This window comes from Melospiza melodia, chromosome 6, assembly GCF_035770615.1.
Source record: "Melospiza melodia melodia isolate bMelMel2 chromosome 6, bMelMel2.pri, whole genome shotgun sequence".
In the NCBI taxonomy this organism is placed as follows: Eukaryota; Metazoa; Chordata; class Aves; order Passeriformes; family Passerellidae; genus Melospiza; species Melospiza melodia.
Window position 1 is genome coordinate 63,473,193 of NC_086199.1, and position 103,593 is coordinate 63,576,785.

Consider the following 103,593-nt stretch of genomic DNA (forward strand, 5'->3'; position numbering starts at 1 on the left):
GCATGCAGGTGTACACATCCAGCGCCACATGTTCCTCCTGATGGTTATAAACATGCAGAGTAACACAGTCCCACACCACATCTGCTCCCGAGACTGAAAACATTTCAAGGTTAAACTGTCTTAAACATGCCAAAGAGGTGGGACTTTGCAGAGCATTTAATATCTTCAGCTGAAAATAGGTTCAAATGTTCTCAAAGCTGGCCTAGACTGCCTAGCCACAAGTGTGCTGGGGGCTTCAGTCATGATGCAAGGGATTAGTATGCTTAGTGGAGAATAATGACTTATAGAATCATGGGATTCTACTTAGGGCCACTGGAGATCAATTAGTCATTTCGCCTCTATTTCAGCACACTTCAAGCCATTTCATTTCATCTGGGTTTTTTGTTTTGTTTTGTTTTTTACACCAGTGAATGTAGCCCAATATCTAGCTTTTAGCTACAGTCTATCTTCCAGAAAGGCACTGAGTCTTGCTCTGATATAGTCAAATTCACTGTTGCCCCGGATAGTTTGCTCCCATGGTCAATTCTCCTTGTCTAGACCTTGCATCTTTAGATTCATCAAGCTCCAGTACCTTTAATTTCGTGATACATTTTTCTCTCATAAAGATCTACGTAATACTTGATGCCATCTGTCTGACAGTGGCTATATCCCTCAAGGGTCTATTCTGGGTGTTTTCAGGATACATGGTTACATGAGTACTTTTAGTTGTGCAAGTCTCTATGGAAAGGCAGGATGACAGCATGTGGTAGTCATGCAATTATCCCTTTGTCCCTGGATCCATTTTGCAGACCAAGTGCAACTACAGGCAGTTGTGCCCAATTAGTCTATTATTCAACTCAGATTATTTGTAGGCTTTCATGAAGAGCACTTTCCTTTTTCACAGCTTTACAAATAGATTTTGGTGCTTAATAATAATTTCCATGCACCTTTGAAGATGAAAACTTCCCATGTCACCAAATGAGGCTTTTTCTGTGATCAGAAAAAAAAGAAATCTTTTTTGAGCTAGCCAAAATGTTGAGCTATTTTCTACTCCTAAGAGCACAGTGACACCTAAAGGCTCAGTCTGTCAGTCCTGTCTGGCTGTATTCCTGTCAATACTGCAAGTCATGCAGGTATCCAACTGCCTTTGCAGCAGTAGCCTAAATAGTGCCAGCAGAATAGTTGTGGCAGTACAAGCTAAGCATGAGCTGCAAATTCTTCTTGAGAACTGGGAAAATATCCAAGTGGCTAACGCATGTGGATGACTCCAGTTTTGCTGCACACAGCTAAATGTTTCATTTGAAGGGGCTCAGTGTGCAGTACACATACCCTGATTATTTTATGTCAACCTCCTTTGACTGGCTTTTGAGGCTTCACTATATTCACCCTGTTCTCTTTTTGCCTCAACAAAGGCTTGCAATCAGGACAAATGTGTAGGCATATCTATCCTTTTAAATTTCATGTGAATAATAGCTATCTAGAGGAAAGACAGTCTGTAATGGTCTCTAGATGCATCCTGGCTGAAAGAAACATTGTAATATGATCCCAGCTGTTACTCAGCACAGAGCTTGCACCAGGCACAACCCTTTGCAAACACACTGAGTTGGTAATTCTGTACAATTTTGGTTTGAGCCTAACATCTATAAAACACCAGGCTGCCCAAAAAAAAAGCATAAATGGGTATCCATACCAAGATGTCATGATTATTTAAGACATTTATAATTACTGTAAAATCAGCATTAAAGGGGAGATGGTACCAAGAAATATTTTCCTATTACATAAAACATTTGGCATCACATTTGTTTGCCAACAAATCCACAATGTTTGTCCCCCCCCTTCCCATTTTATATGGGAGTTACATTAATTTTTTTTTTCAGAATTTCATTGCACTTTGGTACAAAGCCTTTAATAATTGCACTGACCTTCATAAAACTATCACCATTCATCTGAGTGTTTTCAGCTGGTGAGGATCCAGTTGTGGAAAGTACAAAAAAGGAATTGTTCCTTTCCCTTTGTTACTTCTCTCACATTCGTCTCACCAGTTATTGTTTTCTTCTGCTCCTTATGATCATTCCAGCCACTACTGGAACCAAAACGAACTCAGGACTAAACAGAATCCATGGCTCCACTACACACACACAACCATGTTTCTGTACTTGACACTGAACATTCATTATCCCTTAACACAGAGCACAATGCTTTCTGCCATGCCAGAGTATCAGATGGGCTGCTTTCAACACTAGAAAACACAAAGTTAGGCTGCATGAAACTCTAAATTTACAGAAATTTGGGATGGATCTGGGCATAGAAGACCATGCATCTGCTTCACTGACAAGACTTCTGTTCAGAGGAAAAATATTTCCATTTTTCTTTTCAGTGCTGAAGAATGCTCATGAAGATCTTCATTACACAAGAGGGAATGAAAGAAGAGAGCAGTTCAGCAGAATAAGGCAACCTTCCAGTTCAGCTTCTAGCAGGTTGCACCTAACTGTAACCAAGAGAGACAGCAGGCCACAGGAAGGCTTCTGTTGGGAAGTGCACTACTAGGATATGCTGGCCTTGCTTCTACATCATGATATAACACATCCATTTTTTTATCAAGTCTTTTGATAGAGTATTTAGTCCCTGTAAGCAGCCTGTGAAATAACAGGGTTATACTAAAACTTCTGCTGTAGTAAATAGCGGTAACAAGCCATGCTGCATGCAAAAAAACAAATTGTAGAAGGTCAAAGCAGAAGAAAATAAAAAAACTCAATTATAAACACAACCTTTTATTTTACAGCCTGTCAAAAGCCATCAGAGGTTTGACCTCTCCTTTCGACACACCCAGAGTCAGCAGTACTGCCTGCAGACTCTCTGCAGCCTTACCTATATGATTATTTTGCCTCCAGGTCAGTGTGTGCATTTTAGCCCAAGCTCTTGATTTACCAACACTATTTCTCAGAATCACAGAAAGAATTTGTTTTGAAAAGACCTCAGAAATTATCGAGTCCAACCTGTGATCAAACATCACTATGTCAACTAGACCATGGCTCTAAGTTTTTCTTAGACACCTCCTCGGAAGGTGACTCCGCCACTCTCCCAATGTCTCATCACGTTCTGTATAGGAATTCCTCCCGGCTGGACCTCCAGGTCCAACCTGAACCTCCCCGGGCATAGCTTAAGGCCATTTCCTCTTGAGTTGCTGGTGGCCTGTGAGAAGAGGCTGATCCCAACCTGGCTACAGCCTATTTTTGGGCAGTGAGTGATAAAGTAACCCCGAAGTTCCTCCTCTCCAGGCTAGACCTGGAGCTGTTTCAATTTGCTATAGCTTGGGCTAAACCAAGAGGCTCTTTATGGGAATTTAGAATCACACCATTATTAGCATTTCCTTTCTTCAGCTACGGATGAGCCCCAAAGCACCGCGACCCGGGTCCGGCAGGGCCGGGCCAGCCCAGCGGCGGCTCTGTCGGTGGGGCCTGGCCGGGCTGTGCCGCCGCTGGGCCGGCCCTGAGCGGTCACCGCAGCCTCTCCCGCCCCGCCATGTTGGCGCAGCCGGCGCCCTCCCGCCGCCCCGGCGCTGCCCGGAGCCGGCGGGGCGGGGCGGGGCGCTGCCGCTCGCCCGCACTTCCGCGGCGGCGGCGGGCGGTACGTGGTGTCCGTGGCCCGGCGGGGCTGGGAAGGGACGGAGAGTGGGGAAAGGGCGGGGGCGAGGCCGCGCTCCGGCGGGGCGGGGCGGGGGTCCGGCCTGGCCGTGCTGCGGCGGGGGTGACGCGGCAGCCCGGCGAGGCCGGGGCCGCCCCGCCGGGCCCGAGCTCGGGGCGGCCACAGCGGCGCTGATGCCATGGCAGGCGTGCGGGCTCCCTGGTGTCTCCAGAGCCGGGCGGGCGTGGGAGGGAATTCTGAACGTCAAGGTGGAGCACTTTACAAGGGGGGAGGGTTCAATGTTTACACAGGTTAGAAATGGATTTATTCTCACTCTTCACTCCCCAGTGTAGCTTTTATTGTTTTCAATTAAAAACGCATCAACAGTATGTTTCGTGGCCTTTGCTAAGTGATGCAGGTTCTTTCTGCAAATGTAGTTAGAATCTAGTTTCTTATTTATGAATAAACTATAAACATTGACTCAGTGTTGTGTACCATCCATTTAGTTTCTTTGCTTGCTTATTTCGGACAGCCTAAATCTGTGCTAGCTTGACTTGCTTTTAAAAATTAAGATTATTTAAAACAGCTTTCCAAAAGTATGTTACCTCATGTGGAGGTGGGGTTAAACAACATTTGTGACTTGGCTAGGAGAGAAACCTAGGCTTTAGATCAGTTTGTCAGATGATGTTTTAAACTTTAGGTTGTCCATAGTATCAGTTGGACAAGAATATAGAGGCAATTTTAAATTCTGTTTGCATTTTGCAGTGACAGAGGAGATAAACAAAGAGTGCCAAGCTCAGACAGTTCTGAGTTCAGCTAATTTGAGAAGTGTTAAAAAATGGCAGAGAGTTCGTAGAAGAAAAGTTTGATGAGGATTTAGTTTTGTAAAGCTTGCAAAATGCATCCTTATATTTTCCATAAAGAGCATTTAAAGTCTGACCAATTCATCTTGTGTGTTACAGTAATCCCATCTACTTAATTTTCATTGATGTTGTTAAGGAACAAACTATTAAAATAAGTGTCCAACCAAGAGTTTATACTGGACTGTCAGTAGCAGAAACCAATTTGCCACAGGCTCAGTGCTTCTTACAAATCTAGGAGTGGATGTTGACTTAACAGTAATTGACAGATGGATACGATCCTGTCAAGGAAATGAGCACATTTTGATGTCTAATTAGAGTTCAGGGATGGTTTTCTAAGCTTCTGTTCTTCAGCTGTTAGACATTATCTTCTTTTCAGGGAAGTGATGCTGTTGCTAATTGTTTCTGAAAGTGAAATCAAACACCTCCAAATCGATATATACGAGCTTCTGGGAGAATTGATATCCTGTCCAAATAGTTAAGACTTGTATTGATTCTTCAGGCTCTCAATTGTTCCTCTCTGCAATAGTTTATAGATCTTGCCAAGCTAGATGGAACATAGGAGATACTATCAAAAGCAACCTGCTTTGTCTCATTTTTAGAATGTGGAAAACAAGGGGGTTTCCAGAGACCTTGAAGTCAAAGTAGAAGCATGAGACCTTAATTATTCATCATAGGAATTTCAAGCTTTATGGCAATTCAGCTTTTACCACACTCCATGGATCTAGGAAATATTAGAAGGCTTTCTGCTTTTATTTGCAGTTTATAAAAGACTTTACTAAAATCTTCAAATAATTTTGTACAGGAGGTTTTTGATGTTCTTTGGTGACTGACATTGTTTGTTTCAAGCACTTCTGCCATCATCCTTCTACTTTGTTGCCTAATCAAGTATTTGATACTCTCTTTTCCTGCAGAACCCCTAAATCCTTTAATAAATACCTCTGGTTTTTAAAATCTCACTGCTAAGCCAGACACATACAAATACTAGCAAGTTTGTTGAGTTGTTGATTTCATGTCTGTTTCATTGAGTACATTTCCATTGAAGCTTTAAGGTTCCTTCTGCCACAGTACTCAGAGGCTCAGTTTTGAGTTGTGGGATCTGCACCTGATGTTTTGAAAGTTTGAAACAAAGCACTCAAACTTTGAGCAGCCACTTGTTATCAGTGCCAGTAGAACAAATCTTATAAATATGATTTCTAGAAATGAGCCTGTAGGTCTTCAAAATGAGTGGTAGAGTAATATAAAAAGCAAGATAGTTTTTCAAGTTCAACAAAAATTCAGAATATTGGAAAGAACCAATTTTCTTCTTGATCAGGATCTCATATTTATGAGAAGCAGCTTGATACAGATCTAGAGCCTTGGTTCCCCAAATGCCAAATATTTTCTTTTCTGTTTTCTTCTTATTCACTACTGGGAGCTAGGCTGGGAAACCAGTGCAACTTTTAACTGGGGAGAGATTGAAAAACAAACTCTGGCTGTATTTGACTTTGTTTTTTAAAGTCTTCCTACAGATACAAGGTGTGATAGATGAACACACAACAGAACTGTTGTCTGCTAATTCTCAGTTCCTTTATCTGGAGCTAGGGCAAACTGTCTAGAGTTTTCCTTCTAGACAAAAAGGACATGCCCACCCTTCCCCCTCCTTTTTTTTCTTCAATTTCTGTATCAGTGACTTGGCAAGGAATTGAAAGCAAAGGTCTCTGCTGTTACAGTAAAGGCACGTAGCTGTAAGCATATAGCTATAATTTTTTATATCTGTTAATTAATTTATGACACACTGACCAGGCTAGGGAGGAGCAAAAAAAAAAAAGTTATCCTTAAAAAGGAAGTTGCAAGGGTCCAACCCACTTCATGTGTGATACAGCTACTAAAACAAGGGACAGAAAAGGTGTTTGAGACTAGAGGTAATCTCTCACAATGCACTGCTTTTGTTGCCTGAGCAGAAGCACTGCCTTAATAAGTGTGATTCTAAATGGAACAAGATAAGAAAATTTCTTGACTTATTTTAGACAAGAAAACCAAATGAAACTGTTACATTCCTCTGTTCACAGAGATTTGAACCCTTATGTTTTCAGGAGAAGAGAAACTTGACATGGGGAAAAACACCATGAGGCTTCTCTGTGCATCCCTTTCTCTTGCCATGGTATCCTGGCTAGCTGAAGGTACCCTGTCAAAAACAGATGCAAAGAAAGGTGCTACAAAAAAACTGGAGGAAAAGGTAAGGGAAATAACCAAAATTCTTGTCTTATCTAACATGTGAAGTGAATTAATTGAACTTTGGTAAATGGCCTCTACCTCTGTTAAAACAGCGTTAATGCATTTCCACTGCAGCTGATACTCACAGATAAAACTTGAAACTGTCCTTTCCTTCACCTTTTCTGTGTGTCATAAATGGTTCACTTCTTGAAACACATGATGTAGACTTCTGGAGCTTTATTCCTCTATGCAAGTTGCAGAAACAGGAAGTTTTTATCCCCTCAGGGGGGACACTTCCATCCCTTTGGAAATCAGGGTGGGGAACAGTAGTTTGGGCCAAGAGCTCTAGATCATTTACTGGTGGAATGGAACATTGCCAATGGGAAGGCTGTATCCTGGTGAAAGATTTTGAAGAGCCTTCTAATCAGTTGTTTTTTTGCAGGCAGAAATGATTCAGAGTCCCACAATCATCAGAGCAAGCACAGCCAGCATGCTGAAGTCTCTCTTCACTTGCTGAGCATGTTATTGTTTCCTGTCATTATGCATGTTCATCTGTTACTGTTTGTATCACTTGCTCAACATCTACCAAATTTGCAGGTAGTGAGGGTAATACAAGGTGTTAAGGCAGGCCATATCCCTAAATTCCTTACAATGAATCAATAGATGCCTTCTGCATACCCACCATGAACATCTCATTAGATCTTCTCGTTCTGTTTTTATCTGCTGGGTCAGTTGAAATATCTTCCCTAAAGAAGAGTGTTTAAAATCTTGGCCTTCACAGTGCAGCATTCTCAGACTAAAATATATCCAGTTCAAAAGCTGTCTTCAAATTCTTGGTTAAGAACTCCTAACCCCTTTTTATTATTTTGGGGGTAACATGACAGAAAGCATTGGTTAGAAAACAGAGCGCCATTAGCTGTCATAAATTATGTTCTTTACTCTTATAATGTCTTGGGCTTTGGTTTTTGTTTATATGCTTTTTACCCTCAAAGTTTATATGCTTTTTACAAACAAAGTAAGTTTACTGATGATGACAATTTCTGAGGACTTGTATGTTTCAGTTCAAATCAAAGTGCTCTGCATCATTTGAAAGGAGCGCTCAGAGTTTAATGAAGTGATTTATTTTGCTGTTGTTTTTAAAGTCTGTTGCCATTGAAAGTGTCTGTTTCATATAACTTCTTCTAATAACTGTCTTCTCTTCACAGAAGCTGCATTCTGATAAAAATGTTCAGGACAGGGGATTGGTAGTTGTGGATCCAAAAGCAAAGGATATTATACTGGAACATAAAAGTTATTGCTCCAAGAAGATGAAGGAACGACATTTTTCAGGAGATGTTCTGGGATATATTACTCCTGTAAGTTGATACAATCAATAAAATATGTGTTTTGAATGAATATGCAGCAGACTGTGCTGCAAGTTTGCATCCCTGTTTTAGAAGTATTTTTATAGCAGTGAGGGCTGCTAGTCAAATACAGTCAAATAGCCAGACAAGTATTTGAGATTTGATGTGGGGTTCAGGGGGTCTCAAACCCTTGTTCTCCCATCTGTCTCTTGGAGGATGTCTAGGTCTTCTAGGAGGGTGTATGTTGTTTTTCCTCTCCCTGGTGTTGAGCAGTGCACTTAGAGCAGGTACTGGGTGTGCAGCTGCAGTGGGGCTGCAGGTTGTGCCTGGATGGGAGCCCCAGACAAAAGGCCATGACCTGGTGCTGACCTTTCAGACAGCAAAGGGCTCAGGGACCTGTGGCAGTGGCCAGGTGACCAGACACTTGGACACAGCAGGAGCCAAGGGCTCAGCAGAAAGACCCCAGACTATCACAGGCATGGAGGGACAAAACCTGGGGATTCCTTTGTTGGGGTCCCTCTCCAGAGGCACCAGCTCGTGCTGTTTCTGTGTTACTGCACCACAATTAAATTGCTTTAGGGTTCCAGACATCTAGGACTCTGCCTTGGGAAATCCAGGGCTGAGCCAGTGAGGAAACCCTGCCTGACTGTGTGAGTGTGCAGGGACCAGAAGGGACACCCTGGGGTCACTGGAGTCACCCTCAGCTGTGAAAGTTTGGAGTGGTGGTGTTGTGACTGCCAGAGTGGTTCCTAGATGGTCAGACAGGGAAGCTCCCTTAATGCTGGTTTTAACATGGATGAGAGTATTCTCCTGTCAGTGGTGAGTCAGGGGAAATTGCAGTGAAGTCAGAACAGGAGGGCTGCAACTCGAACCTGCTAAATCAACAGTAACAATTGAATGCTGTCAAACTGCTGTCAAACTGATGTCTTTTGCTATCCTGTCTCCTTCAAAGCATTCTTTCTTGAATGATAAATGTTTCATCCCTTTTTTTACAGGATACTTTTCACTCATTTTTGTCTTACACTGGTCAAAAGACAAATAGGTGCCCTATAAATTTTCACCTTTCTCAAGTTCTCTTGAACATAAATGCAGAGTCTGTAAACTCAAAACTGTGTGGGAATCTACAAGCCAGTTGCTGTAGCTCAAGAGTACTTTTTTATTTGAATGAAAGCAATATCCCAGCAGGTTTCCTCAAATGAACAAGTAGGGATCTGACAGATGATTACATTTTTGTTAAAGAGTTTATATCGGTCAAAAGTGAAGTGAACTCTATCTCTTACTTCTGAGTCTCTCACTTTTTTTGTCTCCTTTGTTTTTCAAGTGGAACAACCATGGTTATGACATTGCTAAAATATTTGGAAACAAATTTACACTAATCTCACCGGTTTGGTTACAAGTGAAGAGGAGAGGGAAGGAAAGGTTCCAGTTCACTGGGCTCCATGATGCTGATCAAGGTGTTGTTTTTTTTCCTTTGAATATGAATTGCAATGTTGTTGCAGACTGTGTAGATTTGGCATACTAGGTGGGTTTTGCTGGCTCTGCCACGTGGTGAAGTAGTTTCATCCATTACATTTTTTTGGCTTTTCTTCAGATTGAACTTTTTTCTGTCCTCACCTGCTTGCATAAGTGTACATAGTTTATTTGTCAAGAAATGTAAGTAGAATGATTGGCTTTTCCACCGTGCTGTCCACAAAACCCCTCTTAAAAAAATAAAAGGACAAAGATCCTGTACAGGGAAAAACAGTCTTGGTTGTTGTATTGTGCAGTTGTTTACCTCTTGTGGGTTTTGGTTTTTTCCCTTTGCAAAAGCTTTAGGAGAATTTATTTAGAAAGGGAAGAGAAATTTAATTTGAAGAGAATTTTTTCCCTTCATGGTGAGGAAAGTGGCAGCAAGATTAAATTTCAGCTAGTATGTACTAGTTCATGGTTTTGAAGTTGATTGAATGTGAAATTTCATTTGAAATAGCTATAATTCTTACCACGTTAGTGCCTACTAACAAATTCATACTAATGCAATGGCCGCCAGGAGGAGAGAATGGGACACTTTAAAGTATCATCTGAAAAAATCAGACATTCCTCCCACGTGATGCCTGATGGCTGCAGAAGTGTTATTCTGAGTAGGCGCTGGGGTAGCTTTCCATAGTGAGGTAGAACTGAGCAGGGAGGGGCTGCGTGGGGACTATTGTAAGGCTGTAGTGAATGCTGTGGTGCAGGTTCATGCCTTCTGTTTCTGTGCATCACAAGATGTTCTGTCTGGGTGGATTATGAACTCCTGGTCTGTGGCAGGAAGAAGTGTATAATGAAGCTATGCTACATCATTTGAAGAATACTTGAAAATATGTTATCATTGTCAACATCATTTATATTTTATCAGCTGTCTTACTTGATACTATTTGACAGGCTGGATGAAAGATGTGAGAAAAACCTCCAAAAACATAAAAATAGGTGAGTCTCTGGTTTATGTTTATTTGCTTGCTTTTTATCTTCTTTAGCTTCTAGGAGAGGAAAGTAAGACTTTCTTCCAGGTCTGTATGGGAGGAAGGAAGATTACCTTAGCACAGCTGTATGAAGAAGATGTCTGAGAAGAAAAAGCAGTTAACTGTAGATGGTTAAGTAACTGACGTGTTGGCCCTCTTGATGCCTTTGTTGTTTTGCCTTAGCTTCTTGTCTCTGAATAAATCCTGGGTTACAGTGCCCTCCATGGAACAATACTAGTATATAACACTGTGTGACTCCCTGGGGAAAGAAGTCTTCAAACTTGTTGCTTGGGGTTCTGTGTAGTTAAAAAGAAAAATAAAAATCCAAATCTGAGTCAGTCAGTCAGACTTTCCTGCATGACAGAAAAGATCTACTTTGTCTCTTCTCCCCTTGAAGCTGGGAACTCTTGGGATGTGCTGCATTGAGTGTCTTGAGGGAAAATGGCAAATATTGCTGTAGAGATTCTGCTGTGCTTCTTACATTTGTCTATAGCAAGAATACTGTAGAACTGTGAAATGCTTCTTGATTCAGAAGGGAGTATGAAATTTGAAATGTATTGGAAAAATTGAATGCTCAGTCAGATATTTTAACATACTTCAACTGCCAGAGGATAAAGCCTTTGAAATCTCTTTATACTCTTCTAAAATACTCTTTTACAACCAAGGTAGTTAGAAGGGGCTTAGACATAGCTCCATAAAATCCATTGCCTTTTCCTGTGGGCATGATTGTCAACTGTTCCAACATCAGTTTTCCTGACTAATTTTTTAATGTTTTGTGTTTTTAGGAAAAAAATTCACATAAGCTCAAGTGCTTTCCAAAAGTAAAAATTTGTCTTAGGGCATTGAGTTGAGTAGAAGAGTGAAGTGATGTAGGGCTGTGTATGAAGTAAATTAGAGTTTGAGGTGAACTTTTCTACCTCATTATTGTGGTAGAACAGATGCACAACTTAAAGATTGGTGTCTTGTGTTCTTGCTGGTTTAAGACTCTACTTGAGGCCCTGAGTAGTGGTTCAGTTAAGATCGTTCAATCAAATGGAAGTATCTTCTCTTAAAACTTAAGTTTTGTGCTGATCATTAATTAAACTTAAACTGGAGAATGTTCTACAGTGTCAATTCATTCTATGCTGCTGAAGTTAGTCAGAGTGAAAAAGCAATGATCTCAGTCATGGGATTTGATTGTATCTCTGCTTGTATCTGCTGTATTCTGTTTCTGCAGAAACATTCCATTGTAGATAATAAATTCCTTATTTTCTCTACTGATTGACTACTTTGCCTGATAGTGCCTCGAATTTTGTTTGATGGCTGGACTTACCAAGACTTTGAGAGTGTTTTTGGCAGTGAAGATGAGATAGAGGAGCTTTCCAAGAACATGGTTCTGCTAGCCAAGGTAAAAAAACCTATTTATGATGTTTATAAAATTGTGTGAGATGATACTTGATTCCTTTTGTAATAGATGATTTCTGATTTCTTGTGATTTTGCATTCTATGAAATAGAATTTGCTGAAAGCAATAATGAGGATTCTTGATAGTGTGTCTTAGTATGTGTCCAGTTCCTGTAAATATGAAATGTAGCAACACTTAAGTGCAGGTGACTATGAGTCTAACCTGGGACTACATCAGTCTGATCAACATAAGTTTGTTGTCATTGGCAGCTGCACTTGTGATTTTTGCCTGCTTTAAATTTCTTTTACATTTCTATTAGAAATATAATTATTGAGCTGTGGCTATACTGCTTAGTGGTATTTTCTGATGGACAGTAAAAGAGTCATGGGTGCAATGGGTGCTGTTTTCTGTACAGGAATGCATTCAGGCTCAGTGTGGTAAAGCTAAGGAACCACTTTTAATACCAAGAATCACTCATTGGATATGTATTACTGAACAGTTTTGCTCAGGTCTGATCAACCAGTTTCCTCAAAATGTTAAGAGACTAGGGAGAGCAGGAGAGGAATTTTGCTAAGGTTTCTGGCCAACCCCTTTCCTAATGGCTTTAGAGCTATCCCATGTGTGAGAATAGACAAGCTGCACCCAAAAGACATTCAGCATTAGTGATTGATTCATGGCAGCCTGTTTATTTATTGTCAGAATAAGAGTTGTCACTTGACATGACATAAAGAAATCTTACAGTGCTCTAGAGGAAGTTGGATGTACTCAGTTAAACTGAGTAATTTCTTAAAATTTTTAACCAATATGTCAATTTTAGGTCCTCAGTAACACTTGACCTCTTAAGGATGTCAACTCAGGTACAACAGTATCCTTGATCATGCTAAGAATAAAGTATCAAAAGAGAGACTAATTATGGGAGATACTTGGAATCATGTCTATGCTGAATTAGCATTTGTGTCTTCAGACTCAAGAGATAATGAGTTTTTTCCCTGGTATACAACTAAAAGTGTGTCAAATTATTTGCTTAACAACCACCTTTCATTAGTGTCTGAATTTTCCTAATACAATATTGGCTTTTTCTGTAAAAGTAGATAAAATGGGTAACTAATAGAGATTTTCAACTTTTGCATGTTTGTGTTTGTTAAATGATTTAAATTTCTCTTGGACTTCTCCATGAAATGCTGTGTTAAAGATGAATCTGGTGTAAGAATACAAAGCATGTTCAATCTGTAATAGTACAAGAAAAATAACTGCATGGTCATTAACTGTGTTTTGTTGACAATTCTCTTTATTTAGAATGAAAATTTTGATGGCTTTGTAGTTGAAGTGTGGAGTCAACTGGGAAATCAAAAGCAAACGTGAGTATAAATCTCTAGGAAGCAATTCCTAAAAATCAGCTCCTTTAAAGCATCCTTTTAATTTGTCCATGTTGATTTGAGTATGTCTTTACAAATAAATACACTTAATTCTAGAACAACTAAAGGTTGTTCTTCTAGTCTTACAATGAAGTAGAGGGTTTTACCTCACTCTACATGAGATCAAAGATTACATCATAATCTTCACAGTGGGTTCATCAGGTCGTGTTAGTCTTTCATTCTTGAGTTTTGCATGATCTAATTTGTATGAGGAGATAGAGGATACCTCAGTTGCACACTCATTCCCACGTTGGCACTGACCTCTATCATAACAGTGTTTGCTTTGGGTTACTGGCTGAGGCTTGGAACTGTGTGACACTTTCAAGACCTAAGGCAAACGCCAAACTTTTGCTTCACGAGGAAAAGGCAGAATATTGTGGTGAAATTAATGATTCAGTGCAGGAATCTGAAGATTTTCTGTTAGTTTCTCAGGAAATTCAGGCATCCATTTCTCTAAAGCACTTTCTCTAAAGTTTCTTACAGATCTCTGTTGCCTAAAATGTCTGGGGGAAAATAGCTTCAAGAATGATGCACAGAATGCAAACTTCATTATGGAAGGCTTTCACCTTTCAAAAAATGGTTACTTAAGGTTATTCTGGTTAGTGCAAATACTGCTGACTGATGGCATGTATTAATTACTTCTCAAACTGAGTTTACTATTAGCAGTCCTACCTTTTCCCTATAAAATTAATACTTGGGAACAAAAAATTGAAACTGCAGAATCTTTTTTAGCTTTATAAAGGGCTCCATCAATTGCCCTGCAATGAGTAATCCTTCTGCTGTATGCTTTTGCTTATAATTAGGTAATTTGCCCGGTTGTTCCTAAGAGCTAATCTGTATCCTGGGCTCTGAAGCTACTGCAGTGTCTTAATAAAGTAGCCAAGAGGGTGTCTGAAGCAATTAGTAACTGCCAGTCAGAAGTGGGTGGTAGTGGTTATTTTATTTACTGTGCTTACTGTATTTAAGTAAAATCAATAGTTTTCCTATTAGTTAACACAGATATAAGACAGACTGTGTAACTGTCATTGTAAGACTCACTGTAGATCATTTTAAACACACTGGCATGAAAGTGCTGTATTGCAGATGAAACACATGAGCAAAGCATACTTTTCTATTAGCTCCAGGGTGAGTTTCTTTGTGGCATGATAAAAATACAGTTCTCTTCCAGGAGTAATGTTGGTTTAAAGCAGTGTTGTTTCACAGAATCACAGAATTGCAGAATAAACTGAGTTGGAAGGGATCCACAAGGATGGATCATTGTGTCCAGCTCCCACCCCTGCACCATCCCCAGGAGTCACACCCTGTGCCCTAGTGTGTTGTCCAAAGGCTTCCTGAGCTCTGTCAGGCTGGTGCTGTGAGCACTTCCCTGGGGAGCCTGTCCCAGTGCCCAAGCATCCTCTGGGTGGAAAACCTTTTTCTAATATCCAATCTAAACCTCCTCTGATGCAACAACTGTTACCAGAGAAAAGAGGTCAGTGTCTGCCCCTCCTCTTCCTCTCAGGAGGAAGTTGAAACTGCAATGAAATTTCCCCTCAGTCTCCTCCATGCTGGACAGACCAAGTGACCTCAGCTGCTCCTCACACAGCTTCCCCTCAAGGCCCTTCACCGTCCTCATGGCCCTCCTTTGGACCCTCTCTAACAGCTTCATGTCATTTTTATCACATTGTGGCACCCAAAACTGCCCCCAGCACTTGAGATGTGGCTGCCCCAGTGCAGAGCAGGACAATCCCCTCCCTTTTCTGGTTGGTGATGCTGTCCCTGATGCCCCCAGCCCTCCTGGCTGCCAGGGCCCTGCTGACTCAGATCCAGCTTCCCAGAGACCAGGACCCCCAGGGCCCTTTCCATGGCACAGTTTATGTGTGTGCTGGACATTTTGTCCAGAAGGACACTATGAAAAACAGCTGTTATAAAAACTGTTAGTATTACAGGAGATACTGCTGTTTAGTTGCCTCAGCCCTCAGTTACCTGAGTGTTATTTAGGTGAAGCACCACCTCCTATCACTATCTGTCTGTTACTCATAGAAAGGAGTGGAAAGTATTTTCCATAACTTCTGAAAAGGACAGGGTTATTCTCATGTTGTATAATGGTAACTGGATCCTTTTCTCTGAGTAGGTAATGTGTAATTATGTGTGGCCACTGTGAACACTGTGAGCACTGGAGGATTATCCTAATTTGAATGTGAGATTATTTGTCAGGAAGGCATAAAGGGAAACAGAAGTTAGGAACTGCACGTTTTCTTCCATTTCAAGACCTGATCTAAGTGCTTCATTGGAAACTCATCAGTGGGTTTTTCCAAATGGTTGGGATGTTTAAGTTGAACAGTGCCTTGTGTTGGGCTTGCAGCATTCTAAATTATGCCAATTGAGACAGAAAGCTGAAGCAGTGTGCAGTTACAGCTCTTTTGTGAATGTAGGAGACTCACATCATTACATGGTAATTTTGTCTTATGATGCTTCTAAGTTGTGGGACCATTGTCTTCATTTTGAGATTGTGTTTTCCTATCACTAGCTTTGAAACTCAGTGGCTTGGCTATCCAGTGCCCAAGAGTTTTCCCTAATAATGTTCTTGGAGGGAACAACTTCTTAGAACAGATCTTAAGGGGCAAAATTAAGTGCATTTATTACGTTGGCAAGCCTGTATTTTTTGCACTTTGAGTGCTGTTACTTTGATCAGTTCATTTCCTGCAGTACAGAGCAGTTTTTTCTGCATAAGCATGGGTGGTCTTTGCTTCGCTTGTTTCTGTCAGTAAAGTTGGAGAAGCGCAATGCCTCCTTTAGCCCACAGCGTGGCAATATTGTAACGTGAGTCACACCTGATCTTCCCTCAGCTTGTCTCTTTCGAACCGGTAGTAGAGCAAGTTCTTAACCTCGGAAAGGTGGGGATTAGTTCGCAAGAGATGTCAGCACAGAGGTGAACCCTAATCCTTTGGAGAGGTGAGGTGCTTGTAGGACAGTATTTGTGCATGCTCCAAATGAAGCATCTGTCATAACTGTTAGGTGAGGTGTAGGCTTTCCTACACCTCCCAAGGTCAAATGCTTGGAAGTAGCTTAACCTGCTTCTAGTTAAAGGGACTAAAGATCATAATGATGCTCCTGGGAACAGATATTTTGCCTTCGAACTACTTTCAGAGCACTCTGACAATACAAGGAGACCTGCCTAGCTAATACAGTTTATTCATGTTATTTAAAGTGAACATGTTTTAGTTTAAAATAACATTTTAAAAAATCCCTTTTTTTCCTGACATACAAGGAATAATCTCACATAAGCAGTTAGCAACAGGTTATTGAAACTCAACACAGGTGCATAAAAATGCATGGGTATACCCTGCAGCTGCCAGCTTGCTTTATGCAATGTTAGAGCAGTGGTGTCAATCTAGGAAAAATATTTCACAGAGAATCATTATGGTTTTCATTTTTCAAAACCTAAATTAAGTGCATACCTAGCCATTAAATTAATAAATGGCGCTCAATTATTCTATATACTTCATATATCTGTGTTAAGGGGAAAGCTATGGAAATTATTCCTGTGATGTTTTTAACTGTTCTGGAAAAGATCTGAGATCCCATCCAATGCGCTGCCTTAGTGGTGCAGGAACACTTGATACAGTACTTGATAAGCTGGATAAAGGCTTCTTTATCCAGCTTAAAGTGACAGTGGGGGGATTTGCTTATGGAATATTTGTGCCTGATAAAGTGTTTCAGCTGCAAAATCAACATCCACTCTCTGAAGAAAATGTGCAGTGATACTTTCTAGCAGAGTGCACCCAGGAGCAGGTGAGTCTGCAAAAGAATCTAAAAACCTGATGATTAGTGTCCTAACTCACCAAGAAACTGGACTATGATTTAAAAACTATTTAATATATCAGAAAGCTGGATTAATTGCAGCTGAAGTTCTCTTCTCAGTTGACCTCAGGTGAGTAAGTGTCCCCATGAGATACCTTTTTTCAATAGCTGAACCTGAATATTGGATGGGCATTTTCATAACACATGCTCTCCCTTGATGTTGGGGCTTAAGAATTGCCTAAAAGCTTTGTGATGATTAAATTATGTAAGAATCTTCATCTAACAGAATAGCAGAGTAACTATTCAGTAACATATAAATCCTGTGACCAGCCTCTTTAAGAACCTATGATCACTGAGCACTTTTAAAATTAGATAAACTTAGACACTTCTCTCTCAGCCCTTTGTGTGTTTCCAGAAAACCTTTCTTTTTTGGGGTACTCAAGTCAACTTTAGAATTGAGTGCAAATTTTTCCTTTGAGGCCCAAGGAGTTATCTGAGTCTTCAGTTTCCTGTTAATTCTAGCTGGCATCACAGATGAGGTGAAATGTTGCTAAAAAGTTATGCTGCTGGCATCCACTAAAACATGAAATTCTGTGGTTTCAGGCTCACTAAATACCTTCTGTTCTGTGTATTCTTAAGCAGAACTAACTCAAACTAGTTTGGGTTTTTTCTAGAACCAAAACATTTTCAGTCATTCTGGTTTGGGGTTGTAGAATTGTTCTGTAATGCTTAGCAGACTAAAGTCTTAAATTATGTAAGTCCTTTGTGCTGCTTTATTTTGCATATTCATTAAATGTTGATTTATCAGCATTATCAATTTTTATAAGAGAATTGTTTGCCTGAGTGTATCTGCCTGCTTTCATGTTAGATATCCTGAGCAGCCTCTTCTCTGTCTGTTCATGTAGAAGCTTTGGTCCCTCACGTCCTACACAGCAATGCATGGTGTGTGTATTTTCACTTGTTTAAAATGGCATTAGGTTCTCTTTTTAGGTTCTTAATTTTAGAAATAACACCTGTTTCATCTGAAGAACCTGAATTGCTTTGATACCTCTGTGTGGGTCTGTTTTGGGGACTTTATAGTGACCACTTCAGGCTCTTGCAGATGTCTAATACAGATACTTTGAAGTACCCTCTGTAGCACTGGTACCTACTTCTTCCCTGTGTTTTCTGGGAATAGAGTTATTAATATACAAATCACAGTGACATCAAATTTAATGGGAGATGAAAGACTGCATCTAAGTGATGCTGCTTCCTTTCATGCTAGCAATCATTGCACAGTAAAAAAGGGTTCAGCTGCCCACCTTTTACCCTAACACACAGGAAAGTAGTCTCTTAATAGATATCTAAATGAGCTATCCTATGCAGATGATACCTCAATTCTAATATGTTTTGCAGTTTCTTATAGTTTAAACCTACTTCTTAAATAACTTTTTTTCTAAAAGTTTCTTGCCTGATTTTGAATAAAATATTTCAAGTTATTAATCTCATGGCATTTAAGTTTAGAAATGTACATGGCAGAAGTATTGAGAGGGGTGAACATGCAAAGGCTCTCCTCCTTATTTAGTTAACAGCTAGATAAGACCACGTCTCACTATCTCAATTGTGGGTTTACTGGGTGGGTTTATTTTTCTCCAGAGACCTGGATATGTTATGAAAAAGGTGTAATATACTTATAATACTCTCACAGGCTACATAAAAATGCGCACAATATTCTGATCAGTCCAGCATTACTTGACAGATGGCACTGCCATCACACAGAATCAGTCTGAAAAACGTGATTTTTTTGTCACTCTATGCAGAAGATGACCTTCAGGCATCTTATTAATGTTGGTAGGAGTATAGGGGGAAAGACTCTTCTGGTAGTTGTATCCTTCATGTTAGTCCCTGAAAAATTAATCTATTAATCAAAGATTTGCCATAATTCACTCCAGTTTCTAGGTATTAACTAGGCAGTGAAATGGCAGAAAAGGGCAATTTCTTTTTCAAGTAGACAGCTTTATTTTGTCCAATTTTCTTGACAAGGCATAAATTTTAGGGAGCAGTGACTCCCAATTTGTGCAGAAAGGTGGCTGAAGTTGGAAAGCTGCAGAGCTTTGAAGGGTGGTGTAACTGAAGGGAAGGATATGAAAACCTTTCCTATCTTCTGCAAGGCCTTTAAAATGCATTGACTTCCCACTCTTGTGCACTGAAGTTAACTGTTCTACAAGGTGTTCAAAACACAGTACACCAGCAGTGCTGGAAAAGGTGATTTTTGGAAAAATAAACTTGCCACAAACTATGGGTGATGAAAGCTTTATAGGGGACAAGGTACTTTGAAATCATAAACACTTGGAAAATTGACCTACCAAATAGTAGTGATAAGAGAAGGCCTGAAATAGCATGAATGAAGTAGACCTTAGTTAGCTCAAGATAGAATCTTAAAGCTGCCAGTAGCTACTCTGAAGTTAAACTTGACTACAGTGAAGTGTCTGGTAAATATTTAATGAAGCTTTTTTAGAAAGATTGATTCTATTCCTGTTTTTCTGTACTTCATTATAATGTTTAAAATGTCAGTAGCTTTTCTTTCAAAATTGCCAATGGTAACATTGGAGAATATTGCATTTAAAACACTGGAAAACTTTACTGTGTTGGGACACAGTAAAGTTTTAATTTATAGCACAATAAATGAATGTTCTGCTATTGCTCTTTGGAGGAGAGGGAAAAGTGCACATTTGATTTACATCATCTGTCTTGGCCACACATGGAAGTGAGCCTAGATTCAGTCTTTAGCCATTAATCCTGCCTGATTTGCCAGAAAGTTTTCAGGACCCAGAACCCTGGCTTGACAGGTTAGCAAATGGATACTAATTTGAATTTCTTGAGCAAAAATCTGCAGTTTTCTGGCCATCCTTTTTTCTTCTTGACCTCCTTCAAGTTGAAGGTAATTGTTTTTCAGCCAGATCAATACTGATTGAAATTTGTGTGGGGAGGGTAGGAAGTGGCTATTTAGATGTAGCCTGTTTTAGAGTCATGAGAGCACCAACAATGCATTCCCACTGCATTCAACAATGCATTCAATCTGCATTCCCACCCCTTTTCCAGACCACAAATCTCCGTCCTGTGTTTACAGTTGTTGGTTATGGTTCTACACTTATATGTTTCAAAATAAGACTTTCTTTGTGCAGTCAGTGTTTTTGTGGGTATGTCACTGCCTTTGTGGCTCACTTTTTGCCTGTGCAGAATGGGAGTAAGGATGTTAACCTTGTTTCTAAATGGAAAAGTTATCTTGTTCTGTACCTATGCTAGGTTTTTTTGTCCCTTCATATTCTGAAGGGTTAAAGTCAGCAAATGTTTTGCATGGAGTAGAGTTCTCAAAGCTCCTGCAGCTAACAAAGGCAGGCCAGGCAGAGAAGAGAGATCCCCACTGATGAACACTGTAGAATAATCTCAAGGTGAGAGGAATTGATTCTTTGGTCAAATTTATTTTATATATAGCATCTCTGACATCTAATAAAAGTTGAGTTATACTGTAGTTCAGGCATAATTAGTTAAAAAGGTCACTAAGCCACGAGATACAAATCAGTGGGAAGGCTTGCTTACCTAGTTTTAATACTGATTATGGTTTTTGATAAGATTATGTCATGTGGGAGTTGTGATAGATGTGTAGGTTTGTTTCAATAAATGTCTGTTTAGCTTAGTGTTGCAAATTTTTAATGTGGTTCCTGTGAAAAAGGATTCTTCTTTGCTATAATTGATTTGTCTTAATAGTGACACTCCTAATGTGGAATGCATGTGGTAAAGTAACAGGGGGAAAACTCTTGGTTTCCCGAAGCAAGAATGGCAGAAGTACATGCTGCAGACAGACCAAAAGCTGATTCCTGTAATCCCTTGTCTTCCTCTAGAAGAGAAATACAGGTGGCAGTGTGATAGCTCATTGTTAAGGGCTGTTCAGTACAGGCAGCTCTCAAATTGTAAGCACAAAATATTGCTGGTATTGGAAAGGTGATAAAACGTGCTTTGTTTGTTTGCCTGGATTTTGAGAGTAATGGCTTTTGTAGGTCCTAGGAAGTTTTCATCAGGCATCAAACCTTTTCAGGGTAAATGGAAATACTTGGTTACCTTTGGATAGTGTTTCAAGCGTAATCACTGTGATGGATAATTATATAGGAAGAGCAATAGCTTCAGTAGAATATCTCTAGGATTATACTGCCTTGAAAGGCATGACAGTACCAAGATGTTGTTTCTGAGAGCTCAGGTCTGATCCAGTTTGAGTGGGGCAAGCAGCTTGGATGGTGGCTTTTGTATATTCTGCCTTGCCTCCTTAAGCACTTTCAGCCTCTTGTCATGGATGGTGAAGTTGCTTTCTATTTGGTTCTGGTTTAAGTGTAGTCCTAAACAGATCTAGAGTTCTGTACTAATATCATCTGACTCTGTTTGTGGGCCCTTATGGGCAGGTGAAAAATAGGAAAGTTAACTTTGTTCTGAAAAATCAAATGACTTAAGAAAGGCACTCAGAAGGGCCATGTTTGTAGTGCAAATTTAGGGTATTCTTGGATTCCTCTTAAGATGACATTAAATTTAGTTTCTGCAGATTAAAGGGTTTTCTATTGATATCGACCTTCCAATTAGAAGTGCTAAAACCAGTTTGCATAAGAATTTTAAAGTTTATTTTACTATTGAAATATCAAGAATATGGATATGAAAATCAGCTTTTGTGGAAGTCTTTATTTAAATGATGCAGACAGAAGATGCTATTTCCAGATATGACATTGTCAAATGTGTATTTTGTTTCAGTGAAACAGTGAAGTATGGAGAAACAAAAGGATTACTTATACAGGAAAAGAACCAGTAGAAGAAATGTTTCTTAACACAGGCCTCAGAAATATCCCTTTGAAGAGTGCATGTTCTGCTGTGAAAGTATCTTCACAAATTCTTGTGTGCAGCAGCACAGCGGCAACTTTATTTTCTTCAAAATTTGCTTCTTCAGAACAGTGTTTGGTTCTTCTATTGATCTTAATTTTTTTCACCAAAAATGACCTCAATAAATTATAAAGTATGCTGGCTTGTTTTACATGATAACAATGCATAGTTAGAAAAATAAAATAAAACTTAAAAAACAGTTAGAACCCCAAGGTGATCACCAGTTCCCATAAAACTAAGACTGTCTCAAGCAGTGCAGTGTTAGTAGTCCTTAAAGACAGTAAGCCTAATCAGTCTTCCTAACTGTTTTTTTCTGCTATGATAATTTGCAACAAATTGTGTTTGTCTCTCTTGCCAGCTGCATCTTTTCAAGTATTACTACTGTTACTTGTTCTCCTCAATATATAGCAGCAGTTTTCCTGCCTTTCCCTCTAATAGTATATTTCTATTTCAGGGAGTTGATTCACTTGCTCACTCACCTTTCTGAAGCTCTTCATGAAGCACAACTTAAATTCATACTGGTCATCCCTCCTGCAGTTGCAGCAGGGTGAGTATTCCTCTTTAGATGGCAGTTTCCAGGTGAGAAATACTTTCTTGTCTGATAAACAGTAAGTTCAAAGCTTTGTTTACAGCTATGCAGTTTAAAAGAAGAAGAAATTATTTGGGTTTGATTGGTAGTCCTTTCTCCATGCATATTGCACTGAATGGTCTTGGTAACTATGTGCTCTCACACATACCTCTTAATTTTTGATGTGATAGAGGAACCAACAAGGAGAGGTTCTATGCTGGACCTTGTTCTCCCCCACGCTCCAGCTGGGGTGTCATGAGAACAGAGTAGAAGGGCAGAATTCCCTCCCTTGACCTGCTGGCCACACTTCCCTTGGTGCAGCCCAGGATGTGGTTGGCTTTCCCAGCTGCAAGTGCATAGTTGGCTAACCATTGCATAGTTGGCAATGAAAGATTATTTTTTTTCCCCCCAAGTTTCCTTTCTTCCTTTGAGATGTTCAGCAACCCTATTGCCTGCATATAAAAACTCAGTAATGTAAGTCAAACAGAGAAGCATTTTTAGGTACTTTTTCAAATGAGAGTCAGTAGACAGCTAATGAAAAATATGACAATTTCTTATTTTTCTTGCATTGGGCTGTACAGCAGTATGGATAGGCTCACAACCAGTACAGATTATGACAGTTCAACAGCACAGTTTCAGGGCAGTATTGTACAGCCTCCTAAACTTCTTGTAGGCTGTCACATCTTTCAGTGTACATTCATTTTCAAAGTGCCAAAAAGGCTGAGAAAATTTCATGTCTGAGCAGTCTGGTAAATGTTGCTTCTGTGGCTGGACTTCTCTCTGCAATGACCTCAAGTTTTTGTTGAGTTTTACGAGGAGGTCCTATAGCATGTTGAGGAAATAAAGCATTTCTGCTTACAGCTATCTGTGCAGACTTAAATGCATCTGGCTGAAAAAATTCAGTGTTCCTGTAGCAGGTGACTAAAAGGTTGTCCATGTGCTGAGGTCAGTTAGCATCTGCCTTATAACTGTGGTGTCACTTCTTCTGTAGGTTAGTAATGTAACCCCATCCAAACAAATTCCTGCATATAGGTACTTCCTACTATCTTAACACTGTAAGCCCAGAACAATATCTACCTGATTTGGTTCTTCAATAGCTGTCTGAAATCTGATTGCAGTTTATTTTCTGTGAAGTACTTGAGAGTACTTCTTGTTTCTTTATATTTTCCTCTGTTGCATGCTATAACTGATTTATATGCTTTCATGGATAGTTTAATGTAAAAATCCTTTTGCTTCCTGTGTGGGGCTGGCCATGCAGTTTTGATAGAGAGAGAGAGAGAGAGAAACAATGTGTTGAAGACTGTGGTAAAAGAAAACAGTAAATTCCACATAAATTGGTAAAGTAGGCAGTTTTGTAAAATATTACCTGTGCAGAGTCGTTTACTTAAAGGACGGAAGGCCTAGCTGCATTTTGAGGAGATTCCTTCATATCCCTCAAGCACCTATGCTTTGACCTTGGTTCTGGATCATTATCCTCTAATGTTTTGCAGATTTCTCTGGAAAATTGTGTGCTGGTGTGCTTTTGCATCACATGACTTTTCAGTGGTGCTATCAAGTACATTGAGTTTCTTCTGAGGTGGTTAAATCAAAAATAATGCAAAATTATTATTTCTTATCTCCTGGCTGTCATTTATGCCAGTCTTTCATGCTGCCCTCTTACGTCCTACATCTCCTCTCAATTGATAGTTACTTTAAAAAGTAATTTTCTGTTCCTATTAGTTTTATTTTATTACAGGTAAAGAGAAAGAGAACATTTCAAAACATTTTTCTAAAATGCCTCATCAGTCACTGCATCACACAGATGCTTTTTAAAATGCTAATGCATGCTATGGTAGAATTTAAGTAATTGCTATAAACAGTGTTCACTTTTGAAGTGCATTTGTGTTTTTGTGATAGGGAGAAAGTGGAGAATAGCATAAACCTCAACATTCCTGTTCATTGTGATACCTATTGACCTTACCAAGGTCAGCCAGAGGGACCTAACTCTGCTTTGTTTCTGTAAGTCATGTGGGGCTCTACAGTCTGTTTTTTCTAAGTCCCTAAACAAGAGTTGGAGCCTCTGTAAAACCTCTGTATTCTTAAACACATTTTGCCTGGACCAGAATTTGTATTTTTAAGGTAACTATCTTTCAGGACTATTTCTCTGTTGAACACCACACTGAAGTTCGGATCTTGTGTTGTCATTGGTACCTCCTGCTGTCCTGAATATTGACACAATAGTGAGATCACAGTTCTGAAACCTTTCTGAACTGGGATTTAGGGATGCACTATTAGATCTGGAAAGAGATGCCTGTCTAAAGTGCAATTTTAATCTGAAATAAGTTTTACATGCCTGTTCCTAAATGGCCTGTTTGTAGAGGAACTGTGAGAAATAACAGCTGTAGTTTATATAAAAGAGAGTCTCATTCCTCTAAACCAATTATATATATCTATCTTTATGCATTCCTAAAATTTTTGAGATTTATCCATAGACCTTTATGGCCCAGGAGAATTCATTAATCACATTATTTTCAATCAATAATCTTACATAAGCCACCTGTTTGTGTCTTCTATGTGTGTGTTCTTATTGCATTAACTAGAAAAAAAATAGAAAGTTTTTGAGTAAATAGGTTGTTGCAAATAGATCCATATCTTACAGAAACATCCTAAAACGCTCACAATGGCCATGTACACTTTAAAACTTAGAAATATATTTGATTTAATGATATCAATAATTAGAATTCTGAAATTTTCTTTCTACCTTAGTTGACTTTTTGGATAGTAGCTGTACTTGAAAATATTTGATTTATAGGATACAAGGCTTGAACTGAAAAGCACCTCCTACTGTGTATTAAATATCTTGTGTCTTGAAATTCACTTTGGGTTTTAACATTTCCACATGGTTGAAAGTGTGTTTTAATGCATCTTACATTCTTTAGTTTTTGGAATCACTGTAGACTGTTAATCAAAAATACAGCAAAAGGCATGGAAATAAGTGCCATCAAGAATGAAATAATGGAACAGAGTTCACAAGCTGGCAATAGACTGATACAGGAGACATGAGCAGTATGTGGAATATCCTACCCAACTGGGATGTTAAGAGCTGAAACATTGTCCCTTTTGTGTTCTACCCTGATTAAAATTTAAAGAGAGCATAGTCAAATGTAAGCAGTTTATTTAGGAATTTGTAATTTAGACTCTTTTGATATGCATTAAGATCAAAGCAGTCTCTCAGCAAATGCTATCTGAAAGGAGACACTTAAGAGCTAAAAATACCAGTTTGCATAGGGAAAACCCATCTGGAAAATGCAGCACTGCACGTGAGATCAAGTGTGGAATGCAGGAAGAAAACATGTTGGATCATCTGTTTAACTTCTCAAACTGAACCTTGCTTTAGTAACTGAAGGTTCCAGTGGTGCCTTTGGATTTTGGTTTGTTTGTAAAATGTTCTGGTCTAAAAGAAAACTTCACTCTTTTTAAATCCACACATTTTATAGCTTTTCACAACATTAACCAGAGGCAGTTGAGCTGGCATAATCAAGGATAATCAAGATGTGGGAATGTGTTTGGTTGTTGATTAGGAGGCAAGAATCTCTCTAGCAAGCTTTACTGTCACAGAGAATGCATGTAGAGCTCTCATGGCAGAAAACTGAGATTGAGATAGTGTTTTCATCCACCTGATGTCTAGGAATTGCATGATTTTCCTGCAAATGTTAATGATTTACAAGAGAGAGGAACAGCAGGAGCCAAAGCTATTCTTTATGAATTGTGTGTATGTAATTCTCCCTTGTGGATTGGAGTCTTGCAGTTACAGATGTCTGAAGAGACGTGCAAGGATTCCAGTGGTGTTTAAGTGGTTGCTAGAGCAGATGATTTGCTGAAGACTTCCACTCTGTCTTTCAACAGAATGTCTCAAAAAGTTGGAATTTTACTGCTTTTAACATGCATGGATAAACTATGGCTATAATTTCAATAAGGTCAGTGGGTAGCCAGGCATATTCTGTCCATTGCTCATGGTGAGTAGCTCCATTGGTCCTACTAATCCTGGGCTTGATTAAATTCCTGCCTTAAGTATATGCAGTTCAGTGTTTTATACTGGGAAAAGATGTATGAATGTTTTTATACTGATTTCACAAACCTCTTTACAAATAGGATATCTGTGCTGGAGTGAACTACCTTTATACCTAAATATGCACTTTCATAACTATGTTGAGGGGAAAAATAAATATGGCAAATGGACCTTGAAATTTGGTTGCACCTGTTCTCATAAGTCATAGGCATTGGGTCAGTTATTTTGTTTCTCTGTACTTAAATTTTTTATAAGGTTATGAATGTATTCTCAAAGCAAAAAGTGAGACTTTGTGTAGTGACTCTTTTCTGTGTGCAAGTAAATTGAATTTTATCTGACTAGATTACTGCATGTTTTGTCCAGGTTCAGCAAACATTTTTTCCACTGTGTTTCCCAAATATTATCAAGAAAATAATGAGTAAAGAAAATAAGGTTTATATACATAAGCTATCATTGGAGGAAGCATCAGTAATTGTTCTGTTTCTTGCTGTCTTGTGAGAAAGAACAATGACAAAAAGTAGGAAGCTGTAGGTATGGTGTTTTCTTCACAGAGGTTCTCAGTCTATTCATGGCTGCATAACCATTGCCTTCCTGGCATTTGTAGTTTATTACAGACTTTAGACATGTGATATAAATATGTTAAGTCTCAGTATACACTCATTAAAAGCTGTTACTTTTTTTAAACACAGTGTTAAATAACCCTATATTTAGGTTGTTAGTGATTGCTTTCCTTGGGCTTTTATCAACCCCTGAAGTGTAATGCTTTGGACAAAGTAGACGTGAAAATGGCATTGGTTGTGTCACTTCATAATGTAACACTATACTCTTTATTGACATTTTGATGGTTAGGATATGCACTAGGCAGTTTGCCCTGTGTGATGGATATTTTTTAACACACCTCTCTTCAGGCTACAAAGAGAGTAGCTGCTCCTTGAATAACAGATGATTCCTTATCTCTTAATTTTGTACGGAACCCTTAAATGAGAGAAAGTAAACTGTGAAGCAAACAAGTAAACTCAGGTGCTGAGGTGAGAGGCTGCCCTGCCAGCATGATCTGTGGTGGGGCACTCCAGTGCTGCTCAGGGGATTTCCTGAACTGGAAAGCCCTCAGGATACTCCGCAAGGAGGTGAATTGGTTGAGAAGTATCCAGGAGCCCAAGAGAGAAATGGATTACAGGAATCATGTCCTACCTTCCCTGGTAAAAACCTTTTAGGCAAAAAGGGCATATGACACAAAAGATTCCCTGTCCTCTTTCCACCTGATTGAACATGGGACTTAAGGGATACGGGCAATGGTGGCAAATTCCTGCCTGTTGCAGGAGTTGCATCTTTTCTGTCATTTTCCACCTTCCCCAGTTTGTCACTATTAAGAGTTTTAGAGTTACAGATATAGCTACTGCTGCATTTCTGAGAAAAAATATCAAAAATCTGCTGAAAAATCTCTAAAACTATGGAGCTTTGTATGTATCAATCGTAATTAAAATGCATGGAAGACAGTGTTAGAAAGAGATTGTTTCAATTGTTTAAGAAGCCTCAGGTAACACAAAGTAGCTTTATACTTTCAGTAATTTTGTCAAGTCTAGCATAATAATAACCAGATATGTCAAACCTTGATCTTTGATTTAAGTAATTGTATGCAAAATAGCTGCTGTTCTTAGCTGTGTTTTAATAACATGCCTGCCAGTACAAAGCAGAGGTCAGTGAGCAAGATGGTTTCATTCAGCCTTGTGGGACACAGTGTTGGGGATTATTAGTGAGAGAGAAGCACTTTGTAAACCACTGGAACTGTTGCTGTCCTCGTGACATGCTCAAAAAATGCTGCTATTGGCAAATTGCACACAGTTTAGCTAGAATAATTTGTTATCTCCTGACTGGTTTCTGACAGCATATATCAAAGCAGTATTTAAATTAAAACCAAACATGTTTCTTCCTGATAAAAGGTACACTTAACCTCACAGCTTTTTAGAAAAAAATCTGTCATTATTGACTTCTTGAGATGCACAGCTGTAGAGCAGCTGCTTTCATTTTAAAGCTACAGGAACCCAAACCACTCTCTATCTTCAAGTACTTGAACATAATGTATGTTCTTGTCTCATCAAAATACAGTAAGCATCCCCAGCTTTGGATTTCATATTTGCATATGTGAGGAAAAAAAAATCTGCAGCTTCTCTTCCTGTTACTTAAAACTTCTATAGGTATGTATTATCAGTATTTTCAAGCATTAACTGCCACTTCAAAATTATTACTTGAACTACTCAGTTTATTCTTTATTCTTGCTGCAAAAACATTGTGGATGTGAAGTACTGTCTTAAGTACTTTAGCCTTTTCTTTGTAGAGCTGCTGTGCAATGAAAATTACCAGAATCTATGCAGTCTTCATTACTCCTATCCAGTAGCAGTTGATACCAGTTTAGTTTTGCTACTCTGCCTCTTGGAAAGATTGGCAGGAGGGTAGACGTGTTGTCCCTTCTCTTAGTGCTGTCGTGCTCTTTTCTGCCTTTCCTATAAATATACTTACATATTTCACTGAAAAGTAGGAAGAGCACATGATGAATAACTGCTCATCGACCTCACACTTCCTCAGCCTAATGCATGCGACAATTGACCAGTGTTTTGCACAAAGAAAATAGGTGCTTTGGTCTTCTAGAAACTGATTGTGAACAGATACTTGTAATTACATTATCAGTAATCTGTCATCTTTAGAAGTTGCTGCAGATTCAATTGCCTTGCCATAACTTTGTGTATACAGAATGATGTGTTTGTTGGCTTGCTATTCCAGTGTATATATACACACTGTCTCCCTTAGAAGTATTTCTGGCAAGTACCAGTTTTGATGTTGAATATACAAGTAAACAGCAGGGTAATTTTTATGATAATGTATGGTAAACAAATTCAATGAAATTATAAGCAGCTTCTAACATGTGTCTGTTTTGGAGTGAAATGGGAACTGTCACTTACTTTTAACATCATTCTCAGGAAGGACTATGTGGAACAGAATGTAGAATGTTGAAATTTTGGTAAGTAAATAATGCTGGATTAAGCCAACAGGAAACATATTGCTTGTTCCAAATGAAGTTTCCAATTACCAGATTATGTCAAATAACAGTATATTAGAAAACCAACCAAATTTGTAGAATACTGTTTATTAAGTAGGATTTTGCTTTACCAATACTTATACCTATAATTATGAAAGGTTACAATATTTGTGAGAAACCTGGTCATAATAATCTTATTTTGTTGGAATCACTAATACTGTTGATGAATTTTTCCACGTGCCTAATCTTTCTGGCTTTTCTTTCCAGTTTGACAAATGAGCTCACAGAAAAGCAAGCAATTCTAAAAATGGTGTTAATTTATTGTAGAATTATTAAGCATGTGTCATATATGCTCTGCATTGGACAATCAGTGTGCAGAAAATGGGATTGGAGGGAAAATTTGAAAGTTAAATATGCACAGTTTCATATTTGTTGTGCCTAGCTGGTAATAACACTTTGCCCTCTATTGTTCCCATAGTTGTCTATCTTCTTGTGAGTATCCTAAAAAAAAAAACCAAGGGACTGTCAGGAATATGGGGAGTACAGTTACATATCAAGAAATTTTGTAATTGGGCCCTCTGCATAAAATTCAGCACTCAAGAAGGCACAGAAATGTCTCTTTAGAGGGCTGTCTAGGCTAACTGACTGGTGTAGTCATTTTTATTGCATGTTAGAGAACCTGTATAATATGTTTGATTTGGATCACAAGATATAGCTTGAGATATGAATTTATACCGAGGGGAACAGAAGACTCAGTAGGAAATTATTACTGATTACTGAGTATCCGTTACTGGAGCAAGTTTAATAATGTCTTCAAATTATGGTAATACTATTGAATCCTACTCAGTCATGCTACTGGGCTCATGTTTTTTCCCCGTATAAAGGCTCAAAGTATAGGTCTGTCAGTCACTTCTCTTTTTAAAGTGAATTCTGTTGGTGACAGTAAATCTGGATTCATGTTAATTGCTCTAAACTACATCTGTTTCCCTTGCTGATGACTTCCTTGGTTTTGCTACTCTTTGTTGGGCTGCCAGCTCAGTACAGCATGGCTCTGACTGCAGCCATGAGATGTTCCATGCATTTCACATAGATTCAGAAAGGACTCAAGAGGAACAAACCTATTCTTAGAGCAGGCTCTTTTGAAGATTATACCTTACAATATAAAATCAATGCAACGAAGGTCTGACTCTACTGACATCTTCTGAAGCGAGTGCATGCATCTGGTTTTGAATTCCCACTGGGGAGAATCATTGGAATAATCTGTAGGTCAGCTAAGAGCAGCCAAAGAGAAGAAAGGGTGGAATGTATTCCTCTGCATATCTGTCATTTGTAGCTCTACCAATTCTGAGCCAGCTGGTGTAGAGCAATTACTACATAAGTTTCGGTATTAAGTTGAAAACTTCCCAAAAAACAAAGAGAAGAAAAATGGTGAGCATTTTATGTGAGGAGGAATTAAGGCTACATTTGGTGTGTTAGAGTTTTTAAATGAGGCTTGTATGTTCCAGAGTGCAAGCTTGTTTTGCGTGATGCTCTGCTGTTGGAGCATGGCTTGCCTGGGCACTCAGCCCTGGCATGAAAGGCACTCGAATAGTTTGGAAATTAGGAGAAGCAAATGGTGACACAGTGGATGTTCATTTGTGCATAGTCTTTCTTAAATGGCTTCTATGAAGAGACTGAAGCAATGTAATGGAAGCAGCATGAAAGGAGCTGAGTTGACTTTCCCAGAAACGGAACTGGTAAATACAACAAGTGTCAAAATTAATTTTTTCTCATTTGGTAGTCAGATTATCTGGTTTTGTCAGATGTGTATTTCTTATGTTGACTTCAGAGTTTTAGATACACTGTATTTTTAAAGTTACACTGTAACTTATGAATTTGTAAGTGACTGGTCTGCCAGCATGCCTCAGCTCTGAGGACAGCAGTTTTCAGGCTTATTTGTCCCTAGCTGTCTGCTGAGATTTCATGCTGTCTTTTCAGGGCATATATTGCTTGGCATGTTTCCCCTTCTTGACTTCTGTTACTGGTTTAAACCAGATGGGCCACAGGTAATTAGTTTGGCTTCATGAAAACGGTGTAGGCTACTCCATGGCAAGAACAGATCTGTGCTTCTCCCTGTTTGGAGAGCAAGGACTGCAAAGACAATGGCTGGGATGGGATGTTTGTATTAAAGAAGAGTGCCAGCCCTTAATGTTCTGCAAAAATTCTTAGGTACAGAGATACCATTCTGCTTCCTGATAAAAATATAGCAAGTTTTCACTTTCAGTCTGTTAAAATTCACAGTCCCCCAGTGATATGAAGCACTAGGATTGTATGAAGGAACAACTCCCAGGGCTTCTGTGTTGTGAATCTGTAGCACTCAGTTACACTTTTCTTGCTTGTCGAGCTGTCTAGGTTTTGTTAGTTTTAAAATACCTACATTAATCTTCCTTATCTGAGAATTTGGTAAAGAGATTTTTGCCACTGAGAAAATTTGAACACATTCAGTAATGTGATTTGTGGTCTTCAGTAGAGATGTTGTTTATTTTGAATTATGATCTTTTCTGTGGACAAGGAACCTTTTGCTCTGAAGGCAGAAAAGAGCCCTTTTGCTCTGAAGGCACCTGAGTGTCAGCATTGCTGAAATAGGTGCACCAGAAAAAGACAGTGCACAGGTAGGGCTGCAGGTTTTTACTTCTGAATTTAAGCTACTATTCAGAATAATAGTATTCAGAATAGTAGTAGAGTGCAAGTAGTAGTATTGGAAGGTGCAAATAATTTTTTAAAAAGTCAAAATAAACTATGACTACATTAATTTCACTAGAAGTTTATCTAGCAAACTCTTAAAAGCTACATATGAATGGATGTCAGAACTCCCAGACTACCTACAACTTTAGAAGGTTCTCCCTAATATCTAGCCCAGGTTTGCTAAAGCAATTATCATTAGAATCATTATCATTATCAAATGAACTGCTAAACTCTTGTGTTTCCATTAAAATTCTCCTTTCTCATTTGCTCATTCTTTTCTAATTTTTGTCTCTTGGGATGATGTTTCTCTGACTTACTAAGAATAAGATGTCCTTTCATACTATGTAAGCAAAATGAGATTTGGAGATGTTAAGATGGGCTTTAAATGGGAGGGGAGGGGCCCTCCTGCTTTTGTTTCTGCCCTTATCTGTTCCAGCACTTTAGTGTGGGAAACTGGCAGAGTGTTCTCTGAGTAGAACCAGATGAATAACCATGACTGGAAGAGTGTATGTGACCAGAGAGAATCACACTGGTTTTATGGAATAATCTGTGTTATTCCCTTTCAGTTTGATTTTTAATTCTGTTTTAAGAGGAATAAGACTTTTGTACAGAGATTGTAAATACATTAAAAAGTTGGGAGGAGAAATTTATACTAACTTGGCATTTGTGTTGTTTCTCCTGAAATGGTCTGACCTTAACATTGTGGTTCAATGGACATTTTTGGGTTTGAAATGCACAGCCCATGATTTGTCGTATTGATCTGGGTTTGTATGCCACAAGATCAGATACTGTGTTTGTATCATGCTTCACCTCTTGCAACATTTTGTCCTTAGAAAGGAATTAGAGAAAAAAAAATCTGTATTTCAGAGGCTAGTGAAGGTACTTGAGTTTACAGTAAGCATGTGCATTTTCTGAAATGCCTGAATAACATGCATCTCTGCAAAAGCCTTGATCTGTTGTCTGGGAGGATGTGCTTACTGAGGGAGAGAGGTCAGAGATGGAGAACATGCTGTGCTTTTTACAGTCTGCATTCAGCTGCATGGAATTCATCCCCCACTACGTAGAAATCTGCTTTTGTCTACCTGAGGATCTCTTTTTTGTTGGTTAAACATTGGTCGTGTTGGTTAATATGGCCGTGTTCCTTTGACAGCAGGGATTACATCTGTAATTATTGTTCATGGCTTTGAAGAGCAGTATTGTTTCAAGATCCTGTTGCTGACTTGGCTGCTTCATACAGTGCTGTTGTAGACACACCTTAATTCTGTTTTTAGCCTGATTGCTGAGGTGACAAGGTGTCTGTAAGCTTTCTCTCTTACATTTTTCATCTCTCTGCTAAAGCTTCTTTGGCATTTGACCAGTTTCAAGCCAAATTGAGATAGGCATAGAATTTTAATAGTCAGGTTCCTGTTACTTCATGAAAATATGTACCTGGACAGATGAAAATAAAAAATCTTTTTTTTCCCCTAGACCCAGCTGTAAGAGGCCATTGTAAGTGGAACATCTATAGGACACCAGAAATGTAGTTGCAAAACATGCATGGAAACAGGGATTCACATAGAATTGTTTTCTAAGTACTGATAGTGGAAAATTACTTCAGTGAGCTGTCATTCTGAGAGTTTTGAAAAACCTGAAATGAGAAAGGGTAGTCACAAAACTGTCGAGGATTTTTTCGGAAAAGGAAATGGTTTCAGATTGAACTTGGTTACGCATTTGACTGTTTCATTATCAATGCCTATAATTGTGTGATGAACAGAGTAGTCATTTAGCTCTTTCTTCTATTTTCTATAGAACAGACTTCATGCAGGAAGAAACAGTGAATTTTTATTCAGTGATTTTGCATGAACTGAATTCAGTGGTCTGTGTTCATCAAATGCAGTAGCATTATCTTGTAGTGCTCCTACCTGCAACGAGCTATGAAAACCAATAATATCTCAAGATGAAGAAAGCTTTGCAAACAGTGGCTCTACAGAAAATTATACATGACAAGAAAATTAAGTCATTACTGAGAGGCTGACTTCTGAAATAGACTCATAGTGGAAACAGAAAATCAATCAGTTTTCCATTATGAAGGCTATGCAAAGATGAGGAGACAGGAAACCTCTCTTTTAAAAAGGAGGGTGAAGGTGAGGTAACCCTGCAAAAATGCAGTTTGAACTTGCAGGGAATAGCAGTCAGTTAAAAGATCTTTTTTCTCCTTATTTCATTTTGAGAGTCATTGTAGTGAGACAAGAAGTAATTGAGAATGTAGATTCATTTGAAAGTAAATGAAAGCAGCTTTCATTGTTGAAGTATTTTTTCCCAATCTTTCAATATGAAAGACTACAAACTCAAAACCTTACAAAAATACTTATCAGTAAAGCGTTACTGGGAATTTTGAAACATATAACTGTGTGTAATTTGGAAGATGCAGGTAATAAACATTCTAGGCTGTGAAACAAACCCCCCTGGAGTTATTTTAGCCATTAAAAGATAGAATACTAAAAAGAGACTGTGGAATTCTAGGCTGTGTTTATGGAAATACCATGGAAAACAGCTGGTTTCTTCTAGATCTGTGATGTTGTCCCAATAATAGGGATTTTGTATATACATGTGGCAGTGTGCCATTGGGAAATGTTGACAGATTCTCAGGAATGTGTGCAAATAAGACTTATGCTCTCAGGGGAATCATCGTTCTGTAAGTTCTGCCAGGTTGCCATTGCTCCCTTACTTGAAGGGAGAACTTGTAAAGATTATGTTGTATTCCTGAGGCTTTTTATGGGAAGGATTTCTGTGGATGTTATATAAGGCAGCTTCTTTACTGTTTGTTAAAAGGAAAATACATAACAGCATAAAAAATGTCCACTTAAGGTTAAAACAGAAATCAACTGGAAAGGAAAACTCTCATTTTCTCTTTGCAATGTCCTTTTGTTCCTCCACCCCTTTTCTGCACACCCAGCAGTCTCATGCTCTGTTACCTATCCTTAGTGTTAATAATTCCCCAGCACTGAGACTTTCTACTTGTAGAAATTTTTGTAGAGATTTTGTAGAAAGTCACCTCTCTGAATTCCTGATGTATGGTGCTTTATCCTTTAAATGTTGAGCTGGAGTGGCAGACACTTTTTAGATTAATTCCAGATATGTATTTTTACAGGGCTAAGTCCATATTTCTTATAAATTTTAATAAATACTTTAAAATACCGTAAAGAACAGATATTGTATCCATTAGAAAATTTTGTTGGTCCAAGAAATTTAAGCAAGTGTTTACATTTCGCTGGTATTTTAGAAATAGAATCCTACAGATTTTTCTAGAAAACAGAAAATTGAAGTATATGGGATAAATATCATTCCTTATTAACAGTTGTTTCAAACAAGAAAGAAAAAAGTAAAGCCTCATTTCTTTGAGAGGTGCTTTTCCTTTTCAATAGCAAGGAAAACACATTCACCACAAATTGTTAGTTTAAAATATTAATTGTATAAGATAGAGGCTACAGTTTGATTTTCCTTTTACTGTGGAATTTTATATCATTACCAGTGTCTGAGCATTTTCAAGTCACTCTTTAAGTGACAGAACTGATACCTGTCACACTTTTCATGTCTTTTCTTATGGAGATTTATTTATGCACTTCATACTTTGCATTGGTGTAGTCTTGCGTAGATATTTGCCCTGCCTGAAATACACATGCCAAAAAAAATAAACCACATACCTTGTACTGAAAGTAGACCATGAGTGTAAGATGAATTTTTGGATCCTGAACTGTCAATCAAAAAAGTAGTTTGAGTGATGACTCAAGTCTGAATACTTCCTAGCTTTGCATCTACTTTTCACCAGAGCATTTATCATTGCCAGGGAAGCTCTTTCATCAAAACATGGAAAGCATATTGGATAAAGAAGACATAAAAATACAATATAAAGCCTGGTTGCATAGGTTGAGACATTGTATTGCACTGCCACATTGAAACTGATTTGAAAGGACCTAAAAACTCCAGTGCTTTCTTTACAATAATGCAAACCAAACCTGTGACTATGAGGCCTGAGTAAGTTTAAGGCCTATTTAATAGTAAAAAATCCTCAAGTACCTCAGATTTAAAAAAAAAAATGGTTCTTGTTAATAGTGTAAGGCAATGGTTTTCAGCAATCCCAGAAAAATCAGTCTTGTCTTCTTGTCTTTCCTTTCTTCCCAGTGTTTGTTTCATTAGGGTATGCACTGAGTAGCAGACTTGGTTGTAGATTCAACTTATATAGTTCAGTTTTTCAGTTGATTATAATTCACATTCATGTATTTTGTTCAATCCAGATTACTGAAAACCTCCATGGGTGCTGAATAGCTATAGTTGGTACTATCAGGAATGCCAGGGAATTTCAACCCTCTGAGGATATCCACAGCTGAATCTGGTTTCATCCCAGTGCCCTGTGCTCCAGTAGGGTCAGGGCAATGTCTGCAGGCCCATCACTCGTGTGGCCTCCCCAGGGCCCCTGCACCATGGAACAGTGCTGCCCCAGGGAGTGAGTGCTGGCATGGGATGATCCGGGGGGCTGGAGCTCCAGGGCTGGGGATTGAGGGGCTGGGAGTACCAGCTGTGCCACCCTTTCTCCATCCCGTCTTCATTCTTTCTCCTCCCCTCCTACATCATTATCCTTCTCCCAGGTGTGGGAGGGTTTCAGGATTTTGGGAGAAGAGTTTGGGTCTGGTTTTGCAAACCGACATGGAGGAGTCCTGGCTTGCTCTAGACCAGTAGAAGTTTTAAGAGCAGATTTGCAGAGAAAACTCAATTGTTACACTTGTCTCTCCTTCTGCAATGTCTCTTAATCTTCTTCATAAAGTTTTAAATTAAACAAGCCAAGTTAAAAAAATAATCCCAAGTGAAAGTGGAATCTGGTCCAGTTTAGCAGACTAGAAATATTCAGCAAACTGGGTAAGTTATGCCAAATTCTCTCCAAGACAGTGGGATTTAGGCTTGAGTGTTTTAGCAAACAAGGGTAACTGTAAGTACAAGCTCTTTTTTTGTTTTTATGGGGATTTAGGGTGGAACCTTAGGAGAAGAGTTCAAGACATGTTTGTACAATGCTCTCAGGTATAGGGGGAGATTATCAGGGCTGTCCTGTGCAGGGCCAGGAGATGGACTTGATGATCCTTGTGGGTCCCTTCCAACTCAGCGTATTTGATCATTCTGTGATTCTATGTATAATGTACAGAGCTAATAAATGATGATGAAGCTTCTGCCACTTCACTGACTATTTTGAAAATGGTCTTAAAAGTTTAGAAGAATGACAAGCTTTTGACTTAGACTTGGAAAGTATTACTTTAATGGACTTTGCATATTCTGTGCCAAGTCTCCTGACTTTCCCTGCTGGATTTCTCAACAAAGTAGTCAGTAGAACATACCTGCCCTTGAGTTAAGTTTACATAAATATCAGAATGATTGAAAAACCTCGATTTGAAGTATAATAGCCGTTGAAAAAATATTTGGGTTTTATTCTTGAGTGCCAGTTTTCTTGACTCAGGACAATTCTAAAGGAGTGAGTCAAATTGTCCTGGTTTTGTTCCAATGGAGTTTCCTAAAGTGCATGACTAGAGCAGAGTTGACTATTCACTGAACTGGTGAGTGGTGCTTGTTTTTTTGAAGAGTGCTACTGGGTTTGTTCCAAGTTGGAAATTTGTGCCCTTGCCACTCAGATGGCATTCCCTTGTAACCGAAGTAGTTGAGTTACAAAATTGCTTTGGAGAAAATGATGGCAATATCCACTTTAACCTGTGGGTTTCTTCTTAAGTTACACATGCAAATTTCATTAAAGTACTACCTGGCTAAATCTATAAAGCAATCCAACTTGCCCTAATATCTAATACACATTATAATTACTTTTTATGTTTTTCCCTTCAGGAGTAATCACAATCAATTTACTGAAAATGGGTTTTGCTGGAATTTGCATTGGGAAATTGCTTTGCCCACAGACATCCAAGTTGCCATAACATTGTTTCAAAGATGTATTTATTATTTAATTCTTGTAGAACAACTGTAGTTTGCAATTGCAGTACATCACAAGCAGATGACTATAAAAAAGCCTCAGGTCCACTAGTAGGTTCCAGAAGTGAAGATTTTTTTAAAAATTTGTTACAACCCTTGAAGGAAAAGAATGAGATTTCTCCTTCCTGTGACCAGTATATCATTAGTTCTGAAAATCTGACAGGCGTGTTACGTGATTTAATCTGCCCTAGTTTGTAACCTGCATTTTGTTCACCTCTTCCCTTATGCACTAGAACACAAAGTGTCCTTGTGAACTGATAAATGAATACTGTTATGCTCTGGTGATCCATGCAGCACATATTGTTGGATGTAGAATTTGCACGCTGATCCAAAAAGGATAAAGGTCAAAATATGTGATTTTTCTGTTTATTACTTGCATCTGTCACTGAGCATCTTTTTTGTTTTTTCATTTAAAATGGAACGTGAGTGGTTTTAAAAGCATACCTTGCCTAGACAAGGTTTGGCTTCTAATTTCCAGCTCAAGTAGCAGTTTCTGGTACTATTGGGAAAGTCTGGATTCTCCAGTCTCCCTCCTCTGCTCTCTAGAGGAATCTTGTACAATGCTATAAGTTTACCTCTTAAATGGCAGAGGTGTACCACAGAGTTTTTAGCTGTTAAAGTACATTTTTTTCCCTTCTCTCTTTTTTGCAATGTCCCCCTATATCCCAGATTATCTAGGACAATATCCTACTTCTCTACCTGTTTGTCTCATGTTAACATGCTTCAGAGCCCTCTGGTTAAGGACAGGGTTCTTCTGGCAGTAGCTTCTCCATTTTAGTCCAGTCCCATCTTTGCAATGTGATTAAGGTTGCCTTGTGTTGCCTGCTGTGCTGTTTGTGCTGCTATTTTGAAATTACAAATTCTCTTTGAAACAGATTCAATGTTTTCAGGCAACTTGTGTGAATTAATTGTTTCCATCTTGAATGATTGAAGGAAGTCAAAAGCCTCTCTGAGTCCAAAACAGACAAAATACACACCCCTTCACCCAGGAAGATAAGGTAGATATTAATCCAGGTCTATATTTTGTAAATCAAGAGTAAGCAAGATAAAGGGGGAAGAATGGTTTTCCATATTTCATACCAAGATGTGCTGAAGGCATAACTAGACTTTTGTCTAGAAAAGGTGATAGAATGGATTTCTTCTTTCTTCTCCCCTGCCCAAAGAAAGAAATTGACCTGGTTTTGTCAGAAGAAAACAGTTTTTCTTTCTTAGGTATGGTATAAACTGAAATTGTTCCTTTTGAGGTCAATAAAAAAATTACCTTTGGTTTATATTTTTCGATTAACAGCTGCACCCACCTATTTATTTAAGTATGCCTTAGTTTTTTAAGTGTCAAAACCAGTTCAACAGCCCAAGCAATTAAATGTTTTGTAAAAGCTTTTAGAGTTCAATTGGTTGCTACCTAAGGCAATTTGATTAGTCCAGAGCCCTTATAATCACTATTGTAACCATGCTGGAAATGTTTATTTGATAAGTATGCTGTGGAAGTATGATTCTTCCCACTGACCACCTACATAGCATTGAATATTTTTTCTTAAATGTTTATTACAAAAATGGCACTGAAATGCATATTTTAATTTTTTTGGCCACCTCAGAATGAAAGCCTTTTCTTATGTGATCAAATGGTATGAAACCTAAACAAGAGAATAAGCCTGGTCATGGTTGTAATTTATCTCTTGCTGTTTCTGCTTTGCTTTGTTTTGGAAGGACCAACCAGCCAGGAATGTTCACAAAGAGAGAATTTGATCAGTTGGCCTCGGCAGTAGACAGCTTCAGTCTCATGACATACGACTATTCAGCACCACATCGGTAAGATTCCATCTGACCCCAGAAAGAGCACTGAAGGAGCTAATTCCTACTGAGGTCTGGTAAATCCACAGATCTACCGCTTCTAGTAAAGTGGGTAGTGCTTTGTTCTTGTATGATACTAAAGTTCTGGGTTAGTAATTAAAATAGACAATTTGTCCAGAAGCTCAAAACGAAGCACATTTTTAACAGCAATGTATATCTGGACTTCGGATATTATGAAAGACTTTGTACGCCAGCTAAAAAGACGTTCTTTTAAAAGGATAACTTACTCTTTTCCAGGCTAAATAACTCTTTTTGAGTTATTTAGCACAGTTCTGCAGGATAGGTCCACTAATAATCTACTAATAATAACATTGTCAAACAAATTAGTTTTAAACAATTGATGCTTCATTTGCCTTTAAATATGAGCACAGTTCCCAGCAACTTTGCTCTGCTGTATTAGCATGTTGAGTTTTAATGGCACAGGTATCATGAAGGCTTTGAGGCGGATGATTAGTAGGGAGTAGCAGATGTTGATATTTGTAAGACTGGGATAACCTCTTCCTGTTACCATGCTAGAGTGCCTTTTGTCATGTTAATGTTTGAGCCAGAGCCTGCTCTCCTCTCCAGTGAGGTAGGAATGGAATGAGCACAATATCCTAATGTTATGGATATGGCAATTCAATTACTCTGTGTATTAAGGCTATGCTCTTTTTTTTTCCTGTAGGTTTTTGTTTGGTACTTTGTAGGTTTTTTTCCCATAAATAAGTGTTACACAATTTTGCTTAATAGTCAGTAATTTTATAGTTCTTTCTGCAAGTAAATGGTCAATTTTGCCAGATTGCTGCAAAAACATTGAGGAAAAAAACTGAAGTCATACAGAATTTTGAATTACAGCATATGCATTGTGCAAGACCCAGTAGCAATGTGCTAGGGGGAAACATTTTCTTACCTCTAGGAAGGAATTGTGTGTCTCTTCACCTTAGAATTGAATCAAAAAGTCAAGAGTGGGGCAATCATGTTTTGTATATCAGCACTTCAAGCTGCAGCAGAATGTGCATTTAACATTGATAGAATTATAGGTTCATCTTCACTGATTTTTGTGTGCCAAAATTTTCTTTTTACAATTACACTGGTCAAAAAGAGAAGGCTAAGTGTGAACATGTACTTTTTCTGACAGTCTGTTTGATTTTTTGCTAACTTGATAGACCTGGTCCAAATTCCCCACTTCCCTGGGTACGAGCTTGTGTTGAAGTACTGGATCCTGATTCAAAATGGAGGAATAAAATACTTTTAGGACTGAATTTCTATGGCATGGACTATTCTGCTTTGGGAACTTCTGGGGAGCCAATCCTTGGCAGCAGGTATGACTTCTCTGGATTTTAAGTACTTCTGTATGATGTATTCTCACAAAAATTAGAAGTTCACAAGTAGTCTTATTTAGAAATATGGATGAGTTAGCAACACAGAAATGGCAAAAGTGATAAATCTTCACATGCAATAGTAGCTCACCAGTTAGGGTAAGACCTGTAACTTTCTTCCCTGTACAGAAATGCAGATAGATGGCACAGTTATCCTGTCAGAGCTCATATGCAAAAATGGTTTGTGTAGTTTTCCCTCTTTCCTCTATTCATGCTTATACATACTTGCCATCTTTGTGTTAAAAATGTTCTGCAGTATTGTCTTATGCTCTGCATCATTTTGGGGGTTCCTGCAGTTGTCCTAATGATTCTCTCTCTCAGCTCCTGAAGTTGTTACTTGTTACTTTGAAATTTGATAATGATTTCCAGCAGCAATCTTTCAGTGCTGATCTCTGAATCAGACTGAATAACAGAAAAGGGGAAAATAAAGCCACTGTTTATAGTGAAAGGTGTTTAGCAAGTACTCCAGAATGACTTCTGAAAAATTGGTGGTGATGGTTGGGCAGGAAGAATACTCAATAATCAAAACATTGTTGATTTATAGACTTCATTATACAAGCTCTTCAAAATTATGTAGCTTCGCTGTAATATTTACAGCTCCTTTTGCAAATGGAGTGTAGCACTATCTAGCAGAATAAAAAGTTCTTGTTTTTTTCTGAACTGCAGCTTTTGAAATTAAGTTTCCACTTGAAAAACACTGTGCACTAGGATGGCATTTACTTTTGTAGATTCTTCTGGACTATGTTATAATATTAATTCATGTTGCTTTTTAATTGTTGGCAAAAATACCCTAGCCAAGAGTCATGTATAAAACTTTAAGCTTTGTAAGTTTTACTTATTTAAAAAAGTTTTTTAAGTTTTACTGAAAGAGGCTATTTACCCAGTAAGATACTGGTGCACAGTATGGTTCTGTTAACATATTCTTCACTGACAGATCATGAGATTGTAGTTTTCCAGGTATTTACCAGAAGCAAGGTTCTGGACAAAGTCTTTAAGAGGCTTTTAATTTATGCATAAAACACATCAATTTTCCCTTTGCTGTGTTACCTGTTGGTCAGTGGTTATGTTTATTTTTCCAGAAATATAGCTCTAAGCATCCACAGTTGTATATGTAATGTAATAATGTAAAAATAGAATAGACTCAAAGTAAAATAGCTTCAAAATAGGCCAAACTTCTGACATAAAGAGCAGCAAAAAGGGGGTTTTAGTGTAAAATAAGCTTTCTGCTGCTTGATTGGTATCAGGCCATTTGTAAGGAAGTCTTTTGACCTGCAAAAAGTGCTGAAGGATAGATGCATTTCACCTTTATGGCACTGTCCATATGATGTAGTGATAGTGAAGCTGAGCTAAAGTACTGGTATTAAATTAATTCAAAGTATATTCATTTAAGTGCAGTCTGGTGTGTGTCAGCTTCTTTGTTGTAGACTTCTGCTCAAGTTTTTGCATAGGAAATTTATTGCAAGTACAAGTCTCCAGCATGTCAGTGCTCCTTGGCACACAGTAAGGTGCACCATTTCTTGTTGAAACATACTCATTGGAATCTGATTTTCTTTAAGAAGAGAGATGAAGAATTGAAAGATTCAGTGGCAAAGTGTGTATTCTCAAGTTGTTTGATGTCAGTGTATTATGCATCTTGATTGATTATTAGCAAAGTGTAAAGAATTTCATGCAGAATGCAGAAATCTATGCTGCTCTCAAGTTCATGTTTTTCTTTAGGATAGGAATTATGTGATGGAAAGAGATGCTGAACATAGGTGGATTTCATTCACTACATATTTTTTTCAGTCCAGAAATTCATGAAATAACTTACAATAGAACTCCTATTTGCATAACATATTATTTGGCAGTGTTTTTTTATTTCAGAATGTAATATAAAGGTAGAAGGTAGAAGGTATACTTGCAAAGATGTAGAGCCTTTCCGTGTAATATCCTGCTTCCTCCATACATACAATAAGAAGTAATAGGTATATATGTATATGCTTGCATATACATATATATCTATATAGATATATCTCAAGATTAAATTAAATGAAAACAATTTCTCTCTTACAGCAGCACAATGTAGTTTGTCCTTGGGTATTGTTACAGTAAGAACTACAATTTATATTTGCAGCAACAATTTCTTTCTTAAAGCTCAGTCACAACTATTACTTATTAATACAATGAGTCAATCACAGAGATTACAGCACTTTGTGGTGCTTTAATCAACCAAGTACTGTTTGGTTAGCTGCAGGGAAGCTGCATTTCTGAGTATATTTCATTGTGACATAATTTTTATGAAATCCTAAGCTGGAAATAAAGGTGTTCTGTTTGTGATTCTTCAAATCACCTGTAGTGCTTCTGGCAATGTTTTCTGTCCTCTGGCTGTCAAGAATCAGGTGTCTGAATTGTTAAGATGCAGAGATGCAGTCATTCTAACTTTCCACTGTATTAAAATCCTGTCAGAACATAACCATCTGGTGCTGCTTCCCTGCTTTTCTAGTGATCACCTTGTTCCAGCATGTCCTCTGTTGATACTGTGACCTGACCGTATTTCCTCTTCACCTCACAAGTGTATGTCTTGGGTAAATAATATTTGCAGTATACTCTGAAGCTGAAGAAATGGGTTAGTCTTTCTGAGAGATCTTTGATCCTTTTTGAGACTTGCAGTAGGTCAGCAAGCCTCACAATCTCAGAAGCTTCTGACTTCCAATGTACTTTTTCTGCCTTTAGCTATCTGTTCTACAGAATCTCTCTTAATCATTGGAACATTAAATTTTAGTTGCAGTTTTGTTTTGCCTTCTCATGGGAGGTTGCACTGCAGTGTAACAGTGTTTTTCATTCCATGTCATCTAAAATCCATGTCCATTATGACCTGGGCGAAAAGGGAACAGATAAACTTCATTGCTAGCTGTGAATTAAAAGCAATATAAATCAAAGGCTGTCAGGGGGCAATGGTGTCACTTGTGTTTAATAAATCAGAATTCTTTATTGAGCCCCTCCCTGCTAAGTTTCTTGTGATAATGTCATTTTGTCCTTTTTTTTATAGTGTTGGAAGAGGGAAGATACAATCTCTAATATTTCACCTGGCTCTGTGTAATTTTTGAATATATTTTGCCTTCAAGCTGCTTTTGTTCCAAATGTAGCCATTGAAAATAGATATGTGAATAACTGTTATTTTGAAACAATGCTGTGTGTGCTTATCTTTTATTTAAAGTAATCTGAATAAGGACTTTTATGTTAATTTTAAACATTTAAGAAGATTGATATAGTAAATTGCCAGCTGAAGCAAGGGAGAAACTAATTTTACAATACATTGTGATGTTCAGAGATAGAAAATAAGATGACTTGCAAGCTATGTGAGGATAGTAGAGTTCTACTGAGGATTTCATTGGCTGCCTGCCATTCTGTAAATACCACATAAAATGTGGTACTTAGAAACAGTTAGAGGTGAACTTTTTCTCTGAATTATCATGACAGTGTCTTTATAAGCAGCAGTTTAAGGTTTGGGCCAACTGTGACTCATGATTTTGTATTATAGAAGTTAGCAAGAAGCTTGTACCAGGAACACTTTTACTCTTGAAGCAGCAAAGCTTTTACAACATTTCTCTTCATGCTGTAATTCTCTCAGGATTTCTATTACTTCCCTGTATGCCAGGATTCTGTATCCTGATTTAATCTATTTTGTTCATAGTTCATGGGATTTTGGGGAGATACTAATGTTTCAAGTAAAGCAATGTACCCATTAGCTCTGTAGGACTGAATAGCTTGACCTTTTGTCCACCTCTCCTCTTTGCTGAAGAAACTGCTAAGCTATTTCTTCTTAACTTGTACTGCTGGGTCAGATGGTAAAATCATGGCAGTGATAGAACTAAGTTACAATTGGGCCTGGAATCAGAAGTTATTTCTGTATTACCGATGTCTAAATATTTCAGGAGTGTTTGAAAAGTTTTATTCTATTAAGTTTCCTCTGGAATATTCTGGTACATGTCTCTTCCATGATATATCTGTCCCTCCCTCCCTTTAGGAATGGAAGGTGAAATTGAACTGTTAGCTTAAAGTGTAAGACTAGTTAATTCATGTAAGGTAGATAGAGCATCTTACAAAGTAAAATTATGGGTGGTATTTCAGCTTATCCGAATTTACCTTGTGATGATAAATAAAAAAAGATGTTAAAATTGTTCTTATGTAAAACGCATTCGTATTTCTTTTGAAATAGGGAAAGCTGTCTTTTGTTTATTAGGCAAATTATTGGTTCCCAGGTTCGGTTGTACGATGGCATTGGCTGTGGGTGAGTGTGTATATCCCAGTGAATCTGCTTTAAAAAACTGGTCAGTTGTGATGTACATTTTAAATGGTGGGCATATTATTGTGAAATATGCTCTACTCCATCTGCCATGGTGTTTTAAAATAGTAAATTTGCTACAGGCAATATTTAGGCAGTTAAATATTGACAAAATAATAAGGATGCTGTTCTTTACTGTCTTGTTGTACTCCAGCCATTAGAAGATAGCATGATAAAATTAGGAAAAATAATTCTGTGGTTTAAAACTAAGAGCCAGAAACCTTTACTGTAAGCTAAATTTACTTATGTCCTTAGAATTGCGTGTGGGCATTTGTGCCCACTGTAAAGTGAAAGAAGCTCGTTGCTATAGTAGATATTTTTGTCCCCAATGAGGGGAGTGGAATGATGAGGAGGACTCCATCTTATCAGAAGGCTAATTATTTTATTATACTATATTATTTTTTACTATATTATACTATTATACATCTAAACTGAATCTGCCAAGCACTCAACTCTGCAAACTCTGTACACACTGCACAGCATCCCGTGACTGTCAGCCGCCAGTCCTGACACACACATACACTTGGCCCTGATAGGCCAAGGAAACAAAACACCATCACTTTGGGTAAATAATCTCCATATTGTATTCTACTTTTGCACAAAAACAGGCACAGTACATGATAAGAATTTTTTTTCCTTTCTCTGAGGTACAGAGAATGTGAAACCCAGAATATTCTTGGGAAGAATTGTGCCTTGCTTTTCTCTGTGAAGAGAAATGTGGCTACACATTGCTTTGGTAGCCTTCCTTGGGCTTTTGAGATCACTAATGGTAGACCTAAAGGCAGTCCTAGTTCAGACTGAATCTCTTGAGATACATGATGATTAACAAAGATAGCACCATGTATGTATCCAGATCATTCCACTATGAATCCCTTTGCTCCCATTGCCCCATCCTCTCTCATTCTCAGGGCTGAAAGGGTAATCATTAATTTTGCCTGGTGCTGGCTGTCCGTCCCAAGATACTCCTCGTGTTCAGTTCCATTGCAGTTCAGTTGGGAATGAGTGTGAAAAGGACCTCCTGAAAATGCTGAGTGACTTTGTACCTGGAGCTGGGTCAATGCACTGTGCTCACGTGTTGGATTGTGTACAGGATAGATTCCTCTGGGAATCTATGGATTCTGAAGGCATGGCATCCTCTTTTGGAGCCAAAAGACAGCAGCCTGGATGGAGCTTACCAGCTACACTGGGACCTATCCACTGCTGACATGGAGGCATGGGCTAAGGTGTTGGCTCCAAGACAGCTGGATATATTTCACTCTTATTTCTAAACAGGGAGAGTTTGAGACCTTTTCCCAAAGTATTAAAAAAAAAAAAAAGATCCTGGAGTTTTAGATTGATTGCCTATTGTTTTTACTAGAAAACTGGCAGTAGTGAGATAATTCGTATTTTGTTCAAGTAGGTGCATTGTTTGATGTGTAGGGTATGCTTAGGTGTTTTTAGCAGACAAGCCTTTCTTTAAAAAGCAAGTAGCTTGGAGTTTTTCTGATCTTAAACTGATTTTTCAGTCCTCATTATCTAATTTTAACATAAATCTGTTCAGTGAATTGAATTGCCGTGATTGTTGGGGAAGCAGTCAGAATTAAATTCAAGTTTCTATATAAATTTCTATACGCCTTTTGAAACTGATCTAAATGTCATCAGCATAGATTTAAAAGTTGAAATGAACTTTTCTTGGTAACTCAAATGTAATTTCAGTTGGTTGAATTTATAGGAAGACAACTATATATTCCTTCATTTGCTAAACAGCACCCTTTCCAAAGTTTTATTTAGCAAGCTCTGAAACATAAAGTAGTCCCTGATAAAGCATGGCTCTTTGCTTTTCTTTTTTCTTGTGTGAAGTTATGTCTTTATTACTTGGCTGTGTTTTTGCTGTCAAGCTGACTGCCACAAAAATGGTGCTGGGGACCCAGTGCTTACAATGAGTCTTTAGGCTTTTTCCTTTGAGGTGACTCTGGTCTGGTCCTGTGAGCTGGAACTCATTAGCAGTTTGAGTGCCGCTCCAGTTGTTTCATCCAAAAAAAGCATCTGTTTTATGCACTCTGAGACTGCTCCACAGTGCAAACTAAGGCCTGGTGCTAGTTCTTATTGTAAAAGTTCCATCCTGATATGAGCTAGGAGTTAGATATAGTCAGAATCACACAACCTAAATACTTCCTTTCATTTTGACACAATGGTTTTAAACAGTATGATGAAAAAAGAAAATAAGGTAAAGTTACAAAACATTATTCTTTGCATATGGCAGCAAAAAAATTCCTCTAAAAATAATATTACATTTCTCAAGATTTTTTTTTTTTTTGCAGAGTTCTTAGAGTTCTTATAGAGGGCAAGAATAAATGTGCATGTTTATTGCAATTCCAGAGAAAAGTAGCAATCACAGCAGCAAAGTATTCAGAGTGATCAAATTACCAACAGAAGGACTCAATATCCAAGTGAAGAGCCAGTGTGGAAATATATAAGATTTAGGAATAGCTTTGAAGCCTTGAAGTAATACTTACAGGAAATAGTAATGGAACATATAGCTATACAGTCTTTGAAGTAATAGAAGTGCAAGTGTGTTCCACAACATTAACAGCCTTTGATTTGTGCAAACAGCTTGTTTATACTTGGTATTATACAGCAGATGATTGAATAAGGTTTCTGGTGATAACATTCAATACTGGTACAATGTCCAATAAATTTTTTCTTTATGATTTTATGAGCAATTTCAGTATATTAGTAGCACCAGCAAACAGAGTGGGGTTTTTCCACTCCAGATTAATTCATGCCCACATCAGGAGAATAGATCTAAAAATGTTGAGTAATAAATCTTATCTAAAATAAGTTTTTGGGTTTTGGGCTCTAAAAATAGGAGAGTTGCACTTCAGAATGTTGCCAGAATGCAGTGTTGTTCATGACTAAAATGGAAATCCAGGCAGACTTTGATACTATGTCTACTAAAAATATAATGAAAATTATTACAAGTTAGTTATTTGGAAATTCAGTAAAATTTAGAATATGCCCAAAGTATATCTATATATCTTAAATATATACTTTAGTTACCATGTATACCCATATAGTTAACCTTTTCTTACAGTTTTATGTATGTAATTTTTGTGTTTAAACCAAATGTTGGTTATGTTACACTATTTTAGAAAGAAACTATATTTGAAAAAAGTAAAAATCTCTCCATATACTGCATCTTTGTAAACCTTTTGCAAGTAGCTTCTGTCTTTCGTTATTTAATTGTCCTTAAGGTTTGGGAAGAAAAAGAAAATGCCTCTAGAGTGGTATTTCCTGTAAAGTTCAAGGTAACTGCACTGCCTGGCTTATAGCAGGTACATCCTCCTCACTGCTTGTGAGTGAGGATATTGAGCAGGCAAGAGGGTTAAAGAGGAGACTCAAAATTCTGTGACCCAATTTGGGTCAGACTGGGGATAGTCCTACTGCCAGCCCCTATTATAGGATGGGGGTGTAGATAGCAGATGATGCCTGCAATTTTCAATATAAAATAATTTTCTACAATGGTTAAAACCTAAAGAAGATTGTCTTATCTTTAGGGTTTGTTTGCATTTACCAAATTTAGACACATTACTATTAAACAATTTTTTTTCCCCTGTGAGTGAAAGCAAATGTCCCTGAGTCCTGGGCTTTGAGCCCCAGTAAATTAAGAAAATAAAGTGTTTCCAGCTGAGAAGGAGTTGTGGGTTAGAGATTGGTACACTGTTTCATACACTGTTCACTTGGAGCCATAAATCCAGAAATGTAAAAGTCAATGAGGCTGTTGCTTTCCATATTCATGCACCTCTTTGAATGCATTTTAATGGACAAATGTGTAGTTACATTTCACTGGATTCTGCATTTTATAGTAAAGAGACACTGACGAGTTTTGGACAGTATTGAGCAAACTCAGTACAGGAGTGGAATGTATTTTAGTATTGACAGCAGAAGTGAAGATACCTATTGATAATAATAATCTATTGAATTGCTCCTAGGTTTTAGCATTTGTGGATTGTAAGCATATGAAGAGAAATCAATAGGTCCTTCATCTTTAGGGAGCCCTTTATGTACCAAACCTGGGAAACCAATATGGTCACTGCAAACTGCCTTTGCTGAGCCCTCAATGCCCAGTGAATACACAAGAAAAGCATTAGGGGAGCATGGAGTCTCTACAGTTACCACTGTCATTTTGAGTTATAAATATGATGCGAGGGTCTCATATCACCTTGATTGCTGCTTACTTACAAATTAGAAGTTCTTACTTTCCTCAGAATTTTAGTCTTTCTTTTTGAGGACACTAAGTCTTAGCTGAGTCCAGGCATTCTTCTTCAGTTTATCCTGGCTTTGTTTCTATGTTTGAGTTTGCATATTGAAGGAGTCCTGAACAATTCTGGTTTTTGTTGATGAAGGCATCCTTGGGAACATGAATTACAAGACAGGAGAATGGGTAGAATAGTTAGAGATGAATGGAAAATTGTTTGTCATGTGTAAATTTCTCTTACAGTTGACCCTGAAAACCAGAGCTGTAAGCATCTCTATGTATAAAGTGGGTATCGTGTTGCAACTGTTTAAATCTTAAGTGTCAGTGTGTCTGTAAGCCTTGCTTGAAGATGCCATTTTTAGAATTTCTAGAACTATGAGTTGATAAGGGTAACAAACACAGTGCTTCCATTTAAAGGCATAGCCAGTATGGCAGTATCTGCGGGCCACTTTTTCTGATTTATATTCAGAAGTATTTTAGCTGTTTTTTTATTCTTCCTCACAAATCTCATAATGAAAGAAATCTGATGAATGTGGTGGTGAAAACTATCCATCAAAAGCAGCATAGTTTTAAGAAAACCAAGTTAAATTTAAGTCAGGAGAAGGTGCTTGCTAAATATAATGTAAATTTAGTCTTTCCCCAAATTTAAAAAAAAAGCCTTCTACCACTGATGGTAATTTGTCAAGCTTGCAGGGAACTCCACCGATACATTTCAATGTGATCTGAAAACCTCTTTCCAAAAATGTAGAGTTTTCATCTTGCTTCTTACCCCTAGAGTATTCCTTGAGGACATCCATAAAAGGTAATATTAAGAATAAGATGTGCCTGGAACTCTGTAGCTGACTCGCAGCATTTATTTAGCAGGTGTATTAAGAGTAGTTGAAAATCTGTAGGTTTTTAAAGCAAAAATCTGATACTGAATCACGAGCTTGTCTAAAGTAAACCACTGTTAATTTGCAAAGAAACCGTTTGCCATTAGTCTTTTGTGAAATGGTTGTTATCAAGCTGCATAATGAAGGACTGATGGCATCCTTTGCTATGTACAGGAGTGTCTTCCAGGATAAATAGTACTTTATTAGAATCTGTTTTATAGTACTGTGAGAAAGAGATGTTTAAATAGGAGTGGATTAGGAACATAAAAATCTTCAAGTGCATTAGTAGAACTAGGGTGTCTGTGGCAACAGATGAAATAATTTGTTCTGAAGAACTCAGAAATCTTGTACTGGAGCAGGAAAAAATGTGTTTTTTAGTTTAGTTTTTTAGTTGCAGTAAGGAAGAATAAATGTCATCAGAAATAGTTGTAGTTTTACAGCATGGAAAAAAAATGACATGGAGAAAATTGCTTGGAGCCATTTGTTTCAAATGACATTAGTGTGCATATTTTCACATGTGCTGCTCAGATTTCCATTCTAAACAATTGCATTCACTTTCTCTGAGTTCATTTCACTTAGTTACTAGAATTCCCTTCTTTGCATTGGACACAATTTACAATCACCTCTTCTGCTCTGCTACATATTGACAGCTATTGTTTGAAATTAGTGTTTCTGTTCACATGGATTTGATTGGAAGTTATCCTTAGAATTGTGGTGCTGTTATTTATATACATTCTGTGTAGAAAAACCACGAAAGCAGCTCAGTGTAATTCATTCTGATACTTATGGAGGGTTTAAAATTTTAAGAATGAGTTATTTCCAAAACTGTTTGTTCCATCTCCTTAGTGTCCAAATTCCAGAATGTGTTCACAGACCACTAAAGTAGTATTAGCTAATCTAGGGAATATTTGCTGCTTGATTGTTTTTATTTTGGCCACTGTTCTGAGTATTCTTGGATTCTGACATTAAATTATCTGCTGTTTAAATGTTTCTCTTCCTCCCTCCATGAGTTTGGAAATCTCTGCAATAAAGTATTTTGGCAGCTATAATTTTTAGATATCTGAATATTAGTAATAGAATGTTTCTTGAGCTGATTTTTTTTTAAGATGCTGATTTATACAATGAAACTCTTTGTTCACAGGATAATAAATTTGTTCCAGAGCTTATTTTCACATTAAAGTTTCAAGTTAGAATAATTTTTTTGATTGTTATTTGGAATGATAAACACATTTGATATTTACCTATTTTAGCATATTTTACACATAAAGCCTGCATCCAGCAAAAAGCTACTTGTTCATGAAAATGAGTCCTCAGCTGGCACAAAATCATACATAATGACAAGAAGAGTGTTCAGGAGACAGAAGGCCTTTGAAGTTAACCTTCCCTCATTTATATAATCTGAAAAATGCTGGTATATTTATTTATTCAGTACTGTTATGTCAGGTTTGAAGCTGATTTTGCTTTCCACAGTCTAATTGTATTCTCTGGTAGCCAGTTAATGCTAAGTTGAACTAGCAATATTTGTAGAAATATGGGGAAAAAATCCTTGCAGAAATAAGTCTGAGTTGTATTTGATTAAAAAAAAAAAAAAAGAGGTTGATGGTTTCTACACAGGCTCTGGGCCATGAAGGAAAAAAACCCCCATGAAATAGTGACATAAGTGATAGAATTATATATTTATTTACTGCAAAATGCTCAAATTCTCAATTTAACTTCTTTATACAGCTGCTTATTCCAGTATGTGGCACAGTGATTCTCTGTGTGTTAAATTTCACAGCTGTTAAATTTTGGAGCATCTTGCTATTTAATACATTTATCTTTTTAAGGATGCCTAAACTCCTGGTGGTTGTAGTATTAAGGTACTGGGTGTGAAGTACATTGTAGGTGACCATGTTATAATGCTCTAGTGGAATCACACTAAATCTCTTTTTTCCTTCTTTTCTTTCCTTCAAATTTTTCCACTTTAATATTACTAGTCTAGTGACTACTCTTCTGTAGTTGTGTCTCCAAGTTTAATAGAATAATTAACCAATCATTTATCAATGGAATCCTTATCTGGAATTATTGTTCTACTATTTTAACAAAAAAGGATGACACCAGATACTCAGTTTGTCAAATTAAAGGGATGGATTTGAGACCTTTGATCAGAACTTCTGAATCTCATTGCCTGTAGCTATGCTTTTAGTTTGCCTTTTCTGCCTCCTTCAAGCAATGTCTATTTATGTTGAAGTACAGCTTTAATTATTGCAAATTCAAGCTGTTCTTTACACAACCTGACCTTGGGACATGGAACTTTCCACCTTCAACATGTGTTTTTTTGCTGGGACACTCAGACTGAGGCCTGCAGTCTTTCACTACTGGCTATACAGCATGGTATCTCAGGAGACCAGTACTGTGCAAATATTTCCCTTTCCTTTGTCAGTATTTTTATTAACTCTGTATTTAATATGCCTCAATGTGCCTGACAACTAATGGTGCTATGTAAGGGACAGCAAAACCTCCCATCACCTCCAAATCAAAATGTTGTATGAGACTTAGAACTGTTCTAGAGTTTGGAAAGCCAATGATTGGAAAACCTATTCAGAAGAGGCATCCCTGGAGACAGACACCTGTTCTTGTAACTAGTGAGATTAAAAAAAAATAAAATAAATCAAGGTTATGTTTCTAAAGGGAAAGGAGTATAATGGTAAAAAGGCAGAAATTTTAACAGATCTATACCTGCTCTTTTTTATTTCCTTTCTCAATGCTGTTGTCTTCAATGCTGTGAAACCTTAGCAGCTTATTTAACCTCTTCCTCTTTATTTGAGCTGTTGGAAAAGCAAACATGTATGATTTTTACTTCCAGGAGTATTACTGGTAAGAGATCTACATTTGAACTTTGGCAACTGTTGAGATTTTTAATACAGATGGAACAGCTTGGCATTAATTTCAATATGCAGCTTGTGCTTTTGTAGTGATTCTGTATCTAAAATTGAAAAGATACCACTTAAAATTAAAAAACCGGTAGTGCGTTTTTCTGAGCTATGGCAAATATAACTAATGCAAAATTCAAGAACACTCTGCAATAATAGGATAATAAATATTTGGCTGTCAGCTTGGAGACCTGAGCTGGGCTGTGCTTTTGTTTTGTTTTGCTGGTTTTGAGGAAGGAATATCTTGATTTTTCCACTAAAGGAAAAAAGGTGTTTCACCTTACCCAGTTATAGATTTCAATGATTTCCAGTTTCTTGAATTATTTTAATTGATCGTAATTGAGCGTACATGTAGTCAGTTAATTAATTAACATTTTCTCTCATTCTTCCTGATTTCTGACTCCTCTGATTTCTCTTAAAGGTTTTCTCTATTAACCTTACTTCCTGCCTTGTGTCATGCAGCTCCAAATCCTTATTAATTGTTTAGCCACAAACTAAGACAGTCTTCATGAATGGAGTCACTTTGCCTTTTGTCTTCAGACAATTTGTGTGGAGGTCAGATTTTTGACAGAAGAAAAAAATAGCAAATATGGAGCCTGCTAAACCTCTGCCAGGATTGCTGGGGGGAAAAAAATCACTATAATGGGAAGCAAACTGAACTTTTGCTTCCTAAACGTGTTTCATACTAACAGTGGTTCATGTAAATAATTTTTATCATGCAAATGACAATGCAAGAATCATCTCATGAGATGAGCCAGAGAACTCGGCCTTTCTCAGCCTTCCAGTGGAGAGCAGTTCTCTTTATGTTGCCAGAGAATAAATAAAGGGAAATCAGAACATTCTGCATTACTTGATAGCTTACTGAAGGGGAGATTTTATGACCTTTTAGAACCTTGAAAAGAATGAAATAAATTTAGAGTTTGTCAAGTGATTTTTCTAAGAATGATCCAGTAATACTGTGCAGCAAGGGATCTTGGTTTGGATTTGGAAAATGTGTTTCTGAAAATGTTGGCATTTGATATTTTATCTTCCCTCACATTATTAGTTGGCAGCATTTTCCTCCATTATAACTAAAGTAATTTTACAGTGTCCTCGTTGTAGAAGGAGCTGCTTATCTCAAAACTATCTCAAGGATAATTTGAGATTTTATAATATTTTCTCATACTTTGAAATTAATTTGAGAGATTCAAAGTTATTTGCCTTTTCCCCTCTTTTCTATTTTACTTTATAGAATAAAAGTTTTGAATGTTGTCCATCCAAGAAAGAATAGTCTTTGTTGGAGAAGGATACATGACACTGTCTTTTACCAGTACTGGAGGTCCATTTTACTGGGTTTCTTCTATTCTGGAAAGAAATCACAGTCCAATATAATTACCAGTGCTGTAAATCTCATTACAAGTTGTTCTGTTTAGGCTAGCTATTTGATCTGTGATTTTTCAACAATTTATTCAGAATCTCTAATACTTCTACATATTTTAATTTATATGTTCATCTCCTGGAAAGTTTGTGATACCCATGACATGTCTCTTATCCTACTTTCTGCTAAAACATAGTTTAAAAAAGTGATTCTATTTATAATTCTAATTTCTATCTATTTTTAACTCTGAAACATTGAAATAGAAAGTTCTCAAATAAGAATGCTTCAAGCAGATGGTGAGTATGTTGCCTTCAGAGCCACTTAAACCTTCTCCCACTGTTCCAGCATCAAAAGGGATGTTCCTGGTGCCAGAATTGGGATTTATCTAATCTGAGTAAGGAAACAGAGTTCCCAAAGAAAGTGAATTAAATTAACATCCAGTATTGAATCCAAGATCTCGCTGGGGGGAAAGTGGGCATGTTAATGTGAAAATAAATTGGAGATATAGATAAAATGTTGCGACTATTACTGGACTTTTGATCATCCTGACTTGCTTGTATTGAAAAAAGGTCTATATTGTAGGCAGGAACAAACATAAAAGGGAGCTTAACAGAGTGGGAAGAAGGAGGGATGCTAATCATTCACAGTTGCATAGAAATGTTGCAGTATTTGGAAGGTAGTGAGACTGGCTGAAGAAATTGCATGAAATGTATTTATTTATTTACCCATGCTGTGTCACTGTTGAAGTGCAGAATTGTGCTTGCCAGTGTTAGGAATTGTAAAATGTATGAAGACAAAATCCAAGTACTCACTAGAGTAGTCTGAAAAAAAGAAAAAGGCTGTTCTGAGGAGAGAATTTAAGTAAATTATGCATTAAGATGCTAAGAAGTAATTTTTGAACTTCTAACAGTGAAAAATAGTAGCTCTTCATGAAGTGCATGAAGTTTCACTGAGTTCTGTTTGCTTTTGAGAAATTTACGCATGTTTCATATATGTTAATGTTCAAATACATGGTTTGGTTTTATTTGATAAATTTCATATCCTGAATATTCCACACTTAGCCATCCAGATTTTTTTTTTCCTAAATTACTTAAGAAAATAAATTTTTACTGCCTCTGTTGGTCAGTCTGTTCATGAAGTTGTCCTCTACAACCTTTTTGGTGCCTTTTGCATATATGAACTACTTTAAACCATGTTTGATGAAGCTCTCAAAGATATGAAAACTGTCCTGAATATAGCAATGCTAAGTTAGGGTTCTGAAGAGAGTAAGCTTCCCTACCATAAGCTGATTGTTGGTTGCCAGAGAATCATGTAAAGCTCAACTTGTAGGAAACTTCATCTGCTCAAGGTGCAGGAAGCTTCCCTTCTCCTGTCTGCTATGCATTGTGTACTTATTTTGTTCCGAGTAAGCTATGCTTATGCATTTTTCCCTTTGATTCTTTGAATGTGGATTGCAGGGAATGTTGCAGTAGCTTTTGGATGGGTGGACTTACTTGGTGGGATGCTTTCTCCTTGACCATACAAAAATTTGGGACCGAGAAAGTTATTCTTGTCACATTCAAATGTGTCATGTTCAGGTAGATGAGTTGTCAGGGAAGAATGGTGCTTAGCTATGTTACATTATTTCTATTTATCAAAGAAACTGTTCTTGGAGAAATAAGGCTATTGATGTAATAGGCAGTTTTGTGGTAAACAGGTAAAAGTTGTAATTTTTCTATCTCAGACTACTGTGTTCACCCTTCTTTTTTTTCTTCTTTCCTTCTTCCTTTCAAAACTCTTTGACAGATGCTAAGGTTAGTGAATTTTAATTTTAATTTGGCCTTTTCCTTGGGCTGCTGACAGTTCCTTCTACACCACAGAGACCTTTCTTTTCCAGCTCGCTTCATGTTTCAGTAAGAAGTAGAGTATCTGATGGAAGCTTCTTCATGAATAAGTGAACCCCACTGGAACACAGCCAACCACTGTCAGAACTGGCTCCCTGATTCCCAGTCTTGTGCTTTACCATGGTTTGAGAGATTAGATTCATTAACCTCTCATTAGAAACGTGTCAATGCTAAAATCCCACAGCATGCTAGACTCAGCTTATTAGAAATCCCAAAAGGCCAGTTAACATTAAAGAATTAACATTTTGTATTCTAGAAGTTAATAGTATATTCCTCATCTGGCTCCATTCCATTTCATTGATGCAGTAACTTCTTAGGTGCTTTTCCCTTTAGAATTAGCAAAAATGTTATTTATCCAAAAAGAATTGTTTGATGAAAAAGCTTACATGATTGTAGAAACAGAAGCACTTGCAGTATAAAAATGCTTACTTTATTGTAACATTTTCTACATATATGTGTGGAGAGCACTGCATGTATAGAATGTGGTATACTTTTTGGCTATAAATATAATACCACTTTCAAGAGTTCTCTCTGTACTAGTGACAACTTATACAGAGTTTGCTATTTATAGAAGAATATTAAATGCTATTTGAGCAGGTCTAAATGCATCCAGATATTCAAGCACTGGGTTTAGTTCCAGAGTTTGTAGTCTAAGGTAAAATGAAATATAATTTCCATTATCTTTTGACCTCAGGAGCTTTCTTCTCTAATGAGAATAAAGACTGCAAAATAATTTGAGTAAGATAGAATTCATTCTACATCAGTCATATTACATGGCTTCTGCTCAGGCTTCATGTGAATGCTGGTTAAAATCCATAAAACAAGAAGTAAATGATGCTTTACTAGCAATACATTTTTATGTGTATTTGTCTGCTACTGTGAGCAAAAAAAGAAATTTCCATTTTGTGTGGCCATTATAAGAAGCATGAAATAATGCTTTTGAATTGCCTAATGTCATTACTTGAAATGGAAAACAGTATTTTCAAAGACATTGCACTTTGTTATTCAGAGCCACGCTTATCGGCCACCATTATTAGGACATTTGGCTGCTATTTCAAAGTACAACAGTGGAACACGGGGTCATTAGTAGGGAGATGAGAAAGAATTCAACTGGCAAACCTGTGCTCTGCTCTCCCTGAGACAGTAACAAGAACAGCTACAAGAAAATACACAGGATCAAGGGGATCCTGTATTCCTCCCCTGCCATGCAGAAGGCAGTAACTTAAAAAGAGCGAACAAGGACAAGTCCCTGTTTGGAGCAGCAGGCAAACTCCCTCTTTGTCCACCTTGCCTCCCCATATGCTTGTACACAGCAGTGATGAGGCTCTAGATGTGCAAGGTAAGTCAGAGGGTGATGTGGATGATGGCCCATCCACACCAGAGATACTGCTGAACAGAAAGGACTGGCACCTGAATGATGCCCACCTCCACGAGGAAGGAAAGATGGGCTATAGTGGTGGGTGACTCCCTCCTGAGGGGAACAGAGGGTCCAGTGTGCTGCTCAGACCCTCCTTGTAGGGAAGGCTGCTGCCTCCCTGCAGCCTGGGCTAAGGACATTGCCAGGAAAGCTCTTAGGCTAGTGCAGCCCTCAGGCTGTTACCCATTACTGCTCCTCCATGCGGGCAATGACAAAGCTGCAACATGTTGTCCAAGGGCAATCAAATGAGATGCTATGGTTTGTAAGGGGATTCAAGTCTCAGTTATGGGCAGCAATATTGGAAGGCAACAAAAGGGAATGGTGGCAGATTGTGTCAGTGCTTCGGTATCCATGAGGAAAAGCTCATGGAATGCTGTGTACAAGCATTTCTACAACCCATGGCACACTTGGTACCTTCTGTGCTGCATCATTGTATGGCAGTGTTTTGGCCACTGGGACCTGGTTCCAGCTGAATGTCAGTCCTGCAGTTATGTGTGTTTTAGTCATGCCAGAACAAGACCACTGTAGTCTCCCCTGAGGAAGTTTTATCTTTACCCACTAGAACAGTCTAGAGTATATATTTTGGTGAGATTACTGAGTGGGGTGTCTTTGGAAGGGCAAGCCTGAATCAACTATCTGAATAAAAAACATAGAACTAATGGATTTACAGAAGTGTTTTCCACAGGAATTAAATGTATCAGCATCACTGATACATTTAAAAATATTTTTTTAAAATAAAGAAAGATAGCCACCATGGTTTCTGGAAGAGTAAACTGTGACCTTTTGCTTCCAGTATTTGTTTGGAGGAGCTATGTTTCAAGTAATAATTTCATTTCGATTTGGATTTTTTTTCTCCTTTTAGAAAGTACCTGAAAAATTACCTCAAAAGATCAATAAAGAATTGCAGCTATAGAGAATTTAAACAGTCTTTGTTATGTATAATGGTAGTCACTAAGGAAATAAGAACAAAACAGTCAGTGCACAAAATAAGTAGTTAACAGCATGATTTCTTTAAAGTGCTTTTTCAAAAAAATGCTTGAGTGATTCCAGAATCGTACTCAGTAGAGAAGAAATATTCTATATGTATAATTTCCAATTATACACTATTGTCAGTATAATTTCAGGGCTTTGTTGTCTATTTAAATGTTTTATTTTGAAGAGTTGGATGTGAGAATATTAAAGGTTTGGGCTATGATTAAAGTTAACATATTAGAGTAGCTTTCTTCAATGAAAAATCCTGACAGGAATTCAGGTTTTTTACAGATTTAGTGAAGTAACAGAGAGTTATTTCGGCAACAGAAAGTTGTACGTCTTGAGAAAGCCAGTATGAAAATACCTCTCAGTTTCCTTATTTGTTGAGACTCATTTGGATTCTGTTGTACACAAGCTAGAAAATTCCTTTTTCAGTGGTTTGGTATTTGTAGAGATGGTAATTTTCAGGTTTGTTATGGTTTGTTTTTTCTTAAGGATAACTTTACTATTATTCTTTGCAAAAAGCCAAGAAACTTTTCCCTAGAATATTAAACTGAAGAGCAGCTGTTCAGTACAATAACTACAAGGGAACAGATCACTTCTGTGTGCTGGTGGTTCTTAGTTGCCTTTCTGCTTTTCAGTATGTGGAATTCCTGATCTGCACAATTTGAAAGTCTCCTATGAGATGTACATTTGTACAACCAATTGGAACTGACATAAGATTTCTGAGGAGTTTTAATTCAAGAGGTTTTTGCTTCCTCTGGTGCTAAATACTGGAGGTAATACAGCATGTTGCTTAAAAATAATGACATATAAAATCATACTTGTTAACAATGTAATAATTCTTGTCTGCTTTATGTACAAGTAGAAACTTGGGTTCACATTGGAAGTTTCTAGAGAATGAGGTTTACCAGGAGCTTCCATCAAACCTAAAAAGCAAACTCGCTCTCCACTCACACAGATTATCCTGGGGCATTATGTAAGCAGTGTTTTTTCTCCCAGGACTGGCGTGATTTTGTATTATTTTAATGTGTTCTTTTGCACAGATGTGCTGCATTTCAGAGTAGTTTTTTATTAAACCTCCTTGAGATTCAATATTGAATGACATTATGGCTAATATGATTTTAAGGACCTTAAGTCTCAAAGGTCTTTAACTGTAAATACATGCTGATGCTCTACTTCTGTATTTTTGGAACTAAGAATTCTTTGGAAGATGATGGAATTCTCTGTTGTGTTTTGAGGTTTAGGGTTTTTTTCCTGTTTCATATGAAGCAAACCAGTGTATCAGAGATGAATAAATGTTTTCTGAAATTACAGTGAGTGTTCTCAGAATGGCCAGCATCTACTAGTGATACACTTTGAAGGATGCAGTAAAAAGGGTTCCTTAATGTATGATGTAAAAAAAATTTGCCAATTTTCTAGTGCATTGTCTTCAGGGGGTAAGGTCACCATTGTACGCAGTATATTTGGTTAAGAGGCCAGTTGAAAATGAAAGGAGATTGTTTCCAATCTCTCTGTTCAGTCACAGTTTAGCTTTCATTTTATATTCTTTTCTCTCCAGATAGATTGAACTCTGGGATATAGCACTGTTGGCAACACTTGCTGATTAAATTTGCCATGACCTCTTAATATCAGAGGGCCACACAATTTTCTTTTTCCTTCTAGCTCCTCATTATTTTAGTGGCACGTTTTTGCAGTTAGGGAGGTTCTTTAATGGATGTTAGTGAAACAACAAGCACTGTAATTTGGTGAAAGCATGGGATCATACATTGTGACTGCTGTGAGAACTCTGTCTGCTTTACATACATGTGAGTGGGCATCATGACCCTCTGTATAACAAGGTTTTGGGAAGATTGGAGAAAAAAAGAGTTTTCCTTTGGAAATGTGTTTTTAGTTTAAGTAATTGTTAGACCAGTGTTTTCTTTACACACATATTCTTGGAAGTATTAGACAAGCTTAGAACCTATTGATGTTAACAGGCATGGTGTTTAAACTCTTTACAAAGAAAACTTTAAGTCTCTGTATGACCAATTCATACTAATGAATCCATAAAAAATACTGAACATTGAAAACACTTAATGCTAGAGAATGGTAGATATTTCCTGAGGCAAATTTTAGCACACTTCCTGAAATACACATTCTACCTGAAAGAAGCACTTCCTTAAAGATTCCTTGGTCAGGACTTGTGTGTTAGTTGTTTTTCTGTTGCCATTTCTAGTCTTACTGAGTGTTCCTTCTAAATATAATCTTCCTGTAGGAGAATTTGCTTCTAAAATATGTGCTGAGTGATCTACTTGTGTATAAACTGTGGTTGCACAGCAGGCCTCTGCAATGTGTTTTGCCTAGGTGAAAGTTGGAAATTACTTCCTAGTTGTTTGCTGTCCTTTAGATTTGCAACTTTGGCAAAATAATTGTTGCAGCTTTGAGCTTTAAGACATCCAGTATTTCCATTAGTGATGTTTTCTGGTTGGATCATTCATAACCTGGCAATTTTTGCTAATCCAATGATTGTGTACAGTTTCTTAATAGCTCTTTTACTAAACCACATTCATATATGCATACAGTAATTATCTCAGTAAGCACATCACATGCAGTGTTTATAAATGGATATGGATCAGCTGTATGTCCCTTACATTATTGTGTGTTTTTAGAGCTAAGTCAAGTCTAGCCTTCCAGTGTCTGCCTACAATCTCCTTTTCAATTACTTTTACATTCAGTAGTCATTATTCATAATAGGAGCTTATGTAAGCTTTCTATTTTTGTCTCATGCTAGCTGTGGCATATGAATAACGTTTAATACTCTCTAATAGCAGGGAAATTGCAAGTACATACTTCAGGGTATTTTCTTACTGAGATTTGCTAATGTCTGCAATTCATAAAGACCTCAGTGGTCAATCTGATTGTTCTGCTGACATTCAGCTCAGTGTGGTGAATTGACGTTCAGAAGCTTGTATCTAATTACCCTGGATAATAAGTATACTTTCCTTAACAGTGGCTATTAGCAGAGGGTATGCTTCAATTTTTACGTATTCTTTCAAGACAATGTAATTTTAAAAGTGATATCCAGGGAAATGAGGTTCAGCTTTTCTTAAATAATGTTAAGCAGATGTACCTTGGGTGGTGTCAAAGAGCCAGCACTTGATAGAAAAGCATAATTCTTGTGATGGACCAACAGAAGCATAACTGTCTTATATCAAGGGATTATTTCAAGATCCAAAAGATATTGTTAAGGCATAATAGTTTGACTTCTGTAAAATGAGAGTTAGCTTGCTTTCAGGTAATAAATGTTTTACCAGAGAGAGCAAGTTCTAGTACCTGAATCACTCTCTTGAATAACGCTGGCCATAAATTGCATGTAAACATTGTATGGGCGAGGACATTTTGACTTTATCTTTCTTCATGTGTCTGCGATGCTTATTCAATGTATTCGAAGTCATGCAGTGCTCTTGTAGAGTAACCTTTGTACCTTAATGTGTTCATAAAAAGATTCAGGAGAAAATTACCCCTTGCTTTATGATCTAAAGGTGATGCTTACTACCAAAAAGTAGTACTCCCATGTACTCCATCTCTAGTTGCTGCTGTCTGTATTCTCAGCGCCCTCTTGGCTGCCTTGACAGCACTTGCGTAATGTGCTGATGCTTGGCTGCTTTTCACCAGCCTCCCCACCTCTTCTGGGTCTTTTCTTTTTAAATCGTGTGCCTTTTTTCTTCTCTCTTTTTGTGTAAAAATTTCATAGATTCAGTGAAAGGTGTAGCTGTCATCTTGGGGCTGAGGACAAGTGGTAAAACAAGTAGGCCTAGAAATTAAAATAGTCTTAAGCAGTCTTCTTTGCTGGGGAAACACAGGCTGGGTATGGAGTGCTGAATGATGGAAAGATATAGATTCTATCAGCCATGCATGAGTGTGCTGTGCTGTACTGTACTGATGATGCTGGCATATAATGTTGTAAGGGTGTAAAGACATCATTTACAGCCCTTATTAAAATTGGACTGTTTTACACTTAATTTGAGCTTTTTCAGTGTTCAGTTGTAGTATCAGTGCTGGGTAAAAGCACACAGCTTCTTTCTGTTTTTTATACTTCTCTTGCAGTGCTGAGATGTTGCTGTAGTTCAGTTTTGTGGAGAGCTTTTTGTAATCTTAGGTCAAGTTAGTGTTGCACTGTCTGGCTCTGTGAGCTATTGCAAGAGGCTGACACAGTCCTGATTACTACGCAGAAAACTGTAGTAAAATTCTGGACATCTCTTCAGCAAATTTGTCTTCTTCCATTATACAGATTTCCTGTACAATATCTCTTGTCCGTCTTCCTTTGTTCTAAGCACTGTCATAACCAGTCAGTTTCAGCAAGTAAAGAATATGGAGAAGGACACCTCGTATCTAATAAGATAAGCTTGGGGATGGAGTGTTTAATGACAAACCCCACTTGTGTTATACATCATATGCTTGGTTTCAAAATAAGATTGCTGGGGAAGGGGAACTTGGGTTCATTCTACTCCTGCTAGTTTGATGCCAGCACCACTGATAAGCGCCGTGAGCCTGGAGAGGGATTGCAGGTGGGCAGAAGAACATCTACAGAGCAGCACAAAGGAATTGCAGCACTCCAGCCACTAAGTGGTGTCTTTGGGGGCCCAGCTTCGATGCCTCTGTGCAAACACACACAGCATGGGGAATAAGCAAGAGGAGGTAGAGAGGTACATGCCTGCAGGGCTATGATCTTCTTGCCATCAAGATGACTGGAGTGTTGGAATGGAAAAACAGGGGATCTTTAGGAAGCACAGGCAGGAAATGAGGAGTAGGTGTCACCCTCAGTGTTAATGAGCAGCTGGAGTGCATGGAGCTGGAGCTCTGCCTGGGGATGAATGAGAAGCAGAGAGCTTCTGGGCCAGGATTAAAGGAAGAGTGATGTTTAGGAGGGAGTACAGTAGGGTTTTTCAACAATTTGTTGATATTTCAGTGTGCTTATTTTAGTATTCATGTGAGTGCCCCCATCCTCAAGTCACTTGAAAATATTTAATGAAATGCACCATCTTGTACTGATACTATTGTATGGAAAATCTACTTGTATAGCAGTCTGCTAGATTATGAATACATAAGTCATTAACTTGCAAATTTATTGGAAGAAGCATCTTCTAGACTTCAGTGTTACACACTAACCTTTTCCTTTAAGCTAGAGAAATAACAGTTTACTGTCTCATTCTCCACACAGAGACAAAAAAATAAGGGGATCAGCAGGAATAACTTAATTGCTTTTCTCCTTATTTGCCTTTGAAAAAGGCTGTACAAAGTTACGGATAAAATATACTTTATTAATTATTTAGGATTAATTAATTTTTCACTTTTAAGATGTTCGTTATTCTGAGATAGTTTAATGAAGCTGGTTAGACCTTCCAATACATTTGATTTCACATTTGGGAGTCTGTCTTACTGCTTTACATTAATTGGCTGCACTTAACCTTGTATGCCAAAAGGATCATATTCACAGGAAGATTCATTTCTGGGAACATATGCACTGAGCTGGGGCACTCAGGTGGTGGTGGAGCCAGTAACATCCTTTCTATGCTTTGTGACAGATGTAAAATTTTCCCTGTAGTGTGTATCCAGCTAGAGATTTTTTTGTTATTTCTTTGTGTTCAAATGAATGGTCAAAAAAAGGAAAGGTTGTCTGGCAAGCAAAATAATTCCAAGGTAGTAGGATATTTATTAAGAATGCACACACTAAGTTCTTTTGTTGTCTGGGGTTTGGATGATAGGATCCTATAATGCAAAAATGGATGACCTTAAGAACACTCTGAAGCAGAACAGGTAACTGTGCAGTGTTTTTAAATAGAAAGTAAAATAGCAATGCTTTTACTTTTACAGATTTTGATGTCTGCTTTTTCAAGAAGCTTAAGGGACTGAAGTGAGTCTACTTAAGGGACACACTGAGTGTGTGCACATATTTATATATATTCTGTCAACATAATTTCTGAGCTTCTATTAGCGATATGTGTTGTTTGCCCTGACTTTAAGGACTTTATGACGAGCAGTTTAATTTCAGAATTCAGCCAGGAACTGGACTCTGCTCATAATTCTCTTATTGACTTGTGTTGCCATTAGCAAATTGCCTAATATTTGCATTTCTAGTATTTGAAAAATGCTGGTACTTATTTTTGTACACCGCTTCTGGGGGAAGTTTGCTTTAGAGTGAAAAATTGCTGAATAAATTAATGTTTATTTCTGTATATTAAGCCCATCACTCTAGGATTTCTTCCATATTTAGTTCCTCCAGCACATGTTCCATTCAATAATATTTTCTTTCTGGTACAATTCCCAAAATTATTTTCAGGGAACTGATTGTGGTGTTAAAAGTATAGAGGATGGAGAAGGCATGAGAGAAACAATGGATGAAATCACTCTGAAACACTCAGGTTGTTTCATACTTTCTGCACTAAATACGTAGATAAATGATGTATTTTTGTATCATGAAAATTAGTGGGTCCGTAGTAGCAATAATGCTACTACTTCTCAGTGTTTTCACCATAATGTTGTCAATTTGGCTTCACTGGAGGTATACAGAACAGTAAAAAATAGTCTTTTTGAGAATATTTTCCATAGCTATTTAATTTTAAAAAAGAAAATATAATGTACATAAATGAGGATGAGGATGTAAATGAGAAATCAGAAAAGTTCCCAGTACAGCACAATGTCAATTATATTTTAATGTTATGAACTACTGATAGATGCATATGTGTGAGATATACATGCATAGAATCTACTAAATCTGACATTTCTTTAAGAGCCTTACTTTTAAAATTTCCTGATGCTTGTCTGTTTAAAATCTATTTAAAAATCTCATGCCTATTGAGAAACTGTGACACCAGTTCAATTTCATTTTCGCAAAGAAACCTAATACTAATTTTTTTGTTGCATGATCTTGTAAAAAAACCCCAAGGAAATTCTATCCAATATATGATGTAGTGAAGAGGTTTAATGCAGCTTAATCAGAATTACCAAAATAAAAGTAGCTTGCATAGAAAGTTATTTATAATCAAGTACAGTAACGCATAGTTTATACTGTTTAAGAAAGACTTAAATGGGTACAATGAGAATAATGTCCTGCAAATTTGAGTCTGTAGTAAAAAGTGAGGAAGAACAGTTCTTTTCTACAAATTCCACCCGTGTGTTATGAGCAGCTATCTGAAGGCTTGCTAGCCTCTGCATTCTCTTGGGGTCTTGTGAGGACAGGCTGCTGTAGCTAATTTTTTACAGAAATACAAACACACAAAGTGTGGTGCAGCCCAGGACTCAGACTTGGGCGTTTGTGTGCCCTTGTAAGTACCCACACATGACCTGCCTGCCTGATGTGCCCCTTCAGTAAGGGAAGCCCAGAGGTGCACAGAGGACTTCTGTGAGATCGGTAGACCCCTGGCTGCCTTCCTTCTCCTGCAAGCTGTCCTGGGGCAGCCATGGTGCCAGCATGCAAGGGTGTTTGGCTCTCCATGTCTCTAAAGCTGCCTTCTGCCCATGAACCAAATTCCTTCAAAATGTGCTATGATGATTAATTACTAGATGTTAGCAAAATCTAACAAACTAGTTATAACTAGTTTATTAGTGGAGCAAAGCAATAATGCTTAGTGAAACATTAATTTCAACAGTGAGAAGATCAAATAGTAGGAGAGACACTCAGACATACATCACTCATACAGGACTAATTGCAGATATGTGCTGTCATTAGCACATGCTGTGGTTACACCAGAGAAGTTGTATTTCCATGCACCTTCCATTCCAGCTGACTGCAGGAGTCTGATGAGAGTGGCGTTGTTAACACCATTCAGCATGAATTGTTAAAAAACTATCAGTAATTATAAAATTACTTCAACCTAGGTCCAGCAACAAGGGTGAGATTTCAGTGCTTTTTTTCCTTTGGATTTTTGTGCTGCCTCCTTTGAGATTTAGTTTCTGCACAGAAGTTGTGCCCATCGGTGATTTTCCTCCAACCCCTATAGGGTTTTTTTTGAAGTATCTTGGCAAAAAAAATACAAAAATTTTACTTAGCTTAAGCAATTCATCTGTCCATATTTCATTCAGGTTTTTGTTACTGCACATTTTGATACCCTCTGATAAGAAGACATATTTATCTTCCTGTAGAAAGTAAAACTGAACATGGCTGATATAGACCGGAGCCATCACCTCAATTAGCAGCAAAATAAATTTTCAAATCTCAATCAGCTGTTTCCATCAAAACCAGCTGCTATTTCAAAGAAAAGATAGCATTCTCCAGGCTTTGGACTGTTGTTTTGTGTATTATTTTTTTTAATACACAAATCTCATTGCATTCAGATAATTAAAATGCCGTAACAGTTTTCACATTTCATTGCCTAATTAACAGCAATAAAGGCCACACTAAATCAGGATGAATCTGTAATTTCATCACTAATCGCACAAGTGTGAGTGTCAGAATCATAATGAGATGCACAAATCTGGAGGTAATGAGGCTGTGGCTGTCTGGGAAATTAGAGCAAGTGCTGGCACAAATTGTACAGCAAGGTTTATTCCCATTTTATTAATTATATGCTTGCACAGGGAATTGTAACCAACTTAAATTACTTTAATTTGTGAAATTCCTTCTCTAGCTATGAACCTGACATCTGAGCGTTAAGTTGGGCTCCCCATCCCTCCCTCAGTGCAAAAATTGTGAAACATGTCAGTGCCCTGAAATGTTTGTTTAGATGTGAAGATTTTGACATTCTAACATGGAAGGATATTACAATGCTGATGGCAGCACTGTTGCATAGTGATCATTTAGTACTGGTGAGACCATCCTACTGTGTAGGACACCAAGGCTTTCTCAGGTGGAAAGGAGTTTCAGTAATACAAAAACTTAGAATATGGCAAATAAAAATATTTGGGGCACACATAATGATTGGTATAATTCAATGTATTGCGTTGAGTGAAATAATACTTCTTTGATAAACTGAAAAATACCAGCTTGAGTGTTTCAGTCAAGGAGAAGTATAGTTTTACTCTCTAACAAAAACCTGTTGTAGTGCTACAGACTAATAAATACTGATTGAAACTTGATTCCTGTGAGGTTGGTTGATTTTATGAACAGATTGTGCAAGTTAACCCGTGTTTAATGGTTTGTGCTGATTCTGTCCTGACATTGTATGATAAACTGCTGAGTAATTTGGATGTTTATACATCAGAATTGACTCTTTGAATACATGCACATTCATTTTCATAACCAAGAATGACAGTGATCTTTCTCACACTGAAGTATAATTTGGTAGTACTTAGCACCCAAATATCATACTTTAGGCCTTTGTTCTAAGTGCTACTAGACCAGTACATGGAAAATCTTCTGTAACATGCTCATAAAATCAGTATTCATTGTATCTTTATTCAGTTTCTATGTTGTGGTAATGTTTCTAACCAAACAGTTAATATCATACCTGCTGTGATTGCCAAAAGGGTCGTTCAGAAGGGGTTGACTGAATTATGTTTCCGGGTTGTAAAGGTGCCAGTGAGTTTAATGATTATCAACATTTTAGAAGAAGAACATTGACAATCCCATAGTGGGAAATGCTTGATTTATTCTCCTTCCCTAGATAAATGTTGTTACTAGTTGGTAATTCTTTATATTAGGAATTAAAAGCTAAAAAGTATATTCCAAAACCCTTCTGTAGTAATACTGAATGCAGCATTAGCTGTTGTAGCAGCCAACATGCTAATTTCTTTAAATCTGAGAGAGATATTATTTCCAGTTTCTGGTAATACACACCATAAAGAGATGGTGTGTATTACCATATAATGGATTAAGTTCCTGGTAGAGGACTGTATGAACAGCCATCTTGTGTGTGAAGCATGTACTGCTTGGCATGAGAATGATCTTTCAATCAATCAAAACAAAATCTTGTTGCATTTCATTGCATCTTTGCTCCAAACTGGCATGTGGTTTTGCTTACATTTCCAATCTTGTTAGGTCTTTTAGGTCTTTGCATTAAAGGAAAACAGTAGTAGCATTGTAAAACCTACAGTAGCACAGAAAGTTTTCCCTCCATTTGGGTTTTTTTAATCAGCCCAGTTGGACTTACTCAGTGCCCTGCAGATAGGCTGTGTCCTTAACCAGCACATGGGGTTTATCGAGGTACACATGAAGCCATACTAAACACTGCCAGCATAAACCCAGTAGTCTCATCTTCATCTTTTATTAAGAGATGGTATTAGAAGAAGTTCAGTGTCATTTTTCAAATGACTTTCTGATTGCTGCTTCAGGAGAAAATTTTACCTGTGTTCTTTCCTATTTGGCACCACTTGCTCTTAAGAAATTTGATTTAAAAGTTGAAGTTTGACAAAACCATGGTTCTGAGACCTCCCATAAGGCTGGTTGTTCCATCTCAAGATGCCATCTGTCAGATCCTTGTTTTTAGATTCCTGTTCACTAGTAAAAGATTTAGGAAATCACAAAGCTCTAGGAGTTTTTGCCCTAAGAGGAGAGGTGACGGACTGCAGTGTAACCCACACAGTGAGTGAGTGGTTGTGTGTGCTGACCTGAGTTTATCTCCAGTCTTTGATGCATAGCAGGGATGTCCTCTCAACTCTGTCTTAGAAGAAAAACTGTCAATGGAAATTACATCATTTTTAATCAATTTTTGTTCCTCAGATTTCCCCACAAAGCATTAGATATTGTTTTAATACAGCCTTGCCATGTATCTGTAAATACTCTGTGACCTTTTATTTAACTTTAAGAAAATTATGTTGTCCATCATATTGGTTCAGAATTTGTTTATTGTTTGCATCCCAGTATTGATGTGCTGTAATCAGGAGCTAACACTCAAATTTGTTTTTAGAGCTTTTGCATGTCTGTGAATATCAAGACTATGAAGTTTGGAAGCAAAGAATAAGGGGAAAGGAAGCTATATGTTTTATCTTAGAATTTATGTTCTAGACCAGTAAATTTTTTTTTAGTATAACATACCTTATTCAGTTATTTTGGTTGGATAGAACAGAGGATGATGCCATTTGGCATCTCAAAGATCCCAAAAGGTGCCCCATGACATTGGTACCATGCACAGGATGAATTCTGTCTAGCCACCATCACGGCTTCTTGGAGCTTGCAGAATTTCTACTCATCTCAGACATGGAACTGACATGCAGGAAAGTGAGTTTTCTCAAATTGAGAGGTAGAACTGTAGACAATATTCTCTTCCCAGGTACTCATACATTGCCTCTATGTGGATTTAGTATTGTCAGGATCTTCGTGAATTTATACACTGAACTGGTGGAGTTACAGGAAATTATCAGAAAACAATTGAATGTGTAAGAGGGTCCGGAGTAGAATCAGCAGCTCAGCACTGAGAAATGAATGGGTTTTTATCTAAAACTTAGAGGTGGCAGTGCTAATCAGATATCTATCAGATATCTACATCTTTCTTCCTCATCCCTTTCTTTTCTATGTAAGTTGGTTTAATGATACCTTTCTGAAAGGTAAGAAATACTGAAACATGATTAAAAATTGAATACCTAAGTTTATCAGTAAAGATGATCTAAAAGAATATGTATAAAACTCTAAAGCAGCAGTATGAATTGCAGTTGACCTAGTTTTTTGTTACTTGATGAGCTCATACTGGCTTTGGAGGTACTTAAGCTTTTGTAGCATAAACTATTATTCTGAAATACGATTATCCTGTTGAACTGTGGTTAGAACTCATTGTAACTTCATTCATTATTCAGAAGACCAGCCTTAATAGTAGCTTAAGATACATGTCATGTATTTGTAATGAATTAATTCGCTTTCAGCATTGATCAACGCTTAATGTATAATTAGTGAGCAGATTTAACAATCTGCTAGGATGATACTCTCTGCTACAGAACCATTGTGCTCATATCTTACAAAATCCGGGGCAGAGAGAGGCTGCAAGAGAAAGGTTTTCACAGCAGCACTGCTGTTGTTCAACAAGGAAAGATAATATGTCATGTGTTGCTGCATTTCAGAGTGTAATATTTGTGTGCTGTATTAACATTGAGTTGATACTGGAAGGCAAAGTAAGATGGATTTGAATGTCAGGAATGCATAGCTGTGCTGACTAAAGTTGTAGTGAGGTGGGGTGGGTGTCTTCTCCCAGGTAACAAGAGTCAGAATGAGAGAAAATAACCTCAAGCTGCAGCAGGGGAGGTTTATCATGAAAAATTTCTTCACTGAAAGGGTGGTCAGTCATTGGAACAAGTTGGCCAGAGAAGGGGTGGAATCATTATCCCCATGAGTGTTCAGAAGACACTACATCTACATGTGGCACTTGGGGACATCAAGTTGGACTTGATGATCTTAAAGGTCTTTTTGAACCTTAAAAATTCCATTATAAGGGATGTACAGTTTTAAAATTAACCTAGGATGACTGTAGTCTGGAATTATTAATGACTATAATATCTGGAATTAGATCCCTCTTCTGTGTGTGTTTGTGAGCTTTGCTATCTTACATTACCCTTAGACAGGAGGGTAATTGGAAGGTGTAGAGGGACTTGTTGTTAAGAACACCCTCCTTCCCTTTACTGAGCTTGCACCATTGCATGTAAAGAAATTCCCAGGCATAACAAGCTGTTCTCAGCTATTGTAGTACTGCTCTCCACTTAGAACTATACAGAGGTGTCCTGTAGAAATACTTTAGAGCAGTGTTTGAGGGCTTCTATCTATTCAGGCATAGAGTGTTTGAATATCTACAGAAGGAATTTATGAATGGATGCATGAATAAATAAGTAAACACTGTATGCATTTGCTTCTTAGGAATTTCTGCAAGTGTAGCCCCATCTCAGAAGAACACTTGGCCTGTGCTCTTTGCTGGTGAAAGCCTGAGCACAGCTGCCCCAAATGCATATTGGTGAGTGGCTGACTTTGGTTAGTGTAGGTCTGAAACTCTGAAATATACACAGCATTCAACAGGTTCTAACAAGCAAATTTCAGATGATATTCCTTATGTTGCACTGACTTTCTGGGTTGCTCTGAGAACATTGGAAGAGCTTGTAATGTCATATAGACAGCTGTACTACAGCTTGGCAGTCAGCTGTTCCCAGACAGCAGCTAAGAGCTGTTTTAGGGAGCACCCATGATGTATTTAAACACGATTTTCATATTACAGGCAATTAGAATAAGTGGTTTATGGAGAAAATGAAGTTTCTGCACATTAAATATGATAATTTTATCTCTTGAAATAGAATTCATATAAAGTTACACTGCATCTAATAATAATTATGAAATAGCATCATTCTTCTAATTTCAGCTGGCCAAATGTTTGGTTGCTGAATGTTTTCAGTGCAAATACTTGCTGAGCCATGTGAGATGGTGAAATGGCTTGATCAAAATAGTAATCCTTAGTCAGCCCATCAGAGCACTGACTTTGTGGAGTTACTACTTATCAAACCAAGACACTTGAAAGACTTTTTTCCACACATTTAAAAAAGATTCTTCTGATTGCAGCTGTAATTTAATCTAGTGCTCCTCATAGGAACTGTTAAGACGTAAAAACTGGTGTGTTATCACTGGATACAAAACTGCAGTAAGAGTCTCCTGTAAAAGGAATATCAGACAGGCAGAATTTGGGAGAACAGACTGCTCTGAACATGGGAAGAATTGCAAGCATTACTCACTGCAGCAGCTGTAGCAATTGGCCAATTAAACAGGTTTTATTGATGATCTGTAATAGCTAATAAACTTTTAACAAGCTATAAAACATCCTATGGATCAATCTTGCTATTAACAGGCTGGATCATAACCAATACTTGTTAATTCTAACTAGCCTTATTATTGGAATCTGGAAGGAGTAAGTGGACTATATGCCAAATGTAAAAGTGGAGACAGCATTCCAGATAAATCCTGATAGTTTAGGGAATGTTTATAATTTACTTCAGCAGATAAAACCAGCATTTAAAAATGAAGGCCTGGGGGGATCTTTTTAGCTTTTCATGTCATTAAGGCAAGGAAGAAACTTCCAGCCATCAGACTATAGCACAATCACAGAAAAACTGATAAAGAAAACCAGGAAGGTTTGAGGGGATTAGGGATTTTCTGTAGTTCTATGTAATACAAAACCATCTCTAGGGAATAGCTGTTCCTAAACACAGGACTTAAGTAACTATAGTAACTACTTGCCTGGTACTCTATTTTTTATCAGATTGGCTGAATGTTATTTTTCTCAACCAAAGGAGTTATTTAATCTTATGCACTGGCAGCTTGAGGTTTTTTTAAGATAAAACATAGAAGGCTAATAGGGAGATAGTTAAGGATTAAGAAGTTGTAGAAAGTAAAATGTTGACAGATAAGATATTCCTAAAAGTTTTAAAATACCAAACATTATGAAGAACTCAAGAAGTGTTTAATCAGTATTACTGTTACAAGATAATTTCATTTGGATTCCTAGGATTTTGAGTAATGTAAGCTGGAAGTGTGAATTTATGGGAAGTTCTTACCAAATTTCCGAGCAGTGTCAATGTTAGTAGTTTGCATTTTTTAATTTCTGATGTCACATTTTCTTGTGGTTAGTCCAGTACTGTTATTTCCATCATACTATTACAAAAATATCAGTTCAGCTGAAGATTCAGATTGTTGTTCAGGGAAATTGCCATGATCCATGCACATGCGTCCAATTAAAGGCACTTAAAGACAGAAAATAATATTGCCTAACATAGGTCCTCTTTCTAGCTCCATGCATGAAAAGCACTTACCTCAGTGTAACATAAAGTCCATATGTTAAGATTTCAAGTACAAAATTTTTGCACAAAAAATTTCAACTTCTACTTCAACTATCTAAAAAAAAGAATTGTTTCATGTCCTGGAGTGTTTTTCTTTACCTTCCTCTTTTGCACAGCATTGTAAAGGAAATTTTCTGCACTTAAAGTAACAAATGACCTCAGATTTTTTTTGTAAATATTTGCTTGAGCACTTTAGAAGCATCTGTTACAGTTTGCAAATGTTTGGATTTGGCAATAAAAATATTTGCAGGTATAGCTACCAGAGAAAACATTCCCAGTGTAAAGTGTGTGAAAGACACTGTAGCACAAAAAAACCCCCCTCTCTTAGTAGATGAGATACATTGCAACAAGAATCAGGTCTGTGACCATCAAGGCTGTCCCAACAAAAACTTCAGTGACACTCCAATTGTTGCTCGAAAATTACCTTTAGTTTCTTAGCTGTGAGTTAATTGAAAGTATAAGTAAATTATAAATAACAGCCACTCTACTAAGTAACATTTTAAGTGAAATCTGTTACTGCAACAACTTAAGATTTATCTGCAACAGGTAAATAAACAAGAACTGTTTAGAAGGACTGTAGGTAAACCAGTAAATTGTTGGCTGCAGCTGACTTCAGCAGCTCTTTCTTGTTCCAAAGCCACTACAAAAATAGTATAAATTCAAAGCAGTACAGCATGTAAAATGTCACTCGGTGGTCTTTTGATTTGCATCTGCTGTGCAATCAAGTACTTAAATTTTTTCATGTGGACTGTAGCCAAATCTTTTATCAAGGATATGGGGGGTCTTTGAAGCATCACCAAAATACATCTGTATTATCCTGTTCCTATGGATGGAATCAGTACTCAGGTAAGTTCTCCAGAAAAGCTCACCCAACTTTCTGAGATCAGTTGATATGTTTACTTTCAACTTGCAGCGCTTCTAATTAATGTGCTGAGATTTCTCCAGGGATTTCACAGAAAAAATAAATTCCTGTAGTTGGGTCTTACCTAGAACAGTCTTTGCAGGAGCTGCAGAAAAAAGGCTGAGCATGCAATGAAAGTGTGGCACAGGCACCCCTTGGTTCCATCACTGCAGGTGCAGGTTGCTGGGTTTGAAGTTCACCATCACCCTTGTACCCATACCTTTGCTGGGTTTTGGTTGGTTACAGTGCTGTCACTTGGTTCCCTGATAGTTTTCTTGGAGGCAGATCCTTAATGGATTGTACTTTGCAACTGTCTGAGTTCCTAGATATGCATGAATCCTGCAATTCATTGTTAGCGCAGACTCCTCTGAGCCCCTGCTGTGCAGTTTCATTTTGCATTTTGTCTTGTTGGATATTTTTGTTTTTTAGAGGAAAAATGAACGAATAAACACACACTGGGTTTTGCTAATGGGTCCAAGAAAACAAACACCCTTCCACTTTAGCTAGAAAAGGAAATATATACAGAGAGCATAATAATAAATGTCTGTGTATTTCTTATGGGTTTATTTTCCTCAGTAAAGTATTGTTTGAAAATAATGTCAGAACCTCTAGAAGTTCATGATTCCCCTCCTGCACAAAATTTTTGCCCTCCTGCTTAGGAAACAAAATATTGTCTGCCTGCTGTTTTCCCACCAAAGAGACATTGTGTAACCCCTCCTTTTATAATCCTTTGTCTCTCTTTCCCAGGCAGCCTTGTCTGAGGATCCCAGTTCAATAGTACATTTAGAGTTAAAAAAGAAGTGAGATTTGTCTTATGCAGCAAGCCCTCGTCCAAGGCTGCTCTCTCTGAGTAGCTGGGCAGCAAATGGTTGTTTATTGCAGCTAGCCTTGGAGAGCAGATGCTGCTCTGACAGAGAACTGCAGAGTGTGTGCCCTGAGGCCATAACTGCTGCCACCTTTTTGTAACCTTAAGCAAAATTCATAACTTAGTGACATTCTTGGAATTGTCAGAGGTAGTTGATGGAAATGCATCTTGAAGAAATGATATTTAAGAGATTTATTGTGGACTACATTGTAAGTTCTGTACTGCAGAAAAAAGTTGTGAAAAGCCCATTGTGATGTTGCTTTTGGATAGTGAAATAAACAGGGACCAGGAGACTTTTCCTTTTTAATGCCTTTATTAAAAACGACCAGCTCAAGATTGGGCAGCTCAGCGGGGCTGCAGTCTCCCGTCACCTCTCCTAGGATGACTCAGAGAAGGAGGATAAGCACAGCTCTGTCCACTAGGGGCAAAGCTGGGGAATCACATCCTCGTGGGAGCTTTTAGAGGGTAGAGTGCCCGTCTGACCTTGATTTTCCCGGCTGTCTTAGCAGACCCTGATCTCCGGGGACGACTCCTGTGGTCAGGGCGAGAGGGACGCCGAAGGTGTTCCACATCTCTGCAGGCTCAGCACTCGGCTCCTCACGTCCAGACATCACTCCAGTCTCTCAACTCTTATTTGGCTCGTTGTTTTTGGGGTTTTCTCCATGCGTTTGGAGTCGGGGTCCCACAGCATTCTGGTCTTGGAGTCACTTTGCATAGCCCCCCCCACCCTCTCAGGTGTCTTCACTATTCTGGGAAAAGTACAACTTAGCCTCGGGCAAGGCTCTGCTAATACAAAAGGAGCAATTAGCCACAACGACCCGTGATTACAATAACAAAACACGCAGAACTTTGGCAGGGACAGTGATCTGGCTGCCTTTTTGTAACTTTTTCTCACAAAAAAAATATTAACCGAATTTTTGTTCATAACAGATAGAACATGGATGGAATGGCAATGCAAAGGCTTGTTAATGCAAGTGAAAATGACGCTGTATTTGCTAAGACATGGGTGTGGAAGAAGCAGACTTTGTGACTTTTACAAAATGTAGTTGGTCGGTGCTAGGATTCTAGAATCTGTTTTTGCTTAAGTCTTTAAAAATTATGAGAAGACAGACTGCATACATCTTTTTTTAAGTTGCTGTAAGCAGAAAAGAAATTAGGTGCACTGGATTGCCCAAGTTCAGGTTTTCATTTGGATTACATTTGTAAATTCTACTTCTCTATTTTGAAAATTTTAACTTTCTATATCTACATCGTTAACAATTTTGTTACTCTTCTCACTTGCACAAAATGTAAAGGGGGTTCAAAGCACTGGCCTTTTTTTACACCTCTGTAGTGAAATAGAGAAAGAGAATGGCATTGAAGTATTTGAGTTTTACACTTAGGACACAGTTTGATTTTGATCCTTTTCCTATTCTATCTAAATTGCATAATTTGCACAGATTAGATAATACTGATGCAAAAATTGTTACTCCAGGGGACATGAAGACATAGAATTTTTTTGGTTGGTAGTTGCCTAAAATACTACAAGAGTGATAGAAATCATTTTCTTAACTAGCAAAGCTTTATGCTGACAAAACCCTAGTGCAGATTCATTTATCTTTTTGTCCATTTTACTTATTCTGATGAAGTAGCTGATTCAGGTGCTGCCAGTAAAATCTTGGTCAGTCCTATAGGTGTATTTTCATTTTGTAGGGATCCCAAAGTGTGGTTAAATTGTGATGTACCAATTGACTGTTTAATTATGAACTATTTCACAGATTAGCCTGGTCTTCTTGACAGGGAAAACAATTTCATTCTTTTATGGGTTTATGTCTTATCCTGAAGTTTTGCTTTGTTAATTATTACTGTAAGATTAAACTTTGAGGGATTGTGCACTTACAGAAAGACCAAGATTATCCTGTGTTATAGCCTAAAACTGCAAACTGGCAAGAAATAGATGTGCTTTGTGATCTCTGAAGTGCTTGTTATTTATGGAGTTTATTTTCATTACAAAAGTAAAGAATTCTCATATTTCACTTTAACTTGCAAGTTTCCAGCATTTTTATCAGTCTGAATTTCTTTCACAGCATCAAGTGTTATCTTTCATGCTTATGACTTGCAGTTATGAAATCTCTGAAGCAAATCTCAATGAACTTCCAACTAATATTCAACCGTGGTACCATTGTAGTACTACCTACATTTATGATATTGGGTTGCTTGAGTAAAGTTTTAGAATGCCACAGTATGTTAGTATGTTCTTCAAGTTGTGATTAGAGTTTTGCAAATAATGTTTTTGCTGCCTTTTTATCACAGTGATTGGAAAATAATTCTGATGTAACTGGTTTTTTTGAAAGAGAAGTTAAAATCATTGTAACAAATCCATTTATGTAACTGACATTACATTGGCAGAGCCAGTTGGTATGCAGTCTGTTTTGAAAATTAATATGCTCTCAATAGGACAAGTGAAAAAATAACAAATTACTAGAAAATGTAGCTTATCTCTGTTGACTTGCTGAAATACTGTAACAGTGATTAAAAATAACAGCCATTTTATCAATGTTCTTACATTCCAAGGTTTAACAGAATTGACTTCAGAAAAAAATATTATCATATTTAATGGCTAGTTAGTATTACAGAAACCATATATAAATTATAAATCATGGCTTACTCTCTTATGAAGGCATTTCTCAGTGTACATGCATGGTGTATATTTCTAAAAAACTAATGTTATACCAAATTTCAGAACCTGTGATCCTTTAAGTATGTTGTGCAATTATCTGAGCAAATTAGAGCAGTAAGATTAAGCTGCAATTAACATTATGAACCTGGTTCTATTTTTAATGCTTTTATAAACACTGTAAAATTAATACACTTACTTAGATTCACCTTGGAGTTTTATGTGTACCCAGGCAAGCCTTATGCACCGAACCAGCACTTGTTGGACCATGATTCAGTATCTCATCTGCCTTTTTCTGATTCCTCCTGAGCCACAAACTTTGCTGGTGATTGACCCATTCTCTTAATGCTTGTTCCTGTGTGGAGCTTAAACCATGACTGATGGAACTGTCCCAGACTTTTTCATTTACCTAGATTTCTCCCTCATCTACTGCAATTGCACATACTTGCCCTGTGGGAAAACAAAATTGAAATAGGTGCTAAAGCCACGATAAGTTTTACATTCACCTCACCAATTACCGTACTCAGGGGCAAAGTGATACAAATGATTTCTGGTTTGGTATTTATTTTCTGGTTCAAAGGAATGTGTAGCAGACAGTGCTGTTGGCTGGAAATTGGCAAGGTTGGTTAAACGTGACCCTTGGCTGAATGTTGCTGTATGATTAGTTGAAATGTTGATATCATGAGCTTCCAAACACCCAAACTGCATCCAGAATACTTAATGTAGTTAATTAAACAGTTTATCACTTGTATGTCCTGTTTCTGAGGTCCTTTCTTATTAATTTCTAGTATTTTGTTTGCTTCTTGGCAATTTTTGAGTGCTAGACTGATGCTGAGAGAGAACAACTTATATGAACACCAAGATCATTTTTCTGGGTGGTGGAAACTCATTCAGAACCCATATATTTTTCTCATATTTACTATTTTGTGCTTATTGGCATCCAACTTTAGTTGCCATTTTATTGTGACATAATTTGTTTCTCTGAGCTTTTGTGACTCATTTCGGTCAAGTCTGATTTTTAATTGGCTCTGAGTATTTTCATATCATCAACAAATTTTGCAGCCTTGCTAATTTTTACAGATTTTTCTGTATATGGAGTGAATTGCAGAGGTCACAACATGGATATTTGTGAAATGCTATGCTTTCTTTCTGTTGTGAAAACAACCACTTACTGTTGCCAGATAAACAGTCCATATGTCTAGTAATTTGATGAAAAAGCCTTATTCAGTGCAGAACTATGGATTCCTATTAGTATTTTCTTTCCCTTTTGAGAGAGTTTGAAGTCAGAGAAAGCCATGCTTCTGAAACATCAGAAATCGAAAATTATGGGGAAAAAGAAAATCATGTAACAGCTGTTTTCTCTTTAAGGGATGCATTTGTTTGCCCAATTTACTTCCAATCTGCCTTTGCACTGCCCTTGGTAGGAGATACATGCCGGCATCCTTTGGTCACACAGATTAGTCCCTTGCACCAGAGCAGTTGTTGTCTTCCAATGCTGTCATTTCACTTGCTCACACTTTGGTCTGCAGCCATGCTCTGCTCCCACTTAGCCACTGGCAGAAAGTGGATTACAGAAACTCATGGGCTGATGGACCCGTGTGATGCTTTGAGTCAGGGACGGAATGAAAGACTCCAGTCTTCAAAGGGTGATTTAGAAGGTTAGTTTAATGAAAGTAGCAGGTCTTTTTATAATGTGACTCACTAAGGTGAGACTTGATTGGTCTCAAAGTAAAAACTTCTCACACTGTTGGTGAACTATGGATAGCACACTCTGGAGAACTATATCTATAAACAGTTACAGAAAGAGAGCTAAGAATTGTTTTAATTCTTTTCTCTAAGTTTCCATGGGTGTAAAGCTTTTCAGTTTTCCTTTGGCCACAATTAGCTAACTAGAGAATTAAAATTAGCATTCACGAACAAGCTACCAGTTGCTGATCAAGCCTTTCACAGGTGGAGTTGAACAGTAAAGGGACCTGGTTTAGTGCACTTTAGTGCGCTTCTCACACCTTCCCAGGATTTTCCTGGGACAGCTATGTCTCTCTCTGTTCAGAGGATATGTGATTACCACACCCCTGTACTGCCATTCTCTGGAAGTGACCCTGCCTGGGGCTGAACCTGAGAATGCTCAGGTCGTGCCAAATGCTTTCTGGTAAGCTTGGAGAAACACTGTCTGCAGCCATGGCTTTGCCATATTCTTTCAGTTGATCCTTCTGTAGGCTGCAGGTCAGTGTGTAACTGGCAGTGACTGGATGCTGTGCTACTATTTCCCAGAGTTGCACTGCCAGCAAAAAAAACCGTGTGATACACACAAGTTTTGGGTTTGAAATGCCTTCACTCCCCTTTGGGCTTCGTGTTGCAGAAGGGCATGAACACAATCAGACAGTCTTTGAATTAGTGAGTATTTTCAGGAGTGAATAATGCATACATCCAGCTCTTACTGCCACTAACAGTCCATGTTGTTTTATAATGAAATATGCATTTCTTTTATATTTGAAAAACATAAAGTACATTCATTTTGTGGGTAGTGCAAAATTTATGATCTTCTTAATTATTCATTTCAATGCTTTTTAAAGTTTGTTGATATATTTAAGTGACATGACAGATGACCAGTCTGTCCCTTACCAGCTCTTGAAAGAAAATATGATAGATTTGGAACTCCTAAGGCCTGAGCCTTCTCTTTTACCCATCAGTTTAGATATGGTCTCTGCAGTCTGCAACCCAGGTTGCCCAAAGCATTTGAGCACTTAGTTCTTTCTGAAGTCTTCTGTAGCTAAGGATCTTAATAGAAAGAAAATATGTGAAAATGTTTGAGGCTCTGTACTTGACCACCTGCAAGGCAGTGCTCAGTGGATTAGAGGGTCACACCTAGCATGCAGGTTTTGTGTTACTGTGCTATGTACAAATTTGAGATGGAAGCATTCAATCTGTGTTTCATTGCCTTGTGAATTTACCTTTATAGTCAGGATTTTTATAAAAGAACATTTATCTTTGTAATTGACATGAAGGAATAGAAATTTAGACTTAAGAAACACTAGTAATAAATCATAATTTGTCAGGTCTGGTTTGTTATATCCAAATGGCAAACAAGAGCAGCTGTGTACTGCTTTTGACTTTCATTCATGTCTCTTGTATGAGCACAGCTCTAGGTTTTCTAACTTTGTTTTGTGCAATTTATATGCTTTACTATTGCATATGTTGATAAACAGGACACTAGGAGAAGATTTTTACAGAGTTCCATTTTGAGTAATCAAAAAGTGAGATGAATATTTGGTTTTGATAAGTTTTCAGGTTTTCCCTGTGAGAAATCCTCAAGTACGTCTTTCAGACACTGTTTCCTAAACACTGCTATTTGGAAAATTTGGTATTTTGTCAGTTCTTTGAATACATTGTGCACATGGTTTTGAAACAGTCAATTGCAAACCATAGGATGCAGTTCTTTCAGCTTGCTGAGCTGTCATTGCAGCAGCCTCAAACAGCTCTGTTTTTCCTAACATGAATTACCTGGACCATGTGTACACTTCAACCACTGCCCATTTGAGACTTATCATGATGATTTGCCTGAAATAACTCTGAAAGACATTTTGCTGAACCTACAGGTGTAAAACTACTTTATCACTTCCTGTTTTTAACATGGTTATATTCTTCTCTGATTCAAAGTTGTGAACTATACACTCCTTCAATTACCAGGGTTCTTCCAGTGCTATTCTCTCCTGCATTAAACTGCTCTCTCTGGGCTTTGAAAATTTTACAGTTGTAGATGTGGTGGTTCACTTACTCCTGTACATCTAATTTTATGACATGAATTAGAAAAACCTGTTTTGTTTTGTTTTATTATTGAAAACAGTAGTAGTATTCCTTTCAGTCACTGTACTCTCATTGTAGCAAGGAAACTGTCCAGTATTTTGATTTACAGATGCTTCAAATGCAGCGACTAATGCTGTCACAGAATGAGTGTTTAACACAGTGTAACCATTAGACTATGGTATGCCCTCTCAAGAAATTTCTTATTTCTCCTGAAATTACATTTAAACTCAACAATTGTCCTGTCTGACACGTCAGTCTTAACAGACCACATACTTCCCTTTACAAGGTCCTCTTCTGCTGGTTCAGCAGGGGAACATTCCACAGATTACTTAATTCTCTTTGCTGACATGCCTCACTGGGACAGCCAATAGAAGAACATCACTCATCAGCATTTTCTTTGATGTATTTAATTTTCTGTTAGTGAACTACAGCTGATTTTCACAATCAGTGCATATTGGATATCTGGGGGGCCACTCTGAGGTACTGTAAGAAGGGTCTTCCTGTCTCATTGTGTTCTGCATCATCTGGGGTTGAGGCTCTGATTTCTTTCCCTCTGCTCTGCAAGTGCACTAAACCAGGCCCCTTTACAGTTCAACTCCACCTGTGAAAGGCTTGATCAGCAACTGGTAGCTTGTTCTTGAATGCTGATTTTAATTCTCTAGTTAGCTAGTTGTTGTCAAAGGAAAACTGAAAAGCTTTACACCCATCAAGTATTTTACCATAAAGATTACCTTAGGTGTTAATCATTGCTCTTTTTTCCTGAGGTTTTTAACCTATTCAAAAGCTGCCTGGACTTAACCCTGAATAATGTGCTGTAGAGTTTGAGAAGAGAGGTTGGATGAGATGACCAGTGGTTCCTTCCAACTTGAGCCATTCTGTGATTCCTAATGCTTTTGAAAAGAAAAAAGGAAGTAGCAGAGAGCAAGCAGATGAATTGTTATGTCTAATTTCTATTTCTGCTCAACCTTCTGTACTGGCATTCTGTTTCAGAAATTTAACTCATAATCCACCATAAGGTTCTCCCTAAGCCTCCTTTTTTTTGTGGGCTAAGCACTGCTTCTCATCAGACCTGTGCTCCAGATCCTTCCCCAGCTTCATTGCTTAGCTGAGTGTGTTTTCTAGATGTTGCTAGCTTGTCGTTTACGTAATGCAAGAAGTTTTAAATTATTTGGCTCATACAGAGGAACATGGTGCAATCAGGCTCCCACCAAGCAAGGATTGTTGCTGAATCCTCCATGGCCCTTTCCTATGTTAACTAAAATTTCAGAATTTCTTTATGAACAGTGCATCCAAATTAGACCTGAGTCTCTTTATGTGAGGCTTTAAAATAATGTTGGAAGTAATTAATGTGGGCATGATATCCAGTGTGAAGTTTCAATGTACTAGTAAAAGTAAGTACAGCCTTGTTTTATGTTGGGGATATTCTGTGTTGATAAATTACTTGCCTGTGACCATAAAAGAGAGGTAGGAGTAGCAAACCAGCAGCAGAACGTTTACCTCATAACTGGTCTATGAGTTAATCCCTAGGTCCTGCTCCCTCATTACTCAATCACTTAGATTTACTAAACTGATGGGAGCAAAACTTGCTCTCAGCATCTACTTCAGCCTTGTAAAATCATAATGAACTTCAGTAAGTTTCAGCACACAATCTACATATTAATGTTTCTTATGACTAGGGTAATGAAAAATATATTTTATTCTTCTGTCTCTACAAACATAATCCATGATGTAAATTGAGTAGTTTTTGTTCACATCTGATATACTGAGTGATGTTGTTGTCTATTCCATTTTTAATATGTGTGGGTAAGTATATTGACTTTTTTAGTACTGATATTTTAGTAACCAGGCTTATTGCTATTTTAATTATTTTGCAATCCTAATGTTTTTATGTTTTTCCTTAAATCTTCTGTACAGTTCATCTTTCCTTAATTTGTCCTGAGTTCTGAACATTGAGAAAAGTGCTCCTGAAGCTACCCATTCCTGTCGTGTAATATAGTTGGGCCAACTTGATAATTTCTCAGCCTCCCTTTCCCTCTGTGATCTTTTGGGGAATACAATGAAGATTATTTGGAATCACATAAAGAAATTTAGACAGTTAAAATTTTTGGATATCTGACTTGATTTTTTTAATTAATTTTTTTAATGATGTTGCAGTATTTTTTAAGAAACGATTATACATCATGGCATCTTTAGTTGCCCATGTAGGGATAAGTCACTGTTTTATCATAAAAAAATCCCTATCATTATTGACTGGTTTTGGATTGGTATTGTTTCTGTCTAATTTATAATGTTATCCCAGACTTCTGTCCTCAGAAGAAGACCTTTTTTCTACATAGGTTTTTTATTTTAATCCATGGTCTTCCCACCTCTGTCATAATTGCTTAATATTTATGCATTATCACGTGGTGTGAAATGCTGTAACAATGATGGTTTTGTGAATTCTTTCAGCACTCTTCTATTCAATATCTTCTTATTTTATTGTAGTTATAAATTAGAGCAAAGATGATACATTTGAAAGTGAAGGTGCAGAACAAAACTCTTCTGCCATAGGAGAAGAATATGTAGTACCTGCCAGTCAAGTTCATTCAATTATGTTGTTATAGCAACTGGTTAGCCTCTTCCATACTTAAAATATCTTGTGTCAAGTAATTAGTGCTGCTTAATTGTATTTTATTGCAAAAAAGACAAGTAATTAAAGAGGTTCTTGCAATGGCTGTGGGGCCAGAAAAGGTCAGAAACTACTTGTAATTGGAATATGTTTTGTGAATGTAAATTAATAGATCTAGTAATCTATCTCTTCATTCCCCAGGATCCAAAAAAAGTATCTAGCATACTTGAATTGCTGTTCCTTGCTTGGAAATATTAATGGATAAAAATTACCTCTTGTCCTCAATGATTTTTTTTCTTTTGTTCTCATCCTCTTAGGAAGTCTGTAACGTGTGATGTATGTGATAGCCTTGTCCACATAGACAAATGGCCCAATAAAATGCATTTTGGATTTCTCAGGGCATTTCTCTGTGTTCTGGCTGTCAGTCGTGTGTTGCAGCAGGTTCTTTTCCTCCGAGTTTGGTCTTATGCTTGAAAACTTTCTGAGCATTTGATCAAAGACAGCAGCCATCATAATCCACAAATATAGAGCTTTGTGGGAGAAAAAATATTTCTAACAACATAATATTTGGGATTTTAAATCAGCAAGTGCCTAAATCAGTCTGCCAAACAAGTTCAGTCAATCTCAGATATGGCATTAGAGCCTATTGTTAAGACAAGAACCTGCACTTTTTTCATGGTGTGAGGAGATATTTTTATTTATCTTCAAGACTTCTGGAATTGATCACCAAGCATTTTTGATGCTAAATACAGAATCCATTTTCTGGCAGTAATGGTTCTTAAAGAGAAAACTGTACCATCCTGGGGGTGGGGGATTGAAATTAAAGAGCTTCTGAAGTGGTGCAGTACCTGTGTGTAGACTACAAAGTGTATAAAGCAGTACTGGCACTTACAGGAGTAGCTGCAATGCAGAGCAAGAGAGGAGCAGATTACAGCCCTCCACTTCATGTAAAAGTAAGTACAACTAAAATATCATGCAGCAAAAGCCTTACCAATCCCAAATGTAGGTCAGTAAGTCTTCCTGTGACTGCAGTTGGAACTGTTTCATCTAATCCAAGCAATATTCCCCGTGTTATCCGTGCTCGTGCATTGTAGGGCTCTACAGCTGACAATCCCATCTGTTTCTCTTCATCTCCAAGCCTTGCTCTCATCCTCTTTTTATGTGTCTTCACCTAACAAGGTCATTCATTCCTCTTCTCTGTGCATACCACTGTAGCAAGAGCTTGTGTTAATTAGGTATGTAGGGCACAGGGAGTTATTCCCAGGTGGCACGTCTGCCATATGGTTTGGAAATAGCTCTTTGCAATGAAAAGTAGAGCTTTACTTCTCCCCTCAGGCCTGCCTTAAGGTAGAAAAGTTGACTTGTTTGTGGGTATGAACCTTTCAGAATCTTGTCAGACATGATTCACCAGTAACAATTTTTTTTTAATTAAAGCAATCAAATGCTTTTTCTGGGCCTCTGAAAGAAGCAATGTTTGCTGATGAAATCAGAAGAAAAAAGGAAAATGAAAGCTTCTTTCCCCAACAGTTGTTTCTGAATTGTGCTTTAAAAAAAAAAAAAAAGAAAAAAAGACATGTCTTCATTCCACATTGTATCCATCTCTCAGCCACTATGCTTTTAGAAATTGATCCTTTGGAGTATTTTTCACTCTTTAATCTTGCTTTCGACTCTCTGGATTTGCCTTTCTAACATGCATATCATAGTCTTAATATTTAACTTGCTTAACTTAACAGTTAGTAAGTGTTTAAAGGACGTTCTTCTTTTATTGATTGCACAGCTGTGCTGGTGATTGCTCCATGTGTTGGATGACTTGTGTAGGTAGTGCAAAGTGATAGTGTTTTGAAAGTGTTATTGCAATTTAATATGTTTGCATATGGAACAACTTTGGAGACAGAAATGCCTGACTGTTTTAACTTTAGCAGTGTACTAGGATAATTTGTCAACACTTACCGTCTGAATTTGTTCAAATAATTGCAAAAAGCAGACTTCTGTCATACAAGCACAGCAAAAGAATTTCTTTTCTAACTTCCCCAGATGTTAAAAAATTTAGATGTACACAGATCCCACATGTGCTGAGTATAATGCCCTTTTCATTCTTCCTTTAAACCAGCAATTTCTTGAGCCAACCAGAGATCTTTTGAGAGGTTAATGTTATAAGTGCTGTTTAATTTAAGATTTTTAAAAAAACACTTACACGCCTGTTAGACGTAAATAGCATTGCGTTTTGAAATTTAAAGGGGGAAAAAATGTGGCAGCCATCATTTTGTCCTCTGATTTGCAATGCAAGTGTTACTGTTTGATTTAAGTAACAGCTCTTTTGGAAATAATTTTAAATAAGTTTGTACATATTTCTTTTTGCTTTTTAATTTAGTCTTAATCTTAGCAGATTTTTTCAGAAGGAAGATATGTCTTCAGCAGAAACTAAATAGATAAGAATATACAAATAGGTTTTGGAGTTATGGCAAAGATAAGGAAGATGTTCTGCCATATTTTCATGATGAAAAGTGCCCAGGCTCTTCTTTGAAACTGAACATTGTCACATGAATATGCATTAGTATAACTAAATATCAAGTGATTTAAAATTCAGGTTCTCAAATATTTACTTAGCTGCCTTGATAAAGAGAGTTATTTAAAAGGGCATAAACTTCCACTCTCATTGGTTAAAAGATAGTTTATGACTTCATAGCCTGTCTTCAATTCAAGTCATGCCAAAAACTGAGGAATTATATGATATCTAGATTATTTTAAGGCATGTTAAAAATGTATTAACCTTCTGAGATTTGCATTTTTTATGAGAGATTAATACTCATTTGCATGAATTTGTCATCATTCTGTCTTTTCAAAAAACAAAGTCTGAAAGTCTTACATCAGTTCTGTTGATGTACACGGTCAATTGAGAGGAGAAAGAGCCCTCTGCCAAGTATGAAAAATTAACTCAAAAGTCAGCAACAGTGTTCTTTGTTCTTCACTTCATCTGGTCCCAAAAGATGGAAAAGAGTATATAGTTCATATCTTTATGGGACACTGGAGGTTTGGAAAATTTACTGCTCTGCCATAGATTTTCCTTTAGGATACTTAACTTCTCTAGTTACAATCCTCCCTGCCAAGGATGGAATTTATGATTTCTTTCATATGAAACTATCTGCTGTATTAAGCTTGATAACTTAAATTTATTACTGTGCTTCTATAACTACTACATGCCAAAAAAACTATTCTTGAGCTGTGTTTCTTTTATTTTATAGAAGGTGTTTGGTGTTTAGCTCCTCCTTTTGCCAATCCCTTTGATGGAGTTGCTTTAAGCAGACAAACCACTCATTCATGATAGTAGTGGAAATTGTAGGCCTGATGTGATTGTCAGCTAAGGAACCTGAACATTCTTCTGAGGCTACTTGGAAGTGCAGATTCTTTTCTGTGATTTTCTGTGTCTTGTTCTCAGAAGCAAAGGGAATCCAAATAGTGGTTAGCTTTTTCAGGGTACAGTCTTCTACTGTAGTTTGTTTATTTCATTGTCTGAAGTTCTGGTTCCTTGCAGACAGCTCTCCTTCTGTGTGACCTCCTATTTTGGGAGAGACAACAGAGGCAGCATTTCATTCCTAGGGCAGTTGCTGGTCTTGGTCAGTTTTACATCCCCAGAGTCCTTCCTGCAGCCTGCAGATTTTGTGCTCTGCCTGACATAAGTCATCTGGGAGCAGATCTTCCTCTTCACTCATGTCCTTGTCCCACCCTTGGTGCCTTCTGCTGCTTGCACCCAATGCATGTTCCCCAATGCACGTTCCCTTCATTTCTCCTTTGCTACCAAGCAGTTCTTGCCCCTGCATGGGACTCAAACAGGGCATCTCAGCAACCCTCTGGAAACAGGGCATGAGCACCTGCCTGACTGAGGTGGAGGCTTGGAGGAAGAACTGCACTTCTCCCTTCCTGACTCAGGGTGAAGAAAAGATGTTCCTGCTGGCTTTTGTGTTTCCTAAACCTGCTGGATGACATTGCTATTGACCTTGTGTTGTGTTGGGATGATTTAAATTCAGGAGTGGTTGAAGAGAAATACAAGAAGCAACTGGGAAAGCTAAAAGTGGTATTTAATTGCATTAAGATCATCTGACCTTTTAGAAGTGGATGGAAAAGAAATGTGATTTTTTAATATGTACCTTTTTAAATGAAGGAGGTATAGAAGAATTAAGAATATCAAAGTGGATAAGTTTGCACTCAAAATTTATTTTTATACTAGAGTGGATCAAACTTCATATCCTATACACTGAATTAAGATTAACTGAATCTGACCAGGCTCCAAATCCCGTATAACAGTTTTCATTGCTAATCTGTGTAAATAGAGCTGATTTGTTTACTTTGAGCAAGAAGAAAGTCTGTAAAGTTTTTGTGATGTGAGTAAAAGAAATCCCAACAAACCCAATCTGACACACAACAGAAGTAGCATATTTTTTAAGTTTTTGTTATTTACAGCTGAAGCTGAGCAGCAGATATATTGGTGGATCTGAACTTTGTTCAGCCTCACATCCAAAGATAAATAGCCCCACTTTTTCAAATGCAGTGCTTATTATGTCAGTTCTTAGAAGAATAGAGCACAGTATTTTATTTGGAGTGATGGATCTGAAAATGCTTCAACCTCAATTGAGTGTTACTTAAACATTTCAGGAAATGGGCCCTTAAACTAGCAGTTTTGTCTTCAGAGATTTTATTTTTAGGGTGAACCTGCTGGTTCTTGAAACAAGCCTGTAGGGATAAACAAACATTAGTTTTCATCATGTTGAGAAGTATTTTTAAGCAGAAACACTCTGTCTTGTCTGAGACTCTAAGACAGAAACTAAGGCAGATTATTGGGTGAGCTGGAGCAGAATGTAAGTTTTTATGTATGGTCTAGGAAGCACTAATACTTTCACTGTTTCTTGATGATACATTGCCTTATAGGAATCTGTTAGGACCTGTGTTTCTTCTATGAAGAATGGGCATTAAGCTTCTGTAATGTCAGTGCAGTGGTTTGACCCCAACTGAGGAAAGAATCACATTGGCTTCTCAACAATACATATTTTCAATTTTCCTTTAGAAACAGTAATGCTGCTGAACAGCAACGTGTTACTGGAGGCACACAAACAGATAAGCAGACCTTCTCCCTCAATCTAATTATTATCCTCATTGTCTAAGAAATCATTTTTGACTTAAAAATCAAGGTCTTGTTTTCTTTAAGGAGATTTTCGTATGTTCCTCCCAAATCCATCAGTTTGAGTAAAAATCTTAAATATATAGATAAATGCTTATGCCTTTCTGCCTTGTGTGTGATTAATTCTATTAATAGATCAATATCTAACGGTTGTCATCTTTTTGCAGGGGTTCCATACTGTTGTCTCCTTATCAGAAAAGTTTCATGCCTTCTTGGTGTTTCTCATGGACATCTCCTCAGAGCACTGACTCTTTCTTCTTCACAAAGCAGCCACTGACTCCAGTTCCCCTGTCAAGGGGCCACCCCACTCTTTTATAACACTCTTCTTCTCTCTGGTTACAGCTGTGGCCTGTTAAAGTCAGGCCTGCTCCTAACCTTTGATAATTGGCCCAGCTGCAACTCCTTAGGGATAAGATTACTTTCTACACTATCTTTATTTTCTTATATTCTATCCCCCTACATCCTACTGCAACTTTGCGGGGTCTTTTTTTGGTAAAGAACTGCCTTTTTGGGTATATTGAGAATTGCAGCATGCGCTGTATTGCTTTCAGCTGTACTTGACATTCCTGTGGATAATTTGCCAGTGTACCACTGTGTAAATTCTCGAGTGAGTCTCCCTATAAAACCTCTGTGAAGCTGACAATAAGGGCCACCACCAACATGTAAAGCTCTATACATAGAAATATGTATTTTTTATGTTTTCTTCTGTAGCCACAGTAATGCACAAGAAGATTTTGATGCTCATTTTTTCTTGAGACAGGGGTGCTTCTGAAAAGCTTGATATTGTCTACTGTGTCTGCTGAAATCTGTAAATTAGGAACAATTTTCTGTCTCTCTGCAGCTGTGTCTAGCAAAGTATTCTTGTTTCCAAATTACTTTGGAAATTCTGAACAAGATGCTCTTTTGAAGAGCCCAGAGTAATGATAGAAATGTCACTGAGCTTCTTGTTTTCATTGGGCTGGTGATCATGGCAGAAGTACAAGGTCAGTGGGTTTGTGTGAGGTTGGTGTGGAAGTGATGAAAAGTGTAATCTATCAAGTCAGTAATGAAGTATAGTGAAGAAATCAGTGAGAATGATTTTATAAAACTTACTGAAAGCAATACACCCAGAAAAACGACTATGTTGCAAACCTGTTACTATTAAAATAGTAAAAATATTCTTTATTACTTTTAAAACTGACAGAGCAAGGTTCAGGCAGCAACAGAGAGATTACTAGAGAAAGATGGTTCTTGCTTATAGATTTTTCATTTCTAGGCTGCTATTTGGATATTTTAACAGCTAACTGATTGATGTCTCTCTTCAAACTGCCTTTATTAGTTCTTTTACATTAAATAATCTAAAGACTTAACAATTATTTTTGAATAATATACCCTATAGACAGGCTTATAGTGTGCTCTCCACTCAGATGCATAAATCTTCAGAGTAAAAATTATTTCCATGTTAGTTCATACTTTTGATTCTCTAGAACATACATAGTAACTGTCTTTTTCCTGGATAACCTATTTGCTTTTGAAAGAACTTGTGGGATATATGTTAAAATCTGAATTCTTTAATGTGCAAGCAAGGGATACAGTGCTATGCAACATTACCACATTTTAAAGTTGGAAGCATAAAAATTGTAAATATGGTGTTATTGAGTGGAGAGAGGAGATGAGTAAAAAGGTTCTTAAGTGATCCTGATGGAACCAGTGTGGTGAAAGCTTAATCATTCAGTCTGTTGTTGATCTTTTTTTCTGCACTGTGTAATGCTGTATAGATAAACATACACACACACACACACACAAATAACATTATGTTGTTAATGACCCTGCTAGGTATTTAATAAATTTATGAATGCTTTCAAAAGTATTTTAAAGGCTAATATATAAAGATGGTTAAATTGTAGGGCATCTCTACCTTTTGCAAGCTGCAGTTTTAGGGACTGAGTGATTGAAAACTCAAAATCTGTATAAAATCTTTTTTTTTTTTTTTTCAAATTTTTTCTTTTTGTGTTTCTATTTATTATCATGGAAGACACCTATTATCAAAACTGTTAGTTTCATGACTAAATAATTCAATAGCTTATAGGATATTCAGAATTTTGGCATTTGTTTTTTAGAAATTGTCTTCTAAGAAGCAGAGAAGGCCAAAAAATTCCCACTTTTAAAACATTTTTTTTAAAAAATGTCTCCAGATTGTATTGTTTCTTGACATTTTGTCTCAACTAAAAGGAAATAATTAAGAAAAACCTTAAATGGTAAGTGTCAAGGTAGCTAAAATTAAACATGAAATAAAAAGGGGTTTGACTTATGGGTTATATATACAACTCCTGTAAAAACTCTTGTTTTAAAGATGGGTATCTTCCCATTCACAGAGTGTCCTGATGTACACAGAGCAGTGGAGAAATGGGCTGGTGCTTTTTTGGAAGATACGTACGAAGAATGTTCTTAGGAGTGTGCCTGTAAAAACTGATTTTGGAGCTATTCTGTCTATTTGTTTTGCATCAGAAATTGGAACTCTTGAGCTCTAAAATACAGCCTTTTGTGTGACTTCTCTTACTTTTAATAAAAGATACAGCTCCCTATAAAGAGGGAAGATGGGCCCTGTCCAGCTGTGTCTAAAACTTGCCATGCATAGGCACTGTTGATATTTATGGAGATACAATTCCTGGTAGGTTCACATTTTAATAACTAAGCCTATTGTAACTGAAGAAAACCGAAAAGAAAATGTGTGGTATAGATTTTAAAGCTGAGTAGTATTTTTGTTCTTTGACTGAATCTCTCAAATATGGTACAGTTGAAGACTGTAAACTCAATTTTCTGTAGCAGGAGAAAATGATCCTTCATTCTGATTAGAGACCTATTGCTTCTAATGAGAGTTTTGTTCATGTGAGAACTGGGGAGAAAATATAAAGTGTTAGAAAAGAGCATTAAAATGCAATGTATGCTCAGTAGTGGTTTCCTTTTCACTACAGTTTTTTGGTTGCAGTGATTCAGGACTAGGAAAGCAAAACACCCAAAGATTAAAAAGTTTAACTTCATAAATAAATCCTAGTCTAAGAATTAAATACAAAACTATCTCTTCCTAGAATGTAAATTTTTGTTGCAAAAGATATACTAGAGACTGGTTTCTTTATATTCTCAGTGAAAAAAGCATCATCCATGAAGATAAATAGCTTCTTCAGGGGGACTAAAGATTGTGGGTTTTACCTTAACATATTCCAGGGCCATGCCATTTTTCATGTTTTGGAAGAAAAGCATCTAAGAAAAGGAACACCAGCCATAAATCCTGAGAAACTTTCATCTGGTTCCTTTATTTATTCATTGAATAAACAGTAAAGTGCAATAGTGTGTAGGTGTAGCCACATTAGGGTTGTTCATAGGTACACGTCTTTGGCAGGACTGACTTTACAGCAACTCCAATATGTATGTTTTGGCTTCTCCTTTAATTTGCAGAAGGAAGTGTTTGCTTTAACCCAGAGTGTTTGTAACCAGGAGTATCTATCACACAAATAATTGTTCTTCTCCGAATACCAGGTAGTGCCCATTTTGACAAAGGCATGGCAATTTAAGTGAGCCAGAATGGCACTTGTCTGTGTCAGAACACGTATTTGCAAGGTGGACATGCAGGTGACACTGGCCTTTTGTTACTATTGCTGATGATCCATGCAGATCTGTCATTTCTATATGTTGCCCTGGTGCTTCAGTAGAGGCTGGCATCAATAATCCAGATACTTCATCTGTGCTGACCTTGTTTCAGGCTGGCACCACAGAAACAGCATGACTTGCTCTGCAAGTGGTCACAAACTTCCCAGGAAATATGTAGTGCAAGGCTGTGAAGCTGAGTTTTCAGTGTTTTTCATTCTCTTAACTGCTGAGGCAGCTTGGTAAAAGAAGAACGGTAGTAAGTTAGGAGGTGATGGATGAGGAATTAGTCTGGATAGCTGTGTAAAAGCAGGAGTGAACTGGCACAGAGGCAGTAGTAAGAGGGATAAATTAGAAAGAGAGAATGAAAAAATAGCAGTAAATATGAGTTGAAAGGTACAGAGTGAAATGAGGGGTGAAAAAAAGGAAAGCTGGCTGTGGTGAGCTTCTTGCCCCTTTCTTTTCCTCTTTGAGAACCTGAAAATTTATCTAGAATTCTGCTATCCCAGACACATTGACGTCCCTTGTCTTGTTCGGTGCAATGGCAAATTTTGCTTTTCTGTTTATTTATTTATTTATTTATTTTAACCAGTGCATGTCAAATATTTGTTGAGTCAAGTACTGCCCCAGCTAGGAGATAATATATTAAGAGTGCCTGGTATGTATTAGTTTGAGTCAAGCAAGTGTGTTGTGGTTGTGCTGATGCAGTTTTACACAGGAACCTTTCCACTTATGGTGCACATGGTAGGATACTACTGAGATAATAGGATAATATGGCATCTCTTGGAGTTCTTACTTTCTTTCTTTTACTGAAAAAAAAAGGAATCAAGTAAAGGGGAAATTACTACAAGAAGGGAATGGGTTATTCCCAAGTTAGGACAATAGAAAGCCCATGGGAAATAGGTGTGGTTTGCTGATGCACCTCTTTCCAACTCTTCACAGCAACTTTGTGTCTCATTGAAAAAGATAAAGCTTGGTTTTCTTAGGCATTGAGCATGCAGTTGCAACTGAAGTAAATGAGAGCTTATTGTTTAAACATTGTGCTTGGAATTTTTGTTGTCCTTAACTGAGAAACATAAAAACCAAGTTCATATGTTTCAAGTAGGCTCCCTAAGATTAGTGGATAGCAATGACAATTTGGAGGCTAATACTTCTTTTTTCCCCAACTCAAGCTTGTAGCTAGTCTCATCACTGTAGATGTGATTTCAAGATGAACTTTTTCAGTTTTGCTGTTACATACTGTGGGGATAAATGCCTAGAGACAGAAGCAAGGGAAATGAATTCTCTGTGCGTGGTCAAGATGAGTGCTCATTAAATGTGGTATATGCCTTAACAGCTTTAAAATAATAATAATATACCTTTAATAGAAAAGGGTATAATAATTGGTTCCACTTGCACTTCTATTTTTAAAGCTTGTTCATAAGTATTTTGAGCACTCTTTAATTGTGTTGGGAATTTTAGCTAGCAGAATTAAGATTTCCCATCTAAAGACATACATTCAGGAACAAAGCTGTGTGCCAGGATGTCTTGGCTGGTAATTTTTGTTTTCTGCTCTGGAACACCTTGGTACCATATTCTATATGAGTGTAGTCTCCTGGCATTACTGGAATGGGACAGTTTGTTAAAATCTGTCCTTAAATTTTAAGTATAAAAAACTAGGTTTCTTTGCATATGTTTCTAGTGGGCCAACTTAAAATTTTTGTATGTCTTAAAAAGGGATGGGCAGGTTCCAAAAGGTCTAACTTAGCCCATTTGAAAAGGTCCATTATTCCAGGGCATGTGTGGGTTAGGGAGAGTGCAAGACCTCTTCATGTTTCCATGTGCTCACATGTTCCTGTGTTTTTGCTTATGTAGATAAATCCATACCTGGCTGGGTTCATTTGATATAAATACAAAAGAAAATCTTTTCTAAACCCGCTAGCTGTAGGAAACATTTTGCCAATATATGAATGAGAAAGCCACAGCAAAAGAGAGAAGATGATCCTGGCAATGCTGAATATTTTAATTGCATTTTGAATAGTACCAAATGAAAGAACAAATCTTTTTCAAACTGAGCAATACAAAATTTTTCTGTTTCTTGATGTATAATAGTGAGATGGAATTTCAGCACTGATGCAGTCAGGATAGTGGCTGATGGAAATTTCTTAATAATAAATAAGATGATTTGAAGGAAATGTTTCCATCCAAATCCTGTCATAAGCAGAGAAATTACTGCAAGAATGAGACCAATTGTGGAAGATGGCTTTGATAGACCTTTCAAAAAGAGATGACCAAAGATGCAGGCTAAAAAATGCAGAAGAGACAGGGGAATGAGACTTCTCATTTTTATGTGACACCTGTGTGGCCTCTATCACTGGCAGTAGCTTGCCATCTTCTGGTCCTCTGATGTGTGGCAGCCAGCAGCTTTGTTTCTGTTTTGCTGTCAGAAATGCAGACACTGTCTCTGCCCTGAGAGGATACTATGAGCTATAAATTTACAGCATACCAGCTCTTCTACCCCAGGGTTTTGGGTCCAAGTAGTACTCAATCCTCACTTTGTGTCAGGGGAGATAGGTCATTCCATGTTCAAAAGGTCCATGCAAGATAATAATGCCAAGAAGCCAGTGATGGGGAAAATCCATATGCAGAATTACTTAGCAGTGAACTTTCCTTGACAGTTTCAGTTTTAGAAGATTAGCTAAGCCCCTTACCTAGAAGAACTTTCCTGATGACATAAGCCTCATGGTGGATGATGCAGTTGTGTACAGCCTAGGGATGACTTCAGTTCCTGTGCTTTGGCATATGGGTTTCAGACTGTAGAAATATTACAACAGTGCCTTCATGTGTCCTTGCAGATTTGCTATCAATGAACATTAATCAATTCACAGAGTCACACAAATCACAGAATTAAGAAGGGGCCACTGGAGGCCATCTAGTCCAAGTTCCCTGCTCCAGGGACCATATTACTCAGGATGGTGCCCTGATACCTTTTGAATATCTGCAGGGAAGGAGACTCCGCAGCCTCTCTGGGCAATCCATTCTAGTGCTTGGTCACCCACATAGTAAAGTATTTCCTCATGCTCAGGTGGAAGTTTCTGTGCATCACTTTCTGCCCCTTGCCTCTTGTCCTTTTGCTTGGCACCACCTCCTGACACCCTCCCCTCAGATATTTATATGCAACACTTTAGAAAAAAAATAGCCTAAAAATGCAAACATGAAATTTCAAAGTGGTTTAGGAAATGAGTTGTCAACAAAAAGATATTTTTGATACTGTGCTCAACATCTAAACATGGTAAAACTGCTCTTTTGAAATTTCTGCAATGTAATTTCATAACTGCTTCTTAGAAAACTTAATTCCTTATCTATGTTTTTAATTTGTAGGTACATTGAAATCTTGAAGGAACACAAGCCAAAAATTGTCTGGGATGAACAAATTGCTGAACACTACTTTGAATACAAAAAGTGAGTTACGTTTATTAACTTACCATTCTGCAAATATTTTTGGGCATGGGCCAATGACTGTAGTATGCAACTGAATTCAGCAAATGGAAATTCTGCTGATAGTGATCTGTGTGTCAACCCTGAACTGCAGCATAAAAGAGTGTTTTGGGTGAGAGGAGAAAATCACAGAAGGATTCATGAAATTACATAAACTAGAACAATCTTTAGAAGAGAAGTCTGATGGGTCATATCTTTAGAAATTATCCATCAAAGTTATCTATTGTGTGTCAGTTAATCAGAGGCTCTGAGATGAGTACTGGGAGCTGTCGGGTGATTACCAATAACTCAGCCAAAAACAGTTCGGAGAAAAATCTATGGTACAGGAGTCTGGTTTCACAAATCCTACTGGTTAGTTTGTTTAAGTGACAAACCTCCACTAGATGGAATGGACTGTAGAGAAATGTAATAGAAGTAAAACTAAGGGACTTCCAGAGAAAGTTTTTGAAAGAACTGAGAGCGTTAAGGGCAATAATGTTCTTTGTCCACCCTTGTTCATTGTGAAATGACAAGAGGATTCCTGATCTAGAAGAATCCATTTAAAATAGATTAAAATAAATAAACTCAGCAGTATCTTATTGATCCTCTGATAATTTGCTATTTTTATGCAAAAATATCAAAATATTCAAAATGATACAATCAAATCCTACTACTTCTGCAAAGCTGTGTCTTTTATATTACTCAATGCATTATTAATGTGAAGATAAACAACTGAAAGGAAGAGTAAAACACATTTTAGAAGCTTTTATTAAAAACAATCAAAACTTCTTTATTTCTGAAAAAATCTCGTCTAAAATATTTATCAATATTTAACCCAACCAAAAAACAAAAATTAAAACTAAACCTACAAATCACCTACCTTTGTATTTTTATTTTAACTTTCAAGGTGTTTCTCAGCCTGTAATTTTCTTCTTTTATTTATCAGGAAAAAAAATCTATTGTTGAGCAGTGTTTAAATTTGGGGTTTTTTTCATGTGTTTGTATGAAATGACCGGGATCTGTATGCCTTCATTTTTAATTATTTGGTATCCTGTTGCAAAATTACTTTGCACCAAACAATTACAGTTTTTTGTGTTAACTAAAAAGGAATAAATCAGAAGCTCTGTTTTACTGATCTTTAATGTCCAATCCTGTTGGAGACACAATGAGCACTAGATGAAAACTTGCTCTCAAAAGTGTAACTCTGAGGACTCTGTTTGAATGGCATGCTTCTGGGATTCATGTCTGAATCACATTTCTTGCATGGCAAAATTATCTTGTTGCAAAGGGATAGCTTGTCAGTAGTACTTCCTCTTTTTCCTTTGAAGCCAAACTTTGGAGGTTCTTGTGTGGGGCTTCCTGGAGGAATTTTTGATGCACGAAGCCCACTCTGTCCGAAAATCACTCTAAAATTCACTTGTGCTGTGCTTGGCAGTCAGCTGAGGGGTTCAGCTGGCTGCAGGGGAGAGTTATTTAAGGAACTCTTTTTCAGTTACCACTTTGTTTTGCAAAGGTTCAATTATCTTGGACAGGGATGGCAGCCAGGCCTGAAATATGTATGCTTCCCTGGTGAGGCCTCTCACCTGGAAATCTTGCACGTCTGCAAGAGCTGAGAAATGAAATCATGAATCTTTAAGCAAAGCACAGCTAATGATTTCATGTAGCAGGCAGAGACTGTTACAAATAGTTGCAGAAATCAGAGTGCTTGTCCCAGTGCGCAGACAGGTATTCACTTATGTAAGTGTTGAGATTTTAGGAGCAATTCCTTCTTGGTCTGTCCATGCACTCCACTTTTTCTCCTGGCCTAAGTGGTAAAGTGGTGCTGTGAGACCCCTTGTAACTCATCCTTCTTATTACTAGGGGTTTAAAATGCCACCTTGGTATTTGTGCCCAGTATAGCTTGCCCTGTCTGTATATTTTATACTGGTCGCAGTTAATTTAGCCTGAAAGATAAACGAATTCAGGGAATTGGAGAAAATATTTCACAGTTTGCATCAGAAAACCAAATGTCTTCATCTTTTTCAGATGCGCATTTAGCAGGTGCAGCTGCCTGTTACAATCTGACAGCTTTGTCATCCAGTTGCAACAAAATATCTCAGTGTTTACTGTGATATGGTATCAAACCAACTCTGTTGTGAGATCTCTTCTTGGATCCTCTGTTTTCACTGTCAGCCTTTTCACAGTATCACAGTATCTCAGAGTGCTTAAGTTTGGAAGGGACAAACCTGGTTTTGAGTTCTAGCCTTGTTTAAAATCCTGTTATCTATCAAAGCTACTGTGACTATTTGTTTTTCTTGTTTTGCAGAAATAAGGGAGGAAAACATGCAGTCTTCTACCCAACACTGAAGGTAGGTGCCACTTTCTCAGATCAGAGTGCCATAAGAGGACAGAGATGTTTACTGGACTCTTTCATTATTGAGATATTTCAGAAAATGTTGAACTGGTTTAAGCTTTTTTGAAAGAAGTTTGCCCTCATGTAAATGTTATGTAAATTGTTATGATTCAAGGACTCAGCTGCTTGTGCAAGAAGGTTGGTTTTCTCTCATGCATAATGGGGTTTTGGGAACTCTGAAGATAAAGCATGCCTAGAGATAAGACACACCAGGACAAACCAGTGCTGTAGAGGATCTGTTCAAGTGCACAGCTCATGTACTATCAGACATGTTCTTAGCAGATTCTCAGACAAGATACAAAAGAAATTTTCCTTCTCATTATGGTGGCTGGAAGCTTGGAGAACTTTTGCCTTTGTAACAGTATCCTGATTGTCTTTGTCAGCCTACATCACCCTATTTTCTTCAGCTCTGTGGAACAGAATTTCAGTATGTGGAACATACTTCAGTGTTTTGAAAACTTCTACACAATAGTCTGCAGTAGAGCAGAATACAGGATAAAATGGTTAATTACAGCCTTAGTTCCTAGGAAGTTAGCTTTAGACTTTCTTAAATTAAACTGGAAAAAACCTGAAAAAGCCAGCGTGTTAAACCTCTGCTGGCATTTAGTACTGGAAGGGAATTGCTTCTGTAGTGAAACTACATTATTTTTACAGAGACCAGAGACTTTTTTTTATGGTTAAACTAGTATGAAATGATCTAAGGCTCTGTTTTTCTGGATTGTTATCTTAAGCACCATGAGTAAAGGGATATTTCCCCTCATTAATCCAATATGGGTGGAAGTACTATCACATGTGGGATAGTAACTACCACATCTATGTTCTTGCTATTTGTCTGAGAGTGTTAGAAAATTTCATTGTGAGTGTATCAGAGAAAAGATAGCTTGTGCTGTTATGCTGTTTTCTTCAGCCTTGGGGAAGGATTTCACCCTGCCATTGTCAGTACTAACCAGGTTAAGAAAACTCATTCCTGTAAATTTCTTTCATTATTTCCTCTCTAACAGATCCCCACTCACCTGTGGTGATTGGTGAATGCATGGAAATGGGTTTTCTTTCCCTTTTCAACATTCTTGTAATGAAATAGTCTGAGATTTGCTGGTCATGATGGTTGGGAAACACTGAATGTTATTACCTCATGAAAATTGTGCTACTTTCCCCTTTTAACATTATACTCACTGACAGGTTGCTCAAAATTAGTTAAAAGCAGTCATGAATGACAGGCCCAGTGGATCTGTTAATGATGCTGTGATACTTTATTCTGTTTCCCATGAAAATTATTTTTAAACACATCCCTAGTGTGAGTAGATTAAACACTACAGTGCTGTAGTTCAAAGTAGGAAAACCTGAGAGCAAAAGATGGAAAAATAATTATTTTTGTTTGAATTTAAAAAAAAAAGGCAGAATGTGAATTGTGGCATTGCTTCCCTTGTTAACCAGTGGCTAAACTAACTCTTCTAAATCAATGGCTGGAGATCAAATGGAGATACTTTTAATTATTATCTCCAAGAATCTCTTTAAAATAGAGTTTTTGTAATGTAAATTGTGACTCTGTCCTGGGAAAAGGCAAGGGTAGGCAAGAGATCTTGATGGTATTTGACAAATTGTTCTGATCGTCTTCAGTGATAAAGTTTTATTTTACCCCTGAGATATTTCTGGGAAGAGTTAGAATTTCTGTACATTGTGAAATGATGGCCTAAATTAGAATAGTCCTTTGCATAGTTCATAAATCTGATTTATTTCTGTGGCATTTTGTCAATTTAGATGGTAATCTTTTATTAGGTCATTGACTTAACTGGTACGATTAACTGTCTTTGACTGAATGATTGCTTGCTAACCAGAGAGTATTTGAACTACAGACAAGGTTTTTCAGTAGCTGGTTCAAGGGTAGATGTTTTTAAATGTCTGGCAATGGCATGAAGAGATGGCAGTATGGAGTGTCTGATATCTCTGACTGAGACATAATTGCTTTATCTGTCTTTTAGTCCATCCAGTTGCGATTGGAGCTTGCAGAAGAACTGGGCACTGGAATATCCATCTGGGAACTGGGACAAGGCCTGGACTATTTTTATGATCTGCTTTAAAATGAGAGATGATCTTAGAAAGACTTTATTTGCTTCACTGAGGCTCCACCTTCAATTAATCTGGGTATCCTGGAGAGGTGATTTTTAAAACATTTTTTGTAATTTATATCGTATCTGTATTAAACTTGCATTTTTTTTCCCAATAAAGAACCCTTTTTGATTTGCCCCACAGACATGGTTGTTGGTATCTGATAAAGTTCAGAGTAAAAACCCACAGAAATTTCTCTGTAAGAACCTGAATTCCAAGTCATTGAAAACAGACCAACATAGCTGGATGGAGTCAGAGTTGAAAATATTTTCTGAAATGTTTTCTACAAAAAGTAAAATGGGAAAGTTGATGCCATCTGATCAGAGTTTAAGACGGAGACCTTTCAAAGAGCTACTGGTAATAATCAAAGTAAGAGAACAAATAAATCCATCATATTCTACCCAGCAAATTTAAAATCTGCTGGACTCTGTATCTTGCTGTCTTCTGGTAAGGTAAGGGAACATAAAATGTCAGGAGGGGAGACCAATTAGAAGACTTTCCCTCAAGCTGGTAGAAAATCAAGCACTGACAAGCTAAGCTGTTGGCTCTGTTTGTTTTGTCATGTTAGTAAATTCCTTAAGTAGTTCAAAGTCACAGTAATTTCAATTTATGACCTGTTTCTAAATCAGTTCTGGTACAAGAAATGCTCTGTGATTTCTTTACTCTGCTTAGCCAGCTTGGTGGCTCAGTTACAGTATTTAGCCCTAGAGTGTGATGCATTAGTGGCCAGTTTGTGGGAACTGTAGCATTCAGCAACAAAGGCTCTAATGCTAATCATGGATTCCATGGACATGATGGATCCCAGCAGACAAAGCCCCAGCAGCTCTGACGACCCCTTGACTTTAAGCAGGCTCTGTAAATGTCATCAGCACCTTTTTGCATGAAGCTGTCATTATTCAGCTACACTCATTGGTGCTTTTGTCTCCGTAATATGGATTTTTTAGGAACCCAACGGCTGTAAAAACCATCAGTTTAAAAACAAAGCCAAGAAATTGTGTCCCTGCCTCTTGGTTTATAGTATTTGGGTTTGTAGAAATCCACAGGCTTCAAGGCAATTTCTTCTAAGGAACTAAGAGGTGCTGGGAATTTGATGAAGGTGTCATTGGTCCCCAGCAGAGACTCAGGCAAAGAGCTCTGTACTCCCACTGGTGTTCTTCTTGCCACTTAGAGTTGTCACAGAGATGACTGCACTCCTCTGTTCACATCCACCCTTCCCAGTAATTAATCTCAGCGGGGAATTTATCTGCCCCTGCTGTTTTCAGCAGAATAAATCCCACTGTAATCCACCATTGATTAAAGAACTATTGATCTTCACCTTTCTGATTTAGTTCTGGCATCTCTCGACTTCTCACATTGCGAGTATCCAGCTGGGGTAACTAATCAGGTTTCTTTCTTCCATACCATTAGTAGTAAGATAATTTGCTACATGAATTCTTGTGTTCAATTAACTTGAACTTTCTAGTTTGTTCAAAAGCAATTTAAAGTCGCGCTGGCAATGGTATCTAGAATAGCACAAGAATTAAATTCTATTACACTGTTTTTTCTACTTTCAGTGGCACTATTGAACCACAGTGTCTCAGAAAAAATATTCAGAAATGGAAGGTGTTGTGTTCTGAAATGGCATCCCTTTTTATATTAGCTAGTAGGTAGCTTCCCAAATTGGATGTGAGGAAGAAAATGATATTTCATTTTATCTTGTTTCTTCTCTAGAAAAGATATACATAATTTATCACAATTTTCATTTTGTTTATATCCTGTGATGATTTTTTGT

The 103,593-nt window shown here is 37.5% G+C and overlaps 1 protein-coding gene across 2 annotated transcripts; it reads left to right on the forward strand.

Annotated features, from left to right (window-relative positions):
* Positions 1–3,584: 3,584 nt before the first annotated feature.
* On the forward strand, positions 3,585–101,965 carry CHID1 (chitinase domain containing 1). Of its 2 annotated transcripts, XM_063158699.1 has the most exons (13): positions 3,585–3,606; positions 6,539–6,681; positions 7,865–8,014; positions 9,324–9,456; positions 10,403–10,447; positions 11,760–11,866; positions 13,159–13,220; positions 22,414–22,506; positions 40,044–40,145; positions 41,333–41,488; positions 97,229–97,309; positions 99,630–99,672; positions 101,696–101,965. In XM_063158699.1, exons 2-13 carry the CDS (start codon positions 6,556–6,558, stop codon positions 101,792–101,794), a joined length of 1,197 nt encoding a protein of 398 aa, XP_063014769.1. In that variant the 5' UTR covers positions 3,585–3,606; positions 6,539–6,555; the 3' UTR covers positions 101,795–101,965. The 2 variants fall into 2 exon arrangements, with proteins under 2 accessions (XP_063014769.1, XP_063014768.1); XM_063158698.1 differs by lacking the exon at positions 3,585–3,606 and having other exon boundaries at positions 6,529–6,681.
* Positions 101,966–103,593: the final 1,628 nt, after the last annotated feature.

Excerpts from the sequence above, each read along its gene's own strand:
- CHID1 (XM_063158698.1), top strand. The coding sequence starts at position 6,529 with ATGTTTTCAGGAGAAGAGAAACTTGACATGGGGAAAAACACCATGAGG. Across the intron at positions 22,507-40,043 it reads CCTCCTGCAGTTGCAGCAGG|GACCAACCAGCCAGGAATGT; the intron begins GTGAGTATTCCT and ends TTGTTTTGGAAG. Across the intron at positions 99,673-101,695 it reads TCTTCTACCCAACACTGAAG|TCCATCCAGTTGCGATTGGA; the intron begins GTAGGTGCCACT and ends TCTGTCTTTTAG.